At 45.5% G+C, this 144,179-nt stretch overlaps 2 protein-coding genes across 2 annotated transcripts; one reads left to right on the top strand and one right to left on the bottom strand.

Annotated features, from left to right (window-relative positions):
- Positions 1 to 23,739: 23,739 nt before the first annotated feature.
- Positions 23,740 to 31,467, top strand: LOC143768251 (uncharacterized). The gene is made up of 4 exons (XM_077256944.1): positions 23,740 to 24,158; positions 24,318 to 24,474; positions 24,595 to 24,872; positions 31,448 to 31,467. The coding sequence occupies exons 1-4, from the start codon at positions 24,110 to 24,112 to the stop codon at positions 31,465 to 31,467; spliced, it is 504 nt and encodes a 167-aa protein (XP_077113059.1). The 5' UTR covers positions 23,740 to 24,109.
- Positions 31,468 to 68,189: 36,722 nt separating this feature from the next.
- LOC143767954 (uncharacterized) lies at positions 68,190 to 111,554 on the bottom strand. The gene is made up of 8 exons (XM_077256518.1): positions 111,457 to 111,554; positions 107,422 to 107,544; positions 107,113 to 107,292; positions 106,902 to 107,025; positions 106,721 to 106,818; positions 106,432 to 106,522; positions 100,217 to 100,357; positions 68,190 to 70,245 (listed from the first exon to the last, which is right to left on the bottom strand). The coding sequence occupies exons 1-8, from the start codon at positions 111,481 to 111,483 to the stop codon at positions 68,990 to 68,992; spliced, it is 2,040 nt and encodes a 679-aa protein (XP_077112633.1). The 5' UTR covers positions 111,484 to 111,554; the 3' UTR covers positions 68,190 to 68,989.
- Between the last annotated feature and the right edge of the window lie 32,625 nt (positions 111,555 to 144,179).

The following is a 144,179-nucleotide window of genomic DNA, read 5'->3' as shown; positions in this document are numbered from 1 at the left end:
CTGAGGCTGTTGAGGCCTTTCAGGAGCTTAAACGCCAATTTACTTCTGCCCCTGTCTTGCGTCAGCCGGATGTTTCTCTTCCTTTTCAGGTTGAGATTGACGTTTCTGAGATTGGAGCAGGGGCCGTTTTGTCACAGAGGAATTCTGATGGTTCCTTGATGAAGCCATGTGCCTTCTTTTCCCGAAAGTTTTCGCCTGCGGAACGCAATTATGATGTCGGCAATCGGGAGTTGTTGGCTATGAAGTGGGCATTTGAGGAGTGGCGACATTGGCTTGAGGGAGCCAAGCACTGCATTGTGGTCTTGACCGATCATAAGAATCTGATTTACCTCGAGTCGGCCTCGCGGCTGAACCCTAGACAGGCTCGGTGGTCCCTGTTTTTCTCCCGTTTTGATTTTGTGGTCTCATATCTTCCAGGATCTAAGAATGTTAAGGCGGATGCCCTCTCTAGGAGTTTTTTGCCTGATTCTCCTGGAGTCCTTGAGCCGGTTGGCATTCTTAGGGAAGGGGTGATTTTGTCTGCCATCTCCCCTGATTTGCGGCGGGTGCTTCAGGAATTTCAGGCTGATAAACCTGACTGCTGTCCTGTGGGGAAGCTGTTTGTTCCTGATAGATGGACAAGTAAGGTAATTTCTGAGGTCCATTGTTCTGTGTTGGCCGGTCATCCTGGGATTTTTGGTACCAGAGATTTGGTTGCTAGGTCCTTTTGGTGGCCTTCCTTGTCGCGGGATGTGCGTTCTTTTGTGCAGTCCTGTGGGACTTGTGCCCTTGCTGTTCCCGTGCTAGTGGGTTGCTTTTGCCTTTGCCTGTCCCGGAGAGGCCTTAGACGCATATTTCCATGGATTTTATTTCGGATCTTCCTGTGTCCCAGAGGATGTCTGTTATCTGGGTGGTTTGTGACCGGTTCTCTAAAATGGTCCATTTGGTACCTTTGCCTAAATTGCCTTCCTCCTCTGATTTGGTTCCATTATTTTTTCAGCATGTGGTTTGTTTGCATGGCATTCCAGAGAATATTGTGTCTGACAGAGGTTCCCAGTTTGTTTCCAGGTTTTGGCGGGCCTTTTGTGCTAAGATGGGCATTAATTTGTCTTTTTCTTCGGCGTTCCATCCTCAGACAAATGGCCAAACTGAGCGAACTAATCAAACCTTGGAAACCTATTTGAGATGCTTTGTGTCTGCTGATCAGGATGATTGGATGGCTTTCTTGCCGTTGTCCGATTTTGCCCTTAATAATCGGGCCAGTTCGGCTACTTTGGTTTCGCCTTTCTTTTGTAATTTTGGTTTCCATCCTCGTTTTTCTTCAGGGCAGGTTGAGCCTTCTGATTATCCTGGTGTGGATTCTGTGATGGACAGGTTGCAGCAGATTTGGACTCATGTGGTAGAGAATTTGACATTGTCCCAGGAAAAGGCTCAGCGTTTTGCTAACCGCCGTCGGTGTGTTGGTCCTCGGCTTCGTGTGAGGGATTTGGTCTGGTTATCCTCTCGTCATGTTCCTAAGAAGGTTTCTTCCCCTAAGTTTAAGCCTCGGTTTATTGGTCCTTATAAGATTTCTGAGATTATCAATCCAGTGTCTTTTCGTTTGGCCCTTCCAGCCTCTTTTGCCATCCACAATGTTTTCCATAGATCTTTGTTGCGGAGATATGTGGTACCCGTTGTTCCATCTGTTGATCCTCCTGCCCCGGTGTTGGTTGAGGGGGAGTTGGAATATGTGGTTGAGAAAATTTTGGATTCTCGTTTTTCGAGGCGGAGGCTTCAGTATCTTGTCAAGTGGAAGGGTTATGGCCAGGAGGATAATTCTTGGGTGGTTGCCTCCGATGTCCATGCCGCCGATTTGGTTCGTGCTTTCCATTTGGCTCATCCTGATCGGCCTGGGGGCTCTGGTGAGGGTTCGGTGACCCCTCCTCAAGGGGGGGGTACTGTTGTGAATTCCGCTCTTGGGCTCCCTCCGGTGGTTATAAGTAGCATTTTTGTGAATTCTGCTCTTGGGCTCCCTCCTGTGGTTTTGAGTGGTATGGCTGCTTCTTGGATTTAGCATCAGCAGCTGTTCTCACTGATCGTCTTTCTGGCTCAGCTATATTAGTCTGGCCTTATCCCTAATTCAATGCCAGTTGTCAATTGTTGAGCTTGGAGTCATGGCTCTCTGAGGATTTCCCTGCCACTCTGACCATTTCAGCAAAGCTAAGTCCTTGCTTGTCTTTTTGCAGTTCACTTGTTGTGGACTTTGTTGTTTGGCATTTTCTATGTTTTGCTCATTTGTCCAGCTTATCAGTATGGATCTATTTAGCTAAGCTGGAAGCTCTGGGCAGCAGAGTTTGCCCTCCACACCTTTAGTCAGGAGTGGAGATTTTTGCATTTCTCTGCGGTGGACTTTTTCTAGTTTTTATTACTGACCGCACAGTTTTCTGTCCTGTACTAATTCTGTCTAGCTAGTAGTGGCCTCCTTTGCTAAATCTTGTTTCATACTACGTATGTCATTTCCTTCTCCTCTCACAGTCATTATTTGTGGGGGGCTGTCCTATCCTTTGGGGATTTTCTCTGAGGCAAGATAGCTTTCCTGTTTCTACCTTTAGGGGTAGCTAGATCTCCGGCTGTGACGAGGTGTCTAGGGAGTGACAGGAATATCCCACGGCTACTGCTAGTGTCTGTGTTAAGATTAGGAACTGCGGTCGGTATAGTTACCACCTGCTCAGAGCTAGTCTCATGTCGCTCCTTAATCACCAGACCATAACAGTCTGCATGGCGTTTGCAGGACACGTTGCTGGCTACACAGCAGGGGCACAGCTGGCGTTACTGAACCCCACTGACACATTGGCGGGTGTTTTTCTCTGTGCAGCCAGCACTTCCGAGCAACAACTGGTGGAGTTAGAGCCCAGGGAATCAAGGAGGAGCAGAGGAGTAGAGTGTAGGCCGAAGCCTGCACTGGAGGCAGCTTTGTGTCTGTGTGGCGTTTGCAGGACATGTTGCCAGCTACACAGCAGTGGAACAGCTGGCGTTACTGAACCCCAATGACACATTGGCGGGTGTTTTTCTCTGTGCAGCTAGCACTTCCGGGCACCAACTGGCGATGTTAGAGTGCAGGGAATCAAGGAGGAGCAGAGGAGCAGAGTGTAGGCCGAAGCCTACACTGGAGGCAGCTTTGTGTCTGCGTGGCGTTTGCAGGACACGTTGCAAGCTACACAGCAGGGGAACAGCTGGCGTTACTGAACCCCACTGACACATTGGCGGGTGTTTTTCTCTGTGCAGCTAGCACTTCCGGGCACCAACAGGCGGTGTTAGAGCCCAGGGAATCAAGGAGGAGCAGAGTGTAGGCCGAAGCCTGCTCTGGAGGCAGCTTTGTGTCTGCAGAACATGTTGCCAGCTACACAGCAGGGGAACAGCTGGCGTTACTGTACCCCACTGACACATTTTCGGGTGTTTTTCTCTATGCAGCTAGCATTTCCGGGCACCAACTGGCGGTGTTAGAGCCCAGGGAATCAAGGAGGAGCAGAGAAGCAGAGTGTAGGCCATAGCCTGCACTGGAGGCAGCTTTGTGTCTGCGTGGCGTTTGCAGGACACGTTGCCAGCTACACAGCAGGGGAACAGCTGGCGTTACTGAACCCCACTGACACATTGGCAGGTGTTTTTCTCTGTGCAGCTAGCACTTCCGGGCACCAACTGGCAGTGTTAGAGCCTAGGGTCAGCAGGAGGAGCAGAGTGTAGGCCGAAGCCTGCACTGGAGCAAGTTCAAAAGGAACCTTTAACCCCCCCCCAGGCTTTTGTTGCTGAAAGAGCCATCTTGTGCAAAAGGAAAAGGTGGCTCTTTTAATTATGCTCCTTGCAAACGCTGAACTAGACACTTGTGAAATGTGTCCCCTCACACCGTTAAACCGTCCAGGAGGTGGGACTTACCTTTGTAATGTGACGCAGCACAGCTGTCATTCCTACCCCCTTGGCGCCGTGCACCGCCTCCTCAGCTTGTTTGATTCTGTCACGGAGCCTGCGCTGTTATGTTATCCCTTGGCCATGCGCACTTAGCGCTGCCTGTCTTCTGACATCATTTGGTGTCAGGCTGGCTGCGCCTGTGCAGCCGCGCTGCCCGAGATCCCGCCTCGCAGTGTCCTCTAATGTAATCCCACTGTGGGCCTGGGATCCATGGGCATGCGCAGTGCATATCCTCGCCTCTCACTCCCCTCCTTCCGGCTTCTTCAGACTGTGCGGCGTCACGGCCCGTGGCATGCTATTAGGGATCAGCTGACGGTGCACAGTCTGAAGAAGGCAGAGGGAGATGAGTGAGAGCCTGAGGTGAAGATATGCACTGCGCATGCCAGTGAATCCCAGGCCCGCAGTGTGATTAAATCAGAAGACACTGCGAGGCAGGATCTCGGGCAGCGCGGCCGCACAGGCGCAGCCAGCCTGACACCAAATGATGTCAGAAGATGGGCAGCGCTAAGTTGCATGGCCAAGGGATAACATAACAGCGCAGGCTCCGTGACAGAATCAAACAACGATGAGGAGGCGGCGCACGGCACCAAGGGGGTAGGAATGACGGCTGTGTTGCGTCACATTACAAAGGAAAGTCCCACCTCTGGGACGGTTTAACGGTGTGAGGGGACACATTTCATAAGTGTTAGGTTCAGCGTGTGCAAGGAGCACAACGAAAAGAGGCACCTTTTCCTTGTGCAGCATTACTGCTGCACAAGGTGGCTCTTTCAGTAACAATCGCCTGGGGGGGGGACAGGTTCCCTTACATTTCAGTTGTTGTGTCAGCGTGGCGGTCGGGGGACACATTGCCGGCTACACAGCTAGGGATCAGCTGACGTTACTGAAACCCAATAACACTGGGTCATGTGTTTTGACTGTGCAGCCTGCACTTCTGAGCCTCAACTGGCGGTGTTGGAGCCCAGGGATGACAGTTCAGGTGGTAGAAACATGAACGCAACAGGAGACCTGGATACTGTAGCCAACCAATTATTTAATCTGGAAAAGTTGTGGCAAATTCCTGCGAGATCCAGGCCTTGTTCATTTTCAGAAAAGTAAGCCGGTCAACGTTATCGGAGGATAGTCGCATGCGACGGTCTGTTAGTACACCACCTGCGGCACTAAAGACGCGTTCCGATAATACACTAGCAGCAGGGCAAGCCAGCACCTCCAATGCATACTGTCTTAGCTCTGGCCATGTATCCAGCTTAGAGACACAAAATTTGAAGGGGGAAGAGCCGTCTGGGAGTACAGTAAGAGGGCAAGACATGTAGTCTGTCACCATCTGACGGAAACATTGCCTCCTGCTGACTGGAGCCGTCTGTGATGGTGTAGACATGTGTGGCGGGCACACAAAACTGTGCCACAGTTGGGCCATACTGGTCTTGCCTTGTGCTGAGGCACTGCTTCTGCTCCCTCTGTGTGCAGAGCTTCCTCCACTGCCTCGGCGCACTGAGCTGCTTTGTAAAGCACTAGCAGCACTGCTCTCACTTGGACTGGAGAATATGATGGAATTCACCAGTGTGTCTTGGTACTCCCGCATTTTACGCTCCCGGTTCAACGGTGTTATGAGGCTTTGTAAGTTGTCCCGGTAGCGAGGATCTAGGAGGGTGTACACCCAATAATCAGCCGTGTTGAGAATGTGGGCGATGCGGTGGTCATTTCTCAGGCCCTGCAGCATGTAATCAGCCATGTGCTGCAGACTGCCAACTGGCCAAGAAACGCTGTCCCCCTGCTTGAAGCGTGATCTCTGCCTGCTCAGCATCACCCCACCCTCGCTCTACACACTGACTACTGGAGAATTGTGTAACTCCCTCCTCTGGACCGATGTCTTCCTCCTCCATTGACTCCTCCTCATCCTCCTCACAAAGTGTCCCCTGACTAGGCCTTTGTGAGGAACCACGTGGCGCTGACTGTCCAGAAGCTAATGGAATTGGTGACTCCTCATCCTCCACCTCTTCCACAACATCGTCCCTTAGCGCTTGCAGTGTTTGTTGAAGCAGATAAGGGGGACAGTCATGCTGACTAGTGCATCATCTGCACTCGCCATCCGCGTGGAATCATCGAAGGAACGCAAAACCTGGCAGACGTACTTCATAGTGGTCCACTCAGTGGTTGTGAAGTCTGAACGGCGCGGAGTGCGACTTTTTTGCGCCTGATGCAGCTGGTACTCCATTACTGCTGGCTGCTGCTCACACAACCGCTCCAACATATGAAACGTGGAATTCCACCTGGTGGGTAGGTCACATATGATGCGATGTTCCGGAAGGTGGAATCGGCGCTGCAGAGCTGCAATGCGCGATCTTGGCATGCTGGAACTCCGCAAGCGAGCACACTCTAGGTGGACCTTGTGCAGCAGTGCATCAAGATCCGGATAGTCCCTCAAAAAACTCTGCACGACCAAGTTGAGCACATGTGCCAGACATGGGATGTGAGTGAGGTTGCCTAGGGCCAGAGCTGCCACCAGATTTCGGCCATTGTCACACACTACCATGCCTGGCTGGAGATTCGCTGGCACAAACCACACGTCGCTCTCCTGCTTGATGGCATTCCAGAGCTCCTGCGCTGTGTGGCTTCGATTCCCCAAAGAAATTAATTTCAAGACGGCCTGTTGACGTTTGGCCATGGCTGTGCTCATGTCAGTCGTAACAGGTAAACGTTCATGGGTCCATGTGGAGGTGGACTGTGACGGCTCCTGCAGCGATGATTCTGAGGAACTTGTGTGAGGAGGAGTCAATGCGTACAGACTGGATTCCTGCAATCCTTGGAGTGGGCAGGACACGTCCTGCGCCACCCGCATCATCTGTACCCGGCTCAACATTAACCCAATGGGCAGTGAGGGAAAGGTATCGCCCCTGTCCATGGTGACTGGTCCACGCATCGGTGGTGAGGTGGACCTTGCTACTGACGGCGTTCAGTAGCGCGTGTTTTATGTGTCCCTCCACATGCTTGTGCAGGGCAGGGACGGCTTGCCTGCTGAAATGAAAGCGGCTGGGCACATTGTACTGTGGGACTCCCAATGCCATCAAGTTACGGAAGCTGTCAGTCTCCACCAGCCTGAATGACAGCATTTCAAGGGACAGTAGTTTTGCAATGCCAGCATTCAGAGCCTGTGCTCGGGAGTGGTTTGCCGAGAATGGCCGCCTTTTCTCCCATGCCTGTGCTACCGATGGCTGTAGACTGGCCTGGGAGTGTGAGGATGACTGGAAACGTGGTGCTGCGGGTGGAATTACTGTGGGTCTCTGGACAACAGTGCCAGAGGTTCTTCCATGGTGATCCTGGGAGGAAGCCGAACCAGCTGTGTGTGAGCTGGAGGAAGAGGCAACAACACGAGCTGAAGAGGTGGTAGGTGCCACTGTTGGTTGGCTGTCATGTCGGACGTTATTCACACTAGGGCGTCCGACAGACAGCGGTAATTTCTCATTCGTCCACTATATGCTCAGTGGCGCCGGCTAGATTTGATCCAGATTGTCCAGAGTTAATCTGGCTGGTACTCGGGTTGGAGGCTGAGTCATGCCCACTGCCTTTAAATAGTTTTGCTGGGCTTTGGGCATCGCCAATTATAGCTTGTGTCTTGTGCCTGGTGATCTCGGTTCGGAGTGGTGGTCTTGGAGAGGAAATATTGAAACTGGTGGTGTATTATCCTTTGTCATATTTCTCCTTCCTATATTTGTGTTTTGTTTTGCCCTGTGCACATTATAGTGTTTTCCTGTGTGTCTGCGGCGTGATGCGTTTTTAGTTTTCCCTGTCTGTGCTTTCTGTAGGGGTTGGTGTGAGGTCTTATCACTGGGTGGTGGGTGGAGGTTTCAGCTTAGTACTGAAGCAGGAATCAGGGTCAGGCCTGGCGGCCCAGACATGCACACCTTCAGTGTAAACAGGGTTTCCCTAGTCTGAAAGATATTGCAGGGGCCCGGGTAATCAGTTGTTTTCTACCCAGTACCCCGTGACATTGGCCTAGGTCTTCAGTGTGTTTTTGTAACTCCAACGCGTGCTTGGTCCGCACATGTTTCCACATGTTTGAGGTATTGAGGTTGCTGACATTTCTCCCTCTTTTGACTTTCTGATGACACACCTTGCATTTGACAAAGCAAATGTCAGCTGCAACTGTGTCAAAAAAGGACCAGGCACTGCAAATCTTGGGAGCGCCCTTTTTGGCTTTTGGAAGAGGCATGCTTCTAATGGGTGCCGAAGAGGAGGCTACAGGCTCCACAGTCTTCCCCCTCCCTCTTTGGCCCGTTCGGGGAATCTCTTCCTCAGAGCTGCTCCCACCACCTTCCTGTACCTCACGCCATGATGGGTCAAGGAACTCATCATCTACACTACCCTCTGCCACCAACTGCTCCTCCTGGGTAGTCTCGGCAGCACAGTACGCACCAGAAAGTGGCACCTGAGTGTCATCATTAGATGCGTACTGTGGTGTGGTGACCGGAGGCACTGGCCCACCCGCTTCTTCAGAGTCAGAGAGACAAAGCTGTTGGGCATCACTGCACACTGCCTCTTCTTCCATTTCTCCAATGCTGCTTGGCTGGCCCCCTCTTTCCAAGCCAAGAGATTCAGAGAACAGAAGTAGAGATGGCTCCTGTCCTGGGCTCTCTGACTACCTGGGCAATTTGGTAGGTGGTGAAGAGACAGATGGGTGCTCTCCAGTGCTCTGTGCCTGAGAGGATGTGGCACTAATTGAAGTCAATGCGTTAGCTGCCATCCAACCGACAACGGCTTCAATTTGTTCTTCACGCAGCAGCGGTGTACGGCGATCTCCTACAAAGCTGCGCATGAAGGACTGTTCCCTGCTGAAACTGGGTGATGGCAGCAGGCACAGAATCCCCACGTCCTCTCCCTGCTCCGTGCCCACGCCCACGTGCCTTACTCCCTGCCCTCTTCATCTTGGTTGACTGATAAAGATAAGCCGAAAAGTACTAAGGGCTTAGTGTGCTTATTCCTGAACAGCTCTTAACAGGTATAAGAAACACTAATTTTCTAAAGTGTGGACTAGACTTTAATATGAGGCCTACACAACTGTAAAGTGGTGTGTTTGGTGAACTTTATTTTATTTTTATTTTTTGGAAGAACTGACTACAGAATGAGCTGCACTCACACAGAGACCATGCAGACAGCTGTAAACGGCGCTGCAAGGCCAAAAAAAGCTCCTCTATGTAATCCTATGTAGTGTTTTTCCACAATTTAGCTGGATACGGGTGAAAAGCCACGAATAGGAAATATTTGAATAAATGTGCAGCAGGCTGCACTAATAGCAAAAAAGGACAATGGATAGAATGGTATGAGGCAGTGACGCACCTTGAGCTGAATACAACCGGCTGTGGCTGCACACAGACTGCAGAGCGATGTGCACTCACACGGAGACCATGCAAACAGCTGTAAACGGCACTGCAAGGCCAAAAAAAGCTCCTCTATGTAATCCTATGTAGTGTTTTTCCACAATTTAGCTGGATACGGGAGGAAAGACACTAATAGGAAATATTTGAATAAATGTGCAGCAGGCTGCACTAATAGCAAAAAAGGACAATGGATAGAACGGTATGAGGCAGTGACGCACCCTGAGCTGAATACAACTGGCTGTGGCTGCACACAGACTGCAGAGCGATGTGCACTCACACGGAGACCGTGCAGACAGCCGTAAACGGCACTGCAAGGCCAAAAAAAGCTCTTCTATGTAATCCTATGTAGTGTTTTTCCACAATGTAGCTGGATACGGGTGGAAAGCCACTAATAGGAAATATTTGAAAAAACAGTGCAGCAGGCTGCACTAATAGCAAAAAAGGACAATGGATAGAACAGTATGAGGCAGTGAAGCACCCTGAGCTGAATACAACCGGCTGTGGCTGCACACAGACTACAGAGTGAGCTGCACTCACACACAGAGACCTTGCAGACAGCTGTGAACAGCGCTGCAAGGCAAAAGCAAGGTTCTCACACAGCGGTTGCTAAATTAGCTTGGGTAATGAAGCAAATCGCTATCTCTAAACTGGCCCTCAGTCAGAACACAGCGTCCTGTCCCTAACTGAATTCACAGCAGAGTGAGCCCTAAATGGCGGCAGCGACTTTTATAGTGCATCATGACATCATTTCAACAGCCAGTACACACGAAGAAAAAAGTATCACTCCCAGAGATGCACACCACGTATAAGAATAAGAGGCATGATACTGGAAAAGCACAAGATTTTATTGAAACACTACATAAAACATAATTAAAAACAGCAAACAAAAAGCCCTGTCCATAGCAAACAATGCAAGGTACAATGATACGTACAAACAACAGTAAAGCTATAACATGCAATGCTATAAACCTGCCTATACCCTAGATAGAATAGGAGCAATGTATGATTCAACTGAGAACACTAAACTGGCCAGGGAATGTGAATCCTACACCATCCTATATATGGCAATGGGCATATGCCCCACCAGGCACCTAAACAAGTACAATAACCTGCGCGGCTCATGGGACACTGATAAGCATGTAATCCAGACCAACTGGGCTGTAAGGGAAATCCCAAAAAGACATGCTAGCAATAGAAAAAGTGCAAAAAAAAAAAAAAATTGCTGGGACAGAAATAACCCAAAGCAAGATGGTGGCCAGGAAGAAGTCCGTGGGTGAACCGGCAAGTAAGCAGGACTAGGGCCAATGCAGCCCCACGCGTATCGCCCTCTCAAGTAGGGCTTCGTCAGGGGAAGTGTTGGTGTGTATCACAAACCTTGTTTAAATACCAGCTGGATAATAAGAAAATACGGCACACCTGTGACTCAGGTGCCCCAAGGAGACAGAGGGGGAATCGATGAAATGCCCAGCAGGGCGGGGACCAGACAGGGGAGCTGCTGTCAGTGTGAGCAAGAAAACCACACCTACAGGCCACAAAGCATACCAGCAAGAGTATTGGATAGATGTGTTCTGTGAGTGTCCCCTGGGGGTTCAGTGTGTAGTGGGTACGCCTCTGTATGGCCACCTTATACCTCTGGCACGTTTATTATTACGTTTGTTATTTATTATTATTGTTCAGTTATTATGCTGACCATAGGACTGTTTGCCTGCTGTTTTACATATAAATGTATATATATATATATATATATATATATATATATATATATATATATATATATATATATATATATATATATATATATATTTGTATGCCCCAAGTCTTTAACCGCTACATTCCGGCGCCTCTGCATGTTGCCTTGGGACTGATCACCCCCTGGCTGTGCATTTTTCATTAGGTTACCTTCTCTCTCTACCCTTTATTATCATTATCATTAACTGGACTGCAGTGGTAACGCCCCCATTCAATGCCTTTGTTAGGCTAGGTTCAGATTGCGTTAGTGCAATCCGTTTAGCGCGAGCGCTAGCGGATTGCGCTAACGCAATGTCTTTTTCGGGGCCGCGTTCAGGGGTCGCGTTAACGTCCCCGCTCTCGCAGATCCCCGATCTGCGAGAGCGGGGAACGGACCTCTGGCGCGCCGCGGACGCTGCAAGCAGCGTCCGAGGCGCGCTACAAAAGACCGGCACATCGCTAGCGCGTGCCGAAAATGACACGCGCTAGCAATGCGCTCTAACATTGCCGGCAATGGGAGCGCTAACGGACGCGGTGCACGGCGTTAATTTCGCCGTGCAACGCTGTCCGTTAGCGCTATCCCATTAACGCAATGGGAACCTAGCCTTAGGCCACCTTCATTCTAGGACATTTTTTTTGTTTCTTCCAGCAAGCGCTTCACAGCTGATGTTCTGGTGCGTTTGCGCCTATCTAGGTTTACTCTTGCTGGTATGCTTTGTGGCCTGTAGGTGTGGTTTTCTTGCTCACACTGACAGCGGCTCCCCTGTCTGGTCCCCGCCCTGCTGGGCATTTCATCGATTCCCCCTCTGTCTCCTTGGGGCACCTGAGTCACAGGTGTGCCGTATTTTCTTATTATCCAGCTGGTATTTAAACAAGGTTTGTGATACACACCAACACTTCCCCTGATGAAGCCCTACTTGGGAGGGCGATTCGCGTGGGGCTGCATTGGCCCTAGTCCTGCTTACTTGCCGGTTCACCCACGGACTTCTTCCTGGCCACCATTTTGCTTTGGGTAATTTCTGTCCCAGCAATTTTTTTTTTTTTGCACTTTTTCTATTGCTAGCATGTCTTTTTGGGATTTCCCTTACAGCCCAGTTGGTCTGGATTACATGCTTATCAGTGTCCCATGAGCCGCGCAGGTTATTGCACTTGTTTAGGTGCCTGGTGGGGCATATGCCCATTGCCATATATAGGATGGTGTAGGATTCACATTCCCTGGCCAGTTTAGTGTTCTCAGTTGAATCATACATTGCTCCTATTCTATCTAGGGTATAGGCAGGTTTATAGCATTGCATGTTATAGCTTTACTGTTGTTTGTACGTATCATTGTACCTTGCATTGTTTGCTATAGACAGGGCTTTTTGTTTGCTGTTTTTAATTATGTTTTATGTAGTGTTTCAATAAAATCTTGTGCTTTTCCAGTATCATGCCTCTTATTCTTATACATGGTGTGCATCTCTGGGAGTGATACTTTTTTCTTCATGTGTACTACTAGTGATTCATCACTCAATTGCACCCCGTATTGTATTTTCATATTGTGGATATAATGTGCTCATATTGGTGTGGTGCGCCTTGGTTTTTTGCTTACTCATTTAGGTCTTTTTCCTGCTAGTTGGTGGGATTTTCTATACTTGGCTGCACACGTCCTATTATGGACTGGGTATAAAATAGTTAGGGAACACTGACTATCCAGTCGGTGTTCCATTATTGTTACTTGTTCATTTTTACGGCTTTCTCCTTGTGACACTCTCCAGCGGGTTGGCGCTGCGGTTTTTTGTAATTCTTGTTATCCGTTATTTATTTTCTTGGATACATATATTGTTTTTTATTTTACAGTTCACATCTGGGAATTTGTCTTTGCTGAACATGGACTGGGATACCCGTGAGGCTGCCTGGCAGGCTCAATCGGCGAATATTTTTCTGCCTGGTGACACTTTGGTGCCGGATTCTGATTTCTCTAAGTTATCTATGGATCTTATATCAGCCCATAGGTTGGGCATTAGGCTATGGTGGAATATCCGTAGTCTAGAGGAATATATTAAGTCGAACATTGTCCCTCGGGGCCTAAGGGTCCCCATTTATCCAGCATGGGAACCTTCCTCCACTTTTCGGACCACATGGGAACAGGGCCTATTGAAATGCTCTAGTATAATTATGAACATGCTGTTGGAACATGACAGAGAATTGTTGTTAAACACAAAGACCAGGATCAAGGATCTGGAGGGCCAACTCCTTAAATTTGATGATAAAAAACAGGTCCAACCCTTTAGGGTTAAACTTAAGGAGAATTTGGATAAATATGAAAAGGATATTGTCAACAAGTAAAAATCAAAGTTCTCCAGGGATCGCTCTGATTTTGAGTCGGCTAAAGCATTCCAATGGCGGCACCAGGGTAACCAGAGGCGGGCGCCTCCAATCCAGAAGAATAGGGCCCAGGTGCAGGAGTTTAATAGGGGAGCTGGTTTCACCTCAGAGAGTGATTTTTTATCCTCGGCGGAAAGCGAGGGGGACGCCGCATCCGAAGGGGCCGTAAGCACCGCTCTAATTTCACCCAGAGTAACCAGATTCGGGGGACAGCGACCACAGACCCAGAAACAACACAGGAATCGTCGCAGGTTTTGATGGGTCCCGCGTCTGGGGTTGTCTCGGGACCAACGGGGCTACTGGATAACAAGCTACAGGTCATTAACCTTTCTGATCATGTTCTCTGCGCTATAATTGAGTGTTCTTCAGAGGGGTTTGACCTTTTCCCCTTCGCAGGTTGCGGACAAATTTACTATGGTTAAGGACTTGTATTTGTTTTGCAGGCACTTGGTTCTTCGTGTCTTACACAACAGGCCCCAGACCATGAGGGATCTCGACCAGACAGACCAGCAGGTCATGCAAGATCTCCTACGACTTCTCCAGGAGAACGAGTCTGGTGGAGGTAGGAGTCGGTTTCCATACCGCAATAAATCTACAGTGGCACCCCCGTTTTCTCTGGTACCATCCATTAGGGTCTTCTTTGAGCTAACTAAAAAAGACATTATGTCTATGCCCCTACGACCATTGCTTCCTTCTAATTTGAGTAGGGAGGAAAAACGTGCCCTGTCTGACCTCAAGAACAATGATTTGTTCTTGATTAAGGAGGCAGACAAGGGGGGCAATGTGGTCTTGTGGCCACATGCCCTCTATTTGGAGGAGGCTAATCGACAACTAGGGAATCAGAGGTTCTACAAAAAGCTTCCATCAGACCCCTCGGCTGTGTTTGGCGCTCGCTTTAGGACTCTTTTGGACAGGGCCAGAGACCTGGGCATTATCAATCACCAGGAATTCCAGTTCCTGTGGGTTGAATGCCCTATTACGGCTACGTTCTATATGCTGCCCAAGGTCCATAAGGATGTCCGCAGGCCGCCGGGCCGGCCGATTTGGGAATCGTCTCTTCGCCAAACTAAGTGGGCCCCCTTTGTGTAAATTGGAATCACCTTGAGGGCTTATTTATACTATGGTCTATGTTTTGCTATCGTTGCGGTCGTTTCCATAGGATAACATTGGGGGTTCCATATTGTATATTTTATTATTTTATCATTTTGTGATACTCTATGTATGGGCTTACCTGTGGTTTTATCGGATTCTATTTATTGGTATCCTCTAATCTGCATTACGCACTTTATGCTTATTGTGCGTTTATTAAACTGGATGTACAAGATAGGATATAGGCAAAGAGCTTACATCTGCGAGCTTCGCTTGCTCTACTTATGGAATGTAGGGGTTTCCGGCTCATGGGACAGTCATATATGGCATCTGTTCCTTTTTATATCTAACTTATATGAATAATAAAAAATATAAAACTGTGCCTCTGTCGTATACCGGTTTTCGACAGATTGGCATTTTTTTGCCTTTTTCATCATCCTAGTCCAATAGGCTTTTTCCAGCCCGGGGATTTCCCGTTTCCAACTGTGGGAGTGGCCCTGGCCTACAAATATGCATTCTGTAAGTTTCACCTTTTATGTGGGTTTGCAGGCTATTAGTCCAAGCCTGGCCTCCTTGGAGCCATTCTCTAGTCCTCACTTATAATAGCTCATGTGGCAATATATGTATACATTTTTTGATATTTATCTAATAAAGATTGTTTGCAGAATTATTTCATACTTGTTGCATATGTTCTTACTGTGTGATTATATGTGGCTCGGGTGTGCGTGATATACCTCTGTTCTTTTATATATGTGCAGGGCCCTGTTTGGGGCTGTGCTTGTATGCCTGCTGCTTATTGGATAGATGTGTTCTGTGAGTGTCCCCTGGGGGTTCAGTGTGTAGTGGGTACACTTCTGTATGGCCACCTTATACCTCTGGCACGTTTATTATTACGTTTGTTATTTATTATTATTGTTCAGTTATTATGCTGACCATAGGACTGTTTGCCTGCTGTTTTACATATAAATGTGTATATATATATATATATATATATATATATATATATATATTTGTATGCCCCAAGTCTTTAACCGCTACATTCCGGCGCCTCTGCATGTTGCCTTGGGACTGATCACCCCCTGGCTGTGCATTTTTCATTAGGTTACTTTCTGTCTCTACCCTTTATTATCATTATCATTAACTGGACTGCAGTGGTAACGCCCCCATTCAATGCCTTTGTTAGGCCACCTTCATTCTAGGACATTTTTTTTTTTTTTTTCTTCCAGCAAGCGCTTCACAGCTGATGTTCTGGTGCTTTTGCGCCTATCTAGGTTTACTCTTGCTGGTATGCTTTGTGGCCTGTAGGTGTGGTTTTCTTGCTCACACTGACAGCAGCTCCCCTGTCTGGTCCCCGCCCTGCTGGGCATTTCATCGATTCCCCCTCTGTCTCCTTGGGGCACCTGAGTCACAGGTGTGCCGTATTTTCTTATTATCCAGCTGGTATTTAAACAAGGTTTGTGATACACACCAACACTTCCCCTGACGAAGCCCTACTTGAGAGGGCGATACGCGTGGGGCTGCATTGGCCCTAGTCCTGCTTACTTGCCGGTTCACCCACGGACTTCTTCCTGGCCACCATCTTGCTTTGGGTAATTTCTGTCTTGCATTAGCATCTGGATAAAATATAACCTTTATTAGGTATCTATTAAAAAGCCAATTTGTTGGCAAACTACAATTAATGTTGAAAAAAGAAAAACACAAATACACAAATACCACAGTGCACTGTGCCCTAATACCTACACAGAAAAAAGGAAACAATACATACAGATACCAATAAAATATTGACAGTATTTAATTGGCTTCCAATCAATATTCTTTACGGTAGGCTAAATACTTATAGGCCAAAAAATTATATGTGTACCTCTATAAATGCAATAAATTGGACACAGGTTGCTCTCCTATATTTAAGGTACTATCTATGCCTGTGTCGGTCTACCCAGGCAGTATATGCACTAATTTGTCTCTGGTGTACCATTTAAAGGGAACCTATCACCCCGTTTTTTTCGGTATGAGATAAAAATACTGTTAAATAGGGCCTGAGCTGTGCATTACAATAGTGTAGTTTGTGGACCCCGATTCCCCACCTATGCTGCCGAAATACGTTACCAAAGTAGTAATTTTCGCCTGTCAATCAGGCTGGTCAGGTCGGATGGGCGTGGCTTCTTCCCCCAGATATTGCGTAGTTTTCCGTTGGTGGCGTAGTGGTGTGCGCATGTCCAACGTCCCCAATCCTGCACGGGGGGGTGAAAATAGCAGCGATGTCCGTTATTCCATTGGTGGTCGGTGGGCGCGGCCATCTTCCTTTGGCCGCGCGTGCGCAGAAGCGGCACTCTGCTGGCCGCGGCTTCAGGAAAATGGCCGCGGGATGCCGCGCGTGCGCAGATGGAGATCGCGGCGGCCATTTTCCTGAAGCCGCGGCCAGCAGAGCGCCGCTTCTGCGCACGCGCGGCCAAAGGAAGATGGCCGCGCCCACCGACCACCAATGGAATAACGGACATCGCTGCTATTTTCACCCCCCCGTGCAGGATTGGGGACCTTGGACATGCGCACACCACTACGCCACCAACGGAAAACTACGCAATATCTGGGGGAAGAAGCCACGCCCATCCGACCTGACCAGCCTGATTGACAGGCGAAAATGACTACTTTGGTAACGTATTTCGGCAGCATAGGTGGGGAATCAGGGTACACAAACTACACTATTGTAATGCACAGCTCAGGCCCTATTTAACAGTATTTTTATCTCATACCGAAAAAAACGGGGTGATAGGTTCCCTTTAAATGGCCAATTAAGCCATACCATACAATAAGCTCTATATTTTATGCAATTTGCTGGCTCAACAATGTATGCAAAACTCTGCTTTTAGCCCCCTGGGCCGTACCATACATAGAGCTCTATATTTCGTACAATTTCCTAGACACAGCATATTAGCTTTAGGAGTAGAGTAAAACCATACATGTTGTATTCAAGATTGGAACCCTGTCAATAAAAAGTAGCAGCCCATATATCCAACCTAAAGGAATACCATATATAAATAGTTACCCATCTATAACTTCTGGGATACATGTATTTCACATTTCATATTGTATGTGTGTTCCCAAATGGGTTCTTCTATGGCACCTTAAAAGGGTTAAAACAGGTGGGGTGTTGTAAGAATGCTGAGATACACGAGATCACACACATAAATAAATCCCATATAATTGGGTAGATCTCACCGCGTGTTCATCATCAGCTGTTACTCTATCACCGTCCACCTCGTGTCCACCCTGGATTGGAAATCTTAGGTGCTATGGATGTGCCATAGGTGCCATAGAAGAACCCATTTGGGAACACACATACAATATGAAATGTGAAATACATGTATCCCAGAAGTTATAGATGGGTACAGGGCCGTATTTGCCACTAGGCACTCGAGGGCACGTGCCTAGGGCGGCGACATTGCGGGGGGCGGCACCTGAGCAAGGTTGTTTTTTTTTGGTTTTTTTTTAGCCCCAGGTCACAAGCGAATGACCGCCCCCCCCCCCGCTCCCCCCCGCTCCCCCCGCCCCCCTCCTCCGAGTCCCACCTGCCCTCCCGGAAGACAATACTCACAAGTCACAACTAACTCACACCGGGCGGATAGCAGGGAGGGGGGGGCGTGGAGAGCAGCTGCACCATCCAGGAAGTGTCTTCTCGCGCTGCAGCTCGGAGGAGGCATGGGGCTAGAGAAGGAGGAGGCTGACGCTCGCATCTTCATGGACGAGTTCAGCCGCTCCTCTGCCCCGATGCTGACGCTGGAGGAATCGCATGACAGTCAGCCGGACCGGGACCCGCACGACTTCAACGGGCACCTGAAGGTGAGTGCTGCGCAGATGTAGCAGAACCGAGCGGTCCCGGTCTGGCTAACTGGCAAACTCCCCACACGCCATCCAAGTCCTGCATTCCTGTGTAATATGAGCCATGCATACAGGGGGGGTGGGGTGAATATGAGCCATACATACAGGGGGGGGGGTGAATATGAGCCATACATACAGGGGGGGGGTGAATATGAGCCATGCATACAGGGGGGGGGTGAATATGAGCCATGCATACAGGGGGGGGGTGAATGAGCCATGCATACAGGGGGGGGGTGTAATATGAGCCATGCATACAGGAGGGGGGGTCATTATACAGTATCATGGAGAACTGTGTGTGGCCATTATACAGTATTGAGCATCATGTGTGGCCGTTATACAGTATGGAGCATCATGTGTGGCCCATGGCAATTATACAGTATGGAGCATCATGTGTGGCCGTTATACAGTATGGAGAACTGTGTGTGGCCGTTATACAGTATGGAGCATCATGTGCGGTCATTATACAGTATTGAGCATCATGTGGGATCATTATACAGTATGGAGCATCATGTGCGGTCATTATACAGTATGGAGCATCATGTGCGGTCATTATACAGTATGGAGCATCATGTGTGGCCGTTATACAGTATTGAGCATCATGTGTGGTCATTATACAGTATGGAGCATCATGTGTGGCCATTATACAGTATGGAGCATCATGTGTGGCCATTATACAGTATGGAGCATCATGTGCGGCCATTATACAGTATGGAGCATCATGTGTGGCCATTATACAGTATGGAGCATCATGTGCGGTCATTATACAGTATGGAGCATCATGTGTGGCCGTTATACAGTATGGAGCATCATGTGGGATCATTATACAGTATGGAGCATCATGTGTGGCCATTATACAGTATGGAGCATCATGTGTGGCCATTATACAGTATGGAGCACTGTGTGGCCATATTTTTTCGTTTATAATTATTGTATATAAAACATTGTGATCAGCAGTGCTAATATGGCTGTGGTTGGGACGTGGATATGGGTGTGACTAGTTGTGAAATGGGTGTGGTCAGAGGCGTGGCCTAAAATTTGCTGCGGCGCGCTACGCGCGCCGCACACTTTGTGCCTCCTTCCCTTCTTCAAAAGTTGGGAGGTATGGTACCACATTTGCCAGATCATGGCAAGTGCCGCAGATACCATAGGGAATGAATGAGGCCAACCGCAGTGTTGCCGTAAGTGATCCGTTACGTGGCAGATGCAGAAAAACTGCCCCATCTGCTGCAAAAGGCGACTTTCACATCAGCGATTCTTGCCAAAGTCCCTGCCAATAGTGTCATACTCACCGATGGGGGGGGGGGGGCAGCTCTAAAAGTGCCTAGGGCAGCAGAAACGCTAAATACGGCCCTGGATGGGTAACTATTTATATATGGTATTCCTTTAGGTTGGATATATGGGCTGCTACTTTTTATTGACAGGGTTCCAATCTTGAATACAACATGTATGGTTTTACTCTACTCCTAAAGCTAATATGCTGTGTCTAGGAAATTGTACGAAATATAGAGCTCTATGTATGGTACGGCCCAGGGGGCTAAAAGCAGAGTTTTGCATACATTGTTGAGCCAGCAAATTGCATAAAATATAGAGCTTATTGTATGGTATGGCTTAATTGGCCATTTAAATGGTACACCAGAGACAAATTAGTGCATATACTGCCTGGGTAGACCGACACAGGCATAGATAGTACCTTAAATATAGGAGAGCAACCTGTGTCCAATTTATTGCATTTATAGAGGTACACATATAATTTTTTGGCCTATAAGTATTTAGCCTACCGTAAAGAATATTGATTGGAAGCCAATTAAATACTGTCAATATTTTATTGGTATCTGTATGTATTGTTTCCTTTTTTCTGTGTAGGTATTAGGGCACAGTGCACTGTGGTATTTGTGTATTTGTGTTTTTCTTTTTTCAACATTAATTGTAGTTTGCCAACAAATTGGCTTTTTAATAGATACCTAATAAAGGTTATATTTTATCCAGATGCTAATGCAACATTGATAAATTCTTTGGATAACTACACCACGCTGACGATATATGGGTAATTTCTGTCCCAGCAATTTTTTTTTTTTTTGCACTTTTTCTATTGCTAGCATGTCTTTTTGGGATTTCCCTTACAGCCCAGTTGGTCTGGATTACATGCTTATCAGTGTCCCATGAGCCGCGCAGGTTATTGTACTTGTTTAGGTGCCTGGTGGGGCATATGCCCATTGCCATATATAGGATGGTGTAGGATTCACATTCCCTGGCCAGTTTAGTGTTCTCAGTTGAATCATACATTGCTCCTATTCTATCTAGGGTATAGGCAGGTTTATAGCATTGCATGTTATAGCTTTACTGTTGTTTGTACGTATCATTGTACCTTGCATTGTTTGCTATGGACAGGGCTTTTTGTTTGCTGTTTTTAATTATGTTTTATGTAGTGTTTCAATAAAATCTTGTGCTTTTCCAGTATCATGCCTCTTATTCTTATACGTGGTGTGCATCTCTGGGAGTGATACTTTTTTCTTCGTGTGTACTACTAGTGATTCATCACTCAATTGCACCCCGTATTGTATTTTCATATTGTGGATATAATGTACTCATATTGGTGTGGTGCGCCTTGGTTTTTTGCTTAATCATTTCAGCAGCCAATCACAGCCATGCCAGTAGTTACATGCCCACCATGCAGAACAGGATGTGCCCACATTTCTAATCAGTCCTCACTGGCTGAATTCGTGCAGTTTGAATTCTGGGAACTTCCGATTCCGGTATCCGATATGCAGTAAATATCGGAACTCGGTATCGGAATTCCGATACCGCAAATATCGGCCGATACCCGATACTTGCGGTATCGGAATGCTCAACACTACTCATCAGATTGGTAAGTATTCACTGTCACATCTACACATGTGACAATTTATAAAGACCACAAGTTCATGAGAAGCATGCCCATATAACAGTAATAACAAAATAAAATGAAATTAACTGAAATCAAAATAAATAATGGGCCATAATGGATATACTATGGGATAATCGCTAACCGAAAATACATAACCATAGAAAAGAAACGATCAAACACCCAAGACTATTAGATGAAAGGTAATATTTTATTAAATATACATACAACAAGGTATACAGGGAAGGCCAGGGGGGGAGAATGAAAACACTCAGGTCACAATGTGCAACATGAAACGGCCAGGGGTGCAGGCATGTGGACCATGCAGCAATATAGCTAATCAATAACTAGGTTCCAACAGAGGACTCCTACAGAGTGCCATAGCAGGAAAGTAAAGAATATATAAAAAACACAAAATCCATTTACTATAGACAAGGTGCACCATAATCAATAGCTACTATATATGGAAAACATATATTTACCTGCAAGGGCACAATGAATAATCACGGTCCACCACGTGCACCCACCCCAACGCACGTTTCGGCGTATGAGCCTTTTTCAAGGGGTGATGGGTAAGGGGAAATGGGAACCTTAAAATAGCAAACGCCCGCCAATCACCGCTCAGAGTATCAGCTGAATTACATCCCGACAATCAAAAAGATACCGGAAAGGTGATGTAGTAGAAGCACACATTGAAATCATCATAGCCGCTCACGTTTCCCTGTGCCGCCATTAGCACATATCAAGGTATCACCGCTGTAGTCTTATCCCGTCATCAGCTACACTCGAATTGTACCCGCCCACCTATAGTGACGCGACTATCATCATGGGAACCAAAAGACGCCGAGCAGTGCCGGCGTACCACGTGAGGGAGGAGGAGGCCAATGGACCTACCAATCGCTACCAATGCCCGCCCACCTCGGGTGACGCGTACGTGGCCGAGGCAACCAGGGACGCCGAGCGGCGCCGGCGTCAACAAGCCGGGAGGGAGGAAAACACCTCACTCCACAACATGCAAGACGCCGGAAGCCGGACGGCGGACCAGGCGCCGCAGCGCGCACGCGTCAAGGTGGCAGGCAGTGGGGGCGAAGTCATGACAGCGGCAGCATAGGAATATGTGAGAAGAAGGAAAAATCACCAACAAATAATTATCAATACTATGAAATTGCCTAACTGCTCCCTTGCAATCACACATATTCCAGGTAAAATAGTATGTTACAAATAATCGTGTTAGCATGTATAGAAGAGAACGACAACACAGTATGGATATAAAAGATGATAAAGAATAAATCCAGATGTTCTTGTGGTCACATATGTTCAATCAACGTGATGTCACATCCTTCCAGCATAGACCAGAATATCCAGATATTGTCAGCAATAAATAACTGAGAGGCCGAGAGTCGGATGATTGCTAAATAAAACAAATATATATACAAAGGTTAAAAACAACGAACCGCCTAAGTATGCACACAACAGGGGAAAGAATATACAACATGAATTCAGGCCCGGAGAGAGAGGACTACCTCATAAGAAAGAAACAAAACTAATAGTCTCATTTAGCCCCTTGGGCTGGACAGTGTCCAAAGCCCAAATCCACCTCGTTTCGCAACGGGCCAATTTCTGGCTCAAATTGCCTCCACGGATTCCAGGAATGATGGTATCAATACCCCTAACCCTAAGCAGGGAACTGTCACAGTCATGGTGAAGTTTAAAATGGCGTGGTATCGTCCTGAGCGTGGTCACGTCATCATGGCCGGCCGCCTCCTGTATCCCCAACACATGCTCGCGCACCCGCACCTTAAATTGGCGAGTAGTCATGCCGACATAAATGAGATTACAGGGGCACGTAGCAAAATATACCACATACCGTGAGGTACATGTAATGCGTCTCCTGATCTCATATGTCCTAGTACCAGCAGAATTAAAGAAGGTACGGGTGCGCTCAACATTCGGGCAGGCGACGCACCGACCACAAGGAACACAGCCACACACAGGACGACCCCCATCAAGAAACGTAGATTTAATTTCACCCTGGTAGTGACTGTGCACAAGATGGTCTCTTAAATTACGTGAACGTCTCACCGTAATGCTCGGGACAGCGGGCAGTAGTTGGTTTAACACTGGATCAGTTTGCAAGATCGGCCATGCCTTTTGGAGACAATTCCGCATCCGCGAAAATTGAGCGTGGTAGTTCGTGATGAACCTGATCTTTTGGTTACTCTTAGGGGTTTTATTCTTGTAAAGCAACGATTGCCTAGTTGAGTGTAAAGCTCTATTATATGCTCTCTTTATGGAGCGTCCACTATATCCCCTTTCACGAAATCTCACGCTCAACTCATGGGCTTTACATTTAAAATCACTCTCTTCAGAACAAATCCTGCGAAGACGCAGGAATTGTCCGACCGGTATAGAGTTGATGAGAGGCTTGTGACATGTGACAATTTGAATTTTTTTTTTTAGAGCTCTTCTTCTACTGCGGCAGAGACAGGGCAGGAGCAGCGGAGTCAAGGTCTGGTGGAAAGGCGGCAGCGGGTACGTATACAAGGCTGACTGTTTTATGTATCCTCAGTGTAATATTCTTGAATCTTCCTTTCTTTCCATTCATATTTCTTTACTTTTTTCTTGTGGAATCCTTTTGTATGGTGACTTTCCTATTCATGCCATTTCTCAGCATCTTTTTTCTTTCTTTTCCTTATGTTAATTGAGCAAACTTTAATGACTATTTCATTTTTAGGTTTCACAACGGGAGGATGATCTAATTGAGGATGACCTCCTCATCTCCCTGGTCCAGGAGCGAGTCCCGTTGTGGGACACCCGGGATCCACTGCACTCAAACAACGTCACGATCCGGCGCTTATGGAATGAGGTGGCCCAAGCGATGTGGGATGGCTGGGACAACGTCCCGACTCGGGTTCGAAATGCATTTGGTAAGTATTGCACTGCAGTGTGAAGCAGCAGATACCTTGGCCGTGCTCACTGGACTGTGTGTGATGAAAGAAACTCTCAGGAGTTTCTGTCATCACACACAGTTGTGTGAGCACGGCCAAAAGTCCTTTTTCTGACCATAATTTTTTTTTTTTCAACAGTGGCCAAAGTCAAAACACGTTGGCGTTCGATGAAGTACCGCTTCAACAAGGACCTGTGTCAAGAGAGCCGTGTTCCCAGTGGTTCAGGAGCAAGGATCAGACTATACAAATACCATCGAGTTCTGGCATTTTTAAGACCGGTCCTTGCCCAGAGAACGTAAGTATTTATCACGTGCATTAGGTTGTATTGTATTGCCATAATCTGTATTTTTATATTCCACAGGATTTTGCGACTGGTTAATTTTTGGTATTAATTTTCTTTTTCCTTTTTTCACAGCACATACAGCACTACTGTTGGCCCAAGTTCTGGAGCGGTCCTTCATCCGACAGCCACGGACCCATCCCACCCATCCAGCAGCGCAGCAGCAAGTGGGCCTTCCACACTAACTGGAGACCAGGGAGCTGGTCCATCAGGTCTTCCCCTTTCGCAGTCCTCTTCCACTGACCCTTTTTTGGGGGGCTCCTCCCGGCAGCGGCAGAGGGCTTCGTACAGGTCACTCATGCCTGAGCTTTTGCACTTGAGCTCGGTTTTACACGAAGCAATCAAGGCTTTGGGTGACCGAATGGATGTTTCACATAGCCTCTTGAATGCACGTATCCAGGTCAGCAAAAGCCTTGACCAAGTGAAAGCCGACCTCCAGAGGCCAGCACATCATTTTTTAACCAAATTGAGCAGGGCATGTCGGAACACTTTACTCCTGATCTCCAGCTGAGTGTCATGCAGGCCTACAATGCTGCTTACGTGCAGGCTATGCAGCAGAGTCGGTATTTCCAGCAGACAGTGTAAGCATATCCACCTGTGCCTTCACTGTCACGATTGACCTCAATGCCGACCTCTGCTGCATACCACTGCACGGCCACCTCAATTCCTTCCACAGCCGGACACCACTACAGCACCACCACCATGCCGAGTGCAGTTGGACATCCCACCACCACCACCATGACAACCGTTGCTCCTGCTTGGACCTCCTCCACTGACACCACGATGCAGCAGGACCCTGACATGGCCTTCCGTATAACCACCACCACGATGCAGCAGGACCCTGGCATGGCCTTCCGTACCGCCACCAACACGATGCAGCAGGACCCTGGCATGGCCTTATGCTCTACAAGCGCTATGGACTCTGGCATGGCTGCAAGTTCTACGAGCACTATGGACTCTAGCATAGCTGCATGCTCTACGAGCACTATGGACTCTGGCATGGCTGCACGCTCTATGAGCACTATGGACTCTGGCATGGCTGCATGATCTACGAGCACTATGGACTCTGGCATGGTGCAGCCGGACCCTGACAGGTCACCCACCACTACGCCACACCATATGAGCCCACCAAGGCTTCCCAGAACCCGGCAAACACAAAAAACAAAACAAAAAAAAAAACAGAGGACTCTTAGTATTCCTCCCCCTTCTCCTCCCAATGTGTCTGTAATGTCAGGTTTATCTCACCCTTCTAGCTCATCTCAAGCCTCTCATGTGTCAAGCCCCATCCCCGAACTTCCAGACCCTACTAGTTTCATTGCCCCTTCTCCTGCCACCTCTGCGTCGTCCACGGTTAGCCAGGCCTCAGTGATTCAAACCCCCGTTTACATCACTCTACCCCAAGCCGGCGCAGTTAAATAAAAAGTTTTTGGTTGGTTGTTAAAAACTAAAAAAAATTTGATTTGCACCAATTATGTTTGGTTTATTGTGTCTTCCGCCGCCGGCAACACACACCGTGCGCCAAATAAGAAACTTTGCCACACACTTTATTTTTTGGCCACATCATATCTTCAATAGTTGTTTAAAAAAAAGACTGCAGTTTTGTGTGTCTTTAGTATAGAGATATGAGGTGGGCCAAAAAATGTATAATTGTTTTATGTTGGAGTCAGAAGAGAAAATGGCGGACATACAGTGCAGAACTCTACTGAACAGGTCAGGTGTCAAAAAACTCATTAGTTAGGACACCTGACCTGGTGAGTAGAGAACTGCCTTGTATAACCTCCATTTTCTCTTCTGTGTACATAATCTATTACACACAAATTGAAGGGACGATGGTGATCACACACGGCATATCTATGCTCACCTGCACAGGTATCAGAACTAGTGAATTCATGAAGCTGTTATATGTGCATCATGAATTCATTATTTCTGACACCTGACTGGATGAGTATAGATCTCTTTAGTGTGACAGTCATTGTCTCTTCAGTCTGTGTCCAATGGATACAGCAGAACAGAATCAGGACGCAATGACGTCAACAAGCTTACCAATAAAGCAACATGGCTGCCATAACACTAGCAGTATGTGGCCAGTGTTTTATATCAGTATTTGTAAGCCAAAACAAGGAGTGGAACAATTTGAGGTAAATTATGATATTAACCCCTTAATCCCGTTTGACGTACTATCCCGTCAAGGTGACCTGGGACTTAATTCCTGGTGACGGGATAGTACGTCATACGCGATCGGCCGCACTCACGGGGGGAGCGCGGCCGATCGCGGCCGGGTGTCAGCTGCCTATCGCAGCTGACATCCGGCACTATGTGCCAGGAGCGGTCACGGACCGCCCCCGGCACATTAACCCCCGGCACACCGCGATCAAACATGATCGCGATGTGCCGGCGGTGCAGGGAAGCATCGCGCAGGGAGGGGGCTCCCTGCGGGCTTCCCTGAGCCCCCCGCAGCAACGCGATGTGATCGCGTTGCTGCGAGGGTCTTACCTCCCTCCCTGCAGGCCCCAGACCCGGATCCAAGATGGCCGCGGATCCGGGTCCTGCAGGGAGGGAGGTGGCTTCACAGAAGCCTGCTCAGAGCAGGCACTGTGAAGCAGCCTGCACTTCTCGCAGATCGGTGATCTGTCAGAGTGCTATGCAAACTGACAGATCACCGATCTGTAATGTCCCCCCCTGGGGCAAAGTAAAAAAGTAAAAAAAAAAAATTCCAAATGTGTAAAAAAAAATAAAAAAAAAATATTCCAAAATAATGAAAAAAATATATATATATTATTCCCATAAATACATTTCTTTATCTAAATAAAATAAAAAAAACAATAAAAGTACACATATTTAGTATTGCCGCGTCCGTAACGACCCGACCTATAAAACTGGCCCACTAGTTAAGCCCTTCAGTAAACACCGTAAGAAAAAAAAAAAAAAAAACGAGGCAAAAAACAACGCTTTATTACCATACCGCCGAACAAAAAAGTGGAACAACACGCGATCAAAAAGACAGATATAAATAACCATGGTACCGCTGCAAACGTCATCTTGTCCCGCAAAAAACAAGCCGCCATACAGCATCATCAGCAAAAAAATAAAAAAGTTATAGTCCTGAGAATAAAGCGATACCAAAATAATAATTTTTTCTATAAAATAGTTTTTATCGTATAAAAGCGCCAAAACATAAAAAAATGATATAAATGAGATATCGCTGTAATCGTACTGACCCGACGAATAAAACTGCTTTATCAATTTTACCAAACGTGGAACGGTATAAACGCCTCCCCCAAAAGAAATTCATGAATAGCTGGTTTTTGATCACTCTGCCTCACAAAAATCGGAATAAAAAGCGATCAAAAAATGTCACGTGTCTGAAAATGTTACCAACAAAAACGTCAACTCGTCCCGCAAAAAACAAGACCTCATGTGACTCTGTGTACTTAAATATGGAAAAATTATAGCTCTCAAAATGTGGTAACGCAAAAAATATTTTTTGCAATAAAAAGCGTCTTTCAGTGTGTGACGGCTGCCAATCATAAAAATCCGCTAAAAAACCCGCTATAAAAGTAAATCAAACCCCCCTTTATCACCCCCTTAGTTAGGGAAAAATAAAAAAATTAAAAAAAATGTATTTATTTCCATTTTCCCATTAGGGTTAGGGTTGGGGCTAGGGTTGGGGCTACAGTTAGGGTTGGGGCTAAAGATAGGGTTAGGGTTTGGATTACATTTACGGTTGGGAATAGGGTTGGGTGTGTCTGGGTTAGGGGTGTGGTTAGGGTTACTGTTGGGATTAGAGTAAGGGGTGTGTTTGGATTAGGGTATCAGTTATAATTGGGGGGTTTCCACTGTTTAGGCACATCAGGGGCTCTCCAAACGGGACATGGCATCCGATCTCAATTCCAGCCAATTCTGCGTTGAAAAAGGAAAACAGTGCTCCTTCCCTTCAGAGCTCTCCCGTGTGCCCAAACAGGGGTTTACCCCAACATATGGGATATCAGCGTACTCAGGACAAACTGGAGAACAACTTTTGGGGTCCAATTTCTCCTGCTACCCTTGTGAAAATACAAAACTGGGGGCTAAAAAATCATTTTTGTGAAAAAAAAAAGAATTTTTATTTTCACGGCTCTGCGTTATAAACTGTAGTGAAACACTTGGGGGTTCAAAGTTCTCACAACACATCTAGATAAGTTCCTTGGGGGGTCTAGTTTCCAATATGGGGTCACTTGTGGGGGGTTTGTACTGTTTGGGTACATCAGGGGCTCTGCAAATGCAACGTGACGCCTGCAGACCAATCCATTTAAGTCTGCATTCCAAATGGCGCTCCTTCCCTTCCGAGCTCTGTCATGCGCCCAAACAGTGGTTCCCCCCCACATATTGGGTATCAGCGTACTCAGGAGAAATTGGACAACAACTTTTGGGGTCCAATTTCTCCTGCTACCTTTGTGAAAATACAAAACTGGGGGCTAAAAAATCATTTTTGTGAAAAAAAAAAGAATTTTTATTTTCACGGCTCTGCATTATAAACTGTAGTGAAACACTTGGGGGTTCAAAGCTCTAAAAACACATCTAGATAAGTTCCTTATGGCGTCTACTTTCCAAAATGGTGTCACTTGTGGGGGTTTTTAATGTTTAGGCACATCAGGGGCTCTCCAAACGCAACATGGCATCCCATCTTAATTCCAGTCAATTTTGCATTGAAAAGTAAAATAGCGCTCCTTCCCTTCCGAGCTCTGCTATGCGCCCAAACAGTGGTTTACCCCCACATATGGGGCATCGTCGTACTCAGGACAAATTGCACAACAACTTTTGTGGTCTAATTTCTAATCTTACCCTTGGGGAAATAAAAAAATGGGGGCGAAAAGATCATTTTTGTGAAAAAATATGATTTTTTTATTTTTACGGCTCTGCATTATAAACTTCTGTGAAGCCCTTGTTGGGTCAAAGTGCTCAACACACATCTAGATAAGTTCCTTAGGGGGTCTACTTTCCAAAATGGTGTTACTTGTGGGGGGTTTCAATGTTTAGGCACATCAGGGGCTCTCCAAACGCAACATGGCGTCCCATCTCAATTCCAGTCAATTTTGCATTGAAAAGTCAAATGGCGCTCCTTCCCTTCCGAGCTCTGCCCTGCGCCCAAACAATGGTTTACACCCACATATGGGGTATCAGCGTACTCAGGACAAATTGCACAACAATTTTTGGGGTCCAATTTCTTCTCCTACCCTTGGGAAAATAAAAAATTGGGGGCGAAAAGATCATTTTTGTGAAAAAATATGATTTTTTATTTTTACGGCTCCGCATTATAAACTTCTGTGAAGCACTTGTTGGGTCAAAGTGCTCACGAGTCACCACACATCTAGATAAGTTCCTTAGGGGGTCTACTTTCCAAAATGGTGTCACTTGTGGGGGGTTTCAATGTTTAGGCACATTAGGGGCTCTCCAAATGCAACATGCGTCCCATCTCAATTCCAGTCAATTTTGCATTGAAAAGTCAAATGGCGCTCCTTTCCTTCCGAGCTCTGCCATGTGCCCAAACAGTGGGTTACCCCCACATATGGGGTATCAGCGTACTCAGGACAAATTGTACAACAACTTTTGGGGTCTATTTTCTCCTGTTACCCTTGGTAAAATAAAACAAATTGGATCTGAAATAAATTTTGTGTGAAAAAAAGTTAAATGTTCATTTTTATTTAAACATTCCAAAAATTCCTGTGAAACACCTGAAGGGTTAATAAACTTCTTCAGAGTGGTTTTGAGTACCTTGAGGGGTGCAGTTTTTAGAATGGTGTCACACTTGGGTATTTTCTATCATATAGACACCTCAAAGTGACTTCAAATGAGATGTGGTCCCTAAAAAAAAATGGTGTTGTAAAAATGAGAAATTGCTGGTCAACTTTTAACCCTTATAACTCCGTCACAAAAAAAAATTTTGGTTCCAAAATTGTGCTGATGTAAAGTAGACATGTGGGAAATGTTACTTATTAAGTATTTTGCATGACATATGTCTGTGATTTAAGGGCATAATAATTCAAAGTTGGAAAATTGCGAAATTTTCAAAATTTTCGCCAAATATTCGTTTTTTTCACAAATAAACGCAAGTTATATCGAATAAATTTTACCACTAACATGAAGTACAATATGTCACGAGAAAACAATGTCAGAATCGCCAAGATCCGTTGAAGCGTTCCAGAGTTATAACCTCATAAAGGGACAGTGGTCAGAATTGTAAAAATTGGCCCGGTCATTAACGTGCAAACCACCCTCGGGGCTTAAGGGGTTAACATAATAACTAGCACCTCTGCCTTTATCACCCACTCCTGGTTTTGGATTACAAATACTGATATTAAATACAGGTATGAGTAAATAGTGTAGCGGCGCTAATGAAAAAAGAAGGAAAAATGCATTCAAAGCAGCTGGTATGGCCCCTAAACCACAAAAGGGCAAAGGAAATAAATTAATAGATATAAAATATATAATATATATTAAAAATATATGTATATATAAATACCTGCGCTAAAAATTGCATATATAGAACTGGATGGCTATTTACCTATAGAAAAGGAAGAGAAGGAGCGATGCTGAAGATAATGAAATAATCGGTAGTGAATCTGTATAGTGATCGTGGGAATATTAACCAAGGTATTCCAACTCTGAGAACAAGAATAAATACACAAAAGTAAGCAACAATAGTGAGCAACAATATTTAAACTTAAGTGCAACAACTACGCTTATAGAACAGGATTGCGAAGCTGTATATAAAATGACTATATTAAAATGACTATATTAAAATGACTATATTTTAATGCGTGCAATTTTAATATAGTCATTTTATATACAGCTTCGCAATCCTGTTCTATAAGCGTAGTTGTTGCACTTAAGTTTAAATATTGTTGCTCACTATTGTTGCTTACTTTTGTGTATTTATTCTTGTTCTCAGAGTTGGAATACCTTGGTTAATATTCCCACGATCACTATACAGATTCACTACCGATTATTTCATTATCTTCAGCATCGCTCCTTCTCTTCCTTTTCTATAGGTAAATAGCCATCCAGTTCTATATATGCAATTTTTAGCGCAGGTATTTATATATACATATATTTTTAATATATATTATATATTTTATATCTATTGATATTAAATACAGACCAAAATACTGCTAGTTTTAGGACAGACTTAGTTTGTAGAGGAAAAACATAGGAGACACGGTCAACACAAAAAAAACTAGTTTATTAATGAGAAATATTATTATCATTTCAGAAAATTACTGGTACAGGTCGAATTACAACAGGACATTTACACAACATTGTCCTGCCATGACACACGTCCAATTTCTGAATCAAAAAAGGCAGCAAATTGGTCCCGCATGTGACCAACTACTGCAGTTGACCGCAGCGGGTGATGCTGGAAATCGGGCAGTGGGTGTGCAACTGGTTCATCCAGTTCAATGTTGGGTTGCTCCTTAGCCATTATATAATTGTGCAGAACCACACAGGCTTTGACCACCTCGTCGACTGTTTCCACTTTTAGATTTATGGCTGATGCAAGAATGCGCCATTTAGAGACCAGAATGCCAAAGGTACACTCTACTGTTCTTCGGGCCCTGGTCAGTCTGTAGTTAAAGATCCTTCTAGTGTGGTTCAAGTCCCGACTGGAATAGGGCTTCAGTAGGTTTTCACACATCTGAAAGGCCTCATCCCCAACCATAACAAATGGCATCGGTGGACCTTGAGTGTTGGGGAGAGGTTGTGGCAGTGGAAAATTGAAAGTTCTTGAAAGTCTGGGAATCATTGCCACAGCCAAAAGCTCCAATGTCCACGGCGATGAAGCGACAGTTCACATCAGCTATTGCCATGAGCACAACAGAAAAATATTTTTTATAGTTGAAAAACTCTGATCCTGTTCTGGCAGGTTTGATAATGCGGATGTGCTTTCCATCCACCGCTCTTAAACAGTTGGGAAAATCACACACACTCCAGAATTTTTCCGCAATTTCAAGCCACATGTCGACGGTGGGTAGGGGTATAAACTCAACCCGGAGTACATTCCACAAAGCCCAACAGGTGTCCGCAACTATTCCGGACAGGGTGGATATTCCAAGCCGGTATTGGAAGTGGAGGGATGATAAACTCTCTCTGGTTGCCAGAAATCTGTAAGAAAAAGAAACCCCCCAAAAATTACAAACTATTCTATTTATGGTGTGGTTACGATAAAGAAAGGAAAATACCCAAAACATACATGTCAGAACACCCAAAATTTGGACTGTCATTGGTTTAGATTTGGAACGTACCTTAAAGTAACCAGCAGACGTTCCTCTGGTGGAATCGCTCTACGGAGCTGGGTGTCCTGTCTCCGTATAGCTCCTCGGACACGAGCAAGCAAATCCCGGAACGAGTCTTGCGACAGCCTTGTATATTCGTGGAATTTCTCCGGGTTGGCATTAAGCTCGCCATACAGCGTGTGATAGGCTCCATGGCTCTCACGTAGTTCGATAATGGGGTGTCTCCAAAAATGCCTACGTTGTCTCCTTCTCCATCTTTCGCGATTTCTGTCTTGCTCCCAAGCAAAAGCACAGGCAAGAAACAGCTTGATGCTTAAATCCAGGTTGAAATAAAAGCTCTCCATGCGAAGATCCATCATGACACAGGAACAGGAGCAAAATCTGAAGATTACAGCTGTTCAGGGGTCTATATAAAGAAATCCCATAGTACACGCCCTCTGTAGTCCCATTGGCGGTGTCTGGTTATCTTGATTTTTCTCTTGTGAAATTTCTCATCATGCGCACCAAAAACGCAAACGCAGGAAAAAAACGCATATAAACGCGTACAAATGCGGCGTTTTTTTAACTGCATGCGTTACCGCATGCGTCTAAAAAACGCCGCGTTTGTACGTGTTTATATGAGTTTTTTCCACCACTTGCGGATACGTTTTAAACGCGGATTTTAACGCAAATGTGAAACTAGCCTAATTCAGTTACAGTTCATTGTCTACTCGTATGTCTTCTCGCCTGCTTTCTCTCTGCCTTTAATTGTCTTTAGTGTTGTCATGATCCATTCCGGAGTTTAGTCCTGTCTGCTCTTTCTCTGGGTGGATCATGTCTAGGGTTAACTTTGCTCTGCCTCATTCTGGGCTCCGGTTTGCTATTTAGCTCCCAGGTATCCTGAGGGTGGTGTTAGCTATAGCTCTGTCTTCGGCTTGTGAACTTGACTCTGGAAGCCCTTGATTTGTCCTTCTGTGAACCCTGACTTGTCCTGTGTCTGTTATCTCACCCTGCCTGCCCTTTCGCAGTGTCTCTTTGTTTGTCTGTAGATCTGCTTGACTCCCTGGTTCTGACCTCCTGGCTTGGCTTTTTGACTCCGTTTCAGTTTGTCCCTATTGTACCGTATTTTGCCCGTCCTGGTTTACTGATCCCTTGCTACGTCCTGACTATCCATTTTGTCTAAATCCTTTTGTACTGTAGTGCTATCTTGTGCTCTGACTTGGCTTTCCTGACCTCTCTCTCACCACTAGATGGTGTCTGTTCAGCTGCTCTGTTTGTGCAGTCTCGCTTCCCTACCAAGCTCCCCCTGGTGGAGGTTGCGCTGTACTGCACTGCAGCTGCATGACATTATAGCTGACCACACATTTGAAGGGATTTCTGCATTTTTTTTCCCTGCTCTGTTTGCTATGGATCCGCTCCATACCTTGGCGGATCAAATGGATAGTTTGACAGTTATGATACAAGACCTGTTTGTGGAACAGAGGGCCTTGTCCTCCTCTCATAATCACCTGCAAAGGGAGCTTTGTGACACAGTTAAATCATTGCAGACTGACAGTAAGCGCTCTGACACTGTTGATGTCTTTTTGCACTCTCCTGAACCTACAGTCAAGCTCCAAGATACCTTCTCTGGGGAGAGGGAGAGATTTTTTTACTTTTAAGAAGAGTTGCAAGCTTTTTTTTTCTCTTAGACCCAGATCTTCTGGAGATGAGAGTCAGTGGGTGGGGATAATCATTTCCTTACTGTGGGAGGGACCTCAGTCATGGGCCTTCTCTTCACCTGCTTCTGCCCCTGAACATGTGTCTGTGGACAGATTCTTTGAGGCTTTGGGACTGATTTATGATGAACCAGACCGGGTCAGGGTAGCAGAGGACATGATCATGAGTCTCTCCCAGAATGAACTCACTACTGAACAGTATTGTACTGAGTTTAGGCGGTGGTCCGTTGAGGTGTCTTGGGGTGACTCTGCTCTGAGGCACCTGTTTGAGAGAGGACTTTCAGATCATCTCAAAGATGCGCTGGCTCTTCATACGCCACCCAGTTCCCTGGTAGAGGCCATGACCAGGGCAGTATTTAGAGTTTCTGCTGCCCTAGGCACTTTTCGTGCTGCCTCCCCCATTGGTATGACTAATGCAGATACTGTCGGCAGTGACTTAGGGTACCGTCTCACAGTGGCACTTTGGTCGCTATGATGGCACGATCCGTGACGTTCCAGCGATATACTAACGATCTCGCTGTGTCTGACACGCTACTGCGATCAGGGACCCCGCTGAGAATCGTACGTCGTAGCAGATCGTTTGAAACTTTCTTTCGTCGCTGGATCACCCGCTGTCATCGCTGTGTGACGCCGATCAAGCGATGTGTTCGCTTGTAACCAGGGTAAACATCGGGTTACTAAGCGCAGGGCCGCGCTTAGTAACCCGATGTTTACCCTGGTTACCATTGTAAATGTAAAAAAACCCCAAAACACTACATACTTACATTCCGGTGTCTGTCACGTCCCTCGCCGTCAGCTTCCCGCACTGACTGTCAGCGCCGGCCGTAAAGCACAGCACAGCGTTGACGTCACCGCTGTGCTCTGCTTTTACTTTACGGCCGGCGCTCACAGTCAGTGCGGGAAGCTGACGGCGGGGGACGTGACAGACACCGGAATGTGAGTATGTAGTGTTTTTTTTTTTTTTACATTTACAATGGTTACCAGGGTAAACATCAGGTTACTAAGCGCTGCCCTGTGCTTAGTAACCCGATGTTTACCCTGGTTACCCGGGGACTTCGGCATCGTTGGTCGCTGGAGAGCTGTCTGACAGCTCCCCAGCGACCACACAATGACTTACCAACGATCACGGCCAGGTCGTATCGCTGGTCGTGATCGTTGGTAAATCGTTTAGTGTAACGGTACCCTTAGGCTACTTTGACATCAGCAATTTTTGCCATTTGCGGCAGATCCAGCAGTTTTTCTGCATCTGCCACGTAACGGATCACTTACGGCAATACTGTGTTCGGCCTCATTCGTTCAGTATGGGACTTGCGGACATGTGCGGCACTTGCCTTGATCCGGCTAGCAGTGTTTTTTTGTCTCACCACAAGTGCAAAACTGCAAGTGCCACACATGTCCACAAGTAACCATCACTACCTGTCCCTGCACCCCTGCTAGCTCATCCCCAACCATCCCTCTCATCTAAAACTACACTATAAAGCTTTAGAAAAAAAAAATTATTAACTGATATATTCCTCTGATAATGAGGGCTCCAGGCTACGGCGTAGACTGGGACGGGCAGTCTCTGAGTCTCCAATCTCTCCCCCTCGCTGCTCTTATCACGCCCCCCTGAGCGTTATCATTTTTTCTTTTCTCGCCCCCCATGTTAAAATTCCCGCCTCCTACTCATAGTATGACGCGCAGCTGGACATCAGTTCCGGTCCGGAGCATTGTGGGGGCTTATCAGGTGTACGGGCCAGCTTCAATATGAGCACTGCGCGTGCGCCTGGACCCAGACCGTACAGCCCATACACCCGCAGGGGTATGTTAGGGGCAGCTGGAGAATCCTACACCTTGGGATACACAGACTCCAGAGACACCAGCAGCTTTAAAAATGTTTAATCTTTCTAAAGGTATTTTAGCAGCAGCTCTCTTAATCTGATGAATTTGTATGGCATAACTGAGTATAGCTAGGAGAGTCTCCCTTATTATTAAAACAACTTTTAATACAACACTAAAATCATGGACAAAAAGACACAAAGAAAACCACGTGTATAAAGTGCTCAAGATAAAAAATGGTTGGTCTCACCATTGTAGTAGACATTTTCATAGGAAGGGGAGGGATAGGACTGAAATAATTATCTGACTCCCTGTCGTGCTGCTGTCTCATGACACTGTGGGAGCCGCGGCTCTCTGACCGGCGGGGAGGATTTCACCGCCGATCAGAAGCGGTGTTTGCTGCGCTGTCATGCATATGACAGCGTGTCAAACACTGCAATGTCGGGTCCGCTCTGCTTGATGACAGGCTGCATGGATGCATCATGCAGCCTGCCATCTGGAGGTAGCAGAGCCGAGTGTGAGGTCACATCCGACTCTCCTTGACTTTTCTCCAGCACATACGCTGCAAGAAATGTCAACTTACGTATTTGCAGCATTTTTTCACCATCCATTCAGTCAGTCAATGGGTGAAAAACACTGAAAGAAGTGACATGCTCTATGCCAAAAAAAGCACAAAGTGCTGATCACACAAAAAACCAATGTGTGTGCATGATATTTCTGAAATCGCATAGGCTTTGCTGGTACTGCAAAAAAGCAGCTGAAAATTAGCATAAAAAAGCAGCAAAAAAAACGCAGCAAAAAACACCCAGTGTGAACTTACGCTAAAACAATACTAATAAGGCTGTGTTCACATGTTGTATTTTTGCAGGGGTTTTTGCTGCTTTTTTATGCAAGTTTTAAGCTGCGTTTTACAGTATCAGGAAAGTGTATGAGATTTCAGAAATCTCATGCACACACTTTGGTTTTATTTCCCTGACTGATTTGGAAAACTACTGTGTTTTTAAAAACTGCAACATGTCACTTTCAGCGGTTTTTATGCCTTTGTTAAAAAAAGACAAAAAAAAATGCTGAAAGTAACATGCTGCACTTTCTAAAAACGCAGCAGAAATCTCAAGTAGCAGTTTTTGGTGCAAAAACCTGCGAGTTAAATCAGACTTTTTTGGGGAGGTGGAGGGGCACAAAACTTTATCAACATGCACGAGAGACAACAAAAACTGCTTTTTGTAAGCAGCTTAAATGCAGTTTTAAATTTGCATTAAAAAAAATGCAATATGTGAACATAGACTAACAGTGCCATACATCCCGTCCCCACTATGTACAGCACTGCCTAAAAGAAAATAGTAGACAAGCTGCTAAGTATCAGAAATGTCACATTAACAATCAGTCATAAATGCTGACAACCCCACATGTAGGTGCAGACCGTATGCCAGGGTAGTGTCAGTGCCATTCTGGATAGCAGGGCTCATATTGGAGCTGTCTATGACCTTCTAGGGACCACCTAGTATTATCCCCCATAGTGACCCCTACATGACAGGTGGCGGCAGACCATCTGCTGACAGCACAGTGACATGATGAAGGTGCCAGGACTTGCAGGCATTGCTGGGACCATGGCATTCCCTGGAGGTGCACAGAGCAGTATCAGCCCCCATTCCTCCCCCAAGACGTTTCACACCTCATTACCTTTCTCTCCAACACAGACTGCAGAGACCCGTGTGTCGTAAACCGTGCCTTCCCCCATCCCAACACTCCGTAATAAAAGATACCAAGAAACCTGGATGGGTTGAACAGGTCGGTCACAGTTTATTTTGCAAAGTAGAGAAGGGCAATTACATTTCGCGACGGACTCATTGCTGAAGGCCCCAGCCGACGACCGCTGGGCCAGCAAGCCGATGAGAGGTTACGAACCTTTGCCCCCCTCTACCTACCGCTGTGACGTATATAAAAAGAACGTCAAAATTTTTTTTTTTTTTTTTTAAATAATTTAAAACATTTTAACAATAATAGCACAGTACATTCAGCCCTTTATAAGGGAGGGAGGGTGGGACAACAGCTTCCGAGGGTCAGCCGGGGAGAAAGAGGGAGAATCCGGGCCCGGCACTAGAATTTAACCCCTGAGGGTGTGGCCAGACTTCCCTCCTCTCCCCGGTTGGTCCGCTGGGCGTCCCAATCATGACATCACCTGGGAAAGTAGTGGGAGGGGGGAATTGGGCACTGCACAGTTTTCCCCTCTAGCTATCCCTTAAGGGCTCCGCAGTCAGAGGCACGTTCCTTATACAGTACCGTGCCTACCAGACTGCAGAGACCCGTGTGTCGTAAACCATGCCTTCCCCCATCCCAACACTCCGTAATAAAAGATACCAAGAAACCTGGATGGGTTGAACAGGTCGGTCACAGTTTATTTTGCAAAGTAGAGAAGGGCAATTACATTTCGCGACGGACTCATTGCTGAAGGCCCCAGCCGACGACCGCTGGGCCAGCAAGCCGATGAGAGGTTACGAACCTTTGCCCCCCTCTACCTACCGCCACAGAGGATCATGTGTATTACCTACACAGGACTCCGACCCCCCCACACAACCTCGTTAGAGCCTGTTCAACACCATCCCGTAACCCTCCAAAATTATGTCGAGCCCGACGTCCGTGAGGTGGATGCCATCCGGTCTTAGTGAAGCTACATTGTTTCCTTCTAGCTCTTGGTGGCGAACCACAATGCCGTAATTTTCTCTCACCAACTTCGACGTCTTTGTGTTAATCCTTTTTCTTGAGTTTTCGATGGCTTTCACGTCCTTGGCTCCGTGCCAAACCGCTCGAGGTATTATCTCAGACCACACCACCACCATATCCGGTAATGAACCAACAAACCGTTCGACATCTGTTGATCTTACTGTGTACAGCTCGGCCCCTTTTCGTTTGCCCAAATCATTGCCTCCGGCATGTAGCACCAGCACCACCGGCCCCTTGGCCCTCTTGGCGATGTCGACCATCTCCAGGAAGATCTGACGCCACCGGAGCCCTTTGATGCCTCTCCAGCTGACTTCCAGCTTCGGGAAGCCAACATTTGTTCCGCCCGGCCGCAGTTTGGCCCTTTCGTACGCCCAGTAGACAAAAGAATGCCCCACTACCCAAACTGTGGGCTTAAAGCTGCCTGTAAGAGACAAAAGTGTTAAAGCAGGTCTGGTCTTATGTATCTGGCAAAGCATGCGGATTTCCAGCGGCCCATTCTCTGCACCTTGACTTCCGATACCCCCGCTCTAGCTGCTTCGGTAGCCGCCCCTATTTGGAAGGAATGTGTCCCATATTCTCTCGGAGCCACGCCGACTGCCTCTAGGCACTGTCTAAAAATCGCTTGAAATTTATATTTTATAAGAGGGGACCCGTCGGTGTGTGAAAGAAAAAATCTACCCGAATGTCTTACTACCGCATAGTGTTTAACTATTTTTACGGGGCATATAGGGCCGTCTGACGCCTTGCCCAATACCCATGTCCCCTTCCCGGTGGGGTCGCATTTGGATCTCCGTACTCTAATGCGCAGAGCTTTGCTGCATATGACGAGGTCTTCGTTGATTAAACCGCCTACTGATGCTGTTTTTAGACTGCGGCACTAATTCACTGATGCGAAGCGCCCCGAAGAAGGCGATTGCGTACGCCGCAGATATCAGCGTTGCCTCGTATTGTGACTTGCACACTGATGAAGATATTGCAATTATGTCGTGCAGTAGCCGTAAGGAAACTGGGCGATGGCATTCCTGGCTAGGTTGAAGCCTTCTACAGCCTTTAACGGCTTGTTTGATGAAAAATATTTGGTTACGTCCACCCACCCCAGCAGCTGAACGAATGAGGCTATTCCCGATAGATGACGTTGCGCTAATGTCCCTGACGCACCTCTCCACCTGAGCCGTTGTAAGAGTTCTACTGAGACGTCGCATCTCGCCCGGTCGCACCTATCGACTGGTCTTCCTTGCGTTAGCGAGCACCACTCCTCCCACGCCTTACCGTAAACCTGCCAAGTCGCCGGTGTCACTGAAGCGCGGATCAAGGGCATCAGTGATTGGCCACCATGTCCCAGAGGGAAGGAGGACATCGTAGGCCCGACGTTTGCTCCCTGGAGAGTTTGAATGCCTGCCAATCGGAAGATAACAAAGTTAAAGAATTCTTTCATCTACATTCGCCGTACATGTAGCCCGGCACCAGATGTTGTGTTTCAGGCATAGTAGTGCTAGGCGTCGCAACAGCGCGAGTGCTGGCTGAGAAGAAGAGGGTGTGCTGTTTAGGGCTTTTGCTGTTCTCAGCTGTTTGGTTAGAAATCTGATGTTCGTATTTTCCAATTGGGCCCCCATAGCTCGACTGATGTTACTATTGCCAAAATTTCTACCAGTGCTGGGTCACGGCCCCATGCGGCCGTGGTCCATAGTTCAGGCCATTGGCCTTTTCACCACTGGTCCTTGTAGATTGCCGCGAAAACCATCTGTAATATTTCCACCGACCATTAGGCCTAAATCTTTGTTTGGCGTCTCCCACGCCATAATGCATATATGCCCCGCGCCATAAACTTGTAGGACTTCCGGAATGTCCTCCAGACCAGCAAGTCTGCCTTCAGGGAGCGGTTGAGTCTAATTTCTAGTATGTTGAAGAAACCGTATGTAAAGCTGGGGTTTAATTAATGATTGGTATGTCAAGCCCATCAATAATCTCATTTACTGTCCTCTGAGCACGTTCCCCGGGACCTGTATTCATTGCCCGCATTATGAAACCATATTTCACCCGTTCTCAAAGTCCACCACAGGGACCCTTGTTCCACCATCCGCTGAGCCCCAGACCATTGAGTTCGCCAAATGAAAAACACTCACCGCTATCTGATTCTGGCAGAGTGACTACCATTGATGGAGGAACTCCTGCTCCAGTGTAGTTTATTCTCATTTGCCAGTAAAAGCCTCGTTCGGCATTGATTTATCATTGATTCGTCATAGTCGTAGTAACCGCCTTTTTCGGCATCGATTTAAGTAACCACCTTTTCAGCATTAATTCATTATTGATCATACCATGCACACCGATTGTGTGCTCCGACTCCTGTGTAGCTCATTTGTAAACCCTTCAGTTGAAGGATGAAAAACCGGCTCCTGTTGGTTGGACTGGCTGGTAGCCCTGGGTGAAGATTCACTCAGGCTGTCAGTCAGCGATGGAGCACACGATGATTTTAATGGGCCCGCCATCGAGCCTAGTTCTACTTTTGTAAAATCTTGGGGAATTCGCGTGCCGATTTTAACTTGGGACTGGGTTCGAAGGGGATATAGAAGGCCGTATTTAAAGCAGAAATGTGGCTGTTGCGCCGCTTTTTATTGGGATAACGGTTTAGCCATGGGCCCATTGCAGTTATGTTCACCGGGGTGAAACCTCGCAGGCGCTCTGTTTGCTTGGCGGGTACACCTGGATGCAGGGTGTCCACCTCCGCAGGAGGAGCATTTGTGTCTATATTTACAAGACCCTTGGAAACGGCAGTATCCATCGTTAAACAGTAAGCAGGCCCCAGGTCCGCGTACGACCACTGTATTCTGGCCTGCTGCTGTTGAGTGATAAGTGGTCGCTGCCGAAAAGGGGGGCTGTTTTTGGGACAGCATCAGTCGTAGCCAAACGTCCGTCGCTTTTACCCCCCAGCCCAAATCAGGCTGCATGGCCAACCGCCTGCGGAACTCCTCGTCGTACCGTTTCCACGCAGACCCGCTGTGACACTTATATGAATTATAGATTAGATCTTGGGAAATAAATAATTCAGAACAGCGCTCTGGGTGCTTTTGGCCCATGATGCAGCCGAGAACCGCGAAGGCCTGGAGCCAGTTATTCATCGTTGGCGCTATTTTTGGTTTGCTCCTATCTTGAAACCGCTCGCCTATTCTCCTTTCCTTGCCCACGGACTGTTGGTCGGCCGATAACAGTGACCATATATTTACGTAAGCATTATCCCAAATTTTTTGCTTTGTCTCCAACTCAACGTGCGCTCCTAGCGGGCTAACTCCACAGAAAAATGCGTCCTTGTGCAGACTAGCTGCTTGGGTGGTGCTAGTGTCAGTTGGTACGCCTGGGCGTGTCAACTGCTGAACTAGGGCCTTAATAGCGGCTGCCAGCTCGCTTTCTCCCACATTTTGTATTGTAGAGTGCTCACCGATATCAAAGAACTCACCGCTGTCAGATGCAGGCCGAGTGTCTCCGGACGGAGGTACTCTGGCTCCTGCCGTGGCGCTGTCCTGGTGCTGGCCGCCCGCCCGGGAGGATGAAGATGGCATGCCAGCGGCCAGCGCCGTGGCACGGGGATGTCTTCTGCTGCATTGGGTCTGGTGCCGAGCGTCCCCTGGAGAAGGAGGTGCTCCGGCTTCTATTGTTTCGATGGTTCGGTGCTGGCTGGTGGACCGGGGAGGTATGTATGGCATGTCTCCCCATGCGTCAGCCCAGGATGGAGCACGTGACGGATGACCTCTGTCGTGTGCTCGAGGATGAGAGGCTATTGGGGCTCCGATCTCTGCCTGGTCCGTAACGGGGGGTGTCAGTGTCTGTTCCCACCAGGTACCCCCTCTGGGTGTCCGGTGAGACCGCCGTCTTTCGGCATGCGACCGGTACCGCCCGTTGTAACTTCCCGATGTCTCTGAGCTGGTTGTGGATGGCAAGCGCCATCTGGAGGAGCGGGATCTATGGTGGCTCCTGTATAAGTGGTGTCGGCGACTGGAGTTGGAATGCCAACAGCTAGAGGGACAGCGGGGACGGTGGCGGGAATCTACTGATGAGGGTGAGGACGATCTGCGGCATCTATGCCTGTGATTGCCGTGTCTAGGGGTTGTGTTGGGGACATTTAATTCGGGATTGGGGGGGACATAAATTTGGTTATGGGGCGTGAGTGGCGGTGCAGGGCGTAGAGCCGGGGAAGGCACAGTGACTGTTAGGCTTGCACTGCGGGGTGAGCTTAAAAGGGGGGGGGGGGCTGATCGGAAACTGTCTGCGATTTGCGTTTGTGACCATGGGGGTGTTGGAGGAGCACAATTTATTGTAGCTGTGTTTGTGCTTAGAGCGACTGTGTGCGTGCTTGGTGCGTACACTTCTGGCCGCAGAGCGTGCTGGCCGGTACGTTTAGACCGGTCAACCACGCTCTGCGGCCGTATCTGTGGCTCTGGTCCCTGACCGCCCGCCCCCCGCACAGGCAACGCTGATGTGCCTGCTGGGGGGACATGGCAGGCCAAGAGTGGGCTGGCCAGGGGTCCCCCGTGGTGCAGCCCGGGTGTAGCAGGGGTCGGTGCGGCGCTGCGTGGCGGGAACTGGCTCGGGGGGTTAGGGGGTGCTGCATATGAGGCGCCCCCCGAACGATTTGGCGGGCTGGGGGCCCACAGGCTATCGCTGTGCTAACAGCGCGCGCAGGGGCGTATGTGTGCGGGGCTTTGATGGTCCCCGGCCGGCATCAGGGAGGGGAGACTCCCCGCCGCTGCAGGGGACCGGCGCTGCGCCCGAGCTGATTGCCCGCGCTGCACCCCGGTCCTCCAGAGCGGCTGGTGCACAGCCGATGACACAGGGGCGGCGGGCGGCCCCCTGCCTGCCCCAGAAAAGCTGTGGGGCTGCAGGGAGGAAGTGGGCGTGTCCCACGCGGCCCACACTGCACCCTGGGAGGCAGGGCGGGCCTGGACTGTGTGAGAGGGGGAGGCATCCACTAAGCGCGCCGGGCCCCGGGCTTCAGAGCGGTGACCGGAAGTGACCAGGGCCCGGGCGCACCCGTAGTATGGCGCGGGCGCCTGGGACCGGCGGGGAGCGGAACCTGGGGCAAACGTTGCGACGCCCGCCGCGCCACCCGGAGCCGTGCGAGGGGCAGAAGCACGGCGGCTTGGTAGCGCCGGCTCTGCTCCGACACGCAGGCACTCGGGAGGACGGGAGGAACACCCCGAGCGTCTACCTGGCGGCGCAGCTGCGCCGTGGTCAGCAGGAGTGCCGGGGGCTGGGAGCGGGAGCCCCGGGGTCTGCAGTGGACGGGACCGATAACATGGGCAGGTGAGTAGGGGTTAGCAGCGCAGGGGCGACAGGCGAGGACGAGGCCCCAGAAGGGGTGTGTGCCAGGGACGGAGCCCTGGGGGACGATGGAGAGGCTGGGGGGTGAGGAGAGGGCACAGGAAGGTGAGCACCCAGGCCAGAATTAAGGGATCGCGACCATTGCTCACCTTCCTGTGCAGCTCCCTGCTGTAGGGCCTCGATCGCAGGGGCAGCCACCGCTGTCAGGATGTCCGGGACAACAGCTTCCGAGGGTCAGCCGGGGAGAAAGAGGGAGAATCCGGGCCCGGCATTAGAATTTAACCCCTGAGGGTGTGGCCAGACTTCCCTCCTCTCCCCGGTTGGTACGCTGGGCGTCCCAATCATGACATCACCTGGGAAAGTAGTGGGAGGGGGGAATTGGGCACTGCACAGTTTTCCCCTCTAGCTATCTCTTAAGGGCTCCGCAGTCAGAGGCACGTTCCTTATACAGTACCGTGCCTACCAGACTCCTTTGATCAGTGTGAGTGCTCCCCGGCTTTACCGCCCGATCACAGAGCAGCCCCGAGCCCCTGCCGTGCACTTACACTATCCACGTCCCGGTAAAGAGAAGGCTGGCAGCGTGATGGGCAGGATCACCCAGCCTGGATTCCTGGAGAGAGGCATGCAGGTGCCAAGGCTGCGCTGCCGTGCTGATCGCTGTCCTGGGCTTCAGCACTTCACAGTACATTGCCGGGATCCAGGTGGAAGCTTCTCCCAATAACTCCAGAAGTTTCAGCTGCTCTTCCCCCACCGCCAGCCGCTCACAGGTCCTGATGGGCAGAGGGCTTCAGCCTTTCCGATCCCCGGGTCAAGGCACGAGCAGTCCGGCCGGGGTAAAGCAGAGGGACTTGATCCAGGATGTGATCCCCAGCAGCCAAAATACTGAGGTGGGCTGGTGGACTGTCAGGCAGAAACTGAACTTGGTGCCTCAGCGAGGAGGGGGCGGAGCCTATGATGAGATGTGTTTCCGCTTCTGGCTCCCCGTGCAGTACATTTACCTGCGCGGGATCCGAGACCCGCAGCAGCCAGAAGATGTAGGTGGCAGGAGGGAGGAGAGAGGAGGGAGATGTTAGATGGGCGGGCAAGCTCCGTTCCATTGAAAAAAAAAAAAAACACAAAAAAAAAAACCTTGTTCAGGTGCCGCCCTAGGCACGTGCCCTCATGTGCCTAGTGGTAAATACGGCCCTGGCCATGACCCAGGCCATTTGTATGGACCGGAGGTTACAGGAGAGAATTTTCCAGCGTGAGATTCCTGTTTTGACTGCCAAGTCTGAGGCTATGTCATTCAAGGAGACAATGGAAGTTGGTGCCACCAATTTCAAAGAGAAGGCAAGGAAACGGTGACATGATGGGAAATTATGTTTCTATTGTGGAGATCCGGGTAATTGGAAGAAGGACTGCCCCTCTTGTCCATCGAGTAACAAGCTGCCGAGTCTGGGTGATGGTCTAGGAGGCCATCCAGACTCTCAAGTACCATTTTCGTCATTTCAAAAAGTTTTGTTAGAGGTGTCCAAGTTAAAGTTAGGGACAGTTAGGCTAGAGACTCCCATCCATACCGTTGCCATTGATAAGACACCGTTGGCTCAAAATGTCCTTAAATTTGTCTCTGAGGAGTTCCTCCTCAAGGTGGGGTCCTTGCACCAGGAACGAATTTCATGTTATGTTATGAGTAATCTTCCTGCGGGACTGGTGTTGGGGTTCCCCTGGTTGCAGAGGCATAATACTGTTATAGACTGGGGATCTCGTGATATTGTTAAATGGGGTCCTAATTGTTCCAATGGTTGTCTTTATGCTGTGTTTGTGTCCGCCATTAGTCCAGAGGGTATTCCGGAGTACCTTAAGGACTTTTGGGGACGTGTTCTCCGAAAAAGAGGCTGAGGTCTTACTACCCCATCGTTCTTATGATTGTACCATCAATCTTATTCCGGTTGCTAAATTGCCCAAAGCCCGTTTGTACAATCTTTCTGGCCCGGAACATATTGTCATGAAAAACTAGATCTCTGAAAGTCTTCGCAAAGGTCACATCCGTCCCTCTGTCTCACCTGAGTAGTGTATCATCGGGTGGTTTCGTCAAACTCAATTTGACAGGTGGACCCGCCCCTATCAGAGTGTATCAAAGTGTGTAACCCCTCCCCTCCCTGTCTGGCAGCTGTCCCTGGGTGTCAGCTCTCCCCTTTTGATAGTGTGTGATATTGTTAATTTGCTACCGCGAATATTATCCCAGTATTTGTTTTTATATTAGATTTTTCGTATGTAACTGCTGTGCGGTTATTCTGTAATCAGGGCAGTGTGTTTTATTTTTCGCATTATATGTGGCTGGTGTGAGATTATTCTGTAAGATGTGCTTTATTACCAATGAGCACATATAGTGAATAGGTCTAATGGCCCGTCAATCAACACAGCAAAACAGATAATGCTCAGCAGGCATCCAGGGCAGATCAATAAAAGTGTGGTGACTTCTGGGGCCGCAGAAGGAAAGAAACATCAGATACGTACAGACAAACACATACAACAAGCAGATGTGTGTGTTATGAGTTATGGGTGGTCCCACGGATGTTGTGAATTCTGGGGTCCCAGAAGTGAAGGAAGGACTAGATGTACAAACACAGATCAGTTTAAAATGTTTATTGTCAGAACTAAATGCAAATAAAAAACACATAAGGTAGCAATGCCACACACAACAGCATGGAATGTTAAATAAAAAACACATAAGGTAGCAATGCCACACACAAAGCCGCTATGTATCAATGGGGCTATGTCTGCTCAGTGTTAGCTAAATCTCAATACAATTGAGCACAAAGACACGTACATTTTTGATGAAAAAGATGACGAGTGTTATAACGGTTCTTTCATAAGGGCCGTTGAGGCGGTAGTGACCGCGTCAGATGCAATGTTTCTGACAGCCGTCTTTATGTGCGGCTTTACTAATTCTAGGCCTTTTCTGAAAAGCGGTACAGTGCGGCGAAATAAGCCTTTAAATATCCCGGCCAGGCCAGAACCATACATGTACTCGCTCCCGCTGAACCCCTCTAGCCCGTGCCCCGACTGGGCAGTATAGTAGCGGGCATAAACAGCGGGATCTCCATACACCCTTTGAGACACCATTTTATCGTGTCAATACTGTCGCAGTCTAAAATGTAATCGCACTATACACTTTCCGTATCTGAATTTAACTGGCGTACCCTGGTCTGATAAGATATAGATTGTCACAGAATCAAAATGCTGCTTGCATAAGGGCACGTAATCGGGTCTTGTGTACTGAAGGGTGATAATCTCACCACTCTTGCCGGTCACCTGAGCGGTTCTCAGAAGTTGGACGTAACTGTCCCCCACAAGCTGATGCTGTATTATATCTGAGTACACAAACAATGTATAAAATCCATCTTTTATATCTGCATAAATCTTTTTCCGTTCAACCGGATTATGATCTACAGAAGCCTCGCTGTATGGTTGGAGGCCTAAAATGTGCGCCAATTTGTGACCAGGGCAAAATGTATTGACGGCGAATCCGCTAGGGTGACGCTCCTCTTCACATCATCATAACGCAACTTAAAACCCTCACTGGATATCTTCAAAATATCAATTCTCTCATTAATCGCGCGTATGAGGTCCGCGATTGTTGAATAAAACCCAGACTTTACGTAATATTCCTTTAGCACATCGCCGCGTTTTCCTATATAGAAATTCCCGTCATTCTGTTCAAATGTGTACCACGTATGCGGATATTGAATTTCCGTTAGCACAACTTCGTACGGGCATCCGAGATGAACCGGCTTAGATAATTTATTGGTATACTCTGCAATTCTATTGTCAGGAAAAATATCGGTAGACGCGTTTGAAGCGAGTGTGATAAAAAACGAACCACCTTCCATGGCTATATATCTGTCAACTCCGAAGCCGGGTTCCAACTATTGAATTTTTCGGGGTACCCCAGCCATTTGACAAAGTAGTGACTCACACCCCCGACACGTTTTTTCTCAAAATCTTTTCTACTCTGTAGACACGATTCTCATCCATAGGTATTTTTTGCAGCTCTTCCTTATAAAATGACCCCTCTACAGCGTAAAATTTCATATTAAATGCTGTATTTATTCCAAATATTCCAATCCCGGATAATATATTTCAGTCCTAGATGAGTTATTTGGTTTTAACACAACAGCTGCCTGCAACTCATTAGTATAATCCGATACTGCCTGACTGAAATCACTGAAGAGATGAACACAGACACAGTGGGCGGTGTTTTCTCTTTAAATACAGGCCATGCAGTTTGACACACAGAATCTTAAAAGACAGTTTTTCTGCGAATCTGAACAGCTGTTCTTTGAAAAAGTAAGTGTTTACTGATTTATTTGCTCCCTGATATTATCACTATCTGTAGCGTATATATTTGTAACATAGTTTTAAACTGTATTCATCGTCGGTATAGATATAGATAAAACTTTTCCCCTTTTTATTTAAGATGGAATTCCAATATCCCTGCGATCAATACAGCCCCCTTCTTACAAGCACACAACTAGATATTATACCGAATATAATGTACAGAGTATTGGCTCATTCTGATTAAGTCATTATATTATAAGTAATTTATATTAATTATATATTCTTGCATTCTTTCTTATTTAAGAGGAGTGTATGTCTCCCAATTATCGCAATAATTTTGTCACGCAGAATTATGAACCCTTTGAACACGTAGCTGAGGAACCGTTAGAAGATAATGAGCCTGCTCTTCACCTTATCACAGGTAATTAGATTCTCCTTTTTGCATTTAGATAGGGAAAAATGTCATTGTAATACGGTACCAAGATATTTATCTTTCCTGTATCACATGTAAGAAAGATATATATATATATATATATATACATATATATATATATATATATATATATATATATATATATAATCTATGTTAATTCCACACCACAGACAAACACATTTTATACGCCGCAACAATTAAATTTACGCCTACTGCATAAATATGTTTATACTAAGCAAAACATAGGTAATACGGAATAAGTCTTGCTATATTAATTTTACACCACAAATATGGTTTATACAGTAAAACTATATTATACAGCGCAACTAAATTTACGCCTACTGCATAAATATGTTTATACTAAGCAAAACATGGGTAATACGAAATAAGTCTTGCTATATTAATTTTACACCACAAATATGGGTTATACCGTAAAACTATAACAGCTATTAACTATTGTATCACACAAATTATGTCATAATAAATATACGGTTAAATTATTAAAACAAATAATGCCGCTAGCCATCAATATAATACTAAATTATTAAAACAGATACACCATAAACAGGGGTTATACCGTAAAACTATATTATACTATTTCAGCTGCTTTAATCCTTTGTATGTAAACACGAACTAAGTGCAATTTCTCATACAGATACTGACACGCATCCATCGGTCTATATGGCGGAAAAGTGGTGTGTTCCCGAACCGTGTGAAAATCTGGATTCAGACGTCGAGATCATAGGTGTCAAGAACACTGTAATTTCGCCGCTAGCCGATGCTCCTAAAAGATGTGGAAATTCGTTAAGCAGGTGTCTCAAGAATAGAAAAGGTAACGGTTCACTTGAAATACATACGATTCTCACTTTTGTGTAGAAAATCAATTCTGTGTTAACTAATAGTCATATTTTATTTACATATGCTAAACTAGTTGCCAGAAAAATTCATTTTGAAAAAAGAGAGGCAGTTTTGTGTAGAAAATCTGTTCTGTGTTAACTAATAGTCATATTTTATTTACATATGCTAAACTAGTTGCCAGAATATTTCAATTTGAAAAAGAGAATATCCCCGTCTCAACGAGTTCGAACAATGCGATGTCCATTAAACCAGGAGCTGCAGAGGTGCAATTCCCGGTTCATACTTGTAAGTATATATCTGGTCTGCTCTATACCGGATTTATGCAAATATTGTTAAAATGATTTCATGGATAACTGTCACAGTTAACTTTTCAAATATTACGCAGGATCATGGATAACTTCCGGCGTGTAGCTTTTCCAATTTTACACCGGTTTCCCGGATAACTGTCACTTGTATCTTTTCTTTTAGATACGCCGGATCTTCAACCATGAGTTTTGCAAAGGCGTAATTACGGGTCTGCACTGAATCACCTCCAAAGAGCTAATGCGGCTGTGAGAACAAGTCCTCTTTCGCCCATCTGTGTTGTGGATCGTGAGGAAAGCTACGAGGCACCCAAACACTCCGGGAATCCATGCCCCAAGATTCCACATCAAAAATATAAGAATGTTTCAAGAGAGAGACCTGCATCGCAGAACGATAGCCCCAGCATAACTCAGGAAGCCAATAGAGCAATCAGCATTCCGCATGTTACTCCTGAAAACAGAGAAATTGCACGGCTCATCGAGGGTAAGAAGAGTAATAACCGTGCCAATAAACGGGTGTGTCAAACTGTACAATCTGCAGATACTGCTTTTGCAGGATCTTCTAGCGATTTTGGCAATGTACTACCTCTAAAGAAACGCTCAGTATCACGGCGCCGGGTAAGTAAAAAACAGAATGTTGCTGGACATTCATCTTACACAGGGAGCCCTGTGTGGAATGATGAACACATCAAAATCTTTATTGCCACGCCTGCTCAGTACGTCCATATCAAACTCGCACAGATCAAACTAAAATCTTTCTGTGATACGTATGAAAGACTGATAAATGCATGTGCAACACCTGACATTATCGCCGAGCTATATGATTTTAAACTAAATCATGTCTGTGTACATACACCCCCTGTGAATTTAAATAAATCTAAATCCACCTGACTAAACCTGGCTTTAAACTAAATCATGCATTTGTACATACACCCCCTGTGAATTTAAATAAATCTAATCCACCTGACTAGTGAACACTGTGAATAAAATACACGTTTAAACTTTTACAATATAGTGTCTTTTCTTTTTTATAAACGTATAAAAACACACCGCTTCATACTTGCGGGTGTTGTAACAGGGGCTCAGTACGTCCATATCAAACTCGCACATATCAAACTAAAATCTTTCTGTGATACGTATGAAAGACTGATAAATGCCTGTCCAACTCCTGACATTATCGCTGAACTATATGCTTTTAAACTAAATCATGCCTGTGTACATACACCCCACCTGTGAATTTAAATAAATCTAAATCCACATGATTAAGCTTGGTTGGCTATGGTTTGAAAAAATCCAGAAGATCGCGAACAGCTAGAAGGGGGCGAAAGACAGTTTACAGCGCTATAACTACACAATATCCCCAGAGGATGTTACATGATTCAACTACAGTTTTACACACCCAAGACAACCCTGGAGCTGTCAACAGCAGTGCTGATCCAGATGCTCAGAGCAGTGGGCATCTTGAGACACATACTGAAAATGCGCATGATGCAGCCTCTGTGGGTAATGGTGTTTATGATAATGAAATGGTCATAGATCATTCAGACGTTTTACAGCTTTTTTATCATCATCAACGGCCATATACATACAGATCATTTTAGATTTGTAATTCTGGATCGTGTACGATCATTTGAAGAAGGTGTGAACATTGTTCACGACGGCGTTCAGTCATTACTGGATAAAATCATCAGGGACATTGAACCTGGCGACTTTGTACAGTTAAGGCTTGAATGTGGCAATACTTTAGACCCTATTTTCGCTACAAAACAAACCCGGGAAGATTTTAATTCTGAATCTTTTTTAAATGCCATTGCCCGCACACTTCAAAGTAACGTTGAATGTCTGGCATCCAATTCGCTAAAGCTAGTCGTCACTATCATTAAAAATAGCGGTGGTGTAAAAAAGGCGCTTGAAATCTATAGCGAGCAGTCAGATCATTAAACAAAAGAGGCAATGGCTGTATGATTTTAACAATTACATGATAAATCTGTGTTTGGCTGCTAGTGTGTGCGCCCTGATGGACGACACGGATCTTGCTGATGCCGATTTACTGAGCCGCTCTAAAAACATACACACAGCACTGGGCATCCCTGATGATCAATTAGTGAGTTTTAGCGACATTCCGGCATTTGAAAAATATTTAGGGGTCACCATTAAAGTACTGTACTATAGCCAGGGTGATTGGCGCTACTTTCAGAGCGGCAATACAGCTAATGGTAAAACCGTATTCATATTGTTCCATGATAATCACTACTACGGTATCAAAAATATGAAGGGTTTTATCGGTGCTGATTACTTTTGTGAGCTCTGCAATTCAGTGTTTCACCACAAGAACAATCATTTCTGTCAGTATTTTTGTAAAGCCTGTCAGAGAGAGGATTGTGTAGAAAGCAGTGCCGCCCAACAGCCCAGGTGCTGAAATAGCGAAACTGAGCATAAATGTGATGGTTTGCGCTGTCCTGTATGTCGCATCCGTATAAATAAATTTGATGCCCATCTTTGTTACATGCGGAAGTATGTAGCACAGGATGAGTCAGATTGTTATATCTTTTATGATTTTGAATGTATGCAGGAGACAAGCACGCAAATCCCGAATTACATTTATGCTACTATGCTGTATGGTCATCCCTCCTGGGAGTTTGAGGGTGATACCTGTACACATGGCTTTGTACAGTTCTTTACAAGCGGCAAATTTTCAGATCATACATTTATTGCCCACAATGGCGGTAGATACGACTCATACTTTATTGTTAAGGAACTGATTTCTGAAAAACTACAGGCACAGTTGATAACCCAAGGTGGCCGCCTCTTGTTTGTGTCGCTACCCGATTTGTCTATAAGGTTCATAGACTCTCTACATTTTATCCCCATGAAACTCAGTAAATTACCGCAGGCCATGGGCTTTTCAGGCGGCAAAGGACATTTTCCACACTTTTTTAATACCAGAGAAAACCAAAACTATGTAGGCCTCATACCTGATGTAAAATATTATGGGGTGGAGTACATGTCACCTGGTGAGAAGGTAGAGTTCCTGGAGTGGTATGAGACACAGGTAAATACAACTTTTGACTTCAAGGCTGAGCTAAAATCTTATTGCAAACAGGATGTTGAAATCTTGAGACACGCCTGCGAGATCTATAGAGAGCATATTATGCAGATGACACAGAAAAATGTTAAAAAATACTGTAAGCGTCAAAAGCAAACGGTTGTAGTGAGCAGATGTGTTGATCCTTTTCAGTTCATCACCCTGGCCTTGGTGTGTATGGCAATGTACCAGTTTAAATTTCTTCCAAAAAAGACAATCGCCATTTTACCTGGTGATAATTATCACAAGGCAAAAAAGCGCTACTCGACACCCGCTATACAATGGCTCATGTATGTAGCCCACTCAGAGAAAAACAGGTCGGGAAATATTTTCTAGATGGTTATGCCTATGTTAACGGCCAACACATAGCCTTTGAATTTCAGGGGTGTTTTTACCACGGTTGTCCGGTGTGCTATAATGAAAATGACACGAATAAGGTCACAAACACATCCTACGGCCAGTTATATTATACCTTTTTAGCTAAAAAGCGTTACTTACAGTGCTGCGGGTACACAGTAAGAGTGATGTGGGAGCATGCATGGAATGAAATGGTTGAAAATGATTCTAACCTTCAAGCATTTCTCCACCAGATGGAATTCCCCGTTCCTTTAGATCCCCGTGATGCGCTTTATGGCGGCCGAACTAACGCCATTAAGCTCTACCACCATCTGGAAGAAGGGGAGACTTTACATTACTACGATTTCACTAGTCTGTACCCCTTTGTAAACAAAACTAAAACATACTTTGTAGGCCATCCAGACATCATCTATGACAATTTTGGATTCAGTAAAAAATACTTTGGCATTGCTAAAGTCAAGGTCTACCCGCCGAGAGATTTATTTTTTCCAGTTCTACCGGTAAAACTCACCAAAAAATTAATGTTCCCCCTTTGCTACACATGCGCTGTAAACTCCCAGGCAGATATTTGTGCCCATAGTGATGAAGAAAGTGCCCGGACAGGCACCTGGTGCACTATAGAGCTCGAGATGGCGATAGAAAAAGGGTATCGGATCGCGCACATCTATGAAATATGGCATTTTCCTAAAACCACTGATGGTCTGTTTGCTCCCTACATTAAATTACATCTTAGGGATAAGCAGGAGGCCTCTGGTTATCCTAGCTGGTGTACTGATGACGACAAGAAAAGGCAGTACATTGACTCTTTTCTTGAAAAAGAGGGTGTCCAATTACGGCCTGAAAATATAGCTGTCTATCCTGCTAAGAGACAGATCTCCAAGCTTTTCTTAAATTCTTTATGGGGAAATTATGTTGGAACATAATTATGACATGGTGGGGATATCTGAAACATGGCTGGATGAGAGCCATGACTGGGCTGTTAACTTGCAGGGCTATAGCCTTTTCAGAAATGACCGTACAGATAAGCGAGGGGGTGGGGTGTGTCTGTTTGTAAAATCGACCTTAAAACCCATCCTGCGTGATAATATAGGTGAATCTAATGAAAATGTAGAGTCCCTGTGGGTGGAGATAAGGGGAGGGGGAAAAAATAATAAATTACTGATAGGGGTTTGTTATAAATCTCCAAAAATAATGGAAGCAATGGAGAATATCCTTGTAAAGCAAATAGATGAAGCTGCGACTCAAGGAGAAATCCTTATTATGGGGGACTTCAACTACCCTGAAATAGATTGGGGAACAGAAACCTGCAGTTCCAGTAAAGGTAATCGGTTTTTGACAACTATTAGAGACAATTACCTTTCACAACTGGTTCAGGACCCAACAAGAAGGGGGGCACTGCTAGACCTAATATTAACCAACAGGCCAGACCGCATATCAAATATAAGGGTTGGGGGTCACTTGGGGAATAGTGATCACAAAATAATAAGTTTTCATGTCTCCTTTAATAAGATGTGTAGTAGAGGGGTGACAAGGACACTAAACTTCAGGAGGGCAAATTTCCAACGGATGAGAGAGGATCTTGGTGCAATTAACTGGGAAGATATCCTGAGACATGAAAGTACACAAAGAAAATGGGAGACATTTATTAGCATCCTGGATAGGACCTGTGCACAGTATATACCGTATGGGAATAAACATACTAGAAATAGGAGGAAACCAATATGGCTAAATAAAGCTGTAAGGGGCGCAATAAGTGACAAGAAGAAAGCATTTAGAGAATTAAAGGAAGTAGGTAGTGAGGAGGCATTAAATAAATACAAAAAATTAAATAAATTATGTAAAAAGCAAATCAAGGCAGCAAAGATTGAGACAGAGAGACTCATTGCTAGAGAGAGCAAAAATAACCCCAAAATATTCTTTAACTACATAAATAGTGAGAAACTAAAAAATGATAGTGTTGGCCCCCTTAAAAATAGTCTGGGTGAAATGGTGGATGAGGATGAGGAAAAAGCCAATATGCTAAATGACTTTTTTTCATCAGTATTTACAAAAGAAAATCCCATGGCAGCCAATATGACTAGTGATAATAATTCCCAATTTAATGTTACCTGCTTAACCCAGCAGGAAGTACGGCGGCATCTAAAAATCACAAAAATTGACAAATCTCCGGGCCCGGATGGGATACACCCCCGAGTACTGCAGGAATTAAGTACAGTCATTGATAGACCATTATTTTTAATCTTTAAAGCGTCCATAATAACAGGGTCTGTACCACAGGACTGGCGTATAGCAAATGTGGTGCCAATATTCAAAAAGGGGACAAAAACTGAACTCGGAAATTATAGGTCAGTAAGTTTAACCTCTACTGTGGGTAAAATCCTGGAGGGCATTCTAAGGGATGCTATACTGGAGTATCTGAAGAGGAATAACCTCATGACCCAGTATCAGCACGGGTTTACTAGGGACCGATCATGTCAGACTAATGTGATCAGCTTCTATGAAGAGGTAAGTTCCGGTCTGGACCAAGGGAACCCAGTAGATGTAGTGTATATGGACTTTTCAAAAGCTTTTGATACGGTGCCACACAAAAGGTTGATACATAAAATGAGAATAATGGGGATAGGGGAAAATATGTGCAAGTGGGTTGAGAGTTGGCTCAGGGATAGGAAACAAAGGGTGGTTATTAATGGAGCACATTCGGACTGGGTCACGGTTAGTAGTGGGGTACCACAGGGGTCAGTATTGGGCCCTCTTCTTTTTAACATATTTATTAATGACCTTGTAGGGGGCATTCAGAGTAGAATTTCAATATTTGCAGATGACACTAAACTCTGCAGGGTAATCAATACAGGGGAGGACAATTTTATATTACAGGCTGATTTATGTAAGCTAGAAGCTTGGGCTGATAAATGGCAAATGAGCTTTAATGGGGATAAATGTAAGGTCATGCACTTGGGTAGAAGTAATAAGATGTATAACTATGTGCTTAATTCTAAAACTCTGGGCAAAACCGTCAATGAAAAAGACCTGGGTGTATGGGTGGATGACAAACTCATATTCAGTGGCCAGTGTCAGGCAGCTGCTACAAAGGCAAATAAAATAATGGGATGCATTAAAAGAGGCATAGATGCTCATGAGGAGAACATAATTTTACCTCTATACAAGTCACTAGTGCGACCACACTTAGAATACTGTGCACAGTTCTGGTCTCTGGTGTATAAGAAAGACATAGCTGAACTGGAGCGGGTGCAGAGAAGAGCAACCAAGGTTATTAGAGGACTGGGGGGTCTGCCATACCAAGATAGGTTATTACACTTGGGGCTATTTAGTTTGGAAAAACGAAGACTAAGGGGTGATCTTATGTTAATGTATAAATATATGAGGGGACAGTACAAAGACCTTTCTGCTGATCTTTTTAATCATAGACCGGTGACAGGGACAAGGGGGCATCCTCTACGTCTGGAGGAAAAAAGGTTTAAGCATAATAACAGACGCGGATTCTTTACTGTAAGAGCAGTGAGACTATGGAACTCTCTGCCGTATGATGTTGTAATGAGTGACTCATTGCTTCAATTTAAGAGGGGACTGGATACCTTTCTGGAAAAGTATAATATTACAGGGTATATATATTAGATTCCTTGATAAGGCGTTGATCCAGGGAACTAGTCTGATTGCCGTATGTGGGGTCGGGAAGGAATTTTTTTTTCCCATGATGGAGCTTACTCTTACCACATGGGTTTTTTTTGCCTTCCCCTGGATCAACATGTTAGGGCATGCTAGGCTATGGGTTGAACTAGATGGACTTAAAGTCTTCCTTCAACCTTAATAACTGTGTAACTATGTAACTATGAAAGTTTGCTCAGAGATCTAATCTATCATGTACTAGCATTGTTAGGGATCCAGATGAGCTTTTTAAGTATTTGTTCCTGCCATACTATGACATTTCGATGTGACATTTCCTTGATGATGACACCGCAACCATTAACTGGAAATACGCAAAAGGCCACCATACACTCAACAAAAACACAAACATTTTTATAGCGTGTTTTACAACAGCGTATGCTCGGTTAGAGCTCTATTCACTGCTGGACCGGTTGGAGGAGAGGTGCCTTTATCACGACACAGATTCACTTATTTTTGTACAGAGAGATAGTGAGTGGCAGCCATCTTTAGGTGATTACCTGGGGGAGCTGACCAGTGAAATACCCGATGGTACACACATCACAGAATTTGTATCGGCGGGCCCCAAAACTTACGGATACAAACTCAACACCGGTAAAACTGTCTTGAAAGTTAAGGGGATAACACTAAATGTCGGTAACTCTCAATCTATTAATTTCAACAGTCTAAAAGATCTAGTTCTGGACTACCAGCGCAATTCTGCCACAGAAACTCAGAAACGTATTGTCGTACAACAGCCGTTCATTGTGAGAGAAAAAAAAGTACTGGGATATTGAGACGCGGCCATTACACAAAACACAAAAGTGTGTTTATACAAAGCGTCGCCTATTAGACGATTTCACAACATTACCTTTCGGTATTAGTCGAGTATTGTGATGGATACGCGCCTGCAACACCCATTCTCATGCATTCTAGCAGGACCGTCTAATTCTGGAAAGAGCCATTTTGTAAAACAACTGCTATATAATATTGAAACTAATTTTTCTCAGAAACCTGATAATATTGTTTGGTTTTATTCGTGTTGGCAAAAACTATATGATGAAATCTCTCTCTCTCTTTTACCCACGCCAGATTTGTGGAGGGTCTGCCGAATACATTCGTAGATGACGAATTATTCCCGCTGGAGAAGGTGAATTTGGCTATTGTTGACGATCTCATGGAGAGTGCTAGTGAAAATTGTGAGATAGAAAAAGCCTTTACTAAGTATGTGCACCACAGAAATCTCAGCATTTTCTACCTGGTACAAAACATATTTTGTCAGGGTAAGAAAAGCCGCACGATAAATTTAAACACCAAGTACATGGTGCTTTTTAATAACCCCCGAGATAAATTACAAATTTTAACTCTAGCTCAGATGTATCCCGGAAAAACACGTTTTTTCCTAGAAGCTTTTGAGGATGCCACGCGGGAGCCTTATGGGTATTTGCTTGTAGATTTGAGAGCTAATACCCCTGAGGATCATTGCTTAAGGCCCGGATTGTTTCCACCAGCGTTGCCTGCTGTCTATGTTCAAAAGAAAAACACTTCTAAAAAGTGAATTTTACCCGGTATCAGACATTCTACGCTGTGTGCGTTGTGATGTAAAGATGTCTGAGAGACTCTGGCGTAACTGGGCGCTCTTAAAAACTCTCGTGAAAGCAACCCCGGCTGTCAGAAAGTCTATTTTGCGCAATGCAAGCAATGATTTAATTACAGCCATAGGCGAGATTGCTTTAAACATTTTAAAAGGCAGGATTCCGCTGAAAGAGCGTCAAAAAGGCATATTAAAGAAGTGGAGTAAAGCTATAAGAACCAAACACAACTAAAGAAATAAAGCAGCAAATATTCCAAATATATAAATATACAAAAAACTTTATTAATAATAATACCAGATAGAAACATGACAGAAGGAAACAATCCCCGTGCCACCCTCAGCATGCACCAAATATGGGCAGGGGGCAGGTGCCTACAGATACAAAGGTCCACATGCTAGTCACAGATTGCGCAGCCATACAAAAAGGCTACAACACAGGGAATACAAGTGGCCATGTCTATGTATTGTATGGCTGCGCAGGTTCGCTTGCGCTATTAGACTACATCAATATGGCGGCACAGGCTATTTGATCGCTGGCCTCCAATAAAATGGCCGTATGACGCGATATGCGCATGCGCACTTATTGTATGACCGCACATCACTCCGGAACTGCTTCCTCTGCTTCCTGCATTATGGCGCCGTCATTTTGGGAGCACATGGGGCCCGTGTGTTCTCCATATGCGGCGTCCAGGTGCAGCATAAGCGGATTAAGGAGGCACTTCACGCCATTGGGCACTCCTTAATTGTAGCTCCACCACTTTGTGCCTTTCCATCTGTATATATACTGAACCCAGCACTACACCGGTGTACCCCTTGAAAAAGGCAGGAGCCGAAACGCGCGTCGGGGGGGACAGGGGTGAGGTGCCGGTCCACAATTGTCATATTTACAACTAATTGGTATGTATGTACTTTATCACTGTGTCAGGCTTTTTTAGGTACCTTTTTGTATTGTTCTCTATGATATGTAGCTACATTTTATAGTCTGCCGCAATCTGTGACTAGCATGTGGACCTTTGTATCTGTAGGCACCTGCCCCCTGCCCATATTTGGTGCATGCTGAGGGTGGCACGAGGATTGTTTCCTTCTGTCATGTTTCTATCTGGTTTTATTATTAATAAAGTTTTTTGTATATTTATATATTTGGACTATTTGCTGCTTTATTTCTTTAGTTGTGTTTGGGTATTGTATTGCAGTTGGTCCACTACGGTCCTAATATTTTGGTCCCATATTTAATGTATATGAATAGACCCCACTTTGGGTAAATTATTATGTTGGTGACCTCGTATGTTTCCACAACATTGCCTTGTTTAAAGCTATAAGAACCCCGAGCGACAGATCTCAGCCCATAAAGAAAAAGAAGCGGCTACTAAAGCAGGCCGGCGGGTTTATCGGCCCTCTTTTAGCTTTTGCAATTCCAATAATAACAAGCCTGCTCGCAGTAAGATAATGGAGCACACAGAGAAAATGTATCTAGTCCCCAAACAGGAGCTAGACAAACTAAGACCCCGTACTACAGATAACATACGCGACAGTGTTATTCGGCGCCTTGATGGTGAAATTAGCGACATTTTACATCGTCGTGACATTCCCGATAATGTGAAAATTAAAATGTATAGCTCCGTGCTACAGCGCTACTTGGTACATACGAGACACAGCTCAAAAGAAGTAACGGCTTTAAATCTCGTTAGCACTCCTGATCAGCAACAATTGTCAAATACCGACTCTGATAAAAATCAAGAGATCGCTGAAATTGTCAGCCATATAAACCAAAGATATAAAAAGAATGCTGAATTTTTACTAAACAGGTTACTGCAGAATAAAAATCCTAGAATAATAAAGCTGAATTTATTTTCAAAGGATCTGTAATACCAGGGTCTAACTTACTGGATTTGGTACGTAGTACAACGCAGAGTCATGCTCTACCCGGCAGAAATTTACCACCGGGTTGGGATTCATTTATGCATGCTATGGCCGAGCTAAATATACCGTGTACAGTTGTGGGTAATCTCACTACTAGGAGGCTTTTAGATGAATTAAAAATTTCCAGCAGTGAGACACACGCTGTATCTACACCACAGAAGGTAGCCACAACGCCGCATACAATTCAATCTTTACATTCCCCGTCATTAGGTACCACACGCGGAACTCTGCTACCTAAAAAAAAGGTCTCTTCCGATACTACAAACTACGAAAAATCTAATATAAAAACAAATACTGGGATAATATTTGCTGTAGCAAATTAACAATATCACACACTATCAAAAGGGGAGAGCTGACACACAGGGACAGCTGCCAGACAGGGAGGGGAGGGGTTACACACTTTGATACACTCTGATAGGGGCGGGTCCACCTGTCAAATTGACTTTGACGAAACCACCCTCTGCTACACTACTCACCTGTGGCTGCGGGATTTTTTATTGTCAAGAAGAAAGATGGTGGTTTACGTCCATGCCTCGATTTCCGGGAACTAAATAAAATTACGGTGAGAATTACCTACCCTCTCCCACTCATCCCTGATCTCTATAACCAATTGTCTGGGGCTAAGTGGTTTTCCAAACTGGATCTTAGGGGAGCATATTACCTTATCTGTATTCAGGAGGGGGATGAGTGGAAAACGGCATTTCTCACCTCCGAGGGTCTGTTTGAGAACTTGGTCATGCCCTTCGGTCTCACTAACACGCCCGCGGTGTTTCAAAATTTCATGATGTATTTTCTGATTTTATCGGGCGCTTTATGGTTGTGTACCTGGATGATATCCTTGTTTTCTCGCCTGACAAGGAATCCCACATTGGTCATTTACGTGCTGTTCTTCACAGGTTACAGGGAAATTCTCTGTTTGCTAAACCCGAGAAATGTTTGTTTTGTGTCCAGGAGCTTTCTTTTCTGGGGATCATCCTTTCTGCCAATGGCTTTCGGATGGATCCTGGAAAGGTACAGGACATTGTTGATTGGGTGCAACCCAGAGACCTCAAGGGGTTGCAGCATTTTCTGGGTTTCGCCAATTATCGGAAATTCATTAAGGGGTTTTCTCAGGTTGTCAAGCCTCTCACCTTTCTCACTTGCAAAGGGGCTGATCTCAAAGTTTGGTCATCCTTGGCAGTTGAAGCATTTATTACATTAAAAAAGCGTTTTATGACTGCTCCTGTATTATTTCAGCCCAATCCATCTGAACCATTCATTGTGGAGGTGGACGTATCAGAGGTGGGAGTAGGGGCGGTGTTGTCTCAGAGACCCATTACTTTGATCAATTTAAAGGGACACTGTCACCTGAATTTGGAGGGAACAATCTTTAGCCATAGGGGCGGGGTTTTCGGGTGTTTGATTCACCCTTTCCTTACCCGCTGGCTGCATGCTGGCTGCAATATGGGATTGAAGTTCATTCTCTGTCCTCCGTAGTACACGCCTGCGCAAGGCAAGATAGCCTTTTGCAGGCATGTACTACGGAGGACAGAGAATGAACTTCAATCCCATATTGCAGCCAGCATGCAGCCAGCGGGTAAGGAAAGGGTGAATCAAACACCCGAAAACCCCGCCCCCTATGGCTAAAGACTTTTCCCTCCAAATTCAGGTGACAGTGTCCCTTTAAGACCATGTGCCTTTTTCTCCAGGAAGTTTTCTTCTGCAGAGAGGAACTATGATGTTGGGAACCGGGAGTTATTGGAGGCATTTTTTGGGTGGGGCGGTTCATCGGATCACGGTTAATACTGATCACAAGAAGTTGTCTTAAATTGAAACCGCCAAATGGTTAACTCCTAGACAGGCTAGGTGGTCGCTTTTTTTCTCTCGTTTTCATTTTTCTATCACTTTTCGGCCTGGTTCCAAGAATGTCAAGGCTGATGCCTTATCTCGCAATTTTGATCCGATATCACCGCCCGAACCTCCTTCCTCCATTCTTCAGCACGGGGTGGTTGTTGCGGGGGTATCCTCTGACTTGGAGCTGGAGATTCAAAAGGCTCAGTCTCTAGCTCCTTCCTCTTTGCCTGACAATAAGCTTTTTGCCCCAGTTCAGTACCGATTGAGGGTTCTCCAGGAGTTCCACGATTCTGCTCTCAGTGGACACCCAGGGATCTCTGCCACCCAGAAAGCCATCGCTAGCCTGTTTTGGTGGTCCAACATGACCTCTGATGTCGCTGTGTTTGTGTCTGCTTGTGATACCTGTGCCTGTGCTAAGAGCTCCCATAACCGGCCGGCCGGGGAATTGGTGCCATCGCCAATTCCGGATAGACCTTGTACTCATTTGTCCATGGATTTTTATCACTGAACTCCCTTCTTCTAATGGCAAAACTGTAATCTGGGTAGTGATTGACAGATTCAGTAAACAGGCGCATTTTGTACCTCTGGCAGGATTGCCTAATGCTGAAACATTATCTAAGCTGTTCATTGAGCATGTTGTACGGTTGCATGGTGTGCCTTTGAATGTGGTTTCTGATAGAGGGGTACAATTTGTGCCCAAATTTTGGAGGGCTTTTTGTTTGTTTGACGTTCTCCTCTGCTTACCATCCTGAGATTAACGGTCAGACCAGTCTCTTGAACAGATTTTGAGGTGTCTTGCTACGTCTCGGCAGGATGATTGGTGTTCTTCGTTGCCCCTGGCTGAGTTTGCATTTAACAATCAGATTAACCAGTCCATGGGCACCTCCCTGTTCTTCTGTAACTACGGTTTTCACCCTCATTCTGGTGAATTTTCTAGGCTGGATTCAGGATGTGCAGGGGATGATACGGCAGTGCAACGATTGGGGGAGATGTGGAGGGAGGTCCAGAAGAACATCGGAAAGGCTGAGGGCAAACAAACTTTTTGCGGATAAGCGATGGTCTGTGGGACCTATATTCCTGGTAGGAGATAAAGTGTGGTTGTTTACCAGGAACATTCGTCTCAAGGTTCCTTCGGCTAAGCTAGGTCCCAGGTATATTGGTCCTTATGAGATCAGTGAGGTGATCAATCCAGTTGCCTTTCGCTTACGACTTCCTCCATCGCTTCGGATTCCCAATGTGTTCCATAAGTCCCTTCTTAAGTCATTTTTACCATCCTCTGCTGGGCCTCCATCCCCTCCGTCTCCTGTCTCTGTGGATGGTCAGACCGAGTATGAAGTGGAACAGATTGTAGATTCTTGCATGGTCCGTAGTTCTATTCAGTACTTGGTCCATTGGAGGGGTTACGGTCCTGAGGATCGATCTTGGGTCCCGGCATGATCTGTCCATGCTAATCGACTGGTCTGGGCATTTCATGCACGTTATCCTGGAAAACCTGGGGGTCCGGTGGCCCCCGCTTGAGAGGTATTGTCATGATCCATTCCGAAGTTTAGTCCTGTCTGCTCTTTCTCTGGGTGGATGTCTAGGGTTAACTTTGCTCTGCCTCATTCTGGGCTCGGGTTTGCTATTTAGCTCCCAGGTATCCTGAGGGTGGTGTCAGCTATAGCTCTGTCTTCGGCGTGTGAACCTGTCTCTGGAAGCCCTTGATTTGTCCTGCTGTGAACCCTGATTTATCCTGTGTCTGTGATCTCCCCCTGCCTGCCCTTTCCCAGTGTCTTTGTCTGTAGATCTGCTTTACTCCCTGGTTCTGACCTCCTGGCTTGGCTTTTTTACTCCGTTTCAGTTTGTCCCTATTGTACCGTATTTTGCCCGTCCTGGTTTACTGATCCCTTGCTACGTCCTGACTATCCATTCTGTCTAAATCCTTTTTTACTGTAGTGCTATCTTGTGCTCTGACTTGGTTTCCTGACCTCTCTCTCGCCACTAGGTGGCATCTGTTCAGCTGCTCTGTGTGTGCCGTCTCGCTTCCCTACCAAGCTCCCCCTGGTGGAGGTTGCGCTGTACTGCACTGCAGCTGCATGACAAGTGTCCTGCTGTCTCACTTTTACAATTTTCCAGAAGATACGGTTTCGGCCTTTTGGAACCGCTACTATAAGCACTTGGATTTTAAATACCTGAAAACTGTTCTCCCTCTTGTTTATACAGTTCTATGGTTTATCCACAGGCCGTTTACAAGATGCTGATCCAGTTGTTTTTCCTCTTTGTTACAGTGTCGCCCTTGTCATTTTCTGGATCAACAGTGTAATCCAACCTTTCATTGTTTACCTTGAGTGGCCGTTGTGGGCCACCAACCTTGTTTTTGTTATGCTGTGTTATGAAAAACTTCTTAAATAATGAATTTAAAAAAAATAAAAATAAATCAAACCTACACATATTTGGTATCACCACGTTCAGAATCGCACGATCTATCAATAGAAAAAAGTATTAACTTGATCGCTAAACGGCGTAGCGAGAAAAAAAATCAAAACCCCAGAATTACCTTTTTTTGGTCGCTGCGACATTGCATTAAAATTCAATAATGGGCGATCAAAAGAACGTATCTGCACAAAAGTGGTATAAAAAAAAACATCACATTGGCACACAAAAAAGAAGCTCTCACCCGACCCCAGATCATGAAAAATGGAGACGCTACGGGTATCGGAAAATTGCGCGATTTTATTTTTTAGCAAACATTGGAATTTATTTTCACCACTTAGATAAAAAATAACCTAGAAATGTTTGGTGTCTATAAACTCGTAATGACCTGGAGAATCATAATAGCAGGTCAATTTTAGCATTTAGTGAACCTAACAAAAAAGTCACACAAAAAACAAGTGTGGGATTGCACTTTTTTTTGCAATTTCACCGCATTTGGAATTTTTTTCCCGTTATCGACATGGTAAAACCAATGGTGTCGTTCAAAACTACAACTCGTCCTGCAAAAAAGAAGCCCTCACATGGCCTAACCTAAAAAAGGATCTAACCAAACTAAGACCCCCTATTACAGATAACATATGACGGGGTGTTATTTGTCACCTTGGTAATGAGATTAGAGAGATTTTACAATGCCGAGACATGCACCATGACGTGAAAATTAATGTCGTAGTACAGAAATACTTGGTTCATGCTAAACACGATGCAAAGGAACCAACAACTTTACATCTCGTCAGCCCCTGAATCTGATCACCAACAACTGCCAAATTCAGACCCTGATAAAAATCAAGAGGTCACTGGAATTGTCAGCCATGTAAACCAGCGATATGAAAAGGATGAATTTTTACTAAACAGGTTACTGCAGAATAAAAATGTTACAGTATGGAAGGATAAAAGCAAATTTATTTTCAAAGATCTGTAACACCAGAATCTAACTTGCTGGATTTTGGTACGTACAGGTGCTTCTCACAAAGTTAAAATATCATCAAAAAGTTAATTTATTTCAGTTCTTCAATACAAAAAGTGAAACGCATATATTATATAGTCATTACAAACAGAGTGATCTATTTCGAGCGTTTATTTCTGTTAATGTTAATGATTATCGCTTACAGCCAATGAAAACTCATGAAATGAAAAGTCATTATCCCAGTAAATTAGAATACATTATAACCCCAGGGCCGGCATAAGCACCCGGCATACCGGGTCAAGTGCCGGGGCCCTGGCAAGACGGGGGGGCCATTTACGGTGCGCAGCTGCAGCAGGAATACTCACCTCCGGGAGTCGGGACCGTCACCATGGATACGCAGAGTGAGTCACTTCCGGACCGGGCCTGGGACTGAGTTTCACGCAGCTGCAATACTCACCAGTCACCGCCGGCGCCGCCATCACCATGGATACGAGTCACTTCCGGGCCGGCGCTCGCTCTGTCCTGTCACTTCCGGTCACGTGAGAGTTCGTCATCCTAAGAGCTCAGAGAAGAGATCCGGCTGCAGGCGCAGGCAGCACCAAGCAGAAAGAGGAGCAGGAGGAAGGAGCTGCAGTCAGGTGCACGGACGGTGCACCCGGTCCCAGGCTGTGTCCACAACGGAACCGAAGCAATGGCGAAGTGAAGCATTGAGTGAAGAGTGAGTCTTCCTCCAAGTTCCTGGTCCCAACGCATTGCGGGGTGGGTGGGGGTCAGATGCAGCCTGCTGTGAGCCTGGTTGTAGTCCTAGCCTAGATTGCCTGTAAATGGCTGGCTGAGTTATATACTACGTACGTGGTCTGTGTTATATACTACGTCACGGCCCAGGCCTGTGCCATATACTACGTGGGCTGTGCTGTATACTAGGTAGATGTGCAATATACATGGCTGGGCAATATACTACGTGGCTGTGCTATATACTACGTGGGCTGTGTTATATACTATGTGGCCTGTGTTATATACTACGTGGCCTGTGTTATATACTACGTGGCTGTTATACACTGCGTGGCTGTTATACACTGCGTGGGCTGTTATATACTACGTGGGATGTTATACACTGCGTGGGCTGTTATATACTACGTGGGCTGTGATATACACTGCGTGGGCTGTGCTATATACTATGTGGGCAGTGCTATACACTGCGTGGACTGTGCTATACACTGCGTGGGCTGTTCTATACACTGCGTGGGCTTGCTATATACTGCGTGGGCTGTGCTATACACTGCGTGGGCTGTGCTATATACTACGTGGGCTGGTATATGCTACGTGGCTGTGCTATATGCTACGTGGCTGTGTTATATGCTACGTGGCTGTGCTATATGCTACGTTGGCTCTGCTATATGCTACGTGGGCTCTGCTATATGCTACGTGGGCTCTGCTATATGCTACGTGGGCTCTGCTATATGCTACATGGGCTGTGATATATACTATGTGGCCTGTGCTATATGTTACGTGGCTGTGCTATATGCTACGTGGGCTGTGTTATATGCTACATAGGCTGTGTTATATGCTACATGGGCTGTGTTATATGCTACATGGGCTGTGTTATATGCTACATGGGCTGTGTTATATGCTACATGGGCTGGGTTATATGCTACTTGGCTATGGTATATTTCTCTGCTGTATCTGTGGATCATGAATCGTGGTATGTGTTAAAGAGGGGGGCCCACTGAGACTCTTTCGCCCGGGGCTCTCAAAAACCTGGAGCCGGCCCTGCCTACTGAAATGTATGTTCAGTTTAAATGCCTTCAATGCAACGGCTAATGCTCACCGAGTATTTCCAAGCACTCAGGTACTCAAGTGATATCAAAGTATCACCGAGCACGCTCGCTCATCCCTATTAATTACACTTTCTCATTTAATTATGACTGTTATTTTTTTTTTTACAATTTGTCAATAATATATTTAGTTTCTCACTGATTTATTTTTGATGGTCATCAAAATCAGATTTCCAGTCATTTATTTTTCACACTCTAGGTTTCATAATGGTTTCTTTCTGTGTGGGATTTTTGATGTTTAAAGGGGATTTATCCAGCTTCTGTTCCACAATTTCAAGACGTTTACAATGATGAATTCTTTATTTTTATTTTTTTAAGTTAAAATATAGTCATATCAAAAAGTCTTTTTCTTTCTTGGTTGATACATGCAGGACAAATGTATTTAAGGATGGGGGAAACATATAAAAAAGACTAATAAAATACCAAACACATTTTAAAAGCAAGTACATTCTTAAACTTGGTTCACTAACTCCACCTTTGGACATGTCAATCAAAGTCAGAGAGAAGACGCAGCCCTGGCTCCCTATTGATGTTCAATACATCCGAAGGTGGGAACAGTGAATAGCCTCACATGAGCTCTGAAAACGTGAGTGCCAAGACCACTGTAACGGAGCCGGCACGGAAAGTGAATGAGTGGTTTTATTTGAAATAGGCCAAACATTAGGAATGACAAAGCATTGTCCTAGTAATGGACAATCCCTTTAAGAAATACAATTTTTGTTTAAAATATTTGCAACATTCTGAACATAAAAAAGGGTTCTCCCTTGTGTGACTTCTCTGATGTTTAAGAGTTGATTTTAGTGTAAAACATTTCCTACATTAATAACATGAAAAAGGCTTCTCCCCTGTGTGAATTCTTTGGTGACTAAGAAGATATGATTTCTTTACAAAACATTTCCCACATTCCAAACAGGAAAAAGGCTGCACCCTCTGTGTGAGTTCTCTGGTGCTTGACTAAATCTGATTTCTTTGTAAAATATTTTATACATTCTGAACATGAAAAAGGCTTCTTCCCTGTGTGGGTTCTCTGGTGCCCATCAAGACACGATTTATTGTTAAAACATTTGCTACATTCAGAACATCAAAACTGCTTCTCCCCTGTGTGGGTTCTTTCGTGTATAACAAGACTGCATTTCTGGGTAAAATATTTCCCACATTCTGAACAAGAAAAAGGCTTCACCCCTGTGTGGGTTCTCTGGTGTAAACCTAGACTGCTTTTCTGGTTAAAATATTTCCCACATTCTGAACAGGAAAAAGGCTTCTCTCCTGTGTGGATTCTCTGGTGAATATCAAGATGCGCTTTCTGATTAAAACATTTCCCACATTCTGAACATGAAAAAGGTTTTACCCCTGTGTGGGTTCTTTGGTGTATAACAAGATTCCCTTTCTGATTAAAACATTTCCCGCATTCTGAACATGAAAAAGGTTTTACCCCTGTGTGGGTTCTTTGGTGTCTAACAAGACTCTCTTTCAGATCAAAACATTTCCCACATTCTGAACATGAAAAAGGCTTCTTCCCTGTGTGACTTCTTTGGTGTATAACAAGATTCCCTTTCAGAGTAAAACATTTCCCGCATTCTGAACATGAAAAAGGTTTCACCCCTGTGTGGGTTCTTTTGTGTATAACAAGACTCCCTTTCTGATCAAAACATTTCCCACATTCTGTACATGAAAAAGGCTTCTTCCCTGTGTGACTTCTTTGGTGTATAACAAGATTCCCTTTCTGATTAAAACATTTCCCGCATTCTGAACATGAAAAAGGTTTCACCCCTGTGTGGGTTCTTTTGTGTATAACAAGACTCCCTTTCTGATCAAAACATTTCCCACATTCTGAACATGAAAAAGGCTTCTTCCCTGTGTGACTTCTTTGGTGTATAACAAGATTCCCTTTCAGATTAAAACATTTCCCACATTCTGAACATGAAAAAGGCTTCTCCCCTGTGTGACTTATTTGGTGTCTAACAAGATCTGATTTCTGCTTAAAACTTTTCCCACACTTGGAACAAGAAAATATTTTCTCCGCTGTGTGAATTTTTGGATGTTTAAGAAAACACTTTTCAATGGGAAAACGGTTTCCATGTTCTGAACATGAAAATGGCTTCTTTGATTTAGGAGTATTTCGTTTTTTATTGCATATTTTGTGACCCTGAGTAGTCTCTAATAAGTCAGAAGACAGGACCTGTTTCAAAGGATCAGATGACAGATGTTTGCTGTGAATGGATGATGTTATATCTGCAGTAATGGCATTCACTTCAATTGTATCCTGTGCGATCTCAAGATCATCTGATTTAAAAACTGAAGATGTCAGCTGTCTCTCTGATATCCTGGTACAGTCATCTGCCAAGATAAAAAAAAAAAATAATTTTGAATAAAATATCCTTAAATGTTATTTAACATTTGTATTTAAACGATATGTAAAAATTGCAAGTTGTAGAGAAACATTAAATTATTCACGGAGACAATGACAGTTCACAGTCTAATAGAAAATCTCATAGAATGAATAAGTGAAGCATGGTGTTCAACTGTTTGTTCATTCTGCCTCCTAAATATGGAATAAAAAGCCAGAAAAAATTATTATGTAAATGACAATAAAAGCAATAAAAACTTCTATTCATCTCACAAAAAAACAAGTCCCCACTCACGTCCATCATTTGTCAGTAGAAAAACAGAGGTTTGAACATTATTAGAAGCTCAAAAGTTCTTGCAAAGCAACATGGATTCCATAAACCAATCCACCAATAACATCCCTCCCAAAATGAAATTTCCCCCTCGCTTCTGAGCCTTGCCGTGTGCCCAAACCACATTTAGCATCCATGTATTTGGCATTACTATAGTGAGAAGAACCCACTTAATTTACGTTGTGTGTGTCTCCAGGAGCACAATCTGGGCACTATGCGGTGGGCAATAAAAGGACATATTTGCAATTTTCTTTCTTCTGCATCCACTGCATGCTATTTTCCGTAAAATGCATGTGGAATCAAAAATAGTCACTACTCCAATAGACATTCTCTGAGGGTTATATTTTCCAAAATGGAGTCAACTTATGGAGATTAAGCCTATGTGCACATGTTGCAGATTTCCTGCGGAACTGTAGCATTTTTTTCCGCGCAGAAACGATGCAGATCTGCAAGTGATTTGGCAAAAAAAAATTCTGTGCTAATCTGCACTGAAAACGCAACAGCTTCAAAAAAGGACCATGTCACTTCTTTTGTGCAGTTCTGCCGCGTTTCTGCACCCATTGCATTATAGAAATCCGCAGGGGTAAAAAAACGCATGAAATCCGCAGCAAATGCGCAAGAAAAACGCATCAAATCTGCACCTGTGTTTTCTGCCAGGAGATGCAGATTTTGTGCAGAGAATTCTGCACCCAAATCAGCAAGGTGTGCACATAGCCTTATACTGCTCTGGTTTTCTGAAATCTTATCACATTAGGGCTTCTGCAGATGGTGTGTCACATCTTCTCTGTGATCTGCTCCAACAAAGTTTGCTTCTGTCACCAGGCGCATCTTTGTAGGCAGCGCTAGTAATGGAGGAGACATTGGAACCAGAATCTCTGGGTGATGCAGGCTTGATCCAACCACTAAGATTAGGGTGCCTTTGACCAGTAGTACCATCCAGTCTGGCAGTATGTGTAACAACTGTGCCCGCACAGGGGCCCCGCCGTGGTCTCCGTTACCCCGCTGTGACGCCCGTACCTCAGCGGAGCCCCCACTCTTAGTCTGCTCCCTGTCGTCCTGCCGAATGTGCACTTCACCATCTGTGCCTCCGCTTCCATTTGTTACAGAATGCAGCTGGAGGTGCATGGGACCCAGCGGGTTCCGTGGCCGAAGCAGAGTTGTGCCATGAGGTTTCTCGCCTGAAAGATCAGCAGGACAAGATTACGACCTATCTATGCAACTTGTCTACACGTATGGACTTGTTGATATCCTTGGCTACTCCCGTCACGACCACCGGCTACCAAGTTCCCTGTTGCATGGCAGGTAAAGGACTTCATCTGGCATCTCCTCGGTTTAATGGCGACCCCACCCAATGTCGAGGGTACATTAATCAATGCACGCTGCATTTTGAACTCCTGGTGCATATGTTCGTTTCTGAACAGGCCAAGGTGGGCTTCATTATGTCACACCTCGCTGGAGCGGCACTCGCCTTGTTAAATCTGCAGTGGGAGAGAGAGGATCATCTGGTTAATAACCTTCAGTCTTCCTTAGAAGTGTTCCACAGGACCTTCGACAAGCCTAGCAGTACTTCCTTGACAGCTTCTTCATCTTTGTCAGGAGAATCTCATGGTGGCTCAGTATGCAGTTAGTTTACGGACCCTTTCCTCAGAGTTATCCTGGAATGACGAGGCCTTGGTGGCTACCTTTTGGGAATGTTTGTTCAGGAGAATAAAGGGCGAGCTGGCAGGCCGAGTTTCTCCTGCAAATCTGAATGACCTGATATCTTTAGCAACTCGGATTGATCTTCGGTTTCAAGAACGTTCCAGGGAGTACAAGCAGGAGAAGAGACCTTATTGTATGGATCTTGGTCTCCAGTCTCTCTTCCAGAACCAATGCAAGTGAGCTTGGCTAGGCAGTGCCTGGAGGCGCGCCACGTGGAAGGGAGATGTTTCTACTGTGGTAGTTCAGAGGATCGGATCTGCTTATGGAGAGGTCGGAAAACTCCAGTGCCTAGGGTCGGTAGGAGAGGCTTCCCAGGGTAAAGATCATTTTTCTCCATGTCTGCAAATGACTGTTTCCGTATCCTTCGGCACAGTTAAATTCTCAGAATGTTGTCACTTGGATTGCGGAGCCGCTGGGAACCTCATTCAGCAAGCAGTTGTGGACTGTTACCAGATTCCAGTTCACCGCCTTCCAAATCTGCTGCTAGTGACTTCCGTAGATGGTAAACCCCTGATCAAGCCCGTGCATTTCCAGACTGAGCCAGTGGAACTTTAGGTAGGTCTAACGCATTCAGAAAAAGAATAAATCTGTTTTTATGTTTTGCCTGGTTTGTCTCACCCCTTACTTCTAGGTTTGCCCTGGTTCCAGACTCATGAACCGGTTTTAAATTGGAGGACTGGAGAAACCTTGCGCTGGGGAGATTACTGTTCCGATCACTGCATCACTCCCATTCGTCCTGTTTCTCCTCCAGGTCAGCCAGCTGCCCTACTGGGTTTACCCTCTTCTTGCTGGGCCTTCTCCGATGTCTTCGGGAAAAAGGAAGAGAGAGTCTACCTACACACAGGTCGTATGACCGTGCCATAGATCTGCTTCCCAGTATGACTCCCCCTCGGGGGCGAATCTCTCCCTTTTCCCATGCAGAGACCCAGGCCATGTCAGAGTACATCCAGGAGAACCTGACTAGAGGATTTATTCGACAATCATCTTCCCCAGCGGGGGCAGGGTTCTTCTTCGTTAAGAAAAAGGACGGATCTCTTCAGCCCTGTATTGATTACCGAGGGATAAACCAGAGCACGGTAAAAAATAAATATCCATTACCGCTTATTTCAGAGCTGTTTGATCGTCTCCGAGGGGCCAAGATCTTCTCCAAACTAGACATGCACCACTATGTTTTAAGACTCTCACCAATAAACGGCACTTGGCATTTCTATACGGCACTACCGTTGACCACTTTGTCCTTTAAAAAGCCCTCCCTACTAGTGATGAGCGAGTATACTCATTGCTCAGGTTTTCCCGAGCACGCTTGAGTGATCTCCGAGTATTTGTTAGTGTTCAGAGATTTAGTTTTTGTTGACGCAACTGCATGATTTACAGCTGCTAGCCAGCCTGAGTACATGTGGGGGTTGCCTGGTTGCTAGGAAGTCCCCACATATAATTAAGCTAATAGTCGCAAATCATGCAGCTGCGCGGATGAAAACTAAATCTCTGAACACTAACACATACTTGGAGACCACCTGAGGGTGCTCGGGAAAACCCGAGCAACGAGTACACTCACTCATCACCACTCCCTACTCCTCTACTGCACGCCCCCGGAAGAAGCCATGGGCAAAACGTGCATCGGAGCGAAAGGGAACTACCGAACCACTCACTTCAATTTATGACCATCGGAATTCAGGTATAACTTCCTTCTGTGGTGCACATTTGGCTATACTTTCTATGCAGGGCCACCTATAATTAGGATCTGGGGTCTCTTGATTCTTTTGGACACTGTTTAGACCTCCGTTTATACATTCATCTATTATCCTTATTGGCTGTGTCCCTCTCCATTTATAAGTAAATGCCTTAGTTTATGTGCATACTTATTACACTAAATAATTATTTATTTTATTAATGATATTCTTCACTTGAGCAAGTAACCTATCCCTGAATTTTGGTCTGAATGTCCGGGCGCCCCCACTGGGTATTTCTGTGTTTATTTGTTCTGATATTTTAATAATTATTAATAAAAGTATCTTTGTATTGAATCTTATGGTCCTCTTCGTTTATGTCCACTGTCTAATCACAGTTGAAAATTTTGTTGTGATAATTGCTTTGAAGTGCCATTGCATAAAAATTCTCAGGACAATTTTTTGGTAAATTCATATGTTTTGCTGTTTTTTTTTTTCTTTTATAACAGATAGTCCACAATATGGATCTAAAAGCTAGGGATAGTGCCTGGCAGTCAAGGGCTACAGACATTTTTGCACGAAATACACCAGTTATTTCGCAGGATGCCCCATTTGAGATCAAGGATCTCTTGCATGAATATAGAAACGCTTTGCAGCGTAAAACAAAGTTGTGGTGGAACTGTTCCTCTCTGGAGAACGATCAGGAAAAAAAAAAAGATTATTCCCAGGGGCCTCAGGATTCACCTTTACCTGACGTACAAGTTGGGTGATCCGGAATTGATCAATAAGTGGATGGCAGCAGCTAATAATAATTTATATTTATATAGCACCAACATATTCCGCAGCACTTTACAATTAAGCAGGGACATGTACAGACAATAAATTCAATACAAGTTAAGACAATTTAAACAGTGACATTAGGAGTGGGGTCCCTGCTCGCAAGCTTACAATCTACAAGGAAATGGGGGGGACACAATAGCTGAAAAGTGCTTGTTATTTCAAGTCTGGCAATTATAATACATAGGGATTTTCATATAAAGCTGCATGATCCTGTCATCAGCCCGTGTGTTTAAGTGCAATTGTCAAGTGTCAAGTGCAGTTATCGTGTGCATGGAGGGTGTGGAGACAGATGAATAGTAAGGTGCAGATTCAGAATAATATTTGGAAGGAGGGAACAGGGCAAAGTTAGATTACTGAGTAGTTGATGTGGTAAACTTGTTTGAAGAGATGGGTTTCAAAGCGCGCTTGAATAGGTCGGGGCTAGGTATCAGTCTGATAGTCTAGGAAAGTGCATTCCAGAGAGCTGGCGCAGCACGAGAGAAGTCTTGGAGATGGAGCTGTGAGAGAGGAGCTGACTGGGGTTGGCCCAGGCAACACCTGTCAGGCAGACAGGGGGAAAGGAGGAACATCGGAGCTGCAGACAGAGGGTCCCTGTCAGGGGTGGGATCCTGGCAGAGGCCTAGCAAGACAGAAAGACACGGAGCTGCGCCTGCCCCACGTGCGGCAGCATCCTAAGAAAGGACAAGAAAAGGAATTGTGTTGTAGAGAGTGAGACACGGAGTCACAGCACAAGGAGATAACACCAGAAGGAGTTCTGCCCTGCAATAGGCTGCCTCCTTCTGAGGCGCGTAGCCGGTGGCCGGAACATCGAGGGAGTAATAGTCTCTACGCTTTACTTCAGAGACCGGCAGGACAGTCAATTCCAAGTTGGCTGCCCGACCTTAAAACCTAAGACGACACGGTGGCAACTTGTGGGGGTCGAGGCGTCTCTAGGGTCCCTATAAACAAGCCTCAGGCCATCAGTTATACGGGTTCGTCCTATCCACACCATCTGGGGGTCGGAGAGGAAGAAATAACATCTAGAACATCTACAAGAGTTGTGAGGACCTTACCGAGTTGCTCAGCAGAGAGGTACTACAACACACAGGTGCTGGTAGGAAGGCTACTGATTTCCACCTGGATAAGGGGACTCTGGATTTGCCTTCGGACCGGCCGGACTCTGCCTGTACTGTGGATGCTGAAGTCTTCAGTAAAAGGTAAAGAGACTGTACCCTTGTGTCCTCGTTATTCACTGCGCCTTACATCATCCACCATCACTATCTACATTTCTGGGAAGCCCTGGGGGATACACTTCACCTGTGGGAAGGTATCAAATCTAGCTGCCATAACATCACCCCAGCGGACCCCTAAGCAGCGTCGGTCACCCTGATCGAATACCACAGGTGGCATCACGAACACTACCATTCTATATGAACTCTGCCTTTTATTGGACGCCCCTCATAGGGCCACGGGCCGGGTCGGGCCACAGTGACATCCCCATTGAGTACTGAAGGACCCGGTACCGAGTTCCCCATTGCCCTTACGTGGGGGCGCTCCATTAGTCTTAGGTCATTTGTAGAATGGAGGGCACGTGTAGGGCGATAGACAAAGATGAGAGAGAAGATATAAGGCGGTGCAGAACTGTGGAGAGCTTTGAGGGTGAGAGATGAGTTTATATTGGACACTGTAGCGAATGGGTAGCCAGTGTAATGACTGGCACGAGATGGAGGCATCGGTGAAGCGGCTGGACAGAAATATGACCCTGGCTGCCGCATTCAAGATGGATTGGAGAGGAGAAAGTTTGGCAAGAGGGAGACTGATCAGAAGAGAGTTGCAGTAGTCCAGGCAAGAATGAATAAGAGTGACAGTAAGAGTCTTAGCAGTTTCAAAGGTGAGAAAAGGTCAGATTCTGGAGATGTTTTTAAGATGCAGGTGACAAGATCAAGTGAGTGATCGGATATAGGGAGTAAAGGAAAGTTTGGTGTAGAATATGACCCCAAGACAGTGGGAATGCTGCTTGGGAGTTATGGTTGAACCCTCCCGGGTTATTTCGTTGTTAGGTAGAGTGAGGTTAGTAGAGGGGAGAAACACAAGAAGTTTCCAGTCTTATTATTTTTACAGTGTTAATTATTGGTTATATTTGGCTAGTATGTTTTCTACTAATTATTTTTGGTTAATCCTTAATGCTGTGTTATGCACAGGTTTTTTGGAAGACATAATGGACTACCGGGCCAAAGAAAAGGTTTGGCTCGAACAGGGTGGATCAGGTGTTGAGTGGCGGTGCTATGGATGCGCAGCTACCGGTGGACTCTGTATGGGATGATAAATTGCAGTCAATCAAGCTAATGCTGTTGAGACGTTCGCGACTCTGGTGGAACAGATTGTTCCTGGACAAATACATGAGGATTAAGATGATTCCACGAGGGCTTAGGGTCAGGGTTATTCCATCGTTCCAGGTTGAAGATACTTCCTTTATTTCGCAATGGGAAGATGCCTGTACCCTGTGCTCTACTTCACTTATACAACTCTTGATTGGTTATTATACTAACTGTATCACAGAGTTGGATAAAAAAATAGATCCCATTCAGGCTGAGGTAAGGGCTGGCTGTCCTAATGATAAACTACAACAATTTGAAGGGGACCTGGAAAAAACGATGGACACACTGGCTAAAAAGATCCAAGACTCCCAAATATCAAAATTCAGTAGAGATACTAAGGACTATCAAACAGAGAGTATATTTATGGAAAAGTAAAATCTATCCACGGCGGGAGAGGACATCCTCTAATATCTCCCTATCATCCCTGAGTGGACAATCCGATCTATCTTCAGTATCCACATCTACTACTGGTGGTGGTGACATTAGACTACATGATCACCTGTATCATCCTTACAGGAGGGGCAATACATCTGCAACCGTATCCAAGAGGGATAATAAGGTGATTAATCTAAGCAAATATAATCTGTCAGATACTGGTCTCCAACTCTTAAGGTACCTTCACACTGAGTGACTTTACAACGAGAACGACAGCGATCCGTGACGTTGCAGCGTCCTGGATAGCGATCTCGTTGTGTTTGACACGCAGCAGCGATCTGGATCCCGCTGTGATATCGCTGGTCGGAGCTAGAAGTCCAGAACTTTATTTGGTCGTCAGATCGGCGTGTATCGTTGTGTTTGACAGCAAAAGCAACGATGCCAGCAATGTTTTACAATGGTAACCAGGGTAAATATCGGGTTACTAAGCGCAGGGCCGCGCTTAGTAACCCGATATTTACCCTGGTTACCATTGTAAATGTAAAAAAAAAAAAAAAACACTACATACTCACCTTCTGATGTCTGTCACGTCCCCCGGCGTCCACAGGGTTACGCGCTGCTGCCGAGAACTTCCTGCACTGTGTCAGCGCGGCCGGAAAGCAGAGCACAGTGGTGACGTCACCGCTGTGCTCTGCTTTACTGCCGGCACTGATACATTCAGTGCAGGAGGCTCTGAGCAGCAGCGCGTAACCCGGTGGACGCCGGGGGACGTGACAGACATCAGAAGGTGAGTATGTAGTGTTTTTTTTTTTTACTTTTACAATGGTAACCAGGGTAAATATCGGGTTACTAAGCGCGGCCCTGCGCTTAGTAACCCGATATTTACCCTGGTTACCCGGGGACTTCGGCATCGTTGAAGACAGTTTCAACGATGCCGAAGTCGTTCCCCTGATCGTTGGTCGCTGGAGAGAGCTGTCTGTGTGACAGCTCCCCAGCGACCTAAACAGCGACGCTGCAGCGGTCGGCTCGTTGTCTGTATCGCTGCAGCGTCGCTGAGTGTGACGGTACCCTTAGAGAAAGGTCTCATTTTCTCCTACGTCCAATTTCAATTTATTTTCCACTATCAAGGATCTTCATCTTTTCGCCAGATCATTGCTGTTCAGGAGGTATCATTTTAACAACGAACTACATATGTTATTCCCCACAGAGGAAGAACAGAGTGCATTAAGAATTCTGGAGGAACTAGCGGTGGAGCATTGTCACGATGGAGGTAAGGTTCCTCCATCTATCCGCCCTCATTCCAGTAGGTTCCCACCACTATCCTCTTGTACCAACATAGATTTGTTTGTTCGGGTGGTGACCGAGGACCTCAATCACATCTGTAATTCCTTTTCACATGATAATCTTTCTAAGATGGAAAGGGAAAGATTGCAATTTCTTAAAAATTTACCGGATGTGGTTATAAAACCAGCGGACAAAGGTGGTAACGTTGTCCTGTGGCCTGTGGAAATGTATGAGAGAGAGGCATACAGACAGCTGGATAACAATGTCTGTTATAAAAAAAACTTACCTATAATCCACTCTCGGCATTTACTGGACAATTGGAGTCCATTGTCCAGAGGGCACTACAGGACGACGTTATCACCAAGGATCTTGCTATGGCGCTGTTGGTTAAAGAACCAACAATACCAACATTGTATTTATTACCAAAAATAAATAAGGGTCTTCCGTCTCCACCCGGCAGACCTATAATCTCGGGGAAAGGGAACCTGCTGGAAAATGTTAATTGGTGGATAGATTTTCATCTTCAGCCACTCGTTACTAGCCTCCCATCCTTCCTGAAAGATACTGGGGATCTACTGCGCAGGGGCGACGGATTGTGCTTAGAGGGTGATACTCTATTAGTTTCAGCGGATGTGGAATCTCTATATACCAATATTAGACATAAAGATGGTATTCATGCGGTACGACATTTCCTGGATACCTCCACACTATCCAGGGGTATGAGAGCACTTCTGCTGGAGCTTCTGGAGTTCACCCTCACTCATAACTTTTTTGTATTCAAGGGGTCCTTCTACCTACAGCTCCAGGGCACCGCCATGGGCGCGGCCTTTGCGCCCGCTTATGCCGGGCTTTTCCTGGGGCTGTGGGAGAGGGACCTCCTCCTGTCAGACGAACAGGGATCAATAGACCGTGTCCCTTTGTGGACACGGTATATTGATGATATCTTCTTCGTCTGGCAGGGCACATCCGTCGACCTTGCAAAGTATGAGACGCTCCTGAACAGCAATGATATGAATATCCATCTTTCCTTTGTATCTGATGGTGTGTCTATCGATTTTTTGGACGTTACAATCAAGAAAGATCAAGAAAGATCATATGGGGATGCTAAACACTGACATCTACCGTAAAAAAAGTCCACTAATACGTTACTACATGCCTCCTCGGGGCACCCAAGGCACATGATTAAATCTATTCCGGTGGGGCAATTTTTCCGCCTTAAATGGATTTTCTCCACTGAGGTAGATTTCGAGAGACGGGCTATTGAGCTCAAGATGCGCTTTAGAGCTCGTGGTTATAGTGGTAGATCAATCAAAAAGGCCTATTTGAGAGCCAAATATACTCCACGCGAGAAGCTACTATATGGGGCCCAGGAGAGTGCAAATGGACGTAATGATAGTAAAGTAAGATTCATTACCACCTTCAGTTCAAAGGCTGATGAGATACGTAAGATAATAGAAAAAGCATGGCCAATTTTGATGGTGGATCATACCATGAAAAAATTCCTTCCAACTCGACCATCATTGACATTTAGGAGGACTAGGAATCTTAGGGATCACTTAGTCAGAAGTCATTATGGAAGCCAACGGCCTACAACATTCTTGGATAGATTTAGACCAGGACCTGGTTGCATTCCGTGTGGTCATTGTGTCGCCTGCCCCAATGTTGAAAGGAGTAATTCCTTTCTTAACTCTAAAGGCACTAAGTCATATGCAATTATACAACATATTACGTGTACTACACGATATGTTGTCTACTATGCCACGTGTCCCTGCGGGTTGATTTATGTTGGCCTTACTACCCGCCAACTAAAGGTACGTATCAGGGAACACGTACTTGGGATACAGGCGGCCTCTGGCCACACGGATGTGTCTATGCTTAATACCCTGCCGAGGCACTTTTGGGAGTCTCATGACTGTAATTCGTCTTTATTAAAAGTTTGGGGCATTGATGCTCTAAAAATTAATATTAGAGGCGGTCAGTTATCCAAACGACTGGGAAAATTGGAGACACAGTGGATATGGCGCCTCCAGACTGTCCAACCGGATTGGGGGGGTGATGTATCTGCCGTGCCAGACTTTGTGGAATACATTAACAGTAATGAGTATGGGATTAAATTTACCCACAAATGGGACCGTAGTGAGATATCTTTTTTGGATCTAGTCTTGATGGGGTCTGAGAATAAAGTAACTGAAAGTAAAACGCATATCAAGCCCTTAAGTGGGAACACCGTTCTGCACGCAAAAAGCAGTCACCCGAGACACACAACCAAGTCTATCCCTGTAGGGGAATTCATTAGACTTAAAAGAAACTGTAGTGAGGAACAAACTAGAGCCAATGAATTTAATGGTTTAAAAACCAAATTAAAAGAAAGAGAATACCCAAATTGGACATTAGAGAGAGCACAAAAAATTGTTGATAAACCAAGGGACAGTCTTTTGGCAGCAGATTCAGTAAATAAAAGAAAGAAAGATGCAAAAAGAAATAAGCCTTATATCTGCTTCCAATTTAGTACCCAGTTTAATGAAATTAAAAAAATCATACAAAGTAGGTTACCTATCTTATTAGAGGATGATATGCTCTCAGAAATTCTTAAAGATGGGCTCAATGTGGTGGCGAGAAGAGCGCCTACTATTGGCAGCTCACTATCTCCCAGTTTGTTTTCATCTCAGTCAGTTTCTAAAACGTGGTTGGAATGTAAAGGTTTTTTCGGGTGTGGTGTTACTGCTTGTAGTACTTGCCGCAGTGCACTAATTAAAAATAATTTTCAGAATAAAGAAAAAACTAAAACATACTACATCAAAGAGTTTATTAATTGCCACACAAATAATGTGGTATACAAAATTGACTGCACTATGTGTAATATGTCATATATAGGGTGCACTACGAGGAAGTTAAAAACAAGAGTAGCAGAACATCTGAGAGACCTAAATAACAGGAATACTACAAATAGAAACATGTCTGCTGTTGCCAAACATTTTCTTATATGTCATGCTGGAGATGTATCTATGATGACTATTCAGGGCATAGAAAAGGTTATTCCACCAAAGCGGGGAGGAGATGTTAGAAGACGACTTCTCACAAGGGAAGCTTTTTGGGTATATAATTTGCAAACGAGATATCCAGGTGGTTTAAATCGTAAAAATGAAATCATGTACCATTATTCATAGCCCTTTCTCTGCACTATTTGTATGTTTTTCTATGATGCATATAACGTGTATTTCATTTTATTTTGTGGAATTTATACCGATTTTATATGTATAGTTCTAGCGGATTCCTTTGTAGGACCTGTGGTAATAGTCATGTGATGTCATTCATTCATTTGATTGGTCGAATGGTTCTATATAGGAATTACCGCATTATTGTAAAGTTCATGCATTGATTAAGATCGAGAGCGATCGAAACGCGTCGCATGTGCTCCGCACCTGGGCTTTTGTTTATAGGCAAGGATTTTTATTGCTAACACACTTTTAATGGATTAATAAAGATTCACATTTTTATGGAGCTGGAGCGCCTTCCCCTTCTTTTCTATTGTCCAACCGGATGGCCTGAATGAAAATTTATCTTTTGTCCCATACTTGTAGTCCGCTGGTTGCTGTGCTTTCCCCGCGGTGTACTTCTCTCGCATGTTTTTATTACTTGTTTTTAATGGATTTTTATTCTCTTTAGTATTCTGTTGTGGCATCGCACATTTGGGGTTTACTATTGAACATTGTGAAGATACTGACATCGTTGGATCATGAACTGAAAATTCCCAGTGGATAAGAAAATGGGAGGATATGCACATATATGGATACACACAAGCATGATTTAGTTCATGTGTCTCTGGATAATTACTGTGTACAATTTTATGTATGTTGAGTAGGGCCCAATATATCTGCATTGCATTGACACTGGTCATTATATTATATATGGTTTTGTGCAATGCACCTTTATATTTTATGTATTTTGGACACATACATATTTTAGTATTTGATTTATGTAACAGCTGTACACTATGTGTAGATATGTGTGTACTTAATGCACTACTTGTAATACCTATATCCCTATCCATCCGACTATGCCAGTTGTGATATATGCTCTAAGTATATTTATATGTATTTATACATTCCCCCTTTTTGCGTTTTTTTGTACCTTTTTGTGTCTTTGTGTGCATTTGTGCAGTCCTCCTTATATGTTTTATTTGTGTTTCCACATTGTATTACTTGGTTTGACTATGTGCCTTTGATATACTTTGGGTATGTGTTATCGTACTGACTTGAATAGTATTTAGTCACTGCTGGGTAATGGGATGGGCTGGTCTTATATTGGTATGATGGATGCCACTGTTGGCTATATATGAGTACCTGTAATATACTATCATCTATGCGCTGTCCCATCTACATTACACTATGTTCCAAATTATTATGCAAATGACATTTTTCTCGGATTTTCCTAAATGGTCAGTGCAAATGACAGTCAGTCTAATAAAAGTCATCACCCGTTAGAGTATACATCGAATTTTATTGAAGAAACCTCCCAATGATAACAGTATAATCTCCAAAATGAATAAAACTCAAAATGCACTGTTCCAAATTATTAGGCACAGTAGTATTTCTAAACATTTGATATGTTTTAAAGAACTGAAAATGCTCATTTGTGGAACTTGCAGCATTAGGAGGTCACATTCACGGAACAAAAAACCGGTTTTTACGTACCGGTAATAGGATTTTACAGAGTCCACGACAGCACCCACAACGAGAGAGGGGATCCGCCCACCTTCCGGACAGGAACCTACAGGTTAAAAAAGGGCGGCCCCCCCTCGCCCTCCAGTTTGGGTTCCTGTCCGGACGGCGGGAGCCTACAGGTCAGCTTACCCAGGTCCGCCAAGCCTCTGTGCGGTGTCCGGGTGAGAACGGCAGAGTCGGGGGCCTGGAAGCAGCGTCGGGGGAGGTTCTGTGTTCAGCCTCCCCCCTCGTCTGGCAGGGACCGGCTCGGTGGAGAGAGCGGTCGTAGTGGCGTTCCCGGGGGAAGGCACGCCGCCCCGGGTCGACCACGCGCGCAGGACGCTGGAAAGATGTCGGCGCTTGTGACCCGGAAGTAGATGAACGACTTCCGGAGGAGGCCGGGAGGAAGAGCGCGGGACCTTTGAAAAGAAGGCAGCGCTTGGTGAGTAGTGTGCGGCAGCATGTCTTCTACAGGAGACGCCGAACACCGACCGTTAGGTGAGCAAAGGAGCAGCAGCAGATCTCACGCAGGAGATGTGGCACGCGGGCAGCAGGACCCTGGCACGTCACGTCGCATCTCACCCCCTCAAAAACCGGTACTTTATTGTTTCATCAGCAGTGGTGAGTTTTTATATTGAACCATTGACTGATACAGATTGTCCCCTGTATTATGTTTTCTTATAGGGAAAAAAGACCTCAAAATCCAAACATAAGCAATGTGCGCTATGCACGGAGCCACTACCTGACACCTATCTAAAAAAGCTATGTCAGTTGTGTATATGCCGCACGTTAGAGGAAGAAGCTCCCCTCCGTGTATCAGATTTAAGGGAAGTAATTAGGGAGGAAATAAAATCATCCCTTAAAACCAAGCGGCATGAAAAAATTAGCATGGAGGTGATATCTGATTCCAGCCCTTCATTACAAGAGGGCGAGTGCTCGGACACCTCATCATCGGCCTCCTCGGACGAGGAAGGAAGACCTTGTTTCTCCACAGAAAATATGGACGCTTTAATTAAAGCAGTCCGTACAACGATGGGGGTGGCAGAGAGCAAAGAGCCAAAAACCACCCAGGAGATCATGTTTGCAGGACTAAACCAGAGGAATCGTAAAGCCTTCCCCGTGGTTGAGACCATTAAAGATTTAGTCAGACGGGAATGGGACAAACTGGATAAGGGGTTCTTACCTTCGGCTGCAAAAAGGAGGTATCCCTTTGAAGATGACACCTTGTCTCAGTGGTAAACAGTCATACAGTGGTAATCTTAAACCTAGGCTACAGAAGGCACTGCATGAATTACAAAACAACGACAACCTTGTCATTAAAAACTCTGACAAGGGTGGGTCCGTTGTTGTAATGGAAAAGGCTAATTATATCACATGGGTGGATGACATGCTTTCGGATTCCTCTGTGTATAGGTGCCTGCCCGCTAATCCGACCTCACAAATACAAAACAGAATTCATATTCTCATAGACGAGGGGTTTAGTCTGGGAATCTTTAACAAAAAGGAGAGTGACCATCTTAAAGTGCCTAACCCAGTGACTCCAATCTTATATGCTCTACCAAAAACCCACAAGGAGAAATACCCCCCACCCATGAGGCCAATTGTTTCAGGTATTGGTTCTCTGGGTGAGAGGCTGGGAGAGTGGCTGGATCTGCTCCTCCAGCCTCTCGTCCAGAGGACACCCGGTTATCTCAGGGACAGCACTGATGTCCTTAATTTCATGAGGGATTTCATCTGGCACCGGGGTCTCTCTTGGATCACCTCAGATGTTACCTCGCTATACACCTCCATACCACATGAAGTGGCGATATTCGCTCTTAAATTTCACATGCAAAAATATAGCGATTTCTCTATGGACCTTCAGTCCTATATTATAGAGGTCACTTCTTTTCTTATGACCACTAATTTTTTCTGTTTCAATCAAAGATACTTTATGCAAATTAGCGGTGTCTCAATGGGCGCTAAGTATTCACCTTCTATTGCAAACTTGGTAATGAGTTGGTGGGAAGAATCCTACATCTATAATGACGAGAATCCGTTCAAAGATTGCATATGCTGGTACGGTAGATACATCGATGATTTGATCCTTATTTGGAATTCCGATGTATCTACCGTACAAGATCTTACCAATTACTTTAATTGTAATCCTTTTAATCTCAAATTTATCTCACGGCATGACCATACATCTATAGAGTTTTTGGATTTGAAATTGAGGGGCATACCTAATACCCCTATCATCACTTCCACTTTTCGGAAAAATACAGCAGGAAACACAATACTGCGCGCAAATAGTCACCATCCCAAGCATACAATTAAAAGTATTCCTGTGGGAGAGATGGTAAGGGCAAAACGAAATTGTAGCAGACAAGATGATTACTCTCAAGAAATTGAGGGAATAAAAGAGAGACTTATGCAGAGAGGCTACAGTGATTGGCATCTGAAAAGAGCAGAAAAAATCGTCGGACGACGATCACGTTTTCATACTAAAGAAAATCGTAACCAACCTCCACAAAACCCAATCACTGCAGTCTTTCAATATAGTAGCCAATTTAACTCCATAAAGAAAATTATCAATAATAATCTGGTCATCCTTAAAGAGGATCCCGATATAGCTGAAGTCCTGAGAAATGGATGCAGAATTGTGTCCAGAAAGGCACCCTCTTTGGGTTCTAGTCTCTCACCGAGCTCTTTTAGTACTCCTCACACACAGCCTTCTCATTGGCTCAGTACGAAAGGCTTCTATAAATGTGGTGCTGTGGCATGTAAAACGTGTAAATTCTCGAGCAAATGCTGCATTTTCTCTGATGCTGCCAACCAAAATACTTTTTCAATTAAAACATTTCTTAATTGCAATACTAAAAATGTGGTATACATTATGGAATGCACAGCCTGTCATCTGAAATATGTTGGGAGCACTATACGCTCTCTCAAGAAAAGAATTCGTGAACATATCTATGATATTGAGAACGTAAATGCCAACAGAAATACATCACAAGTCTCACAACATTTTATTAGTTGTCATCAGTCTAATCTTGAGTCACTTAAAATCTATGCAATCGAAAAAATCAATAGACCGTTTAGAGGAGGAGACACTGAAGCGACCTTGAGAAATAGAGAAATATGGTGGATTTTTAAACTTGGAACCAGAATTCCGAATGGTTTAAATAAAAGGAAGGATTTAATGCTATTTTATTGACATATTGGTAGTTTACCATTAATGCAGTTTTTCTTTCCACCTTTAGTCATCGACTATGTGTGGCACATTCTTTCTATATAGATTCTGCCTATTACTCGCACAATAATATAACAATTTATTCTTCCATGTATTATAACCTCCTTTTTCTTTCTTCCCCCTGCTTAGCAATCACGCTGACAGTTTCACCACGACGCTCATAGCGGCGCTATACTTTGTTTTGACAAAGATAGTCTCAAAGTCACGATGTCTTTGAGGATGATTGTTTTACAACCATTCATGAGTCCATAATAATCTCCAGGCCACTCTGAAACTAAAAAAACTTGTAGCTCTGCTGATTGCGAGTCTTACATGTACTATTTAACCGTGAATGGAGCCAACATTTATTGGCACCCATAAAAGTTCGTGTCCTTCTTCTAATAGCTTTCCCTGCATCCAAATAAATAATTAATTAAATCTTCTTCAATAAATCCTTACTGAGGATTAATACTTATGCATTCACTTCCTTATATTTTTGGACTGTTTTCCTTTTGCTTAGTGACTGTGTTTATAATGCTATTGCGGTTAAATCGGCGCTTTAAATTCATCACGACAATGAGAGCTCCTAGGTTACTATCACCTCATATGTAATTGTTACATGCTAATATTTATTTACGAACCTGACATATTTTCGAGGTTATCTCGGCACTGAAAGAGCTTGTAGCTCTGCCGTTAATGAGCTCCTCTTGCACTTCGCACCTCCGTACACAGCAAGCATTTACTGATATATATAACCTCCTTTTTCTTTCTTCCCCCTGCTTAGTAATTACGCTGACAGTTTTATCACGACGCTTACAGCGGCGCTACACTTTGTTTTGATAAAGATAGTCTCAAATTTACGATGTCTTTGAGGATGATTGTTTTACAACCATTTATGAGCCCATAATAATCTTCAGGCCACTCTGAAACTAAAAAAACTTGTAGCTCTGCTGATTGCGAGTCTTACATGTACTATTTAACTGTGAATGGAGCCAACATTTACTGGCACCCATAAAAGTTCGTGTCCTTCTTCTAAATAGCTTTCCCCGCATTTAAATAAATAATTAATTAAATCTTCTTCAATAAATTCCTACCAAGGATTAATATTTATGCATCCATTCACTTATATCTTCTTTTGTACTGTTTTCCTTTTGCTTAGTGACTGTGTTTATAACGCTATTGCGGTTAAATCGGTGCTTTAAATTTATCACGACAATGAGAGTTCCTAGGTTACTATCACCTCATATGTAATTGTTACATGCTTATATTTATTTACGAACCTGACATATCCCGAGGTGATTCCGGCACTGAAAAAGCCTGTAGCTCTGCCGTTAATGAGCTCCTCTTGCATTTCGCACCTCCGTACACAGCAAGCATTTACTGATATATATAAAAGTTCGTGTCCCTCCTCAAACCACATTTTTTGTATCATTTTCTTATTAAATTAAATATTTATGAAATTTGACATAAAATATACTCAAGTCTCAATACCTATGTGTTCTTTGTTAACATATCATATTTTATGTCTCGTCCAAAATTTGTGATTGCATCAGGTACATTCTATTTAGATTATTATATTAGCATTTTCTACAGTTCTAAATGTAATTTTGTACTTAGGTCTATATTTATTTAATTATCATATGTGGTTTTTTTCATTTTTTGTCCATCTTTTGTCATTTTTCTGTATTTTCTTGTATTTTTCTTGTATTCACTCAGCTAGAACATTTGTCTTGATTTTAAATAGCGTTCGTTGTGTCATGTCCATGTGCATCTACTTTATTGAACTGATTTATTTAAACTAATCACAATACCGGTGTGATGACCGGATATCAGTATATAAGCATGAGACATGACACATACCAGGTATCATGATTAAGGGTGCTCAGTCACCGGAAACGCGTTGATCTTGGTTTTAATGTGCTGATGTTTTGTCCTCACACGCTATTTTGAAGTGAAATAAAGCTACGGATCTTTCACTGCATCGTTGAGCTGGATTCTTTTCCTTTTATGTTTGCCTACGCCCTGACACAGCGGTTCCGTGCTCCGAGCCTCCGGGAATGTCGATATGGTGAGCTGGACTTTGTTTTTTCTTACTTCATAAATGGACCATGCAAACTAATCTCTGATTTGGTGGATTATTTTTTAAAACCATTAGTTGCCAATTTGCTATCATATATAAGAGACACAACATCCGCCCTTCAAAGTTTGGACCAGTTAATTCTTGAGGATAATACGATTATTATCACGGCGGATGTTGAATCTCTATATCAGGGGTGTCAAACTGCATTCCTCAAGGGCCGCAAACAGGTCATGTTTTCAGGATTTCCTTAGCATTGAACAAGGTGCTGTAATCATTATGTGTGTAGGTGATTAAATTATCACCTGTGCAATACAAGGAAATCCAGAAAACATGACCTGTTTGTGGCCCTTGAGGAATGCAGTTTGACACCCCTGCTCTATATACCTCCATCAGCCATGAGGACGGTCTGGAGGTGGTACGTCTGTTCCTTAGTTCCAGCTCTCTGGATAGCTCTCTCGGATTTTATTTTGATCCTTTTGGAATTTTTGTTAACTCATAATGCCTTCATCTTCAAAGGTCAGACATTTTTGCAAATTCAAGGCACTGCGATGGGTGCCTCCTGTGCCCCATCGTATGCCAACCTATTTTTGGGGGCATGGGAGAGGGACGTCTTTCATAGTGACCTCGTCCAGGAGATGGACCTTGTCCAAAACTGGATGAGGTACATTGAGGACGTCCTCTTCCTCTGAGAAGGCACCCCGACAGAACTAGAAAATCTGATTCTAATAGCTTAACCCCTTTCTGACATATGATGTACTATCCCGTCGAGGTGGTATGGGTCCGTATGACCACCGACGGGATAGTACGTCATCACCGATCAGGCGCGCTTACGGGGGGGGGGGGAGCGTGGCCGAGTGTCAGCTGACTACCGCAGCTGACATCCGGCACTATGTGCCAGGAGCGGCCACGGACCGCTCCTGGCACATTAACCCCCAGCACACTGCGATCAAAGATGATCGCAGCATTCTGGCGGCACAGGGAAACATCGCGCAGGGAGGGGGCTCTCTGCGTGCTTCCCTGAGACCCTCGGAGCAAAGCGATGTGATCACGTTGCTCCAGGGGTCTCCTACCTCCTCCTCCCTGCAGGCCCAGATCAAAAATGGCCGCAGGGGCCTTACGGGTCCTGCAGGGAGGTGGCTTCCAAACGCCTGCTCAGAGCAGGCGCCGGGAAGCCTCCCTGCGGTGCCTGTGTGATCGCTGATCTGACACAGTGCACAGCGGTGACAGAACAAAAAAAAACAAAAAAACCAAAAATTCCTAAATAAGGAAGAAAAAAAAAAAAAAGTTCCAATAAATACATTTCTTTATCTAAATAATAAAAAAAAAATATATAAGTACACATTTAGTATCGCCGCATCCGTAACAACCCGGGCTATAAAACTGTCCCACTAGTTAATTCCTTCAGTGAACACCGTAAAAAAAACAAAAACAAAAAAAACACGAGGCAAAAAAAACGACGCTTTATTATCATACCGCCAAACAAAAAGTGGAATAACATGCGATCAAAAAGATGGATATAAATAACCATGGTACCGCTGAAAACATCTTGTCCCGCAAAAAAACGAGCCGCCATACAGCATCATCAACGAAAAATAAAGTTATAGTCCTCAGAATAAAGCTTTATCAACTTTACCAAAAGTGGAACGGTATAAGCGCCCCCCCGAAAGAAATTCATGAATAGCTGGTTTTTGTTCATTCTACCTCACAAATCGGAATAAAAAGCCAAAAAACAAGAGCTCACATGACTCAACCAAAATATGGAAAAATTACAGCTCTCAAAATGTGGAGACGCAAAAACTATTTTTTGCAATGAAAAGCGTCTTTTAGTGTGTGACGGCTGCCTATCATAAAAATCCGCCCCAAAAAATACGCTATAAAAGTAAATCAAACCCCCCTTCGTTAGGGAAAAATAATAACATTTTAAAAAATGTATTTATTTCCATTTTCCCATTAGGGTTAGGGCTAGGGTTAGGGTTGGGGCTAAAGTTAGGGTTGAGGCTAAAGTAAGGGTTTGGATTACATTTACGGTTGGGATTACGGTCAGGGGTGTGTTTGGGTTAGGGTTTCAGTTAGAATTGGGGGGTTTCCACTGTTTAGGCACATCAGGGGCTCTCCAAATGCGACATGGCGTCCGATCTCAATTTCAGCCAATTCTGCGTTGAAAAAGTAAAACAGTGCTCCTTCCCTTCCGAGCTCTCCCGTGTGCCCAAACACAGGGGTTTACCCCAACATATGGGGTATCAGCGAACTCAGGACAAATTGGACAACAACTTTTGTTGTCCAAATTTCTCCTGTTACCCTTGGGAAAATACAAAACCGGAGGCTTAAAAAGAATTTTTGTGGAAAAAAAAAAGAATTTTTATTTTCACGGCTCTGCGTTATAAACTGTAGTGAAACACTTGGGAGTTCAAAGTTCTCACAACACATCTAGATAAGTTCCTTGGGGGGTCTAGTTTCCAATATGGGGTCACTTGTGGGGGTTTCTACTGTTTAGATACATCAGGGGCTCTGCAAATGCAATGTGACGCCTGCAGACCAATCCATCTAAGCCTGCATTCCAAACGGCGCGCCTTCCCTTCCAAGCTCTGCCATGCACCCAAAAGGAGGTTCCCCCCCACATATGGGGTATCAGCATACTCAGGACAAATAGGACAACTGTTGGGGTCGAATTTCTCCTGTTACCCTTGGGAAAATACAAAACTGGGGGCTAAAAAATAATTTTTGTGGGAATTTTTTATTTTTATTTTCACGGCTCTGCGTTATAAACTGTAGTGAAACGCTTCAAAGTTTTCACAACACATCTAGTTAAGTTCCTTGGGGGGTCTTCTTTCCAAAATGGTGTCACTTGTGGGGGGTTTCAATGTTTAGGCACATCAGGGGCTCTCCAAACGCAACATGTCGTCCCATCTCAATTCCAGTCAATTTTGCATTGAAAAGTCAAATGGCGCTCCTTCCCTTCCGAGCTCTGCCATGCGCCCAAACGGTGGTTCCCTCCCCACATATGGGGTATCAGTGTACTCAGGACAAATTGGACAACAACTTTTGGGGTCTAATTTCTCCTGTTACCCTTGGTAAAATAAAATAAATTTGAGCTGAAGTAAATTTTTTGTGACAAAGTTAAATATTCATTTTTTTTTTTAAACATTCCAAAAATTCCTGTGAGAACACCTGAAGGGCTAAATAAACTTCTTGAATGTCGTTTTGAGTACCTTGAGGGGTGCAGTTTTTAGAATGGTGTCACACTTGGGTATTTTCCATCATATACACCCCTCAAAGTGACTTCAAATGTGATGTGGTCCCTAAAAAAATAAATAAAAAAAAAAAAAAATGGTGTTGTAAAAATGAGAAATTGCTGGTCAACTTTTAACCCTTGACTCCCTAACAAAAAAAATTTTGGTTCCAAAATTGTGCTGATGTAAAGTAGACATGTGGGAAATGTTACTTATTAAGTATTTTGTGTGACATATCTCTGTGATTTAAGGGCATAAAATTCCAAATTTGGAAAATTGCGAAATTTTCAAAATTTTCGCCATATTTCCATTTTTTTACAAGTAAACGCAGGTAATATCAAATAAATTTTACCACTATCATGAATTACAATATGTCACGAGAAAACAATGTCAGAATCATCATGATCCGTTGAAGCATTCCAGAGTTATAACCTCATAAAGAGACAGTGGTCAGAATTGTAAAAATTAACCCGGTCATTAACGTGCAAACCACCCTTGGGGTTAACAATAACAATCGTAACATCAGATTGGACGTTCAAATTTGATAGAGAGACTGACTTTCTAGATATCAAGTTAACAGTAGGACCCGATGGCCACCTTGAAAAGGATGTTTTTAAAGAAGCTTACAGCCATGAACGCTTTACTGTCAACTGATTCTTCTCATCCTATATCTACAGTTCGAGGGATCCCGATAGAACAATTGCTCCGTGTAAAAAGAATATGTTCCAATATGGAGAAGTACAAAAAACAGGCTACGGACCTCACACAAAGATTAATTAACAGAGGATACGGCAAAAGATCTAAAAAAAGAGGCTACTTTAGAGCAGAAAAAAATTACACGTAACCAACTTCTCTATAGCCCACCAACATCGGCAAAACAGGACGCCCCGAATGAGGTACGATTCATCTCCACTTACAGTCATCAGTGGATCAATTTCAAGTCTATTATTCGCAAACATTGGGAGGTGTTATTGGTTGACCCTACCTTACGATGCATTCTACCTTCTGAACCATCCTTTGCGGCCAGGAGATCGGCAAATCTTTGGTACATACTAGTCCATAGTCATTATGAGCCCCAGAGGGTTGGTAGGCATCCCGGATCGCCAGCCTTCTTTCCCTGCGGCCTTTGTAAGGGCTGTCTCAGTCATGTAAAATCAGGGACGTTCACAAAGCATGATGGATCTCGGTCATACACCACAAGAAAACATCTGAGCTGTACTTCACAAGGTGTTATATACCACGCACAATGTCCATGCAAAAAAAGTTTACATCGGCATGACCACCAGGGAAATAAAGGTAAGGACAGGTGAGCATGTCAGGGACATTGAGAAGGCCAAAACTAGTGATGATGATTCAGCCTTAAAGTCCCTCCCCAGACATTTTAAACCTCACCATGGTTGTAACTCCAGAGGCCTTGTGGTCAAAGCTATTGATCAGGTGGATTTAGGCTCACGTGGTGGTGACATGACCAGGACTCTGTCACAAGTGGAGAGTAAGGTTGAGCGAAACGGATCGGACAAATTCAAAAATCACCGACTTTCGGCAGAGTCGGGTTTCATAAAACCCGACCCGATCCTAGTGTAGGATCGGTCATGAGTTGGCGATCTTCACGCCAAAGTCGCGTTTCGAATGACGTGTTCAGCGCCATTCCTCAGCCAATGAAGGAGGACGCAGAATGTGGGCAGCGTGATGACATAGGTCTCGGTCCCCACCATCTTAGAGAAGGGCATGACAGTGATTGGCTTGCTTTCTGCGTCGTCACAGGGGCTATAAAGGGGCATGCACGCCGACCGCCATCTTACTTCTGCCGATCTCAGCATAGGGAGAGGTTGCTGCAGCTTCATCAGAAGGGATATAGTTAGGGAGGGAAGATTAACCCCCAAACCGCTTGTGCTGTAGCGATTTCCACTGTCCAACACCACCTTTTCTTTGCAGGGACAGTGGAGGCTAGATTTTTGTGAATCAGCTCTGTAGCTTATTAGGCTGCCTTATAAGGCTCCCTGATAGCTGCATTGCTGTTTGTAAGCAGCTGTGCAAACCAACTGCTTTTTTAAAAGCAAAAATCCTTTCCGCACAGTTATCTTGTTTATTTGTCCACACTTGTGTGCAGCAGTCCTTTTTATTGCTGGCTGCCATTCTTGTCCTGAGATCATTGTAGGGAGATTGAAATTGTAGTACAGTCCTTGTATTTTTTGATATATCTGCCAGCCACGTTCTGCCACTTCCATTGTGTAGTGTAACACACTGGGCCTGAGTTTTGCTGCAGTCTCCCCCCCAAAAAAGGGAGATTTAAATTGCCACTAAGTGGATTTAAGTCAGTTCTGTTAGTCGTATATCTTCCAGCCACGTTCTGCCACTTACATTGTGTACTGTAATACACTGGGCCAGAGTTTGGCTGCAGTCTCGCCCCCAAAAAAGGGAGATTTAAATTCTCAACAAGTTTAGATACACCTTCTACCTTGTTTTACAGTACCATATAACGGTAGTTATTTTGGTTACATTTTCCCAAAAATGAGGAAGTCTGGTGGAAGAGGCCGTGGGCGGTCGTTGCCAGCTGGTAATGATGGTGGTGGTGGTGGGAAAAGCAAAATAGCACCTAAGGCTCGAGTTTTTGAGCCAGCGTCATCGTCTGGCCACACAAGGCCTCGAAGGCTCCCTTTTCTGGGAGTAGGAAAAACGCTTTTAAAACCGGAGCAGCAGGAAAAAGTTTTGGCTTTCCTTGCTGACTCAGCCTCTAGCTCTTTCGCCTCCTCTTCAGAAAGTTCCAAATATAAAAGCAGCGAGTCGTCAGTGGATGCTCCCGGTCAGGAAGAAGTCGCTTCCTTGTGTCCTTCACCCAAACCAAAAGTGAAGGATGCGTCAGGCGACACTACAGGTTACTCCATGGAGCTCTTTACACATACCGTGCCTGGGTAATGCTACGTTCACATTTGCGTTGTGCGGCGCAGCGTCGGCGACGCAATGCAAAACGCATGAACGCAGCGTTTTGTGACGCATGCGTTCATTTTTTGCATCATTTTTGGCACAGAAAAAAACTGCATCATGCAGCGTCCTCTGCGCCCTGACAGATGCGCCATAATGACGCACGTGTCACAAAACGCAAGACAACGCATGTCCATGCCCCCCCCATGTTAAATATAGGGGCGCATGACGCATGCGTCGCCCGACGCTGCGCCGCACAACGCTAATGTGAACGTAGCATTAGAAAGGGAAATTGTTAACAGCCCATTACAAGATGAATCGGACATGGAGTGCACTGATGCACAGCCACAGCTAGATTATTATGCTGTTCCATTGACTCAGATCACTACATTGCCCTCGCAGTGTACTGAGCCAGAATCTGACCCTGATGAGACTATGGTGCCCCGTCCCGAACGCTATAGCACCTTACACGGTGACACAGAGGAAGGTGCACATGACATTGAAGAGGAGGTGATAGATGACCCAGTTGTTGACCCAGATTGGCAGCCATTGGTGGAAGAGGGTGCCGCTGACAGTAGCTCAGAAGCGGAGAAGGAAGATCCGCAGCAGCCATCTACATCGCAACAGCTTTCATCTGGCAGGCCAAAAACGTTTGTCAAAAACAAAAACAGTTTTAGGACAGCGTGGCCATCTGGTGAAAGTAGCACAGCGTGCAATGCCTGAAAATGTTATCCATAGTAGGATGAGTGCAGTGTGGCAATTTTTTAACCAAGATCCGAATGATCAGTCAAAAGTTATCTGTAAGAAATGCTCAAAGACCTTTAGCAGAGGGAAGAATCTCCAAAATTTAAATACAATGTGCATGCGTAGATATTTAACCAGCATGCACTTGCAAGCCTGGACTAACTACCAAACGTCCCGTACCGTTGGTGCACCTGCTCAGAATGAAGGTAGTCAGCAATGCTACAATGCTTCCCTCACTGTAAACCCACCGGTTAGGACACCATCAGCAGCAAATGTGGAGGTATCGTCGCCAGGCCAAAGCAGTCAGGGAATCACAAGGTTATTGGTAGGAAACACTGTATGTAGGTCAACATCGAGAATACCATCACCAACCCTCTCTCAATCCGCCATGTCCACCACCACCACCCCCGCTAGTTCCACCATATGCAGCTCTCCAGTCCAGCTCACCCTACAAGAGACTCTCGTTAGGAAAAGGAAGTACTCATCCTCTCATCCGCGTACACAGGGTTTGAACGCCCACATTGCTAGACTAATCTCGTTAGAGATGATGCCCTACCGGTTGGTTGAAAGCAAAGCTTTTAAAGCCCTGATGGCCTACGCAGTACCACGCTATGACCTACCCAGTCGGCACTTCTTTGCGAGAAAAGCCATCCCAGCCCTCCACCAGCATGTCAAAGACCGCATTGTCCATGCACTGAGGCAATCAGTCAGTAGAAAGGTGCACCTCACAACAGATGCATGGACCAGTAGGCATGGCCAGGGACGTTACGTGTCCATCACGGCACACTGGGTTAATGTGGTGGATGCAGGGTCCACAGGGGACACCATAGTGGGACAGTTCTGCCTAGCCCACGGTCTAGGAAACAGTTGGCAGTAGGCATTCGATCCTCCTCCTCCAGCAGAAGCGAAAGCTCGTCCACAGAGCGCAGTCGCACGACCACTCCATCCGCAGCTGCCAGTGTTGCACACGAGGTGTCCCATTATGGAACAGCTAGTGGCAAGCGTCAGCAGGCTGTGTTGGAAATTAAGTGTTTGGGCGACAACAGACACACCGTGGAAGTTCTGGCCGAGTTCTTGCAGCAAGAAACTCATTCATGGCTGGGCAGTGTACATCTTGAGGCAGACAACGTAGTCAGTGATAACGGAAGGAATTTTATGGCTGCCATAGCCCTTTCAGAACTGAAACACATACCTTGCCTGGCTCACACCTTGAACCTGGTAGTGCAGTGTTTCCTGAAAAGTTATCCGGGGTTACCAGCCCTGCTCCTGAAGGTGCGAAGACTTTGCTCACACATCCGCCCGTACACTCCAGCCGTATGCAGAACCATCAGCGATCGTTGAAGCTTCCCCAGCACCGACTAATAATCGACGTTGCAACAAGGTGGAACTCCACACTGCACATGCTTCAGAGGCTGTGCGAACAGAGGCGTGCTGTAATGTATTTGTGGGAGGATACACATACACGGGCAGGCAGTTGGATGGCAGACATGGAGTTGTCAGGTGTGCAGTGGTCGAAGCTACAAGACCTCTGTCAAGTCCTTCAGTGTTTTGAGGAATGCACACGGCTGGTAAGTGCAGACGACGCCATCATAAGCATGAGCATCCCACTAATGCGTCTGCTGATGCAAAGTTTGACGCACATTAAGGAGCAGGCGTCTGCAGCCGAGGAGGAGGGAAGCCTTGATGACAGTCAGCCATTGTCTGCTCAGGGAACTCTCCTGGACGAGGTGGTGGACGAAGAGGAGGAGGAGGAGGAGGAGGATGATGGGGATGAATATTTATGGGAGGAGGATGCTTCTCAGGGGGCAATAGAAACTGGTGGCGTTGCAAGGTCAGGTACAGGGTTTTTGCGGGAGACAAGTGATGTTGATTTGCAAGAAAGTGCTCCTCAACCCAGCACAAGCAGTGAATTGACACCTGGAACATTGGCCCACATGGCTGAGTATGCCTTGCGTATCCTAAAAAGGGACCCCGCATTATCAAAATGATGACCGATGACGATTACTGGTTGGCCTGCCTCCTGGATCCACGATATAAAGGAAAATTACAAAATATCATGCCACATGAGAACCTTGAGCAAATATTGGCTACCAAACAAGCAACTCTTGTAGACCGTTTGGTTCAGGCATTCCCAGCACACAGCGGCGGTGATGGTTCTCACACGACCTGCAGGGGGCAACATGGCAGAGGTGTTAGATGTGCACAAATCCGAAGTGGCGTTGGACAGAGGGGTTTTATGACCAGGTTGTGGAGTGATTTTGCAATAACCGCAGACACGACAGGTACTGCTGCATCGATTCAAAGTGACAGGAGACAGCATTTATCCAGTATGGTTACAAACTATTTTTCCTCCCTTATCGATATTCTCCCTCACAGGTCATTCCCCTTTGCATCTAAAATAGACGCCTGGCCTGAATTGGCAGAATATGCATTACAGGAGCTCGCTTGCCCTGCTGCTAGTGTGCGATCAGAAAGAGTCTTCAGTGCTGCTGGTTCAATACTGACCGAAAAAAGGACTCGTCTGGCTACCCAAAACATTGATGATCTAACCTTCACTAAAATGAACCAATCATGGATTTCAAATTATTTTGCCCCACCTTCCCCTGCTGACACGTAGCTTGTCTGAAAAATGTCTTGCTTTTGGCCTCCTCTTACTGACTGCTCCAGTTCCTCCATTTGCAGCTGCTGAATGTCCACCATAGGCCATTTTTTTACCTCCCTAAATGGGCTGACTCCCCCCACAGGGCCGTGGTCACCACCTGGCGCAAGCACCCGTGCGAGTGCCGTTTGCCTGGACAGGTGGGTGTGCCCACTCTTGGGCGACGGCACTGACACAGGGTCCCTCATAGTACAATGAAGTGTCTCTGACGGTGGTGGTGCACACCCAAAGTCAGACACACCGTCGTAATATGAGGGGCCCTGTGCCAAAACCGCTGCCCACGAGAGAGTGTTCCCCCCCAGCTCAAACAGTGCTCTACCACTTGCAAAACTTACCTCTCACTGCTCCACCACTGTAGTCTGTGCTGTTAAATCCTTCAATGGCAATGCCAATACAAATTTGTTGAAATGATAGATGATAGTAAAAATATACAGAGGCCCTGTCCTACATTTACACCAGTTAATACTTTGCGCCAACTACCACTGTCTGCTACTCAGCAGAGGAGCCCACCCCTGTACCTAGCTATGCCACCTGTTTATTTATGAGCATTTTTGGGCAGACATTTAGCTCACTTTATTATTTTGGCCTACTAACTGTGTCAGCCAGTCCTTACAGTTGTCCTCCACTGAACAAAGCTATGCCGCCTGTGTACTGTTACCAGTTTAGAACTGCATTTAGCCTACTTACTTTTTTGAGCCTAGTAACTGTCTGCCGCTCACTACAGTTTTCCTCCACTGAACAAAGCTATGCCGCCTGTTTAGTCCTGTTACCAATTTTGAACTGCATTTAGCCTACTTTATTATTTGGGCCTATATCTGTGTTTCCTCCTCATCCTGCCCATTGCCCAGCCAGTGCTAGATGAGTCTGCTGGTACATTGACCCAGACCACTACATTCCCCTTGCACTCTACACAGCCAGAATCTGACCCTGCTGAAAGTCAGTTTACCCTTCCCGCATACTATACCACCTTACATGGGGACAAAGAGGAAGGTGCAGATGAAAGTGCAGGTTCCTTCATCAGGTGGAGGGGTATACTCATTGGCAACATCACTGGCACAGGGCCCCTCATAGTACGCAAAAGTGTCTCTGGCAGTGGGAGGCGCCGCCCGCCGTCAAACACACAGCCGTACTATGAGGGGCCCTTTGCCAGTGCCAACTAGTGGCCCCCCCCCTGCTTGCTCAGGATCACAGCACTTGCAAAGTTGAAATACTTACCTCTCCCTGCTTCACCGCGGTGACGTATTCCGCGTTTCCTGGGCCCACGAAAATCTTGAGCCAGCCCTACCCCCCCACAACTTTAGCCAAATGACCCCCTGTTTTCAATGCCTAACTATTATTATAAAGTAAGTTAAGATTGACAAGCTTAAGTAATAAGAATTGATGTTTTTGGCATTAAAATGGGCACTGTAGGTGTTTTCCTGTCCTCCACGCACAGCCGACTTTGATTCCCCATTGACTTGCATTGGGTTTCGTGTTTCAGTCGGCCCCCGACTTGTCGCAATAATCGGCTGATTTCACCCGACCCGACTTTTGAAAAAGTCGGGTTTCGCGAAACCCAACTCGATCCTAAAAAAGTAAAAGTCGCTCAACTCTAGTGGAGAGCAGTTGGATATATCGCTCGGGAACCAGGGGTCTTAATGAAAGCCTGGGTTTTTCAGCGTTTCTTTAAATTTCAGGTTCAATCCTATGTGCAAATTGGGGTATCCTTTTTAGGGGTATTTGGGTTGTAATTGTGGTTGTCCCATTTTATATACTTATATTCTTTTATTTAGTTTTTTTTTTTTTAATTCTCTTTATATACTTTCAATCTATCTATATGTACATCTAATTGTGTTTTGTATTTATTAGGTAACTTACCCTGGGGGCTTTTTCCTTGGGTCTTCTGCGTGGCCATGTCGTGCATGGATTTTTTAGCTGCAGTGCCATTTTCTTTACATGTGTTCCCCTGGATCCGGAATGTTGGACTGTGGGAGTTGTCTTCGGGTTGTGGATTTCCTCCTTATGGACCAAAAAAAAAAGAAGCAATCAAGAAATCTTTTTATTTTTATTATAATTGGCTCGAATATTACTGTAATTTTTTAAGGAATTGGTTGGACTTATTATTTTATGTTAATGGATGCTTAAGTGTGGTCAATTACCTTTTGTGTATGGTGATGTTGATAGTGATTCTATTATGGTTAGGCTCTGCACATGAAACTGTATAATTTTTCTATCTAGTGTAGATTCAGATTATTTAATCTGGCCATGTGTTTACATTCAAGAGACCATGACTTTATAGTTACTGGAGACACTAACGTTGATGCACATATTATCATGGGTCTTCTTTTCTGCACTTGTCACTTTATGATAATCAAATTTAAGTTTGTTGAGCTTCATGAATAAATTCACACTATCTGGTCACCTCACTTACTTTATGTTTAGTTTAATTTATTTTTTTATTATTTATAAAAATATTTTATTTATTTTTCTATTGGGCACGGTCACGATTATTCAGTAATAAATTATTAAGTTATTCCGTATGATTGCCTTTTTTCTTATAATGTATTGGGATTCTATCACATTTAATCTCTTCTCATCACTCCTTTTCCTTTGCGCTTACCGGCGGGTTAATAGAGATTCTTTCTCTTCCTCCTTACGTGATGTCTTGCAACAGTGCGCACGCGTGTGACGTCACCTCTCCCTGCACTTCCGGAAGCGCTTCGCTCTGGCATCGCTTGCATCCAGGGAGCGCATTGACTGAAGAGCTTTCAATAGGTGGAGAAGGTTGACCGACACATGCGCCGCTATGTTTTAAGACTCTCGCCAATAAACGGCACTTGGCATTTCTATACGGCACTACCATTGGCCACTTTGTCCTTTAAAAAGCCCTCCCTACTCCTCTACTGCACGCCCCGGAAGAAGCTACGGGCAAAACACGTGTCGTAGAGAAGGGGAACTACCGGACCACTCACTTCAATTTATGACCGTCTGAATTCAGGTATAACTTCATTCTGTGGTGCACATTTGGCTATACTTTCTATGCAGGGCCACCTATGATTAGGATCTGGGGTCTCTTGATTCTTTTGGACACTGTTTAGACCTCCGTTTATACATTCATCTATTATCCTTATCGGATGTGTCCCTCTCCATTTATAAGTAAATGCCTTAGTTTATGTGCATACTTATACTAAATAATTATTTATTTTATTTACGTTAATCTTCACTTGAGCAAGTAACCTATCCATGAATTTTGGTCTGTATTTATGTCCGGGCGCCCCCACTGGGTATTTCTGCATTTATTTGCTCTGATATTTTAATGATTATTAATAAAAGTATCTTTGTATTGAATCTTATGGTCCTCTTCGTTTATGTCCACTGTCTAATCACAGTTGGACATTTTGTTGTGATAAACGCTTTGAAGTTCCATTGCATAATAATTCCCAGGACAATTTTTTGGTAATTTTAGATCTCAGAGGGGCCTACAACCTGATTCGTATACGTCAAGGAGACGAATGGAAAACAGCCTTCAAACACTCGTGATGGACATTATGAATACCTGGTATGATGTAAGATACCACCGGTGGGCTATGGAGGAAAGCAGCTTTCCTCCATAGCCCTCTCACTCACCGGTGGTATCGCCACATGACGGACCTGGGTAATAAGCATCATCCCCCTTTGCAAGTTTCCTGCCAAGTACTGGAGGGCTGCTTATCTCTTACCACGTCACAGCCCCACAGGTTCACATTAGCTTTCCCCCTCCTGGGCATTCCTACTGAAGGGTGGGCTTGCCATATGTCTTACCGAGGCACTCAGGGCCATTCCTGTCACAAGTCCTTTGCATATTCAAGTAGCGCTGCTCCTCTCCTGTTATGTGAATAGCCCCACCAGGTCCAGTTGGCATTACCGTCACCAGACCGCACACAGTCACCTTTATTCCCATAATTTCATATGACATCCAGCACAAAACTGTTAACTGTGGATTCACTTTCCTCAACCGGGATATTATAACAAAGTGTTTCTTTTCCAGTTTTCTCCAATAAGGATATTCTGATGAAGGTTCTATGACGGACCGAAAACGTTTAATGTAATCTATTTGGTCTGGATGTACAATAAAGAAGGAAACATTTTTTTCTAATATTGAGTGCCAAGTAATTTTCTTGCCTTTGGGCAAAACAAAACGGTAGCATTTCATGCAGTCCTTGCACTAGTTGGGGTCAGCCTACTCCGGGTTAACAATGTCCTTACACAAACACTATGTGCACCAACCCTCTCCTGGAGTCTTCCTCTCCAGGTACTCAACTGCCCAGACTAAGGCTGTGTGCACACGTTGCGGATTCTTCGCTATAAAACACATAAAAAAATGCATACATTATGCATCCCATCATTTAGAATGCATTCCGCAATTTTTGTGCACATGATGTGTTTATTTCCACACAAAAAACGCATTGCGGCAAAAAATGCATCATGTTCATTCATTTTGCGGATTTTTTGCTTTTTTTCCCCGCTATTTAATGCATTGGAAAGGTCCGGAAAAAAACGCACAAAAAACGCATCAAAAACACGCAAAACACACATCAAAACCGCAAGAAAAACGCTTGCGGATTTCTTGCAGAAAATGTCCGGTTTTGCTCGGGAAATTACTGCAAGAAATCCTGAACGTGTGCACATAGCCTAACTCTCAACTATCTAAAGCCAGACGATGTGACTCTCAATAATGTCAGGCTCATATGATCAGTCACAGGATGATTATTATTTTTTATTTATATAGCACCATTGATTCCATGGTGCTGCACATGAGAAGGGATTACATACAAATTACAGATATCACTTACAGTAAACAAAACTAACAACGACAGACTGGTACAGAGGGGCGAGGACCCTGCCCTTGCAGGCTTACATTCTACAGGATTATGGGGAAGGAGACCGTAGGTCGAGGGTTGCAGTAGCTCAGATGGTGTTGAGGTGGCCGTGTGGTCATTACAGGCTGTAAGCTTCTTTGAAGAGGTGAGTTTTCAGGTTTCTTTTGAAGGATCCAAATGTGGTGGAGAAAAGGACGTGTTGGGGGCACAGAATTCCAGAGGATGGGGGATATTTGGGAGAAGTCTTGGAGGCGATTGGGTGAGGAGCGAATAAGCGTGGAGGAGAGAAGGAGGTCTTGGGAGGGCCGGAGATTACATGAGGGAAGATATTGAGAGATTAGTTTGGAAATATACGGAGGAGAAAGGTTATGGATGGCTTTGTAGGTCAGTGTTCGTAGTTTAAACTGGATACGCTGAGGAAATGGGAGCCAGTGAAGAGATCTGCAAAGAGGGGAAGTGGAGGAGTAGTGAGGAGAGAGATAAGTTAGTCGGGCAGCAGAGTTAAGGACGGACTGGAGGGGTGCGAGAGTGTTGGAAGGTAGGCCACAGAGGAGGATGTTGCAGTAGTCGAGGCGGGAGATGATTAGGGCATGCACAAGCATTTTGGTGGAGTGTGGGTTGAGGAAAGGACAGATTCAGGAAATATTTTTGAGCTGGAGACGACAGGAGGTGGCGAGAGCTTGGATGTGCGGTTTGAAGGACAGGGCATAGTCCAGGGTTACTCCGAGGCAGAGGATTTTGGGGACAGGGGAAAGTGTGATTTCATTTATTTTGATAGATAGATAAGTTAGGGAAGATATGCGAGATGGAGGAAAGATAATGAGTTCAGATTTGTCAACATTGAGCTTGAGGAAGCGAGAGAAGGAGGATATGGCTGATAGACACTCTGGGATTCTGGAGAGCAGAGAGGTGACATCTGGGCCAGAGAGGTAGATCTGAGTGTCATCAGCATATAGATGGTACTGAAAGCCATAGGACCTTATGAATTGTCCCAGGCCGAGCGTATAGATTGAGAAGAGTAAGGGCCCAAGGACAGAGCCTTGGAGGGACACCAACAGAGAGGGGGCAAGATGAAGAGTTAGTATGGGAGTAGGAAACGCTAATGTGCGGTTGGTAAGGTATGAGGAGATCCAAGATAGGGCGATGTCTTTGACCCCAAAGGAAGAGAAGATCTGTAATAGGAGGCAGTGGTCAACTGTGTCGAAGGCAGAGGACAGGTCTAGAAGGAGGAGTATAGAGAATTGTCTGTTAGCTTTGGCTGTAAGTAAGTCGTTAGTAATTTTGGTCAGGGCAGTCTCAGTGGAATGGTGAGGACGGAAGCCAGATTGTAGGTTGTCGAAGAGAGAGTTAGATGCAAAGTGAGAGGAAAGTTCAGCATGGACGTGCTGCTCAAGGAGTTTGGATGCAAATGGGAGCAAAGATTTGGGGCAATAGCTGGACATAGCGCTTGGGTCAACGGATGGCTTTTTGAGGATAGGTGGGATTGTGGCATGTTTGAAAGCAGTGGGGAAGGTACCAGAAGTTAGTGATAGGTTGAAGAGATGGGTTAGGGATGGGATTATTGTGGTGGCGAGGTTGGGGAGGAGGTGGGATGGGATGGGGTCAAGTGCACAAGTGGTGAGGTGTGATTTGGAGAGAAGATGAGCAAGCTCCCCTTCAGTGATTTTGGAGAGGGAGGTTATGGGATTTGGGCATTGGTCTGGTATACAAAGAGGTTGTGGTGGTTTGACCACAAAGATTTACCTTGTTTGGTCGATATTATTTTTGAAGTGCGTGGCAAAAGTGTTGAACTCTTTGGGGTTGTGGTATAAGGAAGATACGAGGGTTGTGAAGTAGGCCTGTTTAGCAGAGGTGAGAGCCGATTTGAATGCAAGTGTTGCTTGTTTGAGTGCAGTGAAATCGTCTTGCGAATGTGTTTTCTTCCAACGGCGTTCTGCAATTCTGGATACTTGCCGAAGCATTTTAGTGATGTTTAGTGATTGTGCCAGGGTTGTCTATTGGTTCGTCGCACTCTGCTATGCATGACACGGGCGACCATGTCGATAGCTGATGCAAGAGTGGCATTGTAGAAAGCATAGGCAGTGTCTGTGTCGTGGAGTGAGGATATGGATGCTAGTGGTAGGATAGAGTCAGAAAGTGTATGGGTGTCTAGGTGCACGGGGTTCCTGAGTGGGTGCCCATGTTTCTTGACATGGGTGACAGGTGAGGAGGACAGGGATGAGAAAGTGAGTAGATGGTGGTCAGATAGAGGGAGAGGGGAGGTTGTGAAGTTAGATAGGGAGCAGAAACGGGTGAAGACAAGGTCTAATGTGTGTCCATCTGTGTGGGTGGCTGAGGAGGACCACTGAGTAAGTCCAAAGGATGAAGTAAGGGACAGGAGTTTGGAGGCTGCTGACTGGTGGGTGTCAATGGGGGATGTTGAAATCACCCATGATGATGGTGGGAATGTCAGCAGAGAGAAAGTGAAGAATGGTCAATAAAGGCAGCGGTCGGGCCCGGCCATTTGGAGGTTGTAGGGGGGAGTAGATGCGGACAGTGTGGAATTCAAAAGAAGGGAGGATAAGGGAGGGTAGAGGTGGGATTGGATTAAAGGTATGGTTGGAAGAAAGGAGAAGACACACTCCCCCACCATGTTTATTGCCAGGGCGATGAGTGTGGGTGAAGTGGAAGCCACCGTAACAGTGCAGCGGGCGAGGCTGTGTCAGAGGATGTCAGCCATGTTTCGGTGATGATGACATCACACATTTTCCTGTAAGGACACTACAGGGGAGATACGTGGACATTCTCCCTCCTGCTCTATGAATGTCCACTAAAATCAGCCTATAAAATAACTTGCAGTAAACTGACCCAACACGTAGTGTGCTGGAGGAAACTATTCTGGTTTTACCTCACTGAAGCCATGCGCAGTGACACATATCTCCCTCCCATCACTTTACCAGTGACTGTCACACTAAGCACGCTGTCATTTGACTTTTAAGTTTACAGATCTAGGCAGGTAAGTGTCAGCCTCTTCTAATTCGAGGGGGTAGGTGGATCCTCCAGGTTGTACATTCCATAGAAAAGGATTTCACAATTTCACAAAGTAATTTCAACATTTTCAGATGGAGGAGAATGTTGTAGTCCATTGGCAAAATGGTGACTGTGGTACAGCCGGACTACACCACCGATAAAGCAGCCACAGCAGGTGACTGAGAACAAACTGTGACTTCTCTGCATTTCAAGGTTACTACTCACCTGGGTAGTCATATGTAGGAATCTCCTCTTTACACCACTCATCACCCTTCACATATGTCTCTGTAGTATTACTATGGGTCAGATCTTCACCCTGAAACAAATGTTGTAAAAGTCACAGACAGAGGTAGAAGTCCCATCTATGATCAGCTCTAATCCTGCCATCTCCACCGTTCTCATTATACAAGTATAAAACATATAATACTGGTGGATAAAACAAGACTGAGCACAAGAACTTCACAGCAGTCTACACATCTTAGGGGAGATCTCATGACACCTTCTCTCCAACTACCTGATGATCCTGAGGAACGTTGGGATCTTCTTGTGTACAGTCCTGTGGAAGAAGAGGATGGGGACATCTCTCTGGTGTTGTCCTCTTACTGGATAGAACTGGAGGAAACACATACAGGGACTGAATTCATTCTTTACATACAGATAATTATAGGCCATGTGTAATTAGTCCTGTGCATTACCTGGTGATGTGAGGGGCTGGGGAACCTCCATCATGACGTCCTTATACAGATCTTTGTGTCCTTCTAAATACTCCCACTCCTCCATGGAGAAATAGACAGCGACATCCTGACACCTTATAGGAACCTGACACATACAATGATATCATCATCCCCCCGATCCCTTCATAGTGTTACTGTACGTATAATGTCCCAGCATTCCCAGCAGTGTCACCTCTCCAGTCAGCAGCTCAATCATCTTGTAGGTGAGTTCTAGGATCTTCTGGTCATTGATGTTCTCATGCATCAGGGGATGAGGTGGAGGCCCCATGATTGGGCTCAGGGGTCTTCCCCATCCCTCAGACACAGGGTCCTGACAGCGCTCCTTAGAGGTCTTCTTCACTACTATGTAATCCTGGTTATGGAGAGACACATTAGTAAATCTCACTACAGACATTTCCAGAGTCCTCACCTCTCCAGTTCTGTCCATCTGTTATTCCCATAGATAAGAATGATGTAATGTGACGTCACCAGAATCTCTCACCTCTCCAGTAAGCCGGAAAAGGATCTCTAGGGTGAGGTGTATTATCCTCTCCGCCATCTTGTCTCTGTCCATATCCATCCTTAATGGGTAGTTCAGAAAAAAAATCTTAATATAGAAGATGTTCTATGAAAGGATCAGATATGGTAGAGACCTGAGTTAAAGGATGAGCCGATGTAACATCATAAAAATTCTCTGTAATTAGCAAATTGCTGGAGATAATAAAGCAAACACATCAGGAGACAGAACGTGTAGATGTTGTATTTAGAGTTGAGCACATTTGTCCGGGTCCCTGCTAAGTCAGCAAGCTATAGCACTAACTGAATAAGCTGCAGAGGGAACCAGGATATATGGAGCGCGCTGGTTGACCAGATGATCGGTGCTGCAGCTGCATGTGTCGCGGCTGTGTCACTATCACAACAAATGCATGGAGAGCTCGATACACAGGCAGCGCTCTCCATGCATGTGTTGTGAAAGCGACACAGCAGTGACACATGCAGCTGCAGTACCGATCATCTGGTCAACCGGCGCGCTCCATATATCCGGGTTCCCTCTGCAGCTTATTCAGTTAGTGCTATAGCTTGCCGAGTAAGTAGGAACCTAAACAAATTCACTCGACTCTAGTTCTTTAGTCTTGTATGGACTGGAACATAAGTGAATTGCTGAGTAGGACATCTCCTCCATGCTCCCAATCACTGGCGATGTTACTCACTGCTTTGGCGACTGATTGTTACAGCCAATCATAAGTTCGTTAGGACTGAGCAGAAAATACAGAGACTGGCGGGGACCCAGGCAGCAATTGTAATTTTGTTATTTTACACTATTTAGTTTCCTTCTTTACATCTCCTAATAAATCCTATATATTTAGGCCGCAGACAACAAGCAGTTTCTCCCTCGGAGTCGGCAGCTGAATACGTTCCTCATAGACTCATCTTCCATAACGCTAATTCTCGTCTCATTTACCGACACTGGAATCGGCATTAGTAATACTGCAGGAGATATTCATTACACGTGACAGGAGAAATAACGACTTCATGATGAGGACGACATCTTCATCTTCTACTACGGCTCTAGAAACATATTTGGCCAGAGTCCGTCACTGACTCCATCACCACCGGCCGTCTATATGAAGGTTTCCCGTCTTCCCCGCACTGTAATCTTCTATCACGTTAGATCTCAGGTCTGATTCACACACAGAAGCCTGAGGTTTTTATAAAAGCATTTTTACTTGCACAAACACCGTGGACAGAAACTATCTGATCCCAAAGTCTCCGTGTACAGTGTTTTATGGGGTTTATTTCTCCCCTTAGGTTTTCCTATATTACAAGAAAAAAGCAGATATTGAAGTGTTTCAAAAGAAAATTGACTCCAACAGTTCTTGTAAAAAGAAAAAAACATGGAAAAAGCAGAAGGCACATTTTATTATTTTTTAACCACAAATGTCTAAATCTTTTGGGCTCCAGATCATAGATATACACCGCAAGGATGGCACAGGTGCGGTTGCAACAAAAACCCTGACAGTTTAACCACTTGCTCTTGTCAAAAGCAAACATGGCATCTCAGAAGGTGTGACAGAGTTCGGCTGAATGCCCTCCGCCCCCGAGTACTCGATAATATGGGGCGGCCTAGATACTACTATACTTACATGACTAATAATGGTCAAACAACAGAATCTCAAATACAGATACCATCATAAGAATTTGTGATTAAAGCAACCCGTATACATATGGGTACAACCCTGCGGAGCTCCCAAACAACATAGAACCACCAAAACATGATGCAAAAACACCACCAAAAAATTAAATAAAAAGTTTTCTTGATTAGAATAAAATTGTATTCTTTTATTGCAAAAATTGAGTAGAAACAGAAGTCATTAAGTTATAAATTTGTAAAAACAGAGCTATTCGAATATGGCCACAGATGCCAAGATGTATAATTGCTACAGGCAAGACATACTCATGGGCAAAAGTAATACATAATCATCAGCAATATCCCCAATCAAAATATCAATCCAATCTAAAGTGCCAGTGCATATACTCCAGAGATATAGGGATGGCCAAATCCTAAGTGTCCTAGAGGTAAGTATACATTAGTAACAGAGATTTCTCACTGTTCTTCGGTCAGTGACCTGTCATAGAAAACGCACCACCTAAAACACTAAGGGGCCATACATATTGTAAGTAGTCTCAACCATATTGATGCCCATCTGTAGCCATGCGCCCCGACGCACGTTTTGCAATGGCTTCCTCAGGGGCTGCGATTTAATTAGAATCACCTGGAAAACTAGTCATCACGTGTTTAAGATTGATTCCAGTGATCCATTGAGCCCTGAGACACAATACCATCCACGAGTTTATTTGAAAAACAAAACAATTAAATCTTTATGACACTTAAATCCAATTTGCATAATAATTTGGAACACTGTGTAGCTGTGAGGTTGTCGGTGGGGTGGATGGTACCATATTATGCATGTAGAGGGCAGTACTGTGGGAACATTAGAAAATGGGGGATGCCAGTCCTGTGGAAACATTATCCTGTGTGAATGGCAAGCTGCTATTGTGGGAAAATTATACTATGCAGGGGGATGGCGGTAATGTGGGAACATTATACTATGTAGGAGGATGGTGGTACTGTGGGAACATTACACTGTGTGTGGTGGGATGATGGTACTATGGAAACATACGGTGTGGAGAGAATGGCGGGACTGTGAGGTTATAGTATGTTTGAGGGGGTATGGTGATACTGTGGAAATATCTTTTGTATGAGACATGCCAGTACTGTGGAAACTTTATACTGTGTGAGGGGAATCATATATACTGCATAAGGGGTGTAAAAACATGTCATAAGAAGAACAAATCCTCAGGGCTGCGTGGCATTTTTACAAAAAAAACTGCCATCTGCCATCCAGATAGGACCCTACGCAATCAATGGGAAGAGAAAAAGTTCCAGGAAGAAAGAGTTTAGATGGTACACCAGGTTAGGTGACCTTGATGACACAGTTTCCTGTTATTATAAAGGCCATAGCCCCAAAGCCAGAACAGATTTGGCGCCAATCAAAAAAACAGGGTGCCAGTGAACATTCTGAGGTACCAGGCCATGGTAAAGTGCCCGAGGCAGCTGGTTGTGGTGGCAGTACCCAGGTGGCACCAGATGAGTCCAGGAGTCCAGACTATGCCAGCCAAGGCCTGAGAACCAGATCTGCTCTGGTCAAGACCCAGAGTGCAGACTTTGCATGTCAATTCCTGAGAACCTGACCTTCGCCGGTCAAGTCTCAGAGTTCAAATTATGCCAGGCAAGAGCAGAATCCCAGCTCTTGTTACTTTTGGTACAAGAGACGGATGTGCCAATGATCTGTGAGGAGAGTCTGCTCAGTAGTATACGCCTGCATTAAAGAGCAGGAGGCGCGAGTGAGCCGGCCATTGCTTCCAGCACTGACATCAGTACAGGTGTTGGTCCAGGGTAGCACAACAGACAAGGTGAAAGCTGGTAGAAGTGAAGGCGGCCCAGCGAGCCCTGATAGGCTTTATTAGGAGGACTTATGGCCTAACGGGAAGAGGCGGAGACCCCGCTATGGCCGGTGTTCGCAGAGTAGAGTGTTGTCGACTATATGTGTCAGGAAAATCCCCCTTGTCAGTAGCTAAAGTCACATGTGGTTAGAGGCTGCTATTAGTGAGAGTGAGGCGGAGAATTCATTGTGTATCTGATATTGGATATTTCACCTCGTAATCACCCTGTTCTGCATTATTCACTGTTGCCGTAGTGACCACAATTCCCATTATCAGGAAATAAATAATTATATTGGTTACTTCCGCCTTGTGTTTGTCGGTGTGTTGTATATGGTCACCTGCTTACAGGGGCATAATGGGGGCATTATACTGTGTGGGGGCATCATATATACTGCATAAGGGGCATATTGGGGGCATTATACTGTGTGGGGGCCAAGAAAGGGGCCCTGTACTATGGGAACAATCCGCTCCCTCACTTCCTGTCCTCCATAGTTGGGTCGTATGTATCTAATGGAGAATCTCCACCACTTACCTCCACCTGCAGAGCCGCACTCCACATATATGGCTGTTCTGTGCACACAGGACCTGTGATGAGGTCACAGGAGGGGAGGAGTCAGGGGTCACATGATCAGGGGCCTCAGTGAATGATATAGGAGGGAAGACCCTACATGGAGACTTCTCCTCAGTCAGTGACATTCCCGCCATTATTTCCCCTCACTACTGGCACAATTACCTCACGCCGCCTTTTCTGCACAGTGTTATGTGTGGAATGTAACGTGTGATTTCTCTGGAGACAAATAGACCCCACACATGAGGAATTATTACCAGTTACCGGACGTCTAGTATATGGCGGCATATGATTGTGCTATCGCCTCCACACCAGGAGCTAAAATGCCGAAATCTCGCTTATTTACCCCCTTCCAGAGTCCGGTTAAGGCTCATATATGACCATCCACCTCTCCAGTCACCGTGGGGGTTTTTTTGTTAAAAGGATGGAGGGCGGTGTCCATGCTTGGATTTTAGAGAGATTAATAAAATCTCGGTTTACAATCCCTATTCTTTACCCCCTAAGGCTGCCGTCACACTAGCAGTATTTAGTCAGTATTTTACATCAGTATTTGTAAGCCAAAACCAGGAGTGGAACAAATAGAGGAAAAGTATAATAGAACCATATGCACCACTTCTGCATTTATCACCCACTCCTGGTTTTGGCTTAGGCTGGAGTCACACTTGGCGTAAGACAATACGCCACGTATTATACGTCCGTACTACGGCCGTAATACGGAGAAATGTTCCCAAAATATTGATCCGTAGTCAGGGTGTGTCAGCGTATTTTGCGCATGGCATCCTCCGTATGTAATCTGTATGGCATCCGTACTGCGAGATTTTCGCGCAGGCTTGCAAAACCGACATCTAATGGATTTATGTGCTCAAATGTTAGGGAAAACATATATACAGTATATATATATATATGTCATTGAGACACATATATATATATATTCTGTATTTATATTTCATTCAGCGCGATATCTGTGAACAGCCGGTAATTCAATTGCCGGCTTTTCATTTCTCCTGCACAAACCCGACAGGATATGAGACATGGTTTACATACAGTAAACCGTCTCATATCCCCTTTTTTTTTGCACATTCCACACTACTAATGTTAGTAGTGTGTATGTGCAAAATTTCAGCGCTGTAGCTGCTAAAATAAAGGGTTAAATGGCGGAAAAAATTGGCGTGGGCTCCCGCGCAATTTTCTCCGCCAGAGTAGTAAAGCCAGTGAATGAGGGCAGATATTAATAGCCAGGAGAGGGTCCATGGTTATTGGCCCCCCGTGGCTAAAAACATCTGCCCCCAGCCACCCCAGAAAAGGCACATCTGGAAGATGCGCCTATTCTGGCACTTGGCCTCTCTCTTCCCACTCCCTGTAGCGGTGGGATATGGGGTAATGAAGGGTTAATGTCACCTTGCTATTGTAAGGTGACATTAAGCCAGATTAATAATGGAGAGGCGTCAATTATGACACCTATCCATTATTAATCCAATTGTTTGAAAGGGTTAAAAAAACACACACATGATTAAAAAGGATTTTAATGAAATAAACACAGCGGTTGTTGTAATAATTTATTGTTCTCTCAATCCATTTCCAGGTCCTCGCTTGGCAAAACAATAAACGCACAAGATACATACCTTCTGCTGAAACGTCACGTCCCACGAAGTAATCCATCTGAAGGGGTTAACTAATATTACAGGCACAAGCTGCGATAAACCACTCGCTCGTGCCTGTAATCCCCGGGTGCTGAAAGGAAAGCTGGATCTGTACTTACATTGAGTCGCGGTGATGCGCCCTCTGCTGGATGTTCTCATGAACTGCAGCCTGGGAACTTTTTCCCACGCTCCAGGTCAGATGAGGACATCCACCAGGGGGCGCATCACCGCGACTGAAGGAAATGTAGGTCAATGACCTACGTTTCATTCATTCGCTGGGGGATTACAGACACGAGCGAGTGGTTTATCGCAGCTCGTGCCTGTAATATTAGTTAACCCCTTCAGATGGATTACTTCGTGGGACGTGACGTTTCAGCAGAAGGTATGTATCTTGTGCGTTTATTATTTTGCCAAGCGAGGGCCTGGAAATGGATTGAGAGAACAATAAATTATTACAACAACCGCTGTGTTTATTTCATTAAAATCCTTTTTAATCATGTGTGTGTTTTTTTAACCCTTTCAAACAATTGGATTAATAATGGATAGGTGTCATAATTGACGCCTCTCCATTATTAATCTGGCTTAATGTCACCTTACAATAGCAAGGTGGCATTAACCCTTCATTACCCCATATCCCACCGCTACACGGGAGTGGGAAGAGAGTGGCCAAGTGCCAGAATAGGCGCATCTTCCAGATGTGCCTTTTCTGGGGTGGCTGGGGACAGATGTTTGTAGCCACGGTGGGGCCAATAACCATGGACCCTCTCCTGGCTATTAATATCTGCGCTCAGTCACTGGCTTTACCATTCTGGCGGAGAAAATTGCGCGGGAGCCCACGCCAATTTTTTCCGCCATTTAACCCTTTATTTCAGCAGCTACAGCGCTGAAATTTTGCACATACACACTACTAACATTAGTAGTGTGGAATATGCAAAAAAAAAGGGATATGAGATGGTTTACTGTATGTAAACCATGTCTCATATCCTGTCGGGTTTGTGCAGGAGAAATGAAAAGCCGGCAATTGAATTACCGACTTTTCACTAACACCGCTGCGTATTTCTCGCAAGTCACACTGCTGGTCCGTGTGGAATCCGTATTTTTCTCGCCCCCATAGACTTTCATTGGCGATTTTTTTGCGCAATACGCTGACAAACGCAGCATGCTGCGATTTTGTACGGCCGTAGAAAGCCGTATAATACTGAACCGTAATATACGGCTAATAGGAGCAGCCCCATTGAGAATAATTGTGCCGTATGTTATGCGAGTTTTACGGACGTTTCTGCGCTCTTACGTCCGTAAAACTCGCATGTGTGACCCCGGCCTTACAAATACTGATGTAAAATACTGACCAAATACTCCTAGTGTGACGGCAGCCTTATACCTGACCTGTTTAACCAATTATCTGGAGATAAATACCCTTATATACCCTTATACATTTATGCCATGGTGACAAATGGAAGCCCTCATTCAATACACCTGAGGGTCATATTGAAATTTGCTGATGCCATTTACTGTAGATTAAGCAATGCTCCATCAGTCTTTGAAAATTTCATAAATTATATGTTTTTCTCACTGGTGGATAGATTTGTGGGAGTTTACCTGGATGATATATTGAGTTACTCGCGTACTCTGGAGGAGCATCATGAGCATGTCAAGACAGCTGGAGTGCAAAAACATTACCTAGCAATCCGTTTTTGACATTTCGAATAGAGCTCCCCCTTCACCCCCGGAGATCTTTCCGTTTTTTTGTTTTCATTTTTCGCTCCCCTCCTTCCCAGAGCCATAACTTTTTTATTTTTCCATCAATATGGCCATGTGAGGACTTATTTTTTGCGAGACGAGTTGTACTTTTGAACGACATCATTGGTTTTACCATGTCGTGTACTAGAAAACGGGAAAAAAATTCCAAGTGCGGTGAAATTGCAAAAAAAGTGCAATCCCACACTTGTTTTTTGCTTGGCTTTTTTGATAGGTTCACTAAATGCTAAAACTGACTTGCCATTATGATTCTCCAGGTCATTACGAGTTCATAGACACCTATTTTTTACCGAAAGGGTGAAAAAAAATTCCAAACTTTGCTAAAAAAAAAAAAATTGCGCCATTTTCCGATACTCGTAGCGTCTCCATTTTTCATGATCTGGGGTCAGGTGAGGGCTTATTTTTTGCATGCCGAGCTGGCGTTTTTAATGATTCCAATTCGGTGCAGATACGTTCTTTTGATCGCCCGTTATTGCATTTTAATGCAATGTCGCGGCGACCAAAAAAACGTAATTCTGGCGTTTCGATTTTTTTCTCGCTACGCTGTTTAGCGATCAGGTTAATGCTTTTTTCTTATTGATAGATCGGGCGATTCTAAACGTGGGAATACCAAATATGTGTAGATTTGATTTTTTTTATTGATTTATTTTGATTGGGGCGAAAGGGGGGTGATTTAAACTTTTATGTTTTTTTTATTTTTTTTTCACATTTTTTTAAACTTTTTTTTTTTTTACTTTTGCCATGCTTCAGTAGCCTCCATGGAAGGCTAGAAGCAGGCACAACCCGATCGGCTCTGCTATGTAGCAGCGATCATAAGATCGCTGCTATACAGCAGAAATGCAGGTGTGCTGTGAGCGCCGACCACAGGGGGGCGCTCACAGCAGGCCGGCATCAGTAACCATAGAGGTCTCAAGGACCTCTATGGTTACCTTCCTGATGCATCGCCGACCCCCGATCATGTGACGGGGGTCGGCGATGACGTCATTTCCGGCCGCCCGGCCAGATGCGGTGGTTAAATGCTGCTGTCTGCGTTTGACAGCGGCATTTAACTAGTTAATAGCGGCGGGTGAATCGCGATTTCACCCGCCGCTATTGCGGGCACATGTCAGCTGTTCAAAACAGCTGACATGTCCCGGCTTTGATGTGGGCTCACCGCGGAGCCCTGCATCAAAGCAGGGGAGCCGACATCGGACGGAATAGTACGTCCGATGTCGGTAAGGGGTTAAAAAATGTCCTAGTACCAAGAAAGATAAAAAAGATGGAAGATTCGCTAAAAGTGGCGTGTCTTCCGAATAAAATCATTACATGCAATCTGAAAAATTGTCTATGTTGTCACACGATCTGCCATGGTCTCTCTGAATTCACCCTTAATTCTACAGGTGGAATTTTCCCTATCGAAAGTCCCATGTCATGTTCCACCAGTTACGTTATATATATGATTATATGCTAATGTCAGAATTTACATGTGGGAGGGACGACCCAACCCCTCCACAAAAGGCTGAACTCACACCGTTCCAATATTCAGAAGGGTTTTCACGCCACTGCACCACCAAACACAATAAAGATTTCACACAACTGAAAATATTCCCCATAGAGGAGATTCCCCCACAGGATCAGAATCGCTTGGGACAACTAAACTGGAAATAAATCTTTTGGATTTATAAACTAAACACCCTTAAGGTACCTTCACACTAAACGATATCGCTAGCGATCCGTGACGTTGCAGCGTCCTGGCTAGCGATATCGTTTAGTTTGACAGGCAGCAGCGATCACTACTACATCGCTTAGTAACCCGATGTTTACCCTGGTTACCAGCGTAAAATGTAAAAAAAACAAACAGCACATACTTACATTCACGTCCCCTGCCGTCCGCTTCCTGCATAACTGAGCGCCGTAAAGTGAAAGTGAAAGTACAGCACAGCGGTGACGTCACCGCTGTGCTGTTAGGGCCGGCGCTCAGTCAGTCCAGGAAGCGGACGGCAGGGGACGTGAATGTGAGTATGTGCTGTTTGTTTTTTTTACATTTTACGCTGGTAACCAGGGTAAACATCGGGTTACTAAGCGCGGCCCTGCGCTTAGCAACCCAATGTTTACCCTGGTTACCCGGGGACCTCAGCATCGTTGGTCGCTGGAGAGCGGTCTGTGTGACAGGTCTCCAGCGATCAAACAGTGACGCTGCAGCGATCGGCATCGTTGTACTCCACATGGACTCAGTGAAATCACAGATGTAGTTCTGTCACCACCTATTTTACTTCATAAATTGTATTATTTATCATAACATTTTATTATCATATTCATCATACATTTTATTGGTTTATTCATTGGGGATCTTAATTATTTTAATATTTTTAACATACTTCTAATACATTCATAAATTTGTCATATTTTTTATCACCTTTTTTTATAATACAGTTCTAATACATTTCTACTATAATAACACATAGTTTGTTTATATCAAATTGGGTAATTATTCTTTTCACATCCCTATATATTCTATATTATATACTACACAGCTGCCACCAATTCCTGTCTGTGTAGTACATTCCCCCAGTGTTTTTCATTATCTCTGGCATCCAGAGTGCTCCTCCAATGGATCCTTCGTTCTGTAGCCTGAGTGATCAGCTGACGCTCCTTGTATCACATTATTCACCTCATCTACAACACCTCCCTCATTGTCCCTCACTCCCATTCACTACACCTTCTATCAGCTTCCACCATAGTAGCTGACCCCGATACATGCTCACTAGGTTTATGTCTCCTGTTACCAGAACAGCCGCGATCAGGAACCAACACGAGCTCTTCAAAAAGACAGCCGTCGCATACAAGATTCAGTCACATTCTTGTTTTGTCAGCACTTCCATTTCTCACTATGTAACACCCCAGGCTGACATTCATTCTTATTACTTATTAACCATTGGGTTACATATTCGTCTTCTGGTTCTATGGATTCTTTTCCAATAATCCTATTTTTTCAGTCCGATGCTGATCCATCAAGTTGACTAGTGGTGCACAGCTCTACACCACTATACCTGTGACTTCACAAACTTACAGAACACCAGATCACATCTCATATAGGAAACTACTGACACAACTAAATCACACCATTTATAAATGATTTATATAATGGCAAGAACTTTTTCATTCATTTCACATACATTTTATTCGGTCTTTTAGGTGACCTCACTTAATTCATAAGTACTTTTTAATATAACTAGATGGGCATTTCCTGAAGGAAATACATGGTGCTTGAACAGCGCTGCCAGCTACCAATGAACCTCCGGAGCATGTCTGGCATGCAGGGCCCTGCCCCAGGGTAGCCATTTTGGCATGCAGGAATCCTTGGTAGCCACTTTGGTGCACACAGCTTCTCGGTAGCCACTTTGGCCACATCCCCCTATATACAAACACCACTCATATATACAGACATCCCCTTATATTCAGACATCCCCCTTATAGTCAGACATCCCCCTTTATATACAAACATCCCCCTTTATATACAAACATCCCCCTTCTATACAAACATCCCCCTTATATACAGACATCCCCCTTATATACAGACATCCTTCTATATACAGACATCCCCCTATATACAGACATCCCCCTTATATACAGACATCCTCCTATTTACAGACATCCCCCTTATATACAGACATCCCCCTTATTTACAGACATCCCCTATATACAGACATCCCCCTCATATACAGACATCCCCCTCATATACAGACATCCCCCATATTTATAGACATCCCCTATATACAGACATCCCCCTTATACACAGACATCCCCCTTATATACAGACATCCCCCTATATACAGACACCCCCCTTATATACAGACACCCCCTTTATATACAGACATCCCTCTTATATACAGACATCCTCCTTATATACAAACATCCCCCTATTTACAGACATCCCTACTATATACAGACATCCCCCTTATATACAGACATCCCCTTATATACAGACATCCCTCTTATATACAGACATCCCTCTTATATACAGACATCCTCCTTATATACAAACATCCCCCTATTTACAGACATCCCTACTATATACAGACATCCCCCTTATATACAGACATCCCCCTATATACAGACAACCCCCTATATACAGACATCCCCCTTATATACAGATATCCTCCATATTTATAGACATCCCCCTATATACAGACATCCCCCTTATTTACATACATCCCCTATATACAGACATCCCCCTCATATACAGACATCCCCCATATTTATAGACATCCCCCTATATACAGACATCCCCCTTATATACATACATCCCCCTTATATAAAGACATCCCTCTATATACAGACATCCCTCTTATATACAGACATCCCCCTTATATACAGACATCCCCCTATATACAGACATCCCCCTATATACAGACATCCTCCTTATATACAGACACCCCCTCTTATATACAGACACCCCTCTTATATACAGACACCCCTCCTTATATACAGACATCCCCCTTATATACAGATATCCCCCTATATACAGACATTCCCCTTATATACAGACATCCCCCTATACACAGACATCCCCCTTATATACAGACATCCCCCTTATATACAGACATCCCCCTATATACAGACATCCCCCTTATACACAGACATCCCTCTTATATACAGACATCCCCCTATATACAGACACCCCCCTTATATACAGACATCCTTCTATATACAGACATCCCCCTTATATACAGACATCCCCCTTACATACAGACATCCCCCTATATACAGACATCCCTACTATATACAGACATCCCCCTTTTATACAGACATCCCCCTATATACAGACATCCCCTATACACAGACATCCCTCTTATATACAGACATCCCCCTGTATACAGACACCCCCCTTATATACAGACATCCCCCTATATACAGACATCCCCCTTATATACAGATATCCCCCTTATATCCCCCTATATACAGACACACCCCTTATATACAGACATCCCCCTTATATACAGACATCCCCCTATATACAGACATCCTCCTTATATACAGACACCCCCTTTATATACAGACACCCCTCTTATATACAGACACCCCCCTTATATACAGACATCCCGCTTATATACAGACATCCTCCTATTTACAGACATCCCCTTATATACAGACATCCCCCTATTTACAGACATCCCCCTTATATACAGACATCCCTCTATGTACAGACATCTCCCTTATATACAGACATCCCTCTATATACAGACATCCCCCTTATATACAGACATCCCCCTATATACAGACATACCCCTTATATACAGACATCCCCTTATATACAGACACTCCCCTTATATACAGACACCCCCTTATATACAGACATCCCCCTATATACAGACATTTCCCTTAAATACAGACATCCCCCTATATACAGACATCCCCCTATATACAGACATCCCCCTATTTACAGACATCCCCCTTATATACAGACATTCCCCTTATGTACAGACATCCCCTTATATACAGACATCCCCCTATTTACAAACATCCCCCTTATATACAGACACCCCCTTATATACAGACATCTCCTATATACAGACATCCACCTTATATACAGACATCCCCCTTATACACAGACATCACCCTATATACAGACATCCCCCTATATACAGACATCCCCTTATATACAGACATCCCCCTATATACAGACATCCCCCTTATACACAGACATCCCCTATTTACAGACATCCCCCTTATATACAGACATCCCCCATAGATACAGACATCCCCTTATATACAGACATCCTATTTACAGACATCCATCTATATACAGACATTCGTCTATATACAGACATTCCTTCCCATTACTTATCACACACAGGACCGGGGGTGCACTTACTTTTCACACAGGGGGCCAGGGGTGCACTTACTTTTCACACAAGGGACGGGGGTGCACTTACTTTTCACACAGGGGACCGGAGGTGCACTTACTTTTCACACAGGGGACCGGGGGTGCACTTACTTTTCACACATGGGACCGGGGGTGCACTTACTTTTCACACAAGGGACAGGGGGTGCACTTACTTTTCACACACGGGACCGGGGGTGCACTTACTTTTCACACAGGGGACCGGGGGTGCACTTACTTTTCACCCACGGGGCCGGGGGTGCACTTACTTTTCACACAAGGGACCGGGCTTGCACTTACTTTTTACACCGGGGACCGGGGGTGCACTTACTTTTCACACAGGGGACCAGGGGTGCACTTACTTTTCACACAGGGGACCGGGGGTGCACTTACTTTTCACACACGGGACCGGGGGTGCACTACTTTTCACACATGGGACCGGGGGTGCACTTACTTTTCACACAAGGGACGGGGGGTGCACTTACTTTTCACACAGGGGACCGGGGGTGCACTTACTTTTCACCCAAGGGGCCGGGGGTGCACTTACTTTTTACACCGGGGACCGGGGGTGCACTTACTTTTTACACCGGGGACCGGGGGTGCACTTACTTTTCACACAGGGGACCGGGGGTGCACTTACTTTTCACACAGGGGACCGGTGGTGCACTTACTATTCACACAGGGGACCGGGGGGCACTTACTTTTCACCCACGGGACCGGGGGTGCATTTACTTTTCACACACGGGATCGGGGGTGCACTTACTTTTCACACAGGGGACCGGGAGTGCACTTAATTTTCACACAGGGGACCGGGGGTGCACTTACTTTTCACACAGGGGACCGGGGGTGTACGTACTTTTCACACAGGGGACCAGGGGTGCACTTACTTTTCACACAGGGGAAGAGAGGGTGTCATAGTCACTTTATTCTGATGTTTGACATTGATAAATGATCATGTCCTAAAATGGACACCGTACATTGCATAGATGCCATCTTTGGAAGGTCAAGTTGGGGGTAATGGAAAGTTTGCCATTATTTCCTATGGGAAATTTTTTTTTTTTTATGCGATTTTTAAAAAAACTACAAATCGGATCGACTCTAAAAGTCATAACACACCTGTCCCCACCGAGGCCTTCGAAACGCCGCCTGAACGGGGTCTCTGCGCCGAGCGGTTCGGGTTCATTGTGGAAAACGCAGAGAAGAATAATAAGAAACTAGATGGGTATTTCCTGAAGGAACTACAGATAGTGCTTTGGAATGGTGCCCGGGCTGCCCCTGCAAGACTTTCACACTTGGGTGCCCCTCAGGCGCTGGTTTGGTAGTTGTAGCCCCTCAGGGTTGAGGCCACTCTGGGTCCGATTTGGTGGGCGGGGTCACTCTGGGACCAATTTGGTGGGCAGAGCCACTTTGGGTCCGATTTGGTGGGCGGGGTCACTCTGGGACCAATTTGGTGGGCAGAGCCACTCTGGGTCTGATTTGGTGGGCGGGGCACCTCAGGGACCGATTTGGTGGGTGGGGTCACTCAGGGTCCGATTTGGTGGACGGGGTCACTCAGGGTCCGATTTGGTGGACGGGGTCACCCAGGGTCCGATTTGGTGGATGGGGTCACTCAGGGTCTGATTTGGTGGACGGGGTCACTCAGGGTCCGATTTGGTGGACGGGGTCACTCAGGGTCCTATTTGATGGACGGGGTCACTCAGGGTCCGATTTGGTGGACGGGGTCACTCTGGGTTCGATTTGGTGGGCCGGGTCACTGGGTCCGATTTGGTGGGGCGGGTCACTCTGGGTCCAATTTGATGGGCGGGGCCCCTCAGGGGCCGATTTGGTGGCCGGGGCCCCTCAGGGGCCGATTCGGTGTTCGGTGCCACTCTGGGTCCTATTTGGTTTGCGGGGCCACTCTGGGTCCGATTTGGTGGGCGGGGCCCCTCAGGGGCCGTTTGGTGGGCGGGGCCCCTCAGGAGCCAATTTGGTGGGCGCGGCCCCTCAGGGGCCGATTTGGTGGGCGGGGCCCCTCAGGGGCCGATTTGGTGGGCGGGGCCACTCAGGGGCTGATTTGGTGGGCGGGGCCCCTCACGGGCCTATTTGGTGGGTGCGGCCACTCTGGGTCCGATTTGGTGGGCGGGGCACCTCAGGGGCCGATTTGGTGGGCGAGGCCTCTCTGGGTCCAATTTGGTGGACGGGGCCTGTTGTGAATTAGACTTTTTGGCTCCCTCTTGTGGTCACTAGTGGTATGACTCTGGGATTGTCTTTTTTCTGTTTGGCACTCACCTGGGTCGCTAGTCCAGGGGTGTCGCTATATTAACTTCCTGGATCCTTAGTCCAGTGCCTGGCATCGTTGTAATCAGATCCTTCTGTTGCTCCTGTCTGCTGGTCCTGGCTCTTGCAAAATTAAGCTAAGTCTTGCTTCTTTGTTTTTTGAGTTACTTGCTTTGCTACTATTTTTGTCCAGCTTGTACTAAATGTGATTTCTGACCTTGCTGGAAGCTCTAGGGGGCTGGTGTTCTCCCCCCGGCCGTTAGACGGTTCGGGGGTTCTTGAATATCCAGCGTGGATATTTTAATAGGGTTTTTGCTGACCATATAAGTCATCTTACTATATTCTGCTATTAGCTAGTGGGCCTCTCTTTGCTAAATACCTAGCTCATTCTTATGTTTGTCTTTTCCTCTTACCTCACCGTTATTATTTGTTGGGGGCTTGTATCCAACTTTTGGGGTCTTTTCTCTGGAGGCAAGAAAGGTCTTTCTTTTCCCTTCTAGGGTTAGTTAGTTCTCCGGCTGGCGCGAGACGTCTAAAACCAACGTAGGCACGTTCCCCGGCTACTTCTATTTGTGGTGCTAGGATTAGATATATGGTCAGCTGCCCTATGAGCTGTTTTTTTGTGTTTGCAGACTTGGTATTGATTCCTGAGACCCTCTGCCATTGAGGACATAACAGGGGCCCCTCAGTGGCCGATTTGGTGGGCGGGGCCCCTCAGGGTCCGATTTGATGGGCGGGGCCCCTCAGGGTCCAATTTAGTGGGCGGGGCCCCTCAGGGTCTGATTTGGTGGGCGGAGCCCCTCAGGGGCCGATTTGGTGGGTGGGGTTACTCTGGGTCCGATTTGGTGGGCGGGGCACCTCAGGGTCCGATTTGGTGGGCGGAGCCCCTCAGGGGCCTATTTGGTGGGCGGGGCCACTCTGGGTCTGATTTGGTGAGCGGGGCACCTCAGGGGTCGATTCGGTGGGCGGGGCCCCTCAGGGTCCGATTTGGTGGACGGGGCACCTCAGGGGCCGATTTGGTGGGCGGGGCCCCTTAGGGGCCGATTTGGTGGGCGGGGCCACTCTGGGTCCAATTTGGTGGGTGGGGCACCTCAGGGTCCGATTTGGTGGGCGGAGCACCTCAGGGGCCGATTTGGTGGGCAGGTCACTTTAAGAGCTGATATTATCTGGCAAAACTGTCCTGCTGGGGTCATGTACAGTTCATAGGCGTTGGCATAGTAACTGGGTCTGACTGCGCATATCAATGAGCTAATCAGCCAGGTGGCAGTTGACAGTTATGTTGAAGTTGCTTCAGAAACCAGGCCATTATACCCTATGAGGAAATTTCCCTATTGAAACGCATTAAGACAATGCTTTCCAATGAGGGGAAAACAATTTTCAAACACAAATTGCGCCAAAACTACAAATCCGATCGACATGAAAAATAGTTAGCACACCTCTCGTGGACGCTGGCTTCGAAATGACACCTCACTGGAGTCTGTGCGTTCAGCGGTTCGGGCTGCATTAATTGCGGAAAAAAGCCTAATAATAATAACTAGATGGGCATTTCCTGAAGGAAATACATGGTGCTTGAACAGTGCTGCCAGCTACCAATGAACCTCAGGAGCATGTCTGGCATGCAGGGCCCTGCCCCAGGGTAGCCATTTTGGCATGAAGGAATCCTTGGTAGCCACTTTGGTGCACACAGCTTCTCGGTAGCCACTTTGGCCACATCCCCCTATATACAAACACCACTCATATATACAGACATCCCCTTATATTCAGACATCCCCCTTATATACAGACATCCCCCTTATATACAAGCATCTCCCTTATATACAGACATCCCCCTTATATACAGACATCCCCCTTCTATTCAGACATCCCCTTTATATACAGACATCCCCCTTATATACAGACATTCCCCTTATATAAAGACATCCCCCTTATATGGAGACATCCCCCTTATATACAGACATCCCCCTATATACAGACATCCCCCTTATATACAGACATCCCCCTTTTATAGAGAAACCCCCATATATACAGACATCCCCCTTATATACAGACATCCCCATTATATAAAGATATCCCCCTTATATACAGACATTCCCTTATATACAGACATCCCCTTATATACAGATATCCCCCTTATGTACAGACATCCCCCCTATATACAGACATCCTCCTTATATACAGACATCCCCCTTATATACAGACATCCCCCATATATAGAGACATCCCCTTATATACAGGTATGCCCCTTATGTACAGACATCCCCCTTATATACAGACATCCCCCTATATAGAGACACCCCCTTACATACAGACATCCCACTTACATACAGACATCCCCCTATATACAGACATCCCACTTACATACAGACATCCCCCTATATACAGACATCCCCCTTCCCCTTATATACAGACATCCCCCTTATATACAGAGATCCCTATATATACAGACATCCCTCTTATATACAGACATCCCCCTATATACAGACATTCCCCTTATATACAGACATCCCCCTATATACAGACATCCCCCTTATATACAGACATCCCCCTATATACAGACATCCCCCTTATATACAGACATCCCTTTTATATACAGACATCCCCTTATATACAGAAACACCCATTATATACAGACATCCCCCTTCTATACAGACATTTCCCTTATATACAGACATCCACTATATACAGACATCCACCTTATATACAGACATCCCCCTATATACAGACATCCCTCTTATATACAGACATCCCCCTATATACAGACATCCCCACTATATACAGACATCCACCTTATATACAGACATCCCCCTTATATCCCCTATATACAGACATCCCCCTATATACAGACATCCCCCTTATATACAGACATCCTCCTATTTACAGACATCCCCCTATATACAGACATCCCCCTATATACAGACACCCCCTTATATACAGACATCCCCCTTATATACAGACATCCTTCTATATACAGACATCCCCCTTATATACAGACATCCCTTTTATATACAGACATCCCCTTATATACAGACATCCCCCTATATACAGACATCCCCACTAAATACAGACATCCCCCTTATATACAGACATCCCCCTTATATCCCCCTATATACAGACATCCCTCTATATACAGACATCCCCCTTATATACAGACATCCTCCTATTTACAGACATGCCCCTTATATACAGACATCCCCTTATTTACAGACATCCCCCTTATATACAGACATCCCCCTATTTACAGACATCCGCCTTACATACAGACATCCCCCTATATACAGACACCCCCCTTATATACAGACATCCCCCTTATATACAGACATCCCCCTATATACAGACACCCTCCTTACATACAGACATCCCCCTATATACAGACATCTCCCTTATATACAGACATCCCCTATATACAGACATCCCCCTTATATACAGACATCCCCCTATATACAGACATCCCCCTATTTACAGACATCCCCCTTATATACAGACATCCCACTATTTACAGACATTCCCCTTATATACAGACATCCCCCTTATATACAGACATCCCCCTATTTACAGACATCCCCTTATATACAGACACCCCCTTATATACAGACATCCCCTATATACAGACATCCACTTTATATACAGACATCCACCTTATATACAGACATCCCCTTTATACACCAACATCACTCTATATACAGACATCCCCCTTATATACAGACATCCCCCTATTTACAGACATCCCCCTATTTACAGACATCCCTCTATATACAGACATCCCCCTATATACAGACATCCCCCCATTACTTATCACACAGGACGGGGTGCACTTACTTTTGCACACACGGGACCGGGGGTGCACTTACTTTTCACACACGGGACGGGGGTGCACTTACTTTTCACACACGGGACCGGGGATGCACTTACTTTTCACACACGGGTCCGGGGGTGCACCTACTGTTCACCCACGGGACCGGGGGTGCACTTACTTTTCACCCACGGGACCGGGGGTGCACTTACTATTCACACGGGACCAGGGGTGCACTTACTTTTCACACAGGGGACCGGGGGTGCACTTACTCTTCACACGCGGGACCGGGGGTGCACTTACTTTTCACACAGGGGACAGGGGTGCACTTACTTTTCACACAGGGGTCCGGGGGTGCACTTACTTTTCACACAGGGGACCGGGGGTGCACTTACTTTTCACACAGGGGACCGGGGGTGCACTTACTTTTCACACGCGGGACCGGGGGTGCACTTACTTTTCACCCACAGGACCGGGGGTGCACTTACTTTTCACACACGTGGGACCAGGGGTGCACTTACTTTTCACACAGGAGACCGGGGATGCACTTACTTTTCAGACACGGGTCCGGGGATGCACTTACTTTTCACCCACGGGACTGGGGGTGCACTTACTTTTCACCCACGGGACCGGGGGTGCACTTACTTTTCACCCACGGGACCGGGGGTGCACTTACTTTTCACACACGGGACGTGAGGGTGTCATAGTCACTTTATTCTGATGTTTGACTTTGATAAATTATCATGTCCTAAAATGGACACCATACATTTGCATAGCAGCCATCTTTGGAAGGTCAAGTTGGGGGTAATGGAAAGTTCGCCATTATTTCCTATGGGAAATTTTTTTTTATTTTAAAAATGCGATTTAAAAAAAACTACAAATTGGATCGACTCTAAAAGTCATAGCTCACCTGTCCCCACCGAGGCTTCGAAACGCCGCCTGAATGGGGTCTCTGCGCTGAGTGGTTCGGGCCGCATTAATTGCGGAAAACGCGGAGAAGAAGAAGAATAAAATATAAGAAATCGGATTACAATATGTTGCTTGAACCTAGAGGGTTCAAGCACCATAATTAATGTATGTAAGCATTTTTTTTAATGGGAACGGATGCTGGCGGCAGCTGCATGCGCATCCGCGGACGACGGAAGGTGAGAATAGCAGGTTTTTTGTTTTTTTATTATTTTTAACATTAGATCATTTTACTATTGATGCTGCATAGGCAGCATCAATAGTAAAAAGTTGGTCACACAGGGTTAATAGCAGCGTTAACTGAGAGCGTTACCCACGGCATAACGCGGTCTGTTAAAGCAGCCATTAACCCTGTGTCAGCGCTGACTGTAGGGGAGTAGGGAGTGGGTGCCGGGCACTGACTGGACGGGAGTAGGGAGGGACTAATTTTCGGCCAGACTTTGCCCGTCGCTGATTGTTTGCATCCGACCAATCAGTGACGCGGGATTTTTGTTACAGACAGACGGAAGTACCCCTTAGACAATGTATAATTATAAAAAACAAAAAACCTGCTATTCTCACCTTCCGTCGTCCACCGATGCACGCGTGGCTGCCGCCAGCTTCCGTTCCCAGAGATGCATTGCGAAATTACCCAGAAGACTTAGCGGTCTCGCGAGACATATATAGTATATATAGTGCGATGGCCCCAGTTCCCAAGATAAATATAGTACGATGGCACCAGTTGCCCAAATATTTAGTATGATGGCCCCAGTTCTCCCCATATATCTAGTATGATGGCTGTTGTGAATTCTGCTTTTTGGCTCCCTCCGGTGGTTGTAGATGGTAATGCAGTGGTCCCTGGTTTGCAGCCCTGGTCAGGTGAATCTACTGATTGCAGTTCTGACTGGGGTATTTAGGCTTGCAGGATTCATTAGTCCTTGCCAGTTGTCCATTGTTTTTGGAGGTTTAGTCCTTTCCTGGTTCCTTCTGCCTTACTGCCAAATCTGCAAGATAAGTGTCTGGTTTCCTTTGTGCACACATGCTGTGTGCTTTAATGATTCAGTACTATTCATTGTTTTTTGTCCAGCTTTGATTGTGTCAGTGTTTTCACAGTCTTGTTGGATTCTCAGGAGTTGCAGATGTACATTCCATGACTTTAGTTAATGTATGGAACTTTTTTGTATTTTCTGCTGTGGGTATTTTTGAAGTGTTTTAATACTGACCGCTTAGTATTCTGTCCTATCTTTCCCTGTTTAGTTAGAGTGGCCTCAATTGCTGAAATCTGTTTTCTGCTTGTGTGTGTCTTTTCTCTCCTATTCACAGTCAATATTTGTGGGGGGCTGCCTATCCTTTGAGGTTCTGCTCTGAGGCAAGTTAGTTTTCCCATTTCCATCTATAGGGGTATGTAGTTCTCCGGCTGTGTCAAGGTGTCTAGGTATTTTAGGCACACCCCACGGCTACTTCTAGTTGCTGTGTTAAGTTCAGGGTTTGCGGTCAGTACAGATTCCACTTCTCCTGAGAAAGTTCCATGCAGCTCCAAGGTCACCGGATCATAACAGTACAACTGGCCAAACCGAGCAAACTAATCAGACTTTGGAGACTTATTTGAGATGCTTTGTGTCTGCTGATCAGGATGATTGGTTGACCTTTTTGCCATTGGCCGAGTTTGCCCTTAATAATCGGGCTAGTTTGGCTACTTTGGTTTTGCCTTTTTTTTTGTAATTTTGGTTTTCATCCTCGTTTTTTTTCAGGGCAGGTTGAGCCTTTTGACTGTCCTGGTGTGGATTCTGTGGTTGACAGGTGGCAGCAGATTTGGACTCATGTGGTAGACAATTTGGTGTTGTCTCAGGAGAAGGCTCAACGTTTTGCTAACCGTCGTCGGGGTGTTGGTTCCCGGCTTCGGGTTGGGGATCTGGTCTGGTTGTCTTCCCGTCATGTTCCTATGAAGGTTTCTTCCCCTAAGTTTAAGCCTCGGTTTATTGGTCCTTATAGGATTTCTGAGATTATTAATCCGGTGTCTTTTCGTTTGGCGCTTCCTGCCTCTTTTTCTATCCATAATGTCTTCCATAGATCTTTATTGCGGAAATATGTGGTACCCGTTGTTCCCTCTGTTGATCCTCCGGCCCCTGTGTTGGTCGATGGGGAGTTGGAGTATGTGGTTGAGAAGATTTTTGATTCTCGTTTTTCAAGGCGTAAGCTTCAGTATCTTGTCAAATGGAAGGGTTATGGCCAGGAGGATAATTCTTGGGTTTTTGCCTCCGATGTCCATGCTGCTGATTTGGTTCATGCTTTTCATCTGGCTCATCCTGATAGGCCTGGGGGCTCTGGAGAGGGTTCGGTGCCCCCTCCTCAAGGGGGGGTACTGTTGTGAATTCTGCTTTTTGGCTCCCTCCGGTGGTTGTAGATGGTAATGCAGTGGTCTCTGGTTTGCAGCCCTGTTCAGGTGAATCTACTGATTGCAGTTCTGACTGGGGTATTTAGGCTTGCATGATTCATTAGTCCTTGCCAGTTGTCCATTGTTTTTGGAGGTTTAGTCCTTTCCTGGTTCCTTCTGCCTGTATTCTGTCCTGTTCTATCTATCTAGCTAGTAGTGGCCTCCTTTGCTACATCCTGGTTTCATTCTGCGTATGTCATTTCCCTCTCCACTCACAGTCAATATTTGTGGGGGGCTGCCTATCCTTTGGGGATTTTCTCTGAGGCAAGATAGCTTTCCTGTTTCCATTCTCCAGAGCACGTCCCATGTTGCTCCTAAACCACCAGTTCCTAAACCACCAGTTCATAACAGTACAACTGGCCCAAAATGAGTTAAATGCATCTCAAAAGAAGGAAAAAAAAAGTTCTGAGCCATTTTTTTTTCTGCAGTCTGTTTTGTCTTTTTTTCCTCTTAATCTCTGGGTGGTTCAGGATTTTGGCGCTGGCATGGATGTTCAGGGTTTGTTTTCTCGTGTGGATCAACTTGCTGCAAGAGTACAGAGTATCCAAGATTATGTTGTCCAGACTCCGGCTTTAGAGCCTAGAATTCCAACTCCTGATTTGTTTTTTGGGGACAGATCCAAGTTTTTGAACTTTAAAAATAACTGCAAATTGTTTTTTGCTTTGAAACCCCGTTTCTTTGGTGATCCCATTCAGCAGGTTAAAATTGTCATCTCTCTGCTGCGTGGTGACCCTCGGGACTGGGCATTCTCTCTTGAATCAGGGGATCCGGCATTGCTTAATGTAGATGCATTTTTTCAAGCGCTCGGATTATTGTATGATGAACCATGCAATTTTTTCATGCAGAAAAAACCTTGTTGACCCTGTGTCAGGGTCAGGAAGTGGCAGAATTATACTGCCAGAAATTTAGAAAATGGTCTGTGCTCACTAAATGGAATGAGAATGCTCTGGCAGCAATTTTCAGAAAGGGTCTTTCTGAAGCCCTTAAAGATGTTATGGTGGGGTTCCCCACGCCTGTTGGTTTGAGCGAATCTATGTCTCTAGCCATTCAGATTGATCGGCGCCTGCGCGAGCGCAAAGTTGTGCACCATATGGCAGTGTCCTCTGAGTCCTGAGCCTATGCAATGTGATAGGATTTTGACTAGAGCAGAAGGGCAGGGATTCAGACGTCAGAATAGGCTGTGTTTTTATTGTGGTGATTCTGCTCATGTTATTTCTGATTGCCCCAAGCGTACTAAGAGGGTCGCTAGCTCTGTTACCATCAGTACTGTACAGCCCAAATTTCTCTTATCTGTGACCCTGATTTGCTCATTATCATCCTTTTCTGTCATGGCATTTGTGGATTCAGGCGCTGCCCTGAACTTAATGGACTTGGAATTCGCCAGGCGCTGTGGTTTTTCCTTGCAGCCTTTGCAGAGCCCTATTCCTTTGAGGGGCATTGATGCTACACCGTTGGCCAAGGATAAACCTCAGTATTGGACTCAGCTGACCATGTGCATGGCTCCAGTACATCAGGAAGATTGCCGTTTTCTGGTGTTGCATAATTTGCATGATGTTGTTGTACTGGGTTTTCCATGGTTACAAGTACATAATCCGGTGCTGGATTGGATATCTATGTCTGTGACTAGTTGGGGTTGTCAAGGGGTACATAGTGACGATCCTTTGATGTCAATTTCCTCTTCCCCCTCTTCTGAAGTTCCTGAGTTTTTGTCGGATTTCCAGGATGTATTTGATGAGCCCAAGTCCAGTTCCCTTCCTCCACATAGGGACTGTGATTGTGCTATTAACTTGATTACTGGCTGCAAGTTCCCTAAGGGCCGACTTTTCAATCTGTCTGTGCCAGAGCATGCCGCCATGCGGAGTTATGTTAAGGAGTATTTGGAGAAGGGGCATATTCGGCCGTCTTCGTCACCATTGGGAGCGGGATTCTTTTTTGTTTCCAAGAAGGATGGCTCCTTGAGACCCTGTATTGATTATCGCCTTCTTAATAAGATCACGGTCAAATTCCAAAACCCTTTACCTTTGCTTTCTGATTTGTTTGCTTGGATTAAGGTGGCTAGTTGGTTTACTAAGATTGACCTTCGAGGGGCATATAATCTTGTTCGTATTAAACAGGGTGACGAATGGAAAACTGCATTTAATATGCCCGAAGGCCATTTTGAATACCTTGTGATGCCTTTCGGGCTTTCTAATGCTCCTTCTGTATTTCAGTCTTTCATGCATGATATTTTCCGCAATTATCATGATAAATTCATGATTGTGTATTTGGATGATATTTTGATTTTTTCCGATGATTGGGATTCTCATGTGAAGCAGGTCAGGATGGTATTCCAGATCCTTCGTGATAACGCTTTATTTGTGAAGGGGTCTAAGTGCCTATTTGGAGTTCAGAAGGTCTCTTTTTTGGGTTTTATTTTTTCTCCCTCATCTATAGAAATGGATCCTGTTAAGGTCCAAGCCATTCATGACTGGATTCAACCCACATCTGTGAAGAGCCTTCAGAAATTTTTGGGCTTTGCGAATTTTTATCGCCGTTTCATTGCCAACTTTTCCAGTGTGGTTAAGCCCCTGAACGATTTGACGAAGAAAGGCGCTGATGTGACGAATTGGTCCTCTGCGGCTGTTGAGGCCTTTCAGGAGCTTAAACGCCGATTTACTTCTGCCCCTGTGTTGCGTCAGCCGGATGTTTCTCTTCCTTTTCAGGTTGAGGTTGACGCTTCTGAGATTGGGGCAGGGGCCGTTTTGTCTCAGAGGAATTCTGATGGTTCTATGATGAAACCGTGTGCCTTTTTTTCCAGAAAGTTTTCGCCTGCGGAGCGCAATTATGACGTCGGCAATCGGGAGTTGTTGGCTATGAAGTGGGCATTTGAGGAGTGGCGACATTGGCTTGAGGGAGCCAAGCACCGCGTTGTGGTCTTGACGGATCATAAGAATCTGATTTACCTCGAGTCGGCCAAGCGGCTAAACCCTAGACAGGCTCGATGGTCCCTGTTTTTCTCCCGTTTTGATTTTGTGGTCTCGTATCTTCCGGGATCTAAGAATGTTAAGGCTGATGCCCTCTCTAGGAGTTTTTTGCCTGATTCTCCTGGAGTCCTTGAGCCGGTTGGCATTCTTAAGGAAGGGGTGATTCTTTCTGCCATCTCCCCTGATTTACGGCGGGTGCTTCAGGAATTTCAGGCTGATAAACCTGACCGCTGTCCAGTGGGGAAGCTGTTTGTTCCTGATAGATGGACAAGTAAGGTAATTTCTGAGGTTCATTGTTCGGTGTTGGCTGGTCATCCTGGGATTTTTGGTACCAGAGATTTGGTTGCTAGGTCCTTTTGGTGGCCTTCCTTGTCGCGGGATGTGCGGTCTTTTGTGCAGTCCTGTGGGACTTGTGCCCGGGCCAAGCCTTGCTGTTCCCACGCTAGTGGGTTGCTTTCGCCTTTGCCGGTCCCTGAGAGGCCCTGGACGCATATTTCCATGGATTTTATTTTGGATCTTCCTGTTTCCCAGAAGATGTCTGTTATCTGGGTGGTTTGTGACCGGTTCTCTAAAATGGTCCATTTGGTACCTTTGCCTAAATTGCCTTCCTCCTCTGATTTGGTTCCATTGTTTTTTCAGCAAGTGGTTCGTTTGCATGGCATTCCGGAGAATATTGTGTCTGACAGAGGTTCCCAGTTTGTTTCTAGGTTTTGGCGGGCCTTTTGTGCTAGGATGGGCATTGATTTGTCTTTTTCTTCGGCGTTCCATCCTCAGACAAATGGCCAAACTGAGCGAACTGATCAGACCTTGGAAACCTATTTGAGATGCTTTGTGTCTGCTGATCAGGATGATTGGGTGGCTTTCTTGCCGTTGGCCGAGTTTGCCCTTAATAATCGGGCTAGTTCGGCTACTTTGGTTTCGCCTTTCTTTTGTAATTTTGGTTTTCATCCTCGTTTTTCTTCGGGGCAGGTTGAGCCTTCTGATTGTCCTGGTGTGGATTCTGTGATGGACAGGTTACAGCAGATTTGGACTCATGTGGTAGACAATTTGACGTTGTCTCAGGAAAAGGCTCAACGTTTTGCTAACCGCCGTCGGTGTGTTGGTCCCCGGCTTCGGGTGGGGGATTTAGTATGGTTATATTCTCATCATGTTCCTATGAAGGTTTCTTCCCCTAAGTTCAAGCCTCGGTTTATTGGTCCTTATAAGATTTCTGAGATTATCAATCCGGTATCTTTTCGTTTGGCCCTTCCAGCCTCTTTTGCCATCCATAATGTTTTCCATAGATCTTTGTTGCGGAGATATGTGGTGCCCGTTGTTCCCTCTGTTGATCCTCCTGCCCCGGTGTTGGTTGAGGGGGAGTTGGAATATGTGGTTGAGAAAATTTTGGATTCTCATTTTTCGAGGTGGAGGCTTCAGTATCTTGTCAAGTGGAAGGGTTATGGCCAGGAAGATAATTCTTGGGTTGTTGCCTCCGATGTCCATGCCGCCGATTTGGTTCGTGCTTTTCACTTGGCTCGTCCTGATCGGCCTGGGGGCTCTGGTGAGGGTTCGGTGACCCCTTCTCAAGGGGGGGTACTGTTGTGAATTCCGCTCTTGGGCTCCCTCCGGTGGTTGTAAGTGGCACTTTTGTGAATTCTGCTCTTGGGCTCCCTCCGGTGGTTATAAGTGGTAGCGCTGCTGTCTTCAATCACAGCATGTCATCAGGTGGGTCCACTTAATGCAATCCACTGGGCTATTTAGTTTTGTTTCACCCTTCAGCCAGTGCTAGTTGTCAATGGTTCCTGATTGGATTCACATCTCTGCTTGGATTTCCCTGATATTCTGACCAGTTCAGCAAAGATAAGTCCTTGCTTTGTTCTTTTGCAGTCCACTTGTTGTGGACTTAATCGATCAGCACATTCTATGTTTTTTCTAGTCCAGCTTGTCAGTATGGATTTATTCAGTTAAGCTGGAAGCTCTGGGAAGCAGATTTACCCTCCACACCTTTAGTGAGGTGTGGAGATGTTTGTAAACTCTGTGGTGGATTTTTCTAGTTTTTTAATACTGACCGCACAGTATTCTGTCCTGTTCTATCTATCTAGCTAGTAGTGGCCTCCTTTGCTACATCCTGGTTTCATTCTGCGTATGTCATTTCCCTCTCCACTCACAGTCAATATTTGTGGGGGGCTGTCTATCCTTTGGGGATTTTCTCTGAGGCAAGATAGCTTTCCTGTTTCCATCTTTAGGGGTAGTTAGTCCTCCGGCTGTGACGAGGTGTCTAGGGAGTGACAGGAAAATCCCAAGGCTACTTCTAGTGTTGTGTTAAGCTCAGGAACTGTGGTCAGTACAGTTACCACCTCCTCCAGACCACGTCCCATGTTGCTCCTAAACCACCAGTTCATAACAGGAAAACCACTGTTTGTGCGCACGGCAGGACTCAGAATGGAAGGAGTCCCGTTTTGGACTGCAGACTTTGATGGAATAGTCTGCGGGCGTCATGTTGCATTTGCAGAGCCCCTGATGTGTCTAAACAGTGGAAATCTCCCAAAAGTGACCCCATTTTGGAAACTAGACCTCCCAAGGATTTTATTTAGATATTTAGTGAGCACCATAAACCTCCAAGTGCTTCATAGAAAAGTATAACGTTAAGTCATTAAAAAAAATCACATTTTTTCACAAAAATGATCTTTTAGCCCCAATTTTTTTTTTACAAAGGTCACAGGAGAAAACAGACCACTAACGTTGTTGCACGTTTTCTTCTGAGTATGCCGATACCCCATATGTTGGGGAAAAACCACTGTTTGTGTGCATGGCAGGGCTCAGAATGGAAGGAGTGACATTTTGGATTGCAGACTTTGATGGAATGGTCTGCAGACATCATGTTGCTTTTGCAGAGCCCCTGATGTGCCTTAACAATGGAAATCCTCCATAATTGATCCCATTTTGGAAACTACACCTCTGAAGGAATTTATCTAGAGGCATAGTTTTATAGCAACTATAATGCTTTTGTGATAGAAATATATATCATGTAGATCTCACTTGCATGTATACTCCTCTATAATCATATATACTCATATACTCACAGCTAGGGTTGAGCGACTTTTATTTTTATAGGATCGGGTCGGGTTTCACGAAACCCGACTTTCTCAAAAGTCGGGTCGAGTGAAATCGGCCGATCCTATAAAAAAGTCGGGGTCGGGGTCGACCGAAACACGAAACCCAATGCAGTGCAATGGGATACTATGGTTCCCAGGGTCTGAAGGAGAGGAAACTCTCCTTCAGGCCCTGGGATCCATATTTAAGTGTAAAATAAAGAATCAAAATAAAAAATATTGATATACTCACCCTCGGACGAGCCCTGGTACTAACCGCCAGCCTTCCTTCCTAAGAATGAGCGCGTGAAGGACCTGAGAATTACGTCACGGCTTGTGATTGGTCGCATGAGCGGTCACATGGGCGGCCGCAACCAATCACAAGCCGTGACGTCATCTAAGGCCCTTCACGCGCTCATTCTTAGGAAGGAAGGCTGCCGGAAAGAAGCCGAGGGTGAGTATATTCCTATTAGATATATACTCACCCTTGGACGCACCCTGCTTCTTTCCGGCAGCCTTCCTTCTTAAGAATGAGCGCGTGAAGGGCCTTAGATGACGTCACGGCTTGTGATTGGTCGCGGCAGCCCATGTGACCGCCACGCGACCAATCACAAGCCGTGACGTAATTCTCAGGTCCTAAATTCCTACAATGAGGAATTTAGGACCTGAGAATTACGTCACGGCTTGTGATTGGTCGCGTGGCGGTCACATGGGCGGCCACGACCAATCACAAGCCGTGACGTCATCTAAGGCCGTTCATGCGCTCATTTTAAGCAAAGAAGGCTTCCGGTTACCAGCGGCGATGTCCAAGGGCCTCCGCAGAGGTGAGTATATCAATATTTTTTATTTTAATTCTTTATTTTACACTTAAATGTGGATTCCGATACTGATTTCCGATATCGCAAACATATCGGAACTCGGTATCGGAATTCTGATACCAGATTCAGAAAATCGCCGACCTCATGGCCGACCCCACACAGGGGTCGGGTCGGGTTTCATGAAACCCGACTTTGCCAAAAGTCGGTGACTTCTGAAAATGGTCGACCCGTTTCGCTCAACCCTACTCACAGCTAATATATACATTATAATCAATGGCTTAAAATGGCTGACATGAACTGATATAAGCCAGACAGATTGTATGGGGTTTTTCCATCTCAAAAGCGGAACAGTGTGGGGGCGTGGCCTAGCTGCAGATGGAGTAGGTCACACAGTGTGGGAGCTCCATGACCAGGAACCTTAAAGCGGCTCATATCTTCTTCCCGGCGGACTCTCTGTCTCCTATAATACCAGCATCGCTCCCTGGTGCTCCGGTGAGTGTATGGGGAAATCCAGAGCCGGCACACGCGACCCGTCCAGGCGGATTATAGATTTCTTTGCGGCCTCCCCCCGGCTGCTGCAGGATCCCAAGATGGCGCCGTCTTCACCCAGAGCTTCCCGCTCCTCACAACGCAATGCTCAGGCGTCGCTTTCGGGCGCTTCATCACTCCCGGGCGGTGCGGTTTCCGACGCTGCAGCGTCGCATTCTCCCGATGCTCCAGTGACTGCTGCTTTACTTAAGGATCTGCTTGGGGATCTCAGGGCCTCCATTCAGGAAGACATCCGCACCATGCTGGCAGAGCTGAAAGGAGAGGTGGTGGAGCTGGGGAACCGCACGGATCGTTTGGAGCGTAAGATGGTGGAGCTGATCTCATCTCATAATGAATTATGGGACGCTCAAGAGTCTCTGCAAGATCTGCTCACTAAAACCCACGCCAAAACCATGGATTTGGAAGATAGGTCCAGAATGAACAATGTTAAACTTAGAGGCATTGGAGAATCTGTAATTCCGGGAGACTTGAAAGTTTTCTTGCAGGATTTTATCGCGGCTGCTCTCCCTCACTTTGCCCCAAAGGACATTATAATTGATCGCATACACCGGATTCCTAAGCCGACTGGTCTTGGACCTTCGGTCCCAAGAGATTTGCTCGCCCGCATACACTTCTACGAAATGAAAGAGAACTTTCTCCAGGCTCTGAGGAAAAATCCTGCTTTACCTGAAAGATTTGCCTCTATCACCGTCTTCCTGGACCTCTCTCCGGGCACCCTGGCTCTCCGTAAAGCTTTTGGTCCCTACACTGCTGTTCTCAGGGAAAAAGGCATTCCGTATCGTTGGGGATTTCCCACTAAGCTTCTCATCCGCAAAGATGGATCCATCACCACCTGCCTGACCCCGTCCCACGCGGCGTCTGTATTGGCGGGATGGGGCCTGTCGGCTCCTGGTCCCCCAGTCTCGAGGGGTCCCTCTGGGTCTGGGAATGGCCGTAATCCCAAGGCCCGTGTTGCATCGGACTGGGAGGTCGCTTGAAGAATGTTACCACCTTTGGTTCCTGGCTATTTCCCGCAATATTTTGGTACTTTTTTTTCCTCTCTTGAGGTTTTTCTTTTTTTGATTTCATATGTTGTGCTGGTCTCCTTGTGGGAGTATCTGCAGCACTTCAATTTTTTTGCCCCATAGGTGAACTGTTGTTTCTGATTTTCACCTTCTGGACTCAGGATTTGCCTGAATGGACCTTGATGTCCTAATTTTTGTGTTGTTTGTTCTGTTTGTCCTTCCCTCCCCCCTCCCACCCATCCGGTTCCCCCCCACGCATGTTCTGGTCTGCAGCTCTCTTGTTGTTTCTTCTTGTGCATACTTCATTGGTGCTCATTATGGGCTAAGTCTATTTATACTGTTTTACCATGAGTGTTTCGCTGTATTCCATTAATGTAAATGGTCTCAACTCCCCGGGCAAGAGGTCGATTGTCTGGAGGCATCTGGGTAAATCTCGTCGGGACATTATATGTCTTCAAGAAACGCATTTATTGGAATGTGATAATGTTAGAATGTACTCAGGTTTATATCCACATCAATTCTTTGCAAATGGTCCGTCAAAGAAGGCCGGAGTAGCGATTTTCTTTAGCAAAGCCAATGCCTTCCAACTGATCCGTTCCATTGTGGATCCGATGGGTAGGTTCATTGTAATCCTTTGTCTGATCAATAATGCCCCCTATACCATTGCTTCAGTTTATGCTCCTAATGCCGGTCAACTTAAATTTTTAGAGGGTTTTTTTCAAATTTTACAGGACATCCAACATGGTCACAAACTGATTGCTGGGGATTTTAATGTGCCAATGTCTAAGGTGTTAGATTGCTCTACCGCTTCCCTGTCAAGGAAGGAGGCAGGGCCGCTAATCAACTCATATAAGCTGCATGACATATGGAGGTATCTGCATTGTGGCGAGAGAGATTACACGTTCATGTCTCCCAGACACGGTTCCTATAGTAGGATTGACTATGTGCTGGTGAATGATGTGGCTCTCCCTCACTGCATCTCGGCAGATATTGGTAATATCACATGGTCAGATCACGCCCCGGTGTCCCTTGTTCTAAAGGACCCCCTTGCTATTAGACCCCCCGCACACTGGCGTCTTAATACCCATCTTCTTACCGATCAACTAAATTCCCAGTTTATGGAAAGGGCCTTACAAGAGTTCTTCTCCTCCAATGATACCCCGGACATACGGGACGATACCCTTTGGTTTGCTCACAAGGCGGTTGCTAGGGGTTGCTTTATTAAAATGGCTGCAACAGCTAAGAGGAAATATAATTCGACCCTTCAGTCGGCCCTAGACGATCTAGCCCGTCTTGAGTCTGCCCATAAGATGTCCCCTAGCCCGGCGCTCTTTTCTGACCTTTCTAAAGCTCGCATGCATGTTCGCCAATTACTTCTACATAAAGCTGAGAATGCCCTGAGGAAAACTAAAGCCAGATTCTATGCAATGGGGGATCGAGCGGGCGCTGTTCTTGCTAGGCGCGTTAGGAGGAGAGAGGCTCAATCCAAGATTCCATTCCTGTTTGGGTCTGACGGTTCTCGTGTTTACAATCCCATCCATATTGCTGAGGAGTTTGCTTTGTATTACTCCTCTCTCTATGATCTTGGTTCTGACCCGGGAGTCCCTCAGCCCTCGACGGAGCTAATCATGGCGTTCTTGGAGAAAGCTAATCTTCCTTCGGTCAATGCGGAGCAGCTTTCCTTTCTGAACTCTCCTATTGTTGAATCTGAGCTTTCCCAAATTGTCAGGGACTCTCATAAATGTTCTTCTCCAGGCCCGGACGGTTTTCCTTTTCTCTACTATGCGCAATTTCTCTCTGTCCTCTCCCCTTTTCTCCTTCGCTTATTTAACAACTGGGCGTCTGTTGGCAGCATCAGGGCGGAGGGGTTGGAGGCCTCCATTGCGACCCTCCCTAAACCGGGGAAACCCACAACGTCTCCGGGAAATTTTCGCCCCATAGCCCTCCTGAATTGCGACGTTAAAATCTATGCTAAAATCTGGGCCAATAGATTGATAGCGGTGCTCCCTAGCCTTATACACCCCGACCAAGTTGGGTTTGTCCCTGGCAGGCAAACCAGAGATGGCACAAGACGACTGATTGATCTCCTGGATGTGGTGGAGAGGGAGGGTCTCCCCAGTGTTTTCCTGTCTCTCGATGCCGAAAAGGCGTTTGACAGGGTGCACTGGGGATATATCGAGCTCACGCTCGGAAAATTTGGGCTTACAGGACTGATTTCCAAGGCCATTATGGCTCTATACTCTAATCCCTGTGCGTCGGTTTGCTCGGGCGGCTTTAAATCTCGGACATTCCCAATTTTGAACGGGACCCGTCAGGGCTGTCCCCTCTCCCCCCTTATTTTTGCTCTGATCATGGAGCCTATGGCTGCTTTAATTAGACAATGTCCTGATATTAAGGGGGTGCGGGTTGGGGAGACTGAACATAAAATTGGACTTTACGCTGACGATGTAGTGCTGACTTGTACCTCGGCTTTAACTTCACTGAACGCGATCACTTCAATTTTATCCCAATTTTCCGCGGTATCATATTATAAACTTAATCTGACTAAATCCATTATTTTCCCCCTTTTTCTTCCGGTTGATCTCCAAATTCAAATTCAATCTAAATTTGCATTTATTTGGGCCCCTATGGGGTTTTCCTACCTGGGCGTCCGGATAACTAGATTGGATAGCATCGTTCATTCTAATTGCGAGGAAACTATCACCCAAATTAGGAGGGGCATCAATCAGCTATCGAGCTCCTCACTCTCGTGGATGGCCCGTATACAATCCGTTAAAATGCTATTTCTCCCCAAAATTATCTATTTATTTCGGTGCCTTCCCCTTTCCATACCTTCCAAATTTATTTCGGCTTTCCAATCAATCATAGATCGGTTTATTTGGAATAACAAGCCACACAGGATTAAGCGCCAAATCATGTCCCTTCCGTACTCTATGGGTGGTTTGGGTGTTCCCTCGATTCAGTTTTACTATAGGGCGGCGATCTTAGAGCCTCTTAAGCTATGGTGGGAGGGGAGCTCGCGGTTACCCTGGGTGCTCATTGAGTCTCATTTTGCCCCCAGAAATTCTCTCAAATTACTTCTGGAGCTTTCGTTGCTCCAGGTCTCTCCTCGTGGCCCTACTCTTCGCTCTATCAAGACTGCCTCTAAAATATGGTCGTCTGTTTGCTCTTCCCAATTCCTATTTATGTATGACTATGTCTCCCTACGGGCCCTGGAGTGTGCTATTGGGCACACATCTCTCTCCTCTTGGGAGATGCGGGGGGTGCGCCGGGTGGCTGACCTGTTTGGCTCGGATGGCTTATTGTCGTTTGAGGTCCTTGCGGGTAGATTTCCTCTCTCTGGCAGCGATTTCTTTCAATATCTACAACTCCGCAGCTTTCTCAGGTCGCGTTGGCTATTCGGTGCCCCCCCGCCTCTGTCGGAGGACCCAGCACACCGGTTCTTTAGACCGGCCACTCTCGTGCCCCATGGTGTTTCTATTATCTATAAGGCCCTCATATCCCATGATATTCCTGCTAAGCTTCCTTTTATGATTTCCTGGGAGTCCTCTCTTGGTTTTGATGCATCCCTAGAGGACTGGCACTTTGCGATGGTACACCCTTCTAAGTATTCCTCGTGTATAGGCCACTTGGAGCAGTCAAAAAAGATCCAGCTGCAGTGGTACCTCACCCCTGCACGCTTGGCCAGGTTTGGTCCCTCTGCTTCCCCTCTGCTGGAGGGGGTGCAGGGCTATTGGTTCCGGTTCCCATATATGGTGGTCCTGTCCACGGGTTCAGATCTTCTGGCGTCAAGTTGAGACTCTAATCGCGGAGGTCATCCAGGTTCCTTTTGTTTTAAGCGGGTGTCTGGCTGTATTGGGTGTCTCTCTCGCGGGGTTCCCCTCCCCTCTCCGTCCGATAATCTCTAATATTTTGATCGCTGCCAGACAATGTATAGCGAGTCACTGGAGATCTTCAGATATCCCATCTATGGCTGCTTTGATTTCCAAGATTAACCTTCATTTTACCTATGAAGCAATTATGGCACAGAGTCTCTCCAAGAAAAATAAGGTACTCTCCTGGTGGGATCCTTGGGTTTCCTCGGTTCACATTCCTCCGTCTGCCCTTGCTCTCATTTAGTATCTTTTGTAAGCGGTGATTTGTGTTATAGTTAATTTTGTATTCTATGCTGAAATTGCTGTGATTCTAGAACAATGTGTATTGTTCCCCCTCCCCCTTGTTCCTTTTTCCCTCTTTGTTTCTCCTGCGGGGGATTTTTGTATGTACCTATTTCTTTATTGCTAATAAAAAGTTAATTGGTAAAAAAAAAAAAAAAAGCGGAACAGTGTCAGATGTATTAACTGCTGATCAGATGTCTCAACTTTGTTCTAGATGCAGAGCTCAATTTTAGTTGCTTAATCAGCAGTCATATGTGCATTAATCATAATATTCCATATTTGTTTAGATAACCAATGACAGAGGAGCTAGACAATATGGTAATTAACTAACCACCCCTAACAACCCCTAACCACTCCTTTCTATGTGAAAATATAAAACTATGTATGTACAATAAAGTATCAGTATTGATGGAATGTTATTGACACAACAACGGTGTGCAGTCTCATTCCTTGAGCGCTCAAAATACTCAGTCTTATTGGGAGCGGCCGCAGCACACACACAGGGATAAATTTATCCAACCCAAATTTCCATATCACTTTTGGTTTTAGGGTATGAATTTATAATGTGGCGGTATGTGTAAGATGTGCTCGGTACATCAGATTATAGATGTGTTGTGTCAAAAGGGTATAAACTAATTTTATTAATTTGTGGACATGTGGTACGCTTTGAAACAATCCTTAATGCAAAGGCCAGGTTTCTCAGGGCAGGTTTCACAATGGTAAGTGGTGTGTCCTTTCAGATTCCCCTCTTGGAGCATTCTCTGCACCGTTTTTGTAATTGGCCTGTCCTTGCCGCTTGGGGAACCTGTACTGTGAAATGTTGACCTGGGACAATAAGGGCACTATCAGATTCAGAAGTACTGGGGCCCTCACCTCCCTGAGTGCCAAATATTAGGGCCTTGATGACTTCCTCCTGAAACTGAAGGAAGGTCCCTGTATTGCCTGCAGATCGGGACAGCACAAAAGCATTGTACAGTGCCATCTGTACAATGTGCACGGCCAATTTTTTGTACTATACTTTGGCTTTTCGCATGGCACTGTATGGTTGGAGGACCTGATCTGAAAGATCCACACCTCCCATGTACCAATTGTAATCCAAGATACAATCTGGCTTTCAGACTTGTGCTGTGGTCCCACGAACAGTGACAAGAGTGCTGTTGTCACGATGTATGGTGGGACATCCCTTTTGTCCTTATACTTGACCACCAGCATGTTGTTGCTGCATTGGGCTCTGCTTTCCCCTTTTCTCAGCATTTGCCCAATTAGCGGCTTAGGAAGGCCTCGCTGATTTTTTCGCACAGTGCCACATGCAGCTGTACCTCTGGCAGAGAGGGCCTTGAAGAGTGGGATGCTGGTGTAAAAGTTGTCAATGTAGAGGTGATAACCCTTATCGAGCAGTGGGTGCAGCAATTCCCACACAATTTTCCCACTCACCCCCA

The sequence above is a fragment of the Ranitomeya variabilis genome, chromosome 4 (assembly GCF_051348905.1).
Source record: "Ranitomeya variabilis isolate aRanVar5 chromosome 4, aRanVar5.hap1, whole genome shotgun sequence".
Classification (NCBI taxonomy): Eukaryota; Metazoa; Chordata; class Amphibia; order Anura; family Dendrobatidae; genus Ranitomeya; species Ranitomeya variabilis.
The sequence above is the reverse complement of the archived record's forward strand: the minus strand, read 5'-3'. Positions and strand labels throughout refer to the sequence as shown.

What these genes read in the sequence shown, in the direction of transcription:
- LOC143768251 (XM_077256944.1), top strand. Translation starts at nt 24,110, where the DNA reads ATGTGGGATGGCTGGGACAACGTCCCGACTCGGGTTCGAAATGCATTT. An exon ending in TCGGGTTCGAAATGCATTTG is followed by an intron (nt 24,159 to 24,317) that starts GTAAGTATTGCA and finishes TTTTTTCAACAG; the next exon opens with TGGCCAAAGTCAAAACACGT. An exon ending in CGAAGCAATCAAGGCTTTGG is followed by an intron (nt 24,873 to 31,447) that starts GTGACCGAATGG and finishes TCTTGTTCTCAG; the next exon opens with AGTTGGAATACCTTGGTTAA.
- LOC143767954 (XM_077256518.1), bottom strand. Translation starts at nt 111,483, where the DNA reads ATGTGGAGTGCGGCTCTGCAGGTGGAG. An exon ending in TTTTCCGGCTTACTGGAGAG is followed by an intron (nt 107,293 to 107,421) that starts GTGAGAGATTCT and finishes CTCCATAACCAG; the next exon opens with GATTACATAGTAGTGAAGAA. An exon ending in TCCTACATATGACTACCCAG is followed by an intron (nt 100,358 to 106,431) that starts GTGAGTAGTAAC and finishes TTGGTCCATAAG; the next exon opens with GAGGAAATCCACAACCCGAA.